Genomic DNA, 144,179 nt, shown 5'->3' on the forward strand with positions numbered 1-144,179 from the left:
TGTTTGGTGGGGACAGTGTCGAGGGAGCTTTACTCTGTATCTAACCCCGTGCTGTATCTGTCCTGGGAGTGTTTGATGGGGGACAGATTAGAGGGAGCTTTACTCTGTATCTAACCCCGTGCTGTACCTGTCCTGGGAGTGTTTGATGGGGGACAGTGGAGAGGGAGCTCTACTCTGTATCTAACCCCGTGCTGTACATGTCCTGGGAGTGTTTGATGGGGACGGTGTAGAGGGAGCTTGACTCTGGGTCTAATCCCGTGCTGTACCTGTCCTGGGAGTGTTTGAAGGGGACAGTGTAGAGGGAGCTTTACTCAGTATCTCGCCCCGTGCTGTACCTGCCCCTGGAGTGTTTGATGGGGACAGTGTAGAGGGAGCTATACTCTGTATCTAACCCCGTGCTGTACCTGTCCTGGGAGTGTTTGATGCGGACAGTGTAGAGGGAGCTTTACTCTGTATCTAACGCCGTGCTGTACCAGTTCTGGGAGTGTTTGATGGGGACGGTGGAGAGGGAGCTTGACTCTGTATCAAAATCCGTGCTGTACCTGTCCTGGGAGTGTTTGATGGGGGACAGTGGAGAGGGAGCTTTACTCTGTCTCTAACCCCGTGCTGTACCTGTCCTGGGACTGTTTGATGGGGACAGTGTAGAGGGAGCTTTACTCTGTATCTAGCCCCGTGCTGTACCTGTCCCTGGAGTGTTTGATGGGGACAGTGTCGAGGGAGCTTTACTCTGTATCGAACCCCGTGCTGTACCTGTTCTGGGAGTGTTTGATGGGGACGGTGTAGAGGGAGCTTGACTCTGGATCTAACCCCGTGCTGTACCTGTCCTGGGAGTGTTTGAAGGGGACAGTGTAGAGGGAGCTTTACTCTGTCTCTCGCCCCGTGCTGTACCTGCCCCTGGAGTGTTTGACGGGGACAGTGTCGAGGGAGTTTTACTCTCTGTGAAACACCGTGCTGTACCTGTCCTGGGAGTGCTTGATGGGGGCAGTGTCGAGGGAGCTTTACTCTGTATCTCACCCCATGCTGTACCTGTCCTGGGAGTGTTTGATGGGGGACAGTGGAGAGGGAGCTTTACTCTGTATCTAACCCTGTGCTGTACCTGTCCTGGGACTGTTTGATGGGGACAGTGCAGAGGGAGCTTTACTCTGTATCTAACCGTTTTCCTTGCCTGTCCTGGGAGTGTTTGATGGGGGACCGTTTAGAGGGAGCTTTACTCTGGATCTAACCCCGTGCTGCACCTGTCCTGCGAGTGTTTGATGGGGTCAGTGTCGAGGGAGCTTTACTCTGTATCTAACCCCGTGCTGTCACTGTCCTGGGAGTGTTTGATGGCGACAGTGTCGTGGGAGCTTTACTCTGTATCGAACTCCATGCTGTACCTATCCTGGCAGTGTATAATGGGGACAGTGTCGAGGGAGCTTTACTCTGTATCTAACCCCGTGCTGTACCTGTCCTGGGAGTGTTTGATGGGGACAGTGTAGAGGGAGCTTTACTCTGTATCTAACACCGTGCTGGACCTGTCCTGGGAGTGTTTGATGGGGTACAGTGTAGAGGGAGCTTTACTCTGTATCTAAACCCGTGCTGTACCTGTCCTGGGAGTGTTTGATGGGGGACAGTGTAGAGGGAGCTTTACTCTGTATCTAACCCCGTGCTGTAGCTGTCCTGGGAGTATATGAAGGGGACAGTGTCGAGGCACCTTTACTCTGCATCTAAAGCCTTGCTGTACCTGTCCTGGGAGCATTTGATGGGGACAGTGCAGAGGGAGCTTTACTCTGTGTCTAACCCCGTGCTGTACCTGTCCTGGTTGTGTTTGATCGGGACAGTGTAGAGTGAGCTTCACTCTGCATCTATCCCTGTGCTGTATCTGTCCTGGGATTATTTAATGGCGACAGTGTAGAGAGAGCTTTACTCTGTATCTAACCCCGTGCTGTACCTGTCCTGGGAGTGTTTGATGGGGGACAGTGTAAAGGGAGCTTTACTCTGTATCTAACCCCGTGCTGTACCTGTACTGAGTGTGTTTGGTGGGGACAGTGTCGAGGGAGCTTTACTCTGTATCTAACCCCGTGCTGTATCTGTCCTGGGAGTGTTTGATGGGGGACAGATTAGAGGGAGCTTTACTCTGTATCTATCCCCGTGCTGTCCCTGTCCTGGGAGTGTTTGATGGGGACAGTGTAGAGGGAGCTTTTCTCTGGATCTAACCTCGTGCTGTACCTGTCCTGGCAGTGTTTGAAGGGGACAGTGTAGAGGGAGCTTTACTCTGTATCTAGCCCCGTGCTGTACCTGCCCCTGGAGTGTTTGATGGGGACAGTGTAGAGGGAGATTTACTCTGTATCTAACACCGTGCTGTACCTGTCCTGGGAGTGTTTGATGGGGACAGTGTAGAGGGAGCTTTACTCTGTATCTAGCCCCGTGCTGTACCTGTCCCTGGAGTGTTTGATGGGGACAGTGTCGAGGGAGCTTTACTCTGTATCGAACCCCGTGCTGTACCTGTTCTGGGAGTGTTTGATGGGGACGGTGTAGAGGGAGCTTGACTCTGGATCTAACCCCGTGCTGTACCTGTCCTGGGAGTGTTTGAAGGTGACAGTGTAGAGGGAGCTTTACTCAGTATCTCGCCCCGTGCTGTACCTGCCCCTGGAGTGTTTGACGGGGACAGTGTCGAGGGAGTTTTACTCTCTGTGAAACACCGTGCTGTACCTGTCCTGGGAGTGCTTGATGGGGGCAGTGTCGAGGGAGCTTTACTCTGTATCTCACCCCATGCTGTACCTGTCCTGGGAGTGTTTGATGGGGGACAGTGGAGAGGGAGCTTTACTCTGTATCTAACCCTGTGCTGTACCTGTCCTGGGACTGTTTGATGGGGACAGTGCAGAGGGAGCTTTACTCTGTATCTAACCGTTTTCCTTGCCTGTCCTGGGAGTGTTTGATGGGGGACCGTTTAGAGGGAGCTTTACTCTGGATCTAACCCCGTGCTGCACCTGTCCTGCGAGTGTTTGATGGGGTCAGTGTCGAGGGAGCTTTACTCTGTATCTAACCCCGTGCTGTCACTGTCCTGGGAGTGTTTGATGGCGACAGTGTCGTGGGAGCTTTACTCTGTATCTAACTCCATGCTGTACCTATCCTGGCAGTGTATAATGGGGACAGTGTCGAGGGAGCTTTACTCTGTATCTAACCCCGTGCTGTACCTGTCCTGGGAGTGTTTGATGGGGACAGTGTAGAGGGAGCTTTACTCTGTATCTAACACCGTGCTGGACCTGTCCTGGGAGTGTTTGATGGGGTACAGTGTAGAGGGAGCTTTACTCTGTATCTAACCCCGTGCTGTAGCTGTCCTGGGAGTATATGAAGGGGACAGTGTCGAGGCACCTTTACTCTGCATCTAAAGCCTTGCTGTACCTGTCCTGGGAGCATTTGATGGGGACAGTGCAGAGGGAGCTTTACTCTGTGTCTAACCCCGTGCTGTACCTGTCCTGGTTGTGTTTGATCGGGACAGTGTAGAGTGAGCTTCACTCTGCATCTATCCCTGTGCTGTATCTGTCCTGGGATTATTTAATGGCGACAGTGTAGAGAGAGCTTTACTCTGTATCTAACCCCGTGCTGTACCTGTCCTGGGAGTGTTTGATGGGGGACAGTGTAAAGGGAGCTTTACTCTGTATCTAACCCCGTGCTGTACCTGTACTGAGTGTGTTTGGTGGGGACAGTGTCGAGGGAGCTTTACTCTGTATCTAACCCCGTGCTGTATCTGTCCTGGGAGTGTTTGATGGGGGACAGATTAGAGGGAGCTTTACTCTGTATCTAACCCCGTGCTGTACCTGTCCTGGGAGTGTTTGATGGGGGACAGTGGAGAGGGAGCTCTACTCTGTATCTAACCCCGTGCTGTACATGTCCTGGGAGTGTTTGATGGGGACGGTGTAGAGGGAGCTTGACTCTGGGTCTAATCCCGTGCTGTACCTGTCCTGGGAGTGTTTGAAGGGGACAGTGTAGAGGGAGCTTTACTCAGTATCTCGCCCCGTGCTGTACCTGCCCCTGGAGTGTTTGATGGGGACAGTGTAGAGGGAGCTATACTCTGTATCTAACCCCGTGCTGTACCTGTCCTGGGAGTGTTTGATGCGGACAGTGTAGAGGGAGCTTTACTCTGTATCTAACGCCGTGCTGTACCAGTTCTGGGAGTGTTTGATGGGGACGGTGGAGAGGGAGCTTGACTCTGTATCAAAATCCGTGCTGTACCTGTCCTGGGAGTGTTTGATGGGGGACAGTGGAGAGGGAGCTTTACTCTGTCTCTAACCCCGTGCTGTACCTGTCCTGGGACTGTTTGATGGGGACAGTGTAGAGGGAGCTTTACTCTGTATCTAGCCCCGTGCTGTACCTGTCCCTGGAGTGTTTGATGGGGACAGTGTCGAGGGAGCTTTACTCTGTATCGAACCCCGTGCTGTACCTGTTCTGGGAGTGTTTGATGGGGACGGTGTAGAGGGAGCTTGACTCTGGATCTAACCCCGTGCTGTACCTGTCCTGGGAGTGTTTGAAGGTGACAGTGTAGAGGGAGCTTTACTCTGTCTCTCGCCCCGTGCTGTACCTGCCCCTGGAGTGTTTGACGGGGACAGTGTCGAGGGAGTTTTACTCTCTGTGAAACACCGTGCTGTACCTGTCCTGGGAGTGCTTGATGGGGGCAGTGTCGAGGGAGCTTTACTCTGTATCTCACCCCATGCTGTACCTGTCCTGGGAGTGTTTGATGGGGGACAGTGGAGAGGGAGCTTTACTCTGTATCTAACCCTGTGCTGTACCTGTCCTGGGACTGTTTGATGGGGACAGTGCAGAGGGAGCTTTACTCTGTATCTAACCGTTTTCCTTGCCTGTCCTGGGAGTGTTTGATGGGGGACCGTTTAGAGGGAGCTTTACTCTGGATCTAACCCCGTGCTGCACCTGTCCTGCGAGTGTTTGATGGGGTCAGTGTCGAGGGAGCTTTACTCTGTATCTAACCCCGTGCTGTCACTGTCCTGGGAGTGTTTGATGGCGACAGTGTCGTGGGAGCTTTACTCTGTATCGAACTCCATGCTGTACCTATCCTGGCAGTGTATAATGGGGACAGTGTCGAGGGAGCTTTACTCTGTATCTAACCCCGTGCTGTACCTGTCCTGGGAGTGTTTGATGGGGACAGTGTAGAGGGAGCTTTACTCTGTATCTAACACCGTGCTGGACCTGTCCTGGGAGTGTTTGATGGGGTACAGTGTAGAGGGAGCTTTACTCTGTATCTAACCCCGTGCTGTAGCTGTCCTGGGAGTATATGAAGGGGACAGTGTCGAGGCACCTTTACTCTGCATCTAAAGCCTTGCTGTACCTGTCCTGGGAGCATTTGATGGGGACAGTGCAGAGGGAGCTTTACTCTGTGTCTAACCCCGTGCTGTACCTGTCCTGGTTGTGTTTGATCAGGACAGTGTAGAGTGAGCTTCACTCTGCATCTATCCCTGTGCTGTATCTGTCCTGGGATTATTTAATGGCGACAGTGTAGAGAGAGCTTTACTCTGTATCTAACCCCGTGCTGTACCTGTCCTGGGAGTGTTTGATGGGGGACAGTGTAAAGGGAGCTTTACTCTGTATCTAACCCCGTGCTGTACCTGTACTGAGTGTGTTTGGTGGGGACAGTGTTGAGGGAGCTTTACTCTGTATCTAACCCCGTGCTGTATCTGTCCTGGGAGTGTTTGATGGGGGACAGATTAGAGGGAGCTTTACTCTGTATCTATCCCCGTGCTGTCCCTGTCCTGGGAGTGTTTGATGGGGACAGTGTAGAGGGAGCTTTTCTCTGGATCTAACCTCGTGCTGTACCTGTCCTGGCAGTGTTTGAAGGGGACAGTGTAGAGGGAGCTTTACTCTGTATCTAACCCCGTGCTGTACCTGTCCTGGGAGTGTTTGAAGGGGACAGTGTAGAGGGAGCTTTACTCTGTATCTAGCCCCGTGCTGTACCTGCCCCTGGAGTGTTTGATGGGGACAGTGTAGAGGGAGATTTACTCTGTATCTAACACCGTGCTGTACCTGTCCTGGGAGTGTTTGATGGGGACAGTGTCGAGGGAGCTTTACTCTGTATCTAGCCCCGTGCTGTACCTGTCCCTGGAGTGTTTGATGGGGACAGTGTCGAGGGAGCTTTACTCTGTATCGAACCCCGTGCTGTACCTGTTCTGGGAGTGTTTGATGGGGACGGTGTAGAGGGAGCTTGACTCTGGATCTAACCCCGTGCTGTACCTGTCCTGGGAGTGTTTGAAGGTGACAGTGTAGAGGGAGCTTTACTCTGTATCTCGCCCCGTGCTGTACCTGCCCCTGGAGTGTTTGACGGGGACAGTGTCGAGGGAGTTTTACTCTCTGTGAAACCCCGTGCTGTACCTGTCCTGGGAGTGCTTGATGGGGGCAGTGTCGAGGGAACTTTACTCTGTATCTCACCCCATGCTGTACCTGTCCTGGGAGTGTTTGATGGGGGACAGTGGAGAGGGAGCTTTACTCTGTATCTAACCCTGTGCTGTACCTGTCCTGGGACTGTTTGATGGGGACAGTGTCGAGGGAGCTTTACTTTGTTGTGAATATTTATATTTGAAAGTCCAATAGAAAGAGTCAGGGGTCTTGTAGTTGTAGTTTCCTCTCAGGGTCTGATGAGTTGAAGAATTGAAGTAAGGGGATATTTCAGCAGATTTTTCAGCTGCTGCCTGAAGTGAGTCTGTGTCACAGCATAAATGGCAGTGTTTGTACAACAACTTGTGAGTTGCAACATGAAACCAAATTCCATAACATAGTTATCTAACCATACCGACTCATAGCCCAAATCATACATCCGAATCCATATAGAATAAACCATTAATGTCGACCATAAGAGGATGAAATTGGCTGAGATAACAAACAGTAAAATGATGGATTTCCTGCGACTCTCCATCTCAGGGTCTCTGGGATTCTCCCCACTGCTGTGAGCCCGGAGTCTCCTGCGGGCTCTGCTGCTCATTAAAATGTGTCTGACGGTGAAAACGTTGAGCAGCAGAATCAGGACGAACGGGACAGTCGGGGTTAGAATGTTGTGGAGGAACTCGATTGTTCCCCAGACCGGAGATAACATCACATCCATTGTGACATCACAAAACCAGGGTTCGTTCCACAGCTGATATCTATTTAATAACATAAAATACCAGAAGATGTTCTTTAAACAGCTCAGCACCGTCACTGTTCCCAGAACCACAGCCACCGATTTCTCACTGCAATATTTACTCTTCAGCTTGGGGCAGCAAATGGCCACAAATCGATCAAAGGTGAAAGTGACGGTGAACCAGACAGAACAGTCAGTGGCTGCAAAAAGCAGGACGGCGTGGATGTTACACACGGGGACCCAGCGCAGGAAATCAAACTGTTCCCGATAAAGAATGGGAATGTGTCTGAATATCAGGTCGAGGATAACGACCAGCAGATCCCCCGCTGACATAGCCACCAGGTAACGAGTCACACATTTGGACAGACCACAGTTTCTGCTCGTCAGAGTCACAATTGTGATTATGTTCACTGTCAGGAAGGGAAATAAAGAATAAAATTAGACAGGATTCAGGGAAAGAAGTTACCATTTGGACTGAGGATGGGTTGAAATAAAAAAGAATGTACACACATAAAATCAATTAAATCTTTATTTTAAATCCAGCACGTCTTTTGCAGCGAGAGGAAAGAGGAGCATCCGGAGGAAACCCACACAGACACGGGGAGAAGGTCCAAACTCCACACAGACAGTGACCCAAGCCTGGAATTGAACCCAGGTCCCTGACGCTGTGAATCAGCAGTGCTGACCACTGTGTCACCGTGCTGCTCCATGGTAGCAACACAGTGGTATAGATTTGGGAGAGAGCTTTCCGGATAGTCCACAACATTGACCCTCACTCAGCTACAAGGATGAGGGAGTAAACCCTGACAGAAAATCCAGACTGGAGTCCTGTAGATGGTAATCTGTCGTCTCTCAGACAGTTTACTGACAACCACTGCAACACAGCTGGGACCAAAGAGGGCTGGTTTGACCCTTGCCTCGGGACAATACTAACAATTGGCAGAGGGAGATCCTGATGCCTTGACAGCACAGAATCTCTATTATATTTACACAGAACTGTACCCTGGAGAGGAGATCACAGCATTGTGGCCACTGTTAGCACAACACAGGAAAAAATAGTAATCTCACACTCGATTGGCACAGATCACAACTTCCAGTGTTTGCTTTCAAGAGTGGGAGAAAGCTTCAGGGTTCAGCGAATCGCTATCGTCCATAATGCTCAGTGCGATTACTGCTGTCCCACGTTGGTCTACTGGAACAGTGCAGCTGCATCAGTCCTCTCTCGGCAGGATGGTTGCCATTCTATGCACCAGGTAAAACTCAAACAAAGGCCAGTACCAAAGGAAAAGCCAAGCAGGCTGCCTTAATGCCTATCGTCCGGTGACTCTGATGTCCAATGTTATGAAATGCATCAAAAGGTTAGTCATGGTATGAATCAGTTCCGGCTTCCCAGATTGCCTGGATCCACGACAGTTCACCGACATCCACAACAGGTCCACAATGCCATCTCCCTGGCCCGACAGTGAACCCTGGAACACAGACTCGTGTTTATCAACTACAGCTCAGCCTGCAACACCAATCGTCCTACGAAACTCATGTCCAAAGTCCGTGGCCTTGCAATTGGATCCTCCACTTCCTAATCCATAGACAGCAAAATTAAGGACAATGAACAACATCTCCTCCACAATCATCCTGAACAGCGGTGCCCCGTAAGGCTGCGTCCTCAGCCCCTTACTATACTCCTTATACACTGATGACTGTGTGGCCAAATTCCCCTCCAATTCGATTTCCAAGTTTGCTGATGACACCTGCAGTGGGTCGGAGGAAGAGACAGAGAATCTGGTGAACTGGGGCGACAACAATCATCTCTTCCTCAATGTCAACAAAGCAAATTGACTTCTGGAAGCCTAGTGGAGTACATGCCCCGGTCTACATCAATGGGATGAAGTTGAAATAGTCGAGAGCTTCACGTTTTAGGGTCCACATCACGAAACACCTTTCCTGGTTCCTCCATGACGTCCCTATAATTAAAAAAGTCTCTGAACGCCTCTATTTTCTCAGAGGTTTACAGACATTTGGCATGTCAGCTGCGACTCTCACCAACTTTTACAGATGAACCATAAATAACATTCTAGCTTGGTATGGCTTCTGCTCTGTCCAAGACTGCGAGAAACTTCAAAGCTTGATGAATGCAGGCCAGTCCATCACTCAAACCAACCTCCCACTCATGAACTCTGTCTCAACTTCCCGTTACCTTGCAAAGGCAACCAGCTTAATTCAGGAATAGCGCACCACGGACATCAACTTTTCCCACTTGTTCCATCAGAGAAAAAGATAAAAAATGTGTGAGGACATGGACCAACCGACTCATAGAATCATAGAATCACTACAGTGCAGAAGGGGGCCATTTGACCCATCGAGTCTACACCGACAACAATCCCACCCAAGCCCTATCCTCAAAGTCCCACAAATGTAGCCTGCTAATCCCCCAAACATACATATCCCAGGACGCTAATGGGCAGTTAACATGGCCAATCAACCTAACCTGCACATTTTGGACTGTGAGTGAAAACCGCAGCATCCGGAGCAAACCCATGCCGACACGGGTAGAATGTGCAAATTCCACACAGACAGTGATCCAAGCCAGGAATCGAACTCAGGTCCCTGTGAGACAGCAGCGCTAACCATTGTGCCACCATGCTGCCGACTCAGGAACAGCTTCTCTGCTGCCATCAGACGTTTGAATGGACCCACATTGCATTAAGATGATCTTTTACTACATCCCAGCTATGACTGCAACATTACATTCTGCCCTCTCTCCTTCTCTATGTACAGTCTGCTTTGTCTGTATGGCACTCAAGCAACAACACTTTTCACTGTATATCCAATGTTATGAAATGCATCAAAAGGTTAGTCATGGCATGAATCAATTCCGGCCTCCCAGATTGCCTGGATACAGTACAGTTCACCTACCTCCCCAACAGGTCCACAGACACCATCTCCCTGGCCCAACACTGAACTCTGTAACACTGTAACCCTGAACATAGAGAAGGAGAGAGTGCAGAATGTAATGTTGGACTCAGAGCGAGGGTGTAGAATAAGATCATCTGAATGCGATGTGGGTCCATTAAAACGTCAGATGGCAGCAGAGAAGAAGCTGTTCTTGAGTCGGCAGCATGGTGGCACAATGGTTAGCACTGCTGTCTCACAGGAACCTGAGTTCGATTCCCGGCTTGGATCACATATTTATTATATGTGAAAATAATAAACCAAATCAAATCAGTCTTTCGCATCTCAAGCTGAAACATCAGCACGATGTGCCCTGACCTTACCAATCAACTTATGCAGGTTGATGATGTACACGGGACGGCTGTGATCGAGACTGAATTTACAAGGCTGAATGTGGACATTGGGGAGCTGCGAGAAACTGGACTTGCTCACAGTGGATTATTTCCAGAGAAACACCACACGTTCTTGTAATAGGAGAAACCCCAACAGGCGAGATGTGAGAATGGAACAAAGTTTAAAAAGAAGCTTCACTGGTGCTGATGGAATCCCAGGAATTGAAATGGGATCCCTGATGCTGTGAGGCAGCAGTGCGAACCACTGTGCCATACTGCGATCCTGCAAGGTGCCCTGGAGATATCCAAGATCACGGCCAGGACACCATCATCACCATATCCGTGGTAGGGAAATGATTGGAAAACAATCTGAGGGACAGAATTAATCTCCACTTCGAGAGGTAAGGATTTATGAACAATAGTCAGCGTGCCTTTGACAGGGGGAGATCATGTCTAACAATTCGCTGGAATATATTGAGGAGGTGACTGGATGAGGAGATGAGGGAAGTGCAGTCGATGTAGTCTACGTGTTCTTCAGAAAAGCTTTTGACAAATATGGAAGACTAAACAAGGAAGTGATTCCGATTGGAACCAGGTCAATTTGGTAAATTATATTCAAAATGGCTGAGTGGCAGAGGGTGATGGTGGAAGGTTGTTTTTGTGACTGCAAGCCTGTGTTAAGTGGGGTTCCACAGCGATCGATGTTGGGTCCCTTGCTGTTTGTAGTGTACATTGATGGTCGAGACATGAATGTGTGAGGTGTGATCAGTAAGTTTGCAGATGATACAAAAATTGGTGGTGTGGTAAATATTGAGGAGGAAAGCCTTAGATTACAGGAATCATAGAACCCTACAGTGCTGAAGGAGGCCAATCAGCCCATCGAGTCTGCACTGAGCACAATCCCACCCAGGCGATATCCCCTGAACCCCATGCATTTACCCAAGCAATTCTCCCTGACAGTAAGTCCAGTATATCCTGGCCAATCCACCTAACCCACAAGTCTTCCGACTGTGGGCGGAAACTGGAGCACCCAGAGGAAACCCATGCAGACACGGGGAGAATGTGCAAACTCCACACAGATGTGGTCCAAGCCAGAAATGGAACACACGTCCCTGGCGCTGTGGGGCAGCAGTGCTAACCACTGTGCCACCGTGCTGAGGAAACTGAAAGGCTGGGCAAATGGGCAAATGTAATTTACACCTGACCAATGTGAGGCCATGCATTTGGGACGACTATCCGGGCAAGGAAATGCACCATGTCCGGTCGAGTCTGAGGAAGTGCAGAGGACCAGAATGAATTTGGGGTGCATATATGTGGATCTCCAAAAGCAGCAAGACAGGTAGATGAGGTGGTTAAGACGACATGTAGGATACTTGCCTTTAGCAGCCGCAGCATAGACTATAAGAGCTGGGAGGTGATGATGGAAGTGTATAAAATGCTGGTTGGACCAGAGCAAGAGAACTGTGCACAGCTCTGGTCATCACACTACAGGAAGGATGTGATTATACTGGAGACGGTGGAGAGGAGATTCACCAGGATGCTGCCTGGGCTGGAGAGTTTCAGCTATGAGGAGAGGCTGGTTAGGCTGGGTTTTTTACCTTAGAGCAGAGACGGCTGGAGGTGGAGTGGGTGTAGTGGGTGGTGGTGGGGAATGCTTTCAGGTGGGGGCGGGGGGTGGGGGGGGAGCTGAGTGATATGAACACAATTATGTGGCACACGGATAGGAAGAAACCTTTTCCCTTTAGTAGAGGTGTCAATAACCAGAGGGGCGTGGAGTTAAGGTAAAGGGCAGGTGTTTGTGTGGATTTGAGGGAAAATGTTTTCATCCACAGGGTGATGGGATCTGCAGCTCACGGCCTGAAAGGATGGTAGAAGCGGGAAAAACCACAAGAGGCATTTAGATCAGCAACTCAAACGCCAGAGCATATAATTATTAAACTAGAAAGAGTGCAGAAAAGATTTCCGAGGATGCGACTGGGACTTGATGGATTGAGTTATAAGGATAGGCTGAATAGACTGGGACTTTTTTCTCTGGAGCGTAGGAGGCTGAGGGGTGATCTTCTAGAGGTCTATAAAATAATGAGGGGCACAGATCAGCTCAATAGTCAATATCTTTTCCTAAAGGTAGGGGAGTCTAAAACTAGATGGCACAGGTTTAAGGAGAGAGGGGAAAGATACAAAAGTGTCCAGAGGGGCAATTTTATCACACAGAGGGTGGTGAGTGTCTGGAACGAGCTGCCAGAGGCAGTAGTAGAGGCGGGTACAATTTTATTTTTTAAAAGCGTTTAGATAGTTAAATGGGCACGATGGGTATAGAGGGATATGGGGCAAATGTGGGCAATTGGGATTAGTTTAGGGGTTTAAAAAGAAAGGGCAGCATGGATAAGATGGGCCGAAGGGCCTGTTTCCATTCTGTAAACTCTATGACAAGGCTATGGATCGAGTGCTGGAAAATGGGATTGGATTGGATAGGTGTTTGATGACCTATTCAGACATAATGGTCGAAGGGCCTCATTTTGTGCTGTTAAAACTCGATGGCTGTTGGACCACCCACAGCAGTGGCCCCATCACTTGCAGCTCTCACAGCGCTGGCTGGGATACCCACCACCTCCCAAACCTATCTGGTTGCAAATGCGCAATTGCAGCCAGCAGTGAGCTGCCTGGTCTGAGAGAGACATCTGTCAGCTCTCTGCTGCTGCAGCTCGCTTCAGCACAGCAGCTGCCCCCAGGTAGTCCGGGGGTCCTCAGCTCTTTCTGAGCAGCCCCCGACCAGATATAGACCCAGCCCCCTCCCCACCACCTGGACCAATCACCGCCCCTTCCCCCACACCAATTGCATGCAGAGTGTCAGCAGGGCACGCCTCCTTAACCCACTGTGCAGGCAGAGAGGCAGCAAGATCCCCCTCCCTACCCCACTGTGCAGGCAGAGAGGCAGCAAGACCCCCTCCCTACCCCACTGTGCATGCAGAGAGGCAGCGAGACCCCTCCCTACCCCACTGTGCATGCAGAGAGGCAGTGATGCCCCCCTCCCTACCCCACTGTGCATGCAGAGAGGCAACCAGACCCTCTCCCCACCCCACTGTGTATGTAGAGAGGCAGTGAGACCCCCTCCCTACCCCACTGAGCATGCAGTGAGGCAGTGAGACCCCCTCCCTACCCCACTGTGCATGCAGAGAGGCAGCGAGACCCCACACTACCCCCACTGTGCATGCAGAGAGGCAGCGAGACCCCCTCCCTACCCCACTGTGCATGCAGAGAGGCAGCGAAACCCCCTCCCTACCCCACTGTGCATGCAAAGAGGCAGTGATGCCCCCCTCCCTGCCTCCACCAATCACGTTCGGTGTGGCAGCGAGACCCCCTCCCTACCCCAATGTGCATGCAGAGAGGCAGTGATGCCCCCCTCCTTACCAACACCAATCACGTGCAGAGTGGCAGCGGGGACCACCCCACCCCACAGACAGCGGGCAGTGTGGTAACGGGACCCTCTCCGACCCTGCAACTACGTTCAGAGTCGGCCCCGCTACCTTCAGGCTCCGCCCCTGTAGACCCCACCACCTCATGCCCCACTCCCTGGTACTGCCCGGTGGGCATTGCCCAAGGGGCACCTACCTTTGCCCTCGACCTTGCCCGGTGTCCTCAATGGCCTTCAGTTCTCCCGGCGAGGTCATCATGACTCGTCCTCATACATGTGGCCAGCTGTTTTCCTCACCGGACCCAACCTCTCCCGGTGAGGCTGCAAAGGCAAGTGTGGCGCACAATTCCATCCCAGGCTCACTAATTTCATTTAAATTTGTTTTAAAATAGATTGAAATAATTTATTCAGCCTCTTGCCGGAAATGGGCAGGAGACTGAATCCACTGTTTATCCATTGCCGGTGAAGGTTGCAAGAGGTGAGAAATGGGACGTGGACCTGAGTTCCAGGCTGTCACGCGGTTTTACTTGATCACCCCACCATCAATGGACAGGGAGTAGCTGTTATCCTGCCCCCCTATCGTGTGTGTGTTGCGTGTGTCTATATTGTCTGTACCAGTATGCATGTGTGTGTGTGCGTGTTTGTGTGTGAGCAACAGAGTACCTGACGAGTGTTCCTAAGTGTGCGTTATTCTGGAGTGTTGCAGCAATTTTGGTTCTTGAATTTGTGTGTGAGTGGGAGTATCTAAATCTGATTGCTTCTATCAACAAATGTGTGTATTAATGTATGTGTGTTTGGGTGTGTCTGTGTGTTTGTATTCCTGTTGCTCTCGGAGAGCTTGTGGTGGCACAGGGGATAGCATTGCTGCCTCACAGCAGCAGAGGTCCGGGTTCAATTGCAGGTTTGGCCACTGTCTGTGCAGATTCTGCATGTTCTCCCCATGTCTGCGTGAGTTTCCTCCGAGTGCTCCAGTTTCCTCCCACTATCTGAAAGTTGTGCTGGTTGGGTGCATTGGCCGTGCTAAATTTTCCCTCAGTGTACCTGAACAGGCACTGGAGTGTGGTGATTCGGGGATTTTTATAGTAACTTCATTGCAATGTTAATGTTCGCATACTTGTGACACTGATGAATAAATTTCAAATTTAATGAAATATGTTTTCTCTCTGTGAGATCCTGCTGTGCAGATATGACCAATAAAATTAATTCTGTGGCCTGGTGATTGGGTGGGTGAACTGGTGTTATATGCAGAGGGTGAAAAGGATTCTGTCTCAATCTTTTACGCACGGTGGAATAGTGTTTGAGGTCACATGTCTATGGAAAGTCACAGCACTCAGAAGACATCCCAGCCCATAGACCCTGAGACAATTGTCAGTGGCTGAAAGAATTAATAACCGGATACAGAGATTCAACAAGAGCAGCAAACCCAGTACAGGAAATGACAAGAAAATCAATACAGTTAAACAGCCTTTCTAGAATTAGGAACTGGACACAGGGGACGGGAGTTTACAGCCTCACTCTTCCCCAAGCTGCAAAATCCCACCCGTGTTCAACAGACCTTCCCATTCTCCGCCCCTCGCCTGCTCCGATTCCCGTGGCGGTCGGGCCGGTCCAATTCCAGCCAGAGACTTACCCGGAACACCAACAATCGCCAGGAGGGGATAGTAAATACATTGAATCACCCTCAGTAGATATTCAATCCGATCAGCTGATGTCATCATCCAATAATAATCAGTAAACACAGAAATCCAATAGAATAAACTCCTGTCCTTGGTTGGAACATTCCGGTTCATTGTTCCCAGATTCCGATCCATTGTTGCAAGATTCCAATCCATTGTTCCCAGATTCTGATCCATTGTCGTAACATTCCAATCCATTGTTCCCAGATTCTGATCCATTGTTGGAAGACTCCAATCCATTGCTCCCAGATTCTGATCTCTCCTCTCCCTCCCTCTCTCTCCACAGCCGCTGATCTCTGTTGCTGTCGGAGTTGCCGCTCCCGCTGACTCAATGGGACAACACATTGAACGGAATCCCTTATTAATAGAAGAGGGGAATCCCTCCAGGCACACTAATCGGATCCATGGAGACTCACATCAATTCCAGTCACTAAACAAACAGCTTCACTTAACCCCCTTCAATCCAACACTTTTTATACCCAACGTAGAACAGTTACAGCCTCGATGGGGTGTTGAGGGTCAGGGAGGGATGGAAAGTTGGAAATAATGTAGGGTCAATATTAATTCGATACAGCAGAGATCACTCTGCTAGTGTTAATTTCGAGACGACGAGAATACAAAAGCAGGGGTGTACTGCTGAGGGTTTATAAGACACTGGTCTGACCGCATTCACAATATTGTCAGCAATTATGGTCCCCGTATCTAAGGAAGGATGTGCTGGCCTTGGAGAGGGTCCAGAGCAGGTTCACAAGAATGATCCGGGGAATGAAAGACTTGACGCATGAGGAGCGTCTGATGTCTGGGGGTCCACACTCGATGCAGTTTGGAAGTATGAGGAAGGGGATCACATTGAAACTTACAGAATAATGAAAGGCCTGGATAGAGTGCGCTTGGGGAAGATGTTTCCATTAGTTGGGGAGACTTGGACCCGAGGGCACAGACTCAGAGGAAAGGGACGGCCCTTTAGAAATGTGATGTGGAGATGGCGGTGTTGGACTGGGGTGTGCGCAGTAAGAAGTCTCACAACACCAGTTTCCCACTCACCTGATGAAGGAGCAGCGTTCCGAAAGCTCGTGATTCGAAATAAACCTGTGGGACTTTAACCTGCTGTTGTGAGACTTCTTAGTTCAGAACTGAGACGAGGAGGAATTTCTTCAGCCAGAGGGTGGTGAATCCGGCACGGTAGCACAGTGGTTAGCACTGCTGCTTCACAGCTCCAGGGACCTGGGTTTGATTCCCGGCTCGGGTCACTGTCTGTGTGGAGTCTGCACGTTCTCCCCGTGTCTGCATGAGTTTTCTCCGGGCGCTCCGGTTTCCTTCCAAAGTCCCATAGAAGTGCTGGTTAGGTACATTGGCCATGCAAAATACTCCCTCAGTGTTATCCAAACAGGCGCCAGAGTGTAGCAACTGTGGGATTTTCACAGTAACTTCATTGCAGTGTTGATGTAAGCCTACTTGTGACACGAATAAATAACCTTTATACTTATTCACTGATGCTTGAGTGTAAAACCTCCCGATACAATCAGCACTTGTTTACACAACAAAAACAATCCCATTCCAAGAGATACATGGGAGAGTGAACATCGAAGGGTCTGTTCCTCTGCAGCACTTTTCTTTGTTCCTAAGGCATAAATATCTTTCAGCATGTTGATTTTGAAATAATTTTATCCAAGATTTAACATAAATCTGTCTTCTTCACATCAGGTTATGGATCTGACTTTTATGGTAAGAAAAACATCCTTCAGTTCAGTTCCTGTTGTTCAACTCCTCCAAAACAGTCATGGGGGCGATGGGTTATTCACTCAGACATTTCCTTAAGATGCTTTTAATGTGATAATCCTTGGAAATTTAAACAGATAGTGAAAAAATCATGACAGTTCAATGAATCCGATCACATTGCAGAATGCCAAGACTAAAATAACCTGCTGCCTGGCTAATTGGATTAGCTATGTTGCCTCACAGCACCAGGGACACAGGTTCGATTCCCGGCTTGGGTCACTGTCTGTGCGGAGTCTGCATGTTCTCCCCATGTCTGCATGGGTTTCCTCCGGCTGCTCCGGTTTCCTCCCACAGTCTGAAAAACGTGCTGTTGGGTGGATTGGCAATGCTAAAGTGTCCTTAGTGTCCACAGATGTACTGGATAGGTGGATTGGCCATTCTACATTGCCCCTTAGTGTCCACAGATGTACTGGATAGGTGGATTGGCCATTCTACCTTGCCTCTTAGTGTCCACAGATGTACTGGTTCGGTGGATTGGCCATTCTACATTGCCCCTCAGTGTCCACAGATGTGCGGGTTAGGTGTATTGGCCATGCTAATTGCCCCTTACTATCCAAAGATTTGCAGGTTAGGTGAATTGGTCATGCTAAATTTAGCACTCATGCCACGCTGAATCGTATAATTCTAGTGCAGAAGGAGGCCATTCAGCCCATCGAGTCTGCACCGGCCACAATCCCACCCAGGCCCTGTCCCTGTAACCCCATGCATTTACTCTAGCAAGTCTCCCTGACACTAAGGGGCAATTTAGCATGGCCAATCCACCGAACCTGCATATCTTTGGACTGTGGGAGGAAACCGGAGCACCCGGAGGAAACCCACGCAGACACGGGGAGAACGTGCAAACTCCACACAGACAGTGACCCGAGGCCAGGAATCGAACCAGGGTCCCTGGCGCTGTGACACCCCACGAAGTATCAATCTATTTCTGAATATGAAGATTAATTAATGTTGGGGGTACAGAGTGTGAGCAGAATAAGAGGATTTTCGGGCACCTTCGTGTTGAGCTGGGCCAGAGAACGGGGCTTTAAACATTTCAATTCAGTTTGTAAAATCTGGAAATAAGTCAGTGAAAATAGCGGTGAAGTTGATGGGTTGTTTTAAAAACCTGACCAGTTCACTGATGTACTTCAGGAGAGGTCCTTACCTAGGCTCAGCTCTACGTGACTCCAGCCCCACACCAATGTGGTTGACTCAACTGTCCTCTGAAGTGACTGAGTCTGCCCTGTGTTTGTAAGAAAGCTCCAACGATGAATTTCCAAGGATGGACACTAAAGTCAGCAATGCCCACACACTGAGAATGAACAATACTGATTTTGGCACGAAACATCGGTTATGTTACACCACACTAAGGGCCTCATGGTCTGATTTGCCAGCGGGATAAAGCCTCAGACCAGCAGGTTGTGTCGTGTCCAATGATGTGCAGGTTGGGTGGATTGGCCATGCTGAATTGCCCCTTCGTGTCCAAAGATGAGAAGGATAGGTGGATTAACCATGCTAACTTGCCCCTTCGTGTCCAAAGATATGGAGGATCGGTTGATTGGCCATGTTAAATTGCCTTAACGGGCGCGAAAACTTGGTAAAGTCAGGTGTGAGGCGATTAGTACAATCCGTGCAGATGTCCACTTTACCAAGGCCCAAAAATGGCCGCGATCCGAACCGCGCCCGAAATGGGTGATGCATTTAAATTGACTTAATGAGCTGGATGCCCAATCTTACCTGCATTTCCGCCCTTACCATCGCGTTCGCCCGTCCAGATTCGGCGCGGAACAGATGTGCTCGGCAAAGGTCTGTTTCGGGCAGTCCAGCTCTGAGGAGGTAAGATCAGAGCTTCTGGCGGCTCTCTGACTCAGATCAGTGGTGGGGGGAGAGGGGGTGGGGGTGCGGGAGGCCGGAGGTGGATCAGATCATTCTCTGGTCATGGGGGGAGGGGAGGGAGGTGGATCAGATCATTCTCTGGTGAAGGGGGCAGGGGTGGGAGGGTTGCTGTTGCCATTCTGCGGGTGATTGGTGGGGGGGGGGGGTCGCGATCGGTCTGGGTAGTGGGGGAGGTGGGTGTAAAGGGGGATAGTTATGTTGTGGGGTGGGGCGATGTCTGTGGGGGCCATCACTCCCACTTTTCGCTCCCAGGTCACTTTATCCGCTTGTTGCTGCCCGGGAGCGCTGTGACAGGGGCGCCCATTTCAGATGTATTTCTCACTGCGCACGCGCAGTTCAGAGCTCCGATCGGAGTTGCAGCGTTTCGAGAGCGAGAAGCCCCGCCCACAGAGCGATTCACACTCACAATGTTTTTTCCAGGGTAAGTGCGTATGGGGCCCCCGGAGAACAGATTTCCAATTCAGATCTGAATTGCGTCCAGATTCAGTGCATGAAATCAAAATGGTAAAATCGGGCCCTTAGTGTGCAAAGGTGTACAGGTTCGGGGGATTGGCCATGCTAAATTGCCCCTTAGTGTCCAAAGACATGCTGGTCAGGTGCATTGACCATGCTAAATTCTCCCTAAGTACATGCGAACAGGTGCCGGAGTGTGGCGACTCGGGGATTTTCACAGTCGATTCATAGAGATTTACAGCATGGAAACAGGACCTTTGGCCCAAACTGTCCACACATCCCAGTTTTCACCAATAAGCTAGTCTCAATTGCCCGCATTTGGCCCACATCCCTTTATACCTGTAGAAATCATAGAATCCCTAATGTGCAGAAGGAGGCCATTTGGCCCATCGTGTCTGCACCAATCACAATCCCACCCAGACCCTATCCCTGTAACCCCACCCATTTATCATGCTCGTCCACCTGACACTAAGGGGCAATTTACTATAGCCAATCAACCTAACCTGCTCACCTTTGGACTGTGGAAGGGAACTGTAGCACCCGGGGGAAACCCACGCAGACACGGGGAGAATGTGCAGACTCCACACAGACAGAGACCTGAGGCTGGAATTGAACCCGGGTCCCTGCCGCTGTGAGGCAGCAGTGCTAACCACTGTGCCACCGTGCAGCCCATCTTACCCATGTAACTGTCTAAATGCTTTTTGAAAGGCAAAATTTTACCCGCCTCCACTACTGCCTCTGGCAGCTCGTTTGCAATAAGTGACTTTTCAACAAAATTAACTTAATTTCAGAGTTAATATAAGCCTACTTGTGACCAATAAATAAACTTTAATCTGTAAACGGTGCCATCTTTGATGAAGAGTAAGATAAAAGCAAAATACCGTGGATGCTGGAATCTGAAATAAAAACAGGAAATGCTGGAAAAACTCAGCAGGTCCGACAGCATCTGAGAGAATAGAGCAAATGTTTCAACTCTGGATGACCCTTCGTCAGACTCAAAGCGTTGTTTCTATTCTCTCTTCTGTCTGTGTGGAGTTTGCACATTCCCTCCGTGTCTGTGTGGGTTTCCTCCGGGTGCTCCGGTTTCCTCCCGCAGTCCAAAGATCTGCAGGTTAGGTGGATCGACCATGATAAATCGGCACTTAGTGTCAGGGGGACTAGCAGGGTAAATATGTGGGGTTACGGGGATAGGGCCTGGGTGGGATTGTTGTTGGTGTAGGCTCGATGGGCCAAATGGCCTCCTTCTGCACTATAGGGATTCTATGATTCACAGATGCTGTCAGACCTGCTGAGATTTTCCAGTATTTTCTGTTTTTGATAAAGTTATACCTCCCAAAGTAAACAGACAGTGGAAACAGAAGGTCCCTTATTTTATAACAAAATGGCGATTCTCGAACCACTGCCCAGAATCGACAGTCAGAAAAGGAACTTTGCTGTTAAATTAAAGTACTGTGTTCAGTGACACACGTTAAAATAATCTGGGTCAAATACCTTCAATTCACAATATTGATTACACAATAATGATTACACAATACTGATTACACAATACTGATTACACAAGACTGATTACACAACATTGATTACACAATACTGATTACACAACATTGATTACACAATATTGATTACACAACATTGATTACACAATTTTGATTACACAACATTGATTACACAACATTGATTACACAATACTGATTACACAGTATTGACTACACAATACTGATTACACAACATTGATTACACAATATTGATTACACAATATTTATTACACAACATTGATTACACAATATTGATTACACAGTATTGATTACACAACATTGATTACACAGTAATGATTACACAACATTGATTACACAATATTACAAAGAACAAAACAGCACAGGAACAGGTCCTTCGGCCCTCCAAGTCCGCGCCACTCCCTGGTCCAAACTAGACCATTCTTTTGTATCCCTCCATTCCCACTCCGTTCATGTGGCTAACCAGATAAGTCTTAATGGTTCCCAGTGTATCCGCCTCCACCACCTTGCCCGGCAGCGCATTCCAGGCTCCCACCATCCTCTGTGTAAAATACGTCCTTCTGATATCCGTGTTAAACCTTCCCCCCCCTCACCTTGAACCTATGACCCCTCGTGAACGTCACCGCCGGCCTGGGAAAAAGCTTCCCACCGTTCACCCTAACTATGCCTTTCATAATTTTATACACCTCGATTAGGTCACCCCTCATCCTCCGTCTTTCCAGTGAGAACAACCCCAGTTTACCCAATTTCTCCTCATAACTAAGCCCTTCCATACCAGGCAACATCCTGGTCAACCTCCTCTGTACTCTCTCTAAAGCCTCCACGTCCTTCTGGTAGTGTGGCGACCAGAACTGGACGCAGTATTCCAAATGCGGCCGAACCAACGTTCGATACAATTGCAACATCAGACCCCAACTTTTATACTCTCTGCCCCATCCTATGAAGGCAAGCAAGCCATATGCCTTATTCACTGCCTTCTCCACCTGTGACGTCACCTTCAAGGATCTGTGGACTTGCACACCCAGGTCCCTCTGCGTATCTACACCCTTTATTGTTCTGCCATTTATCGTATAGCTCCTCCCTACGTGAGTTCTACCAAAATGCATCACTTCGCATTCATCTGGATTGAACTCCATCTGCCATTTCTTTGCCCAAATTTCCAGCCCATCTATATCCTTCTGTAGCCTCTGACAATGTTCCTCACTATCTGCAAGTCCAGCCATTTTCGTGTTGTCCGCAAAGTTACTGATCACTCCAGTTACAGCTTCTTCCAGATCGTTTATGCTATCACAAATAGCAGAGGTCCCAATACAGAGCCCTGCGGAACATCACTAGTCACAGGCATCCAGCCGGAAAAGGACCCTTCCACTACCACCCTCTGTCTTCTGTGACCAAGCCAGTTCTCCACCCATCTAGCCACCTTCCCCTTTATCCCATGAGATCCAACCTTTTGCACCAACCTACTATGAGGGACTTTGTCAAACGATTTACTAAAGTCCATATAGACGACATCCACGGCCCTTCCCTCGTCAACCATTCTAGTCACTTCTTCAAAAAACTCCACCAGGTTAGTGAGGCATGACCTCCCTCTCACAAAACCATGCTGACTATCGTTAAGGAGTTTATTCCTTTCTAAATGCGCATACATCCTAGCTCTAAGAATCCTCTCCAACAACTTCCCTACCACAGACGTCAAGCTCACCGACCTATAATTTCCCGGGTTATCCTTCCTACCCTTCTTAAATAACGGGACCACATCAGCTATCCTCCAATCATCTGGGACCTCACCTGTGTCCAGTGACGAGACAAAGATTTGCGTCAGAGGCCCAGCGATTTCATCTTTCGTCTCCATGAGCAGCCTTGGATAGGTTCCATCAGGCCCTGGGGATTGGTCAGTCTTTATATTCCTCCTTTGTAATGGAGATTTTCTCTAATGGGTCAACACTCCCCTCCGAGACACTCCCAGTCAACACATCCCTCTCCTTTGCGAATGCCGATGCAAAGTATTCATTTAGTATCTCCCCTACTTCTTTGGGCTCTGAAGCATAATTCCCCACTTTTGTCCCTGAGAGGTCCGATTTTTTCCCTGACAACCCTTTTGTTCCTAACGTATGAATAAAATGCCTTGGGATTCTCCTTAATCCTGTCTGCCATGACATTTCGTGACCCGTTTTTGCCCTTCTAATTCCTCGTTTGAGTTCTTTCCGACTTTGTATTACTCCGGAGCTCCCTCTGTTTTTAGCTGCCTGGACCTAACGTACGCCTCTCTTTTCTTTTTCACCAATCCCTCAATTTCCCTGGTTATCCATGGTTCTCGATTCCTACCTTTCCTATCCTTCTTTTTTACAGGCACATGCCTATCCTGCAGCCCTATCAAATGTTCCTTAAAAGACTCCCACATGCCAGATGTGGATTTACCCTCAAACAGCCTCTCCCAATCAACAGCTGCCAATTTCTGCCTAATCCCACTTAAGTTAGCCTTCCCCCAATCCAACACCTTACCCTTGGGACACCACTCATCCTTTTCCATCACTATCCTAAAGCTAACAGAATTGTGGTTATTTTTGCCACATGTTCCCCTACCGTAACTTTGAAAACCTGACCGGGCTCATTCCCCGGTACTAGGTCCAGTATAGCCCCCTCTCTAGTCGGGCTATCTACATATTGTTCCAAAGAACCTTCCTGTACACATTTTACAAATTCCTCCCCATTCAGACTCCCAGCCCTACGCGATTTCCAGTCTATGCCAGGAACATTGAAGTCTCCCACTACAACAACCCTATTTTTCCTGCACCTATCCATTATCTCCTGACATATCCGTTCTTCCACTTCCCTTGGGCTGTTGGGGGGCCTGTAGCATACCCCCAACATCGTGACTGTGCCCTTCCTGTTTCTAAGCTCCACCCACAGTGACTCGTTACACGACCCCTCTGAATTGTCCCCCCTCTGCACCGCTGTACTATATTCTCTAACTAATACTGCTACTCCCCCACCTCTTTTGGTCCCTCCTCTGTCTCGCCTAAAACACTTGTACCCCGGAATATTCAGAATATTGATTCCACAACATTGATTACACAATATTGATTAAACAATATTGATTAAACAACTTTGATTACACAGTATTGATTACAGCACTTTGATTACAGAATTTTGATTACACAACTTTGATTACACAATATTGATTACACAACATTGATTACACAACATTGATTACACAATGTTGATTCGACAACATTGATTACACAACATTGATTACACAATACTGATTGTACAATATTTGTTGCACAATATTGATTTGACAACATTGATTACACAATACTGATGACACAATATTGATTATACAACATTCAGACAGACAGTGAAGAAATATAAACGGCATCATAATCTCTGTAAACTACTCAGTTTCCTTTAATTGACTGGTACTGGAGTGTGAAAAGACTACAATGTGACCAGCAAATATTCACTTAGCAAAAGCGAGTCACAATCTAAGAGATGTATCATAAAGAGTGCATTATACATGCTGAATTCCAAGATCACAGCATTCCCGTGAACCATCGAACCCACGGCAGTGCAGAAGGAGGCCCTACGGCCCATCGAGTCTGCACTGACTCTCTGACAGAGCATCTTACCTGCATTGGAATGATCCGGGTACATGTTTTCTTTTAAGACCAAAGTTAATATTTAAATGTGAAGACCTGAACGCCTCTCAATGCACAAATATTGTTCGTTTCAACATCATTTCCTGCAAACTTTAACATAAATCTGTTTGTTCTGTATCAGGATATGTCCCTAAATATTACAGTGAGGATAACAAACTTCATTGAACTTTTTGCCATTCATCTCCTCCAATAAATTCGTGAGGTGATTGATTAAGCGCTAAAATAATTCACTAAATTTGTTTCAAGCTTGAGAATACTTGAAACATAGAGTGCAAAATCACTGGGGACTTCATTGGGGCAGCACAGTGGTCAGCACTGCTACCTCACAGCGCCAGGGACCCAGGTTCGATTCCCGGCTTGGGTCACTGTGTGGAGTTTGCATGTTCTCCCCCATATCAGCGTGTGTTTTGTCCGGGTGCTCCGGTTTCCTCCCACAGTATGAAAGACGTGCCGATTGCAGTGCAGAAGGTGTCTATTCGGCCCTTCACGCCTGCACTGACCACAAACCCACCCAGCCCCCATGCCGGTAATCCCTCTTTACCCTTGCTAGTGCCCCCTGGCACTGAGGGGGAATTTAGGCATGGCCAATCCACCTAACCCGCACATCTTTGGAGTGTGGGAGGAAGCTGGGGCACCCGGAGGAAACCCACGCAGACACGGGGAGAACGTGCAGACATCACACAGACAGTGATCCAAGTTGGGAATTGAACCCGGGTTCCTGTGCTGTGAGGCAGTAGTGCTAACCATTGTGTCACGGTATGGTCCAGTCATTCACTGGCGCTTGAGACCTTGCAATGTAATCAGAACCTGTCTGATACAGTAAACAATAAATCACATTCTAAAAGATTTATCACAAGCTGTGCATCAAATGCTGCTATCCCAGAGTGGTTAGCACTGCTGCATCACAGCGCCAGGGACCTGGGTTTGATTCTTGGCTTGGGTCAGTGTCTGTGCTGAATCTGCATGTTGATATAGAATAGTCATAGAATCCCTACACAGCAGAAGGAGGCCATGCAGCCCATCACATCTGCACCGACCACAATCCCACACAGACCCTGTCCCCGCAACCCCACATATCTATTCTGCTAGTCCTCCTGACACTCAGGGGTAATTTATCATGGCCAATCCACGTAACCTAGACATCTTTGGCGTGTGGGAGGAAAGCGGAACACCCAGAGGAAACCCATACAGACAGGGGGAGAACATGCACACTCCGCACAGAGAGTGACCCAAGGCTGGAATTGAACACGGGTCCCTGGCGCTGTGAGACGGCACTGCTAACCACTGTGCCACCGTGCCGCGTTGTCCCCATGTCTGTGTCTCCATGGGTTTCCTCCGGGTGCTCTGCTTTCCTCCCACAGTCCGACCGACGTGCTGGTTAGATGCATTGGCCATGCAAAATTGTCCCTCAGTGGAAGAACAAATGTAGGGGTGACGTATACAATAAATGGCAGAGCCATTAAGAGTATAGAAACACAGAGGGACCTCGGTGTGCAAGTCCACAAATCCTTGAAGGTGGCAGTAGAGGTGGAGAAGGTGGTGAAGAAGGAATATGGTATGCTTTCCTTGATAGGACGGGGTATAGAGTATAAAAGCTGGAGTCTGATGATGCAGTTGTACAGAACGATGATTAGTCCACATTTGGAGTACTGCATCCAGTCCTGGTCGCCGCACTGCCAGAAGGACGTGGAGGCTTTAGAGAGAGTGCAGAGAAGGTTTGCCAGGATGTTGCCTGGTATGGAGGGTCTTAGCTCAGAGGGGAGATTTGGTAAACCATAGAACCATAGAACCCTAGAAAATTACAGCTCAGAAACAGACCTTTTGGCCCTTCTTGTCTGTGCCGAACCATTTTTTGCCTAGTCCCACTGACCTGCACTTGGACCATATCCCTCCACACCCCTCTCATCCATGAACCCGTCCAAGTTTTTCTTAAATGTTAAAAGTTTACCACTTTATCCGGCAGCTCATTCCACACTCCCACCACTCTCTGCGTGAAGAAGCTCCCCCTAATATTCCCTTTAAACTTTTCTCCTTTCACCCATAACCCATGCCCTTTGGTTTTTTCTCCCCTGGCCTCAACAGAAAAAGCCTGGTTGCATTCACTCTATCTATACCCATCAAAATCTTATGTACCTCTACCAAATCTCCCCCCAATCTTCCTCGCTCCAGGGAATAAAGTCCCAACCTATTTGATCTCTCGGGCTTGTTCTCCCTGGAAAGACGGAGAATGAGGGGAGACCTATTAGAGGTGTACAAAATTATGAAGGGTATAGATAGGGTGAACAGTGGGAAGCTTTTTCCCAGGTCGGAGGTGACGATCACGAGAGGTCACGGGCTCAAGGTGAGAGCGGCGAGTGTTTCATTGTCCAGAACACCAACAACCTGTCCTGATCCCCACATGCCGACACTATAGTTCAGAAAGCCCACCAACGCCTCTTACTTTCTCAGAAGACTGAGGAAATTTGGCATGTCAGCAACGAATCTCAGTAACTTTTACAGATGCATTATTTCTGGTTGGGTCACAGCTTGGTATGTCTCCTGCTCTGCCCAAGACTGAAAGGAACTACAAAAGGTTTTGAATGGAGCCCAATCCATCACGCAAACCAGCCTCGCATCCATTGACTCTGTCTATACTTCCCGCTGTCTCGGCAACGCATCCAGCATTATTAAGGACCCCACGTGCCTCGGAAATTCTCTCTTCTACCTTCTTTCTTCAGGAAAAAGATACAAAAATCTGAGGTCACGTACCAATCGACGAAAGAACAGCTTCTTCTCTGCTGCTGTCAGACTTTTGAATTGACTTACCTCGCATTTAGTTGATCTTTCTCTGCACCCTCGCTATGACTGTGACACTACATTCTGCACTCTCTCCTTTCCTTCTCTATGTTTTGTCTGGAAAGCGCGCAAGAAACAATACTTTTCATTATATGTTAATAAATGTGACAATAATTAATCAAATCCAGATAAGCTGAAAATTAAGCTCACATCAATTTTGTGAAGCCCTTTCAGTCCCAGCAAGTCATTTGCAGTTGTCTTATTTACCAAACGGTTGCTACTTATCCGTTTGAGACATTAATATTCAAAAGAAAACAAGAATAAATGACCTTCTTGTTGCGAGGATCTGAGATTTAGTATTGATCTAAAAGGTAACTAAGTAAAAAGAAAGGTAATTCGACAAGAAAACCAGATGAATGGGAAATCGAATAGCTTTTTCCATAATTCACACAGACCCATAATTTGCAAAATCGTGGTTATATGATGCAGTCATATAACAAAGTGAATTTTAAATTGTATCTCTGCAAATCATCTTAATTTGGATTGCTCATCCACACAGACCACAATTCCAGCTGTGGAAACTCTTTTAATTCATATCATTCATTCTCTCTCTCTCTCTATATTTGTTTACCCAACAATAATAAGATCAGATAGTCTGAGACTAGGTGACACAGTGGTTAGTGCTGCTCCCTCACAGCGTCAGAGACCAGGGTTCGCTTCCCGGCTTGGGTTACTGTCTGTGCGGAGTCTGACTGTTGTCCCCCATGTCATAGAGTCAGAGAGGTTTACAGCATGGAAACAGGCCCTTCAGCCCAACTGGTCCATGCCACCTTTTTTTAACCACTTAGCTACTCCCAATTGCCTGCATTTGGCCCATATCCCTCTCTACCCATCTTACCCATGTAACTGTCTAAATGCTTCTTAAAAGACAAAATTGTATCCGCCTCTGCTACTGCCTCTGGCAGCTTCTTCCAGACATTCACCGCCCTCTGTGTGAAAAAATTGTCCCTCTGGGCCTTTTTGCATCTCTCCCCTCTCACCTTAAAGCTATGTCCTCTACTTTTGGAGTCCCCTACCTTCGGGAAAAGATGTGGACTATCTGGGGCGGCACGGTGGCACAGTGGTTAGCACTGCTGCTTCACAGCACCAGGGACCCGTGTTCAATTCTGGTCTCGCATCACTGACTGTGTGGAGTTGGCACATTCTCCCTGTGTCTGCGTGGGTTTCCTCCGGGTGCTCCGGTTTCCTCCCACAGTCCAAAGATGTGTGGGTTAGGTTGATTGGCCATGCTAAATTGACCCTAGTGTCAGGAGAATTAGCAGGGATATGTGGGGTTATGGGAATAGGGCCTGGGTGGGATTGTGGTCGGTGCAGAGTTGATGGGCCGAATAGCCTCCTTCTGCACACCAGGGATTCTGTGATTTGATGTTTAACACAGAAGTGAATTTGAAACATTATTTCTGTTTTCCTCCCCAGACAAACACGTTCTTTCCTGGCTGGTCTTTCGGGGCGTGGTTGTTGTTTCCGCTTAGAATCTGCTTCAGCACTTGATGTCACATCAATCCAGTCGTTGCATAAGCAGTAACACCGAAGATATCATTGTAGAGGACATCAACTCACTTCCTCCGAGCTTCATTGCAGCTGAATATCACATGAAGCAACTAGAGCAGCATCACCTTCTGAGAAATGAAGACCAGAGTGCGATTGTAAACTGTCAACATTTTTAAAATCTTAAGGAGACATTCGACCTCCGGCATTTGTTGAAACTTCTTTTTGTAAAAGTCTTTGAAGAACAATGAGCCAAACTGTCGTGGAAACTGCATTTTATTTCAGGATTTGAATATTTCAAGCAGCCTCATTGTAAGGTATACTAGTTCCTCAACAGAAAACAGAAGATTCATTCCTGAAACATTACACTGTGCATCACATCATTGAGCTGACAGCAAATTAGCATCATGACATTGCTGTTTTAACGGGGGAATCTGGCCGAAAAATCTCTTATTTATAATGTCGTGCGGAATAAAAAAAGACATTCCTTCTCATTTTAAACATCGCCATTCTGTGAAACATGGGAGCTAAAAAAACATAGCACGGGAGTTATTCATGACGATGCTTTGTCCGTCAGGCTCCCTTCTCATTTCTCATTCTGAAACCATCCAGTAAATCCCAGTGACCACAGGATGGTTTTGCCTTGTTAAATGTTGCATTATTTTGGGTTGAATGGAATCCAGTGGTTCAGTTCTGTTTTTGCATTGGCTTCAAGCGGATCGAGTTTATACAGCTTTACATTCCATGGCATGACTTGAGCTGAGCTCAAAGCAGGTTGGACGGTTGAGTTCAGTTGAACGCTAAGATGTCACAGGAATTTCATTGCAATGTTAATGTAAGCCCACTTGTGACACTAATAAATAAACTTTTAAACTAACATTTTTATTAAAGACAACCTTTCTTGATTAGTGCCCTGCACCCTAACAGCCTCTCCACCTACAGGAAAACATCTACACTCGAGATACAGAATTTCAGTGACTCCCTATTCACAGGATAATATATCGACATATCGATTGTAGTCCTTCAGTACTTTTCCATTCACAGAGATGTACATTCTAAATATGTCTCTTTGCGCATCTCTATCCACACCTCCCATCCATTGACTCTGTGACTCTGTCTACACTTCCCGCTGCCTCGGAAAAGCAGCCGGCATAATCAAGGACCCCACACACGCCGGGCATTCTCCCTCCCACCTTCTTCCATCAGGTGACCTCCGTCTGAGGTCATGTACCAACCAACTCAAGAACAGCCTCTTCCTTGCTGCCATCAGACTTTTGAATGGACCTACCCCGCATTAAGTTGACCTTTCTCTCCATCCTAGATATGACTGTAACATTCAGCACCCTCTCCTTTCCCTGGAATCATAGAAACCCGACAGTGAAGAAAGAGGCCATTCGGCCCATCGAGTCTGCATTGACAACAATCCCACCCGGGTCCTATCCCCATAGTCCCAAATATTTACCCTGCTAATCCCTCTAACCTACATATCCCAGGACACTAAGGGGCAATTTATCATTGCCAATGCACCTAACCCGCACACCTTTGGATTTTGGGAGGAAACCAGATCCGGAGGAAACCCACGCAGACACGGGGAGAATGTGAAAACTCCACACAGACAGTGGCCCAAGCTGGGAATCAAACCCAGTTCTCTGGAGCTGTGATGCAGCAGTGCTAACCACCATGCCATTGTGCTGCTCACCACTGTGCAATATGCATTGTCTGTATAGCGTGCAAGAAACAATACCTTTCACTGTATACTAATGCATGTGACAAGAATCAAATCAAATCAAAACAAATCATCACAAAATTAAATAATTTAATTTATTCCTCCATCTGCCAACTTGTTCCCCATTCTGTTCTATTGTCTATATCTCTGTGCAGCCCCTTTGAATCCTCCTCATAGCTTTAATTCACAATTAGTTTAGAATCATATTGGAAACCTGGTAGCTTACTCCCAGCAACTTCAGTTACTTTGTTGACATATATTGGCCGAGTGGTATTATCGCCAGACTATTAATCCAGAAACTCAGCTAATGTTCCAGGGACCCGGGTTCGAATCCCGCCACGACAGACGATGGAATTTGAATGCAATAAAAAATATCTGGAATTAAGAATCTACTGATGACCATGAAACCATTGTCGACTGTCGGAAAAGCCCGTCTGGTTCACGAATGTCCTTCAGGGAAGGAAATCTGCCGTGCGGACCCGGTCTGGCTCACATGTGACTCCAGAGCCGCAGCAATGTGGTGGACTCTCAACTGCCCTCGAGCAAGTAGGGATGGGCAATAAATGTTGGCCCAGCCAGCGACGCCCATGTACCACGAACAAATAATAAAAAAACATAAACAGCTACATCCCCAATACAAATTTTTGCAATATTTCATAAGTTACAGCCAACCAGCCTGAATGTGCTTCAGTATCCCGACTCACTGTTCCGTGCCTGCTGACGAATTATCTATCCAATCCAGGCTGACAACCTGAGCCACAATCGGACACCTCGACTCTTTGTGCTGCACGATATGGGATTGTTGTAATCCAAATCTATGACATCAACTGGCCCCATCGTGTAGGGCGGTGAACTCACTTGCCTACATGACAAGGGTGTGATTCAGTATACTACCAATGATGTGAGTTCAATCTCCCTACAGGCTGCAGTGATTTGTAAATATTGTCTCCACAACTTGTCCAAGAGTGGCATAGACAGAGTGGATAGTCAGAGGGTCTTTCCTCGGGTAGAAACGTCAAGTACTAGGGGACATAGGTTAAAGGTGCGTGGGGAAAAGATCAGAGGAGATCTGTGAGGCAAGTTTTTTACACAGAGGGTGGTGAATGGCTGGAACGCACTGCCCGAGGAGGTGGTGGGAGCAGGTACGATAGCGGCATTTAAGGGGCATCTCGATGAATACATGAATGGAATGGGAATGGAAGGATACGGATTCTGTAAGTGCATACGGTTTTAGTTTAGGCAGGCATTATGATCGGCGCAGGCTTGGAGGGCCGAAGGGCCTGTTCCTTTGCTGCACTGTTCTTTGTTCTTTGAGTGGTAAACTGAAATGGGCAGCACGGTGGTACAGTGGTTAGCACTGCTGCCTCACAGTGCCAGGGACCCGGGTTCGATTCCTGGCTTGGATCACTGTCTGTGCGGATCTGCATGTTCTCTCCATTTATTGCCCATCCCTACTTGCTCGAGGGCAGTTGAGAGTCCACCACATACCCAAACAGGCGCTGGAGTGTGGGGACTAGGGGATTTTCACAGTAACTACATTGCAGTGTTAATGTAAGCCTACTTGTGACATTAATAAAAACAGCACATTTACTATATCAGCAGTTATCTATTTCAGAGCACTAAAGTCAGCTTTAAGTTTTGGCGATGTTATATGGTTTAATTCCCTCGACTTATACTTATACTTCCACTCCAGATATTGAGAGCTCCTTGCTCTTATGAGTAAGTCCATTGGTTATCCTCTATTCCTGCTATGGAAATGACGTGTTCCACTGTGAAAACAGATGCAGAACACAGAATCCTCAAAATAAAGATTCAGAAGGGTCCAGAGGGGGAATTCTTTCACATAGAGTGTGGTGAGTTTCTGGAACAAGCTGCCAGAGGCAGTAGGAGAGGGGGGTACAATTTTGTACGTTAAAAAGCCTTTAGTCAGTTACATGGGTACGATGGGTATAGAGAGACACGGACCAATTGCGGGCAATTGGGACGAGCTTAAAGGTAAAAACTTGGCGGCACGGACACGTTGGGCCGAAGGGCCTGTTTCCATGCTGTAAACCTCAATGACTCGATAACATAGGAACATAGGAATTAAGAGCAGAAGTCGGCAAATTCAGCCCTTCGAGCCTGATCCGTCATTCAATCAGATCATGGCTGATCTCTCCCTGGTCTCAAATCCACCTCCCCACCTGTTCCCCATATCCCCTAATCCCTTTTTTATTAGAAATATATCCATCTCCTTCTTGAAACCATTCAATGATTCAGACTCCCCCGCACTCTGGGGCAGCGAGTTCCACAAATTCACCACCCTCTCTGCGAGAAGTAGTTCCTCCTCATCTCAGTTTTAAATCTATCGCCTCTCAACCTATACTCTGTGACCTCTTGTTCGAGATTGCCCCATAAGAGGAAACATTTGGTCTACAGTTACTTTATCAATCCCTTTTAAAATTTTATATACCTCCATCAGATCCCCTCTCATCCCTCTGAACTCCAGTGAGTACAAGCCCAAAGTGATTAATCTCTCCTCATACGTCAATCCTCTCACCCCCAGAATCAATCTGGTGAACCTCCTCTGAACTGCCTCCAATGCAGCAACATCCTTCCTCAAATAAAGAGACCAAAACTGGACACAATACTCCAGATACTCTGTGGGATTTTCATAGAATCATAGATAAAGATTCTTATCACTTGGAAAGGTTTCATCAGTAATGAGGGGACCTTAGTACATTTTGTTTGACCCGAAGTGGGAGGCAGCCATTCCTGATCGAAACTGGACGATCTTAATATCTTGGAACAGTGGAGTTCAAAGAGGTGCGAGAGACAATGAAATGGGGGATGGGAGGGAAGGAGGAAATGTAAGGAAAGTCACTGAGCTGAGTTATATGATTATATATAGAGGTGAGAGGGGAAAGATTTCAAAGGGAACTGAGGGGCAACTTCTTCAAACGGAGGGTGGTGTGTGTATGGAATGAGCTGCCAGAGAAAGTGGTTGAGGCAAGTTCAATAGCAACATTTAAAAAGTATTTGGATAGAGGGAAAGGATTAGAGGGATATGGACCGAACGCGGGCAATTGGGACCAACTGGGAGGGCACCATGGTTAGCATGGACTGTTTGGGCCGAAGGGCCTGTTTCCATGCTGTATTGCTCTGTGACTCGATATAGGCTGTGTGACGAGATATTCTGTGACTAGCACTCTGCTGAGTGAAGTTGTAAAACTTGAAGAGTCCATCCAGAAACCAAGAAAGATTTATGTTTCAAAATACACCCCTGTTTCTGAATATTTTGGATTTCCACAGTGCAGTGGAAGAGTGTCAGAATTCATGTGGTTTGCCTTGAATATTGTGATAGCAGTTTTGCCTTGAGTCTTATTTCTGGAATTTGATCGATCAACATCTGGAAGAGATAATTGACAAGAAATTAACAGGGGGGTAGCAGGGTAAATATGTGGGGTTATGGGGATAGGGCCTGGGTAGGAATGTGGTCAGTGCAGACTCGATGGGCCAAATAACCTCCTTCTGCACTGCAGGGATTCTATGATTCTATGATCTTGGTTTCAGATAAAGCTCGGCACAACATTGTGGGCCGAAGGGCCTGTTCTGTGCTGCACTGTTCTATGTTCTATCTATGAAAGTGCTTATAAGACTATTCTCACCAACTGGAATTTTAATAAGACTGTCCATAATATACCACCTAAATCTCCCACACCTCATTTTTAAATTTTGCCTCCTCGTAACTGACCCTTCAGCTCAGGGGAACAGCTGCTCTCTCACCACCCTGTCCATGTCCTTCATAATCTTGTACACCTCGATCAGGTCACCCCTCAGTCTTTGCTCCAGAGAGAACAAACCAAACCGATCCTACCTCTCTTCATAACTTAAATGTTCCATCCCAGGCAGTATCCTGGTGAATCTCCTCTGGACCACCTCCAGTGCAATCACATCCTTCCTATAATGTGTCGACCAGAACTGCACACAGTACTCCAGCTGTGGCCAAACCAACGCTCTATACAACTCCATCATGACCTCTACGTTTTTGTAATCTATACCCCGATTGACAAAGTTGAACAATAATATTCCAGCAAAGACGAATCGCTGGCAACCCCTCATCACACCTCAGCAGCTATAGACGCTGGTCGGGTCTGTGGTCCCGTGAGCCGTCCCTCTGGTCAGGAGGGAACCACTGCCGTTCCACCAGCCCAGGTATTCTGCTGCGGGGAAGCAACTTCACTCTCTCCAAAGTTAGGAGGTGGTGGGAGGAAGCTTCCTCATAGCAGACGTTATGTCCAATCTATTTAGGGTCTACCGGTGATGGAGTGGTTAGCACTGCTGCCTCACAGAGCGAGGGACCCGGGTTCGGTTCCCGGCTTGTGTCACTGCCTGTGTGGATTCTGCATGTTCTCCCCATGTCTGCGTGGGTTTCCTCTGGTTTCCTCCCACAGGCTGAAAGACGTGCTGGTGAGGTGCATTGGCCATGCTAAATTTTCCCTCAGTGTACACGAACAGGAACCGGAGTGTGGTGACTGGGGGATTTTCACAGTAACTTCATTGTAGTGTTAATGTAAGCCCGCTTGTGACACGAATAAACATATTTTAATCTGTTGCAATCACCGACCAGGAACTCCAATGGCAGCGAGAATAGGATAGTAACTGGCTCCAGCTTGACCGATAGTGGATGTGTGTTTTCTGAGAGAAGCGATGGTGTCTGTCTATGGCATAAACCATGGCCATTTACTGAGGTCTCACACTGAAGGTCTTCTCTTTAATACACAGCAGAAACACTCCTGAGACTCGGCAGAGCAACCTATTAGAGTAATCAATTACAGGTGAGAAAACAAACAACACACTGCAATGCTGGCGCTGAGAAGGAGCAATGATTGGATTTGATTTGATTTATTATTGTCACATGTGTTAGTATACAGTGAAAAACACTGTTTCTTGCGCGCTACACGGACAAAGCATACCATTCATAGAGAAGGAAAGGAGAGAGTGCAGAATGTAGTGTTACAGTCATGGCTACCGTATAGAGAAGGATCAACTTCACATAATAATTCAGTATTATATAATATATATATTATATGTTGTATGCGGCTACCTGAATATAAGGTAGGTTCATTCAAAAGTCTGACGGCAGCAGGGAAGAAGCTGTTCTTGAGTCGGTTGGTACGTGACCCCAGACTTTTGTATCTTTTTCCCGACAGAAGAAGGTGGAAGAGAGAATGTCCGGGGTGTGTGGGGTCCTTGATTATGCCGGCTGCTTTTCCCGAGGCAGCGGGAAGTGTAGACAGAGTCAATGGGTGGGAGGCTTGTTTGAGTGATGGACTAGGCTTCGTTCACAACCCTTTATAGTTTCTTGCAGCCTTGGACAGAGCAGAAGCCAGACCAAGCTGTGATACAACCAGAAAGAATGCTTTCTATGGTGCATCTGTAAAAGTTGGTGAGAGTCGGAGCTGACATGCCAAATTTCCTTAGCCTCCTGAGAAAGTAGAGGCACCGGTGGGTTTTCTTAACTTTTGCATCGGTGTGGGGGGATCAGGGCAGGTTGTTGGTGATCTGGACACCTAGAAACCTGAAGCTCTCGATCATTTCCACTTCATCCCCAATTTTCAATGAAAATAGTGTTTCATTGTGATGAGAAATTCAGTTCAGAAATAAGTTTCATGTTTTTCATTCCGGTCTGTTTCATTACATTAAAGATACAATATAATTGCAATTTATTCAGGCTGTCAGTGGGGTGAATTATAGGCTAAATTTCCCCTTCGTGTCCCGGAATGTGTCTGTTCGAGGTGTTGGTGGGGTAATTATGTGGGGTTATGGGGATAGGGCCTGGGCGGGATTGTTCTTGGTGCAGACTCGATGGGCCGAATGGCCTCTTTTGCACTGTTGGGTTTCTGTGATACAATTTATGATGAGTCTGTACTGACCACAACCCCACCCAGGCTCTATTTCCGTAACCCCACGCATCCACCCTGATAGTCTCCCTGACAATAACAGGCAATTTTTAGCACGGCCAATGCACCCAACCTGCACATCTTTGGACTGTGGGAGGAAAGTGGAGCACCCAGAGGAAACACATGCAGACACGGGGAGAATGTGCGGACTCCACACAGAGGCCGGATTTGAACCAGGATCCCTGGCGCTGTGTGGCCCCTTTGAGAATGTTACTGATACAATGGTGTAAGACAGGCATTCTCTGCTTTGCACACAGGGCTGATCACGTTTCTAAAGCTTATTTATTCATGAAACAAGTAGGCTCACATTCACAGTGCAATTAAGTTACGGTGAAAATCCCCTAGTTGCCACACTCCGGCGCCTGTTCGGGTACACTGAGGAAGGATTTAGCATGATCAATGCAACTAAACAGCACGTCTTCTGGTCTGTGGGAGGAAACCGGAGCACCCGGAGGAAACCCATGCAGACACGGGGAGAACGTGCAGACTGCGCACAGGCAGTGACCCAAACCGGGGATCAAACCCGGGTCTCTGGCGCTGTGAGGCAGCAGTGCTAACCACTGTGCCACCATGTCACCCATACATACAAAGAACAAAGGAAAGGACAGCACCGGAACAGGCCCTTCGGCCCTCGAATTCCCTACTCCCCCATGACTGTATCCAGCAGTCCAAACAGAAGGATGATGCTCTGGAACGTCCACATTATGGTAAATTCTCAACCTCAGCGTCTCCTGTATTGTGAATTCTCGCTTTATAAACAAGTGTGCTTCTCCCAACTGGTTCTCCAGCTCTTGGCTTCATGCGGAGCTTGTGACCTGGCAGAGGAATGAGCCAAGGTGACGATACTCTTGGCAAGGATGAAGAAAGGGTTGTTGCAATGTATAGGAGAGACGTAAAGGATGGGGGAGCTGGCGCGAGATGGATTGAGGAATGATGTATTTTTCGGGGACTTGCCTTAATATTTCCAGGAATTATCCAGCAGTTTGCTGAACATTTCAACATTTACATATCAACTGAACAGGAGAAAGCTGCGTGGGAATGAAAGCAAATGGAGTCAATAAATGAATACAGAAACAGAAAATGCTGGGAGATCACAGCAGGTCTGATAGTATCTGTGGAGAGAGAATAGAGCCAATGTTTCACGACTGTGTGACTCTTCCTCAGGGTCCATTCGTGAGACCATTTTGATGATAATGTAAGCAAAGTTGTCAGTAAAGGAGACTACATCCTGAGGGTGTCATCCAAGGTAATCAATAATCAACAAAGAACAAAGGAAAGTACAGCACAGGAACAGGCTCTTCGGCCCTCCAAATCTATGCCGATCATGATGCCCTAACTGAACTACAAAAAACAACTTCTGCCCTTACCCGGGACTGTCGGGGGTGAAGACCTTAAAACGATCACTATTACTAAAGAGGTAGTGCTGGGTAGGCTAACAGAACTAAAGGTAGACAAGTCTCCTGGTCCGGATGGAATGCATCCCGGGGTTCTAAAAGAAACAACAGAAGTAATCGCAAATTCATTAGTTGTAATTTATCAAAATTCACTGGACTCTGGGGAGGTGCCAGCTGATTGGAAAACAGCTAATGTAACGCCACTGTTTAAAATAGGAGGTAGACAAAAGGCAGGTAACTACAGGCCGGTTAGCTTAACATCCGTAGTTGGGAAAATGCTGCAATCTATCATTAAGGAAGAAATAACAGGACACCTGGAAAAGAATGGTTCAATCAAGCAGACGCAGCATGGATTCTTGAAGGGAAAGCCATGTTTGACTAATTTACTGGAATTGTTTGAGGATACGACGAGTGCAGTTGACAGAGGGGAACCAGTGGATGTTGTGTAAATAGATTTCCAGAAGGCATTCAATAAGGTGCCTCACAAAAGGTTGCTGCATAAGATAAAGGTACACGGAGTTGGGGGTAAAGTGTTAGCGTGGATTGAGGATTGGCTATTTAACAGAAAGCAGCGAGTCGGGATAAATGGTTGCTTTTCCGCTTGGCAATCAGTGACGAGTGGCGCGCCGCAGGGATCGGTGCTGGGGCCTCAACTATTTACCATATACATAGACGATCTGGAGGAGGGGAGCGAGTGTAGGGTAACAAAGTTTGCGGATGACACAAAGATGAGTGGGAAAGCAAATTGCGTGGAGGACAAAGAGAGTCTGCAGAGAGATTTGGAGAGGCTAAGGATCTGGCAGATGGAGTATAACGTTGGTAAGTGTGAGGTTATCCACTTTGGAAGGAATAATAGTAAAATGGACTCTTATTTAAACGGTGAAAAATTACAACGTGCTACTGTGCAGAGGGACCTGGGGGTCCTTGTGCATGAATCACAAAAACTCAGTTTGCAGGTGCAGCAGGTGATCAAGAAGGCAAATGGAATGTTGGCCTTCATCGCGTGAGGGATGGAGTATAAAAGCAGGGATGTCATGCTGCAACTGTACAGGGTACTGGAGAGGCCGCACCTAGAGTACTGTGTGCAGTTTTGGTCCCCTTATTTAAGAAAGGATATATTAGCTTTGGAGGGGGGACAGAGAAGGTTCACCAGGTCGATTCCGGAGATGAGGGGGTCAGCTTATGAGGAGAGATTGAGTAGACTGGGCCTGTACTCATTAGAGTTTAGAAGCTTGAAGGGAGATCTTTTAGATACATATAAGATAATGAAGGGGCGAGCCAGGGTAGAAGAAGCGAGGTTTTTTCCACTTCCAATGGAAACAAGAACTAGGGGGCATAGCCTCAAAATATGGGGGAGTCAATTTAGAACAGAGTTGAGGAGGAACTTCTTCTCCCAGAGCGGAGTGAATCTTTGGAATTCTCTGCCCAATGAAGAATTCGTGGCGACCTCGTTAAATGTGTTTAAGTCACAGATAGATAGATTTTTAACCATTAAGGGAATTAAGGGTTATGGGGAGCGGACGGGTAAGTGGAACTAAACCCACTATCAGATCAGCCATGATTTTATTGAATGGCGGAGCAGGCTTGAGGGGCTAGATGGCCTACTCCTGCTCCTATTTCTTATGTTCTTATGTTCTAACATTACAGTCTATTGTTGTCAGATTCTGATCCAGTATTGTAACATCCCGTTCTATTATTCCCAGATCCTGATCCAGTATTGGAACATTACAGTCTATCGTTTTCAGATTCTGATACATTATGGGAACATTGCAGTCTATTGTTCTCAGATTCTGATCCAGTATTAGAACATTACAGTCTATTGTTCTCAGAATCTGATCCAAAATTGGAACATTACAGTCTAAAGATCTCAGATTCTGATTCATCATTGTAATATTCCAGTCCATTGTTCTCAGATTCTGATCCAATATTGGAACATTGCAGTCTATTGTTCAGATTCTGATCAACGATTGGAACATTACAGTCTGTTGTTTTCAAATTCTGATCCTTTATGGGAGAAGTACAGTCTATTGTTCTCAGATTCTGATCCAGTATTGGAACATTGTAATCTCTTCTTCTCAGATTCTGATCCAGTATTGAATCTTGGCAGTCTATTGATCTCAGATTCGGATTCACTATTGGAACATTACAGTCTATTGCTCTCAGATTCTGTTCAATTATTCTAAAATTGCAGACTATTGTTCTCAGAGTATGATGCTCTATTGAACATTACAGTCCATTGTTCTCAGATTCTGATCCATTATTGGAACATTGCAGCCTACTGTTCTCAGAATCTGATCCATTATTGGAACATCCCGGTCTATTGTTCTCAGATTCTGATCCAGTACTGGAACAATACTGTGTATTGTTCTCAGATTCTGATGCAGTTTTGGAATATTACATTCTATTGTTCTCAGATTCTGATCCAAGTATTGTAACATCCCAGTCATTGGTTCCCAGATTCTAATTCGTATTGGAACATTACAGCCTATAGTTCTCAGATTCTGATCAATTATTGGAACATTGCAGTCTACTGTTCTCAGGTTCTGAACCAGTATTGGAACATTGCAGTGTATGGTTCTTAGAATCTTATCCATTATTGGAACATCCCGGTCCATTGTTTCCAACTTCTGATCCGTTATTGGAACATTCCAGTCTATTGTTCTGATTCTGATCCATTTTTGGAAAATTGCAGTGTATTTGTCTCAGATTCTGAACCAGTATTGGAAAATTACAGTCTATTGTTCTCAGATTCTGATCCAGTATTGGAACATTGCAGTCTTTTGATCTCAGATTCTAATCCAGAATTAGAACAATACAGTCTATTGTTCTCAGTTTCTGATCCAGTATTGGAACATTACTGTCTATTGTTCTCAGATTCTGATCCAGGATTGGAACATTACAGCCTATTTTTCTCAGAGTCCGATCCATTATTCGAACATTGCAGTGTATTTTACTCAGATTATGATCCTTTAGTGCAACTTTACAGTCTATTGTTCTCAGAGTCTGATCCAGTATTTGTAAGAGGGAGGTCGTGCCTTACAAAATTGGTGGGGTTTTTTGAGGAAGTGACAAAAACAGTTGACGAAGGAAGGGCTGTGGATGTCGTCTATATGGATTTCAGTAAGGCATTTGACAAAGTCCCTCATGGCAGGTTAGTTAAGAAGGTTAAGGCTCAGGGGATCCAAGGAGAGGTGGCTAGATGGGGAGAGAACTGGCTTGGCCACAGGAAGAAGTTTAACAACACCAGGTTAATGTCCAACAGTTTATTTGGCAGCAAAAGCCACACAAGCTTTCGGAGCTCCAAGCCACTTCCTCAGGTGAGGGCTCCGAAAGCGTTTGTGGCTTTTGCTACCAAATAAACCTGTTGGACTTTAACCTGGTGTTGTTAAACTTCTTACTGTTTTTACCCCAGTCCAACGCCAGCATCTTCACATCTTGGCCACAGGAGACAGAGGGTAGCAGTCGAAGGGTCTTTTTTCCGGCTGGAGGTCTGCGACTTTACAGTCTATTGCCCTCAGAATCTGATCCAGTATTGAAAAATTGCAGTCGATTGTTCTCAGAATCTGATCCTTTATTAGAACATTACAGTCTGATCCATCATTGTAATATTCAGGTACACTGTTATCAGATTCTGATCCAGTATTGGAACAGGACAGTCTATTGTTCAGATTCTGATCAACGGTTGGAACATTGGAGTCGGTTGTTCTCAAATTCTGCTCCAGTATTGGAACATGACTGTCTATTGATCTCAGATTCTGATCCATCATTGTAATATCCCAGTCCACTGTTCTCAGATTCTGATCCAGTCTTGGAACATTGAAGTCTACTATTCTCAGATTCGGATCAATGATTGGAACATTACAGCCTATTGTTCTCAGAGTCCGATCCAGTATTCGAACTTTGCAGTCTATTGTTCTCAGATTCTGATCGAGCATTGGAACATTACGGCCTATTGTTCAGATTCTGATCAACGATGGGAACATCACAGTCTGCTGTTCTCAAATTCTGATCCTTTATTGGAACATTACCGTTTATTGTTCTTAGAATCTTATCCATTATTGGAACATCCCGGGCCATTGTTTCCAGCTTCTGATCCATTATTGGAACATGACAGTCTGTTTATCTCAGATTCTGAACCAGTATTGGAAAATTACAGTCTATTGTTCTCAGATGCCGATCCAGTATTGGACCATTGCAATCTATTGTTCCCAGATTCTGATCCATAATGGAACATTGCAGTGTATTGTTCTCAGATTCTGGTCCTGTATTGGAACATTGCAGTCTATTTTTCTCAGATTCTGATCCATTATAGGAACAGCCCGGACCATTGTTCCCTCATTCTGGTCCATTATTGGAACATTGCAGTCTACTATTCTCAGATTCTGTGCAATTATTCCAACATTTCAGTCTATTGTTCTCAGATTCTGATCCAGTATTGGAACATTGCAGTCTGTTGTTATCAGATTCTGAACCAGTACTGGATCCTTGCCGTCTGTTGTTCGCAGATTCTGATCCAGTTTTGAAACATTGCAGTCTATTGTTCTCAAATTCTGATCCTGTATTAGAACATTACAGTCTATTGTTCTCAGAGTCCGATCCATTATTCGAGCATTGCAGTGTATTGTTCTCAGATTCTGATCCTTTATTTGAACATTACAGTCTATTGATCTCAGATTCTGATCCATCATTGTAATATCCCGGTCCATTGTTCTCAGATTCTGATCCAGTATTGGAACATTTCAGTCTATTGTTCAGATTCTGACCAATGATTGGAACATTACAGTGTTGTTCTCAAATTTTGATCCTTTATTGGAACATTACAGTCTATTGTTCTCAGATTCTGTTCCAGTATTGGAACATTACAGTCTATTGTTCAGATTCTGATCAATGATTTGAACATTACAGTCGGTTGTTCTCAAATTCTAATACTTTATTGGAACATTGTAATCTCTTTTTCTCACATTCTGATCCAGTATTGGAACTTTACAGTTCATTGATCTCAGATTCTGATCCATCATTGTAATATCCCGCCCCATTGTTCTCAGGTTCTGATCCAGTATTGGAACATTACAGTCTATTTTTCAGATTCTGATCAATGATTGGAACATTACAGTCTGTTGTTCTCAAATTCTGATCCTTTATTGTAACATTACCGTCTATTGTTCTCAGATTCTGATCAGTGTTGAACACTGCAGTCTATTGTTTTCGGATTCTGTTCAATTATTCTAACATTGCACTCTCCTGTTCTCAGATTATGATCCTTTATTGGAACATTACAGTCTATTGCTCTCAGATTCTGATCCAGTATTGAAACTGTGCAGTCCATTGATCTCAGGTTCTGATCCAGTATTGGAACATTACAGTCTATTGTTCAGATTCTGATCAATGATTGGAACATTGCAGTCTGTTATTCTCAAATTCTGATCCAGTATTGGAACATAGTAGTCCATTGTTCTCAGATTCTGATCCAGTATTGGAACATTACTGTCTATTGTTTTCAGATTCTGTTCAATTATTCTAACTCTGCAGTCTGTTGTTCACAGATTTTGATCCTTTATTGGAACAGTGCAGTCTATTGGTCTCAGGGTCTGACCCAGTATTGGAACATTGCAGTCGAATTTTCTCAGATTCTGAGCCAGTATTGTAAAATCCCAGTTTACTGTCTGTGTGGAGTTTGCACATTCTCCTCGTGCCTGCGTGGGTTTCCTCCGGGTGCTCCGGTTTCCTCCCACAGTCCAAAGATGTGCGGGTTAGGTTGATTGGCCAGGTTAAAATTGCCCCTGACATGCGTAGGTTAGAGGGATTAGCGGGTAAATATGTGAGGGTAGGGCCTGGGTGGGATTGTGGTCGGTGCAGACTCGATGGGCCGAATGGCCTCCTTCTGCACTGTAGGGTTTCTATGTTTCTATGTTTCTATTGTTCCCAGATTCTACTCCAGTATTTGAACATTACAGTCTATAGTTTTCAGTATCTGATCCGGTATTGGAACATTACAGAGTATTGTTCTCAGATTGTGATCCTTTAGTGCAACATTCCAGTCTCTTGTTCTCGGAGTCTGATGCAGTATTGAAACTTTGCAGTCTCTTGATCTCAGATTCTGATCCAGTATTGGAATATTACAGCCTATAGTTTTCAGATTCTGATCCGCTTTTGGAACATGGCAGCCTATTGTTCCCAGATTCTGATCCGTAATGGAACATTACACTGTATTGTTCTTAGATTCTGATCCAGTATAGAACATTACAGTGTATTGTTCTAAGATTCAGATCCATTAATGGAACATCCATTTCTATTGTTCCCAGATTCTGATCCATAATGGAACATTACAGTGTATTGTTCTCAGATTCTGATCCATTAATGGAACATCCATTTCTATTGTTCTCCGATTCTGATCCACTTTTGGAACATGACAGCCTATTGTTCCCAGATTCTGATCCATAATGGAACATTACAGAGTATTGTTCTCAGATTCTAATCCAGTATTGGAACATTACAGTGTATTGTTCCCAGATTCTGTTCCATAATGGAACATTACAGTCGATTGTTCTTAGATTCTGATCCAGTATTGGAACATTGCAGTCCATTGTTCTCTGATTCTGGTCCAGTATTGTAAAATCCCGGTCCATTGTTCCCACATTCCAATCCAGTATTGGAACATTGCCGTCTCTTGTTCTCAGATTCTGATCCATTATTGGAACTTTGCAGCCTACTGTTCTCAGATTCTGATCAAGTATTGGAACATTGCAAGTCACAAGTGGAAGGGTAGAGTGTGGTGGAAATAATTTTTAGAAGTTTGTCTATTTCAATGCCAGGAGGATTGTGGGGAAGGCGGATGAGCTGAAGGCGTGGATAGACACGTGGAAATATGACATTATAGCCATTAGTGAAACTTGGCTACAGGAGGGGCAGGACTGGCAGCTCAATGTTTCAGGGTTCCAATGTTTCAGGCGGGATAGAGGCAGAGGGATAAAAGGTGGGGGGGGGGTGGCATTGTTGGTCAGGAAAAATGTTACAGCGGTACTCAGGCAGGATAGATTAGGGAGCTTGTCTACAGAGGCCCTATGGGTGGAGCTGAGAAACAGGAAAGGTATGACCACATTAATGGACTTGTATTATAGACCACCCAATAGTCAGCGAGAATTGGAGGAGCAAATCAGCGGAGAGATAGCTGACAACTGCAAGAAACACAAAGTTGTGAAAGTAGGGGATTTTAATTTTCCACATATAGATTGGGACTCGCATACTGTTAAAGGTTTAGACGGGGTAGAGTTTGTAAAATGTGTTCAGGAAAATTTTCTACATCAGTATATAGAGGTGCCAACTAGAGAGGATGCAATATTGGATCTCCTATTGGGAAATGAGTTAGGGCAGGTGATGGATGTGAGTGTGAGGGAACACTTTGGATCCAGTGATCATAATGCCATTAGTTTCAACCTGATCGTGGATAAGGATAGATCTGGTGCTCGGGTTGAAGTTCTGAACTGGAAAAAGGCCAAATTTGATGAAATGAGAAGGGATCTGGGAAGTGTGGATTGGCACAGGCTGTTCTCTGGTAAGGATGTAAATGGAAAGGGGGAGGCCTTCAAAGGAGAAATTTTGAGAGTGCAGAGTTTGTATGTTCCTGTCAGGATTAAAGGCAAAGTAAATAGGAATAAGGAACCTTGGTTGTCGAGGGAGATTGTAACACTGATTAAGAGGAAGAGAGAGTTGTATGAAATGTACAGGCAGCAAGGAACAGATCAGATGCTCGAGGAGTATAAAAAGTGCAAGAAGCTACTTAAGAGGGAAATCAGGAGGGCTAAAAGAAGACATGAGGTTGCTTTGGCAGACAGAGTGAAGGAAAATCCAAAGAGCTTCTATAGGTATGTTAGGAGCAAAAGGATAGTGAGGGATAAAATTGGTCCTCTTGAAGACCAGAGTGGTCGACTGTGTATGGAACCAGAAGAGATGGGGGAGATACTAAATGGTTTCTTTGCATCCGTATTTACTGAGGAAACGGGCATGGAGTCTACGGAAATAGGGCAAACTGGTAGGGAGGTCATGGAACCTTTACAGATTAAAGGGGAGGAGGTGCTCGCTGCCTTGAGGCAAATCAGAGTGGATAAATCCCCAGGACCGGACAGGGTATTCCCACGGACCTTGAGGGAAGCTAGTGTTGAACTTGCAGGGGCCCTGGCAGACATATTTAAAATGTCAGTATTCACGGGGGAGGTGCCGGATGATTGGAGGGTGGCTCATGTCGTTCCGTTGTTTAAAAAAGGTTCCAAAAGAAATCCGGGAAATTATCGGCCAGTAAGTTTGACGTCGGTGGTGGGCAAGTTATTGGAAGGTGTGATAAGGGATAGGATCTACAAATATTTGGATAGACAGGGACTTATTAGGGAGAGTCAACATGAATTTGTGCGTGGTAGGTCATGTTTGACCAATCTATTAGAGTTTTTCGAGGAGGTTACCAGGAAAGTGGATAAAGGGAAGGCGGTGGATGTTGTCTACCTGGATTGCAGCAAGGCCTTTGACAAGGTCCCTCATGGGAGGTTAGTTAGGAAGGTTCAGTCGCTAGGTATACATGGGGACGTAGTAAATTGGCGAAGATACTGGCTCAATGGAATAACCACAGTAAGAAGTTTAACAACACCAGGTTAAAGTCCAACAGGTTTATTTGGTAGCAAAAGCCACACAAGCTTTCGGAGCTGCAAGCCCCTTCTTCAGGTGAGTGGGAATTCTGTTCACAAACAGAGCATATAAAGACACAAACTCAATTTACACGAATAATGGTTGGAATGCGAATACTTACAACTAATCAAGTCTTTAAGAAACAAAACAATGTGAGTGGAGAGAGCATCAAGACAGGCTAAAAAGATGTGTATTGTCTCCAGACAAGACAGCCAGTGAAACTCTGTGGGGGTTACAAATAGTGTGCCATGAACCCAATATCCCGGTTGAGGCCGTCCTCGTGTGTGCGGAACTTGGCTATCAGTTTCTGCTCAGCGACTCTGCGCCGTCGTGTGTCGCGAAGGCCGCCCTGGAGAACGCTGACCCGAATATCAGAGGCTGAATGCCCGTGACCGCTGAAGTGCTCCCCAACAGGAAGAGGACAGTCTTGCCTGGTGATTGTCGAGCGGTGTTCATTCATCCGTTGTCGCAGCATCTGCATAGTTTCCCCAATGTACCATGCCTCGGGACATCCTTTCTTGCAGCGTATCAGGTAGACAACGTTGGCCGAGTTGCAAGAGTATGTACCGTGTACCTGGTGGATGGTGTTCTCACGTGAGATGATGGCATCTGTGTCGATGATCCGGCACGTCTTGCAGAGGTTGCTGTGGCAGGGTTGTGTGGTGTCATGGTCACTGTTCTCCTGAAGGCTGGGTAGTTTGCTGCGGACAATGGTCTGTTTGTGGTTGTGCGATTGTTTGAAGGCAAGAAGTGGGGGTGTGGGGATGGCCTTGGCGAGATGTTCGTCTTCATCAATGACATGTTGAAGGCTCCGGAGGAGATGCCATAGCTTCTCCGCTCCGGGGAAGTACTGGACAACGAAGGGTACTCTGTCCACTGTGTCCCGTGTTTGTCTTCTGAGGAGGTCGGTGCGGTTTTTCGCTGTGGCGCGATGGAACTGTTGATCAATGAGTCGAGCGCCATATCCTGTTCTTATGAGGGTACCTTTCAGCGTCTGGAGGTGTCTGTTGCGATCCTCCTCATCCGAGCAGATCCTGTGTATTCGGAGGGCTTGTCCGTCGGGGATGGCTTCTTTAACGTGTTTAGTGTGGAAGCTGGAGAGGTGGAGCATCGTGAGGTTATCCGTGGGCTTGCGGTACAGTGAGGTGCTGAGGTCCTTCATGGAGATGCGTGTGTCCAAGAATGCAACCGATTCCGGAGAGTAGTCCATGGTGAGTCTGATGGTGGGATGGAACTTGTTGATGTCATCATAGAGTTGTTTCAGTGATTGTTCACCATGAGTCCAAAGGAAGAAAATATCATCGCTGTATCTAGTGTTTAGCATCGGTTGAAGATCCCGTGCGGTGAAGAAGCCTTGTTCGAACCTGTGCATGAAGATGTTGGCATATTGAGGTGCGAATTTGGTCCCCATGGCTGTTCCGTGTGTCTGGATGAAGAACTGGTTGTTGAAGGTGAAGATATTGTGGTCCAGGATGAAGAGGATGAGATGTAAAATTGCATCTGGAAACTGGCAGTTGTTGGCGCTGAGCACTGAGGCCGTTGCAGCAATGCCATCGTCATGGGGGATGCTGGTGTAGAGTGCCGAGACATCCATTGTGACGAGGAGTGCTCCTGGTTCAACTGCTCCATGTGTGCCGAGTTTCTGTAGGAAGTCCTTCGTGTCACGACAAAAGCTGGGGGTTCTTTGTACAATGGGTTTCAGGATGCCCTCGACATAGCCGGAGAGGTTCTCGCACAGGTTCCCATTGCCCGATACGATGGGACGGCCGGGTGTGTTTGCCTTGCGTATCTTCGGGAGGCAGTAGAGATCTCCAACACGGGGAGTACGTGGGATTGCTGTTTGTCATTTTCATAAATGACCTGGATGAGGAAGTGGAGGGATGGGTTGGTAAGTTTGCTGACGACACCAAGGTAGGTGGTGTTGTGGATAGTTTGGAGGGATGTCAGAAGTTGCAGCGAGACATAGATAGAATGCAAAACTGGGCGGAGAAGTGGCAGATGGACTTCAACCCGGATAAGTGTGTGGTGATCCATTTTGGCAGATCCAATGGGATGAAGCAGCAGTATAATATGAAGGGTACCATTCTTAGCAGTGTAGAGGATCAGAAGGACCTTGGGGTCCGGGTCCATAGGACTCTTAAATCGGCCTCGCAGGTGGAGGATGCGGTCAAGAAGGCGTACGGCGTACTGGCCTTCATTAATCGAGGGATTGAGTTTAGGAGTCGGGAGATAATGCTGCAGCTTTATAGGACCCTGGTTAGACCCCACTTGGAGTACTGCGCGCAGTTCTGGTCACCTCATTACAGGAAAGATGTTGAAGCCATTGAAAGGGTGCAGAGGAGATTTACAAGGATGTTGCCTGGATTGGGGGGCATGCCTTATGAGGATAGGTTGAGGGAGCTTGGTCTCTTCTCCCTGGAGAGACGAAGGATGAGTGGTGACCTGATAGAGGTTTACAAGATGTTGAGAGGTCTGGATAGGGTAGACTCTCAGAGGCTATTTCCAAGGGCTGAAATGGTTGCTACGACAGGACACAGGTTTAAGGTGCTGGGGGGTAGGTACAGAGGAGATGTCAGGGGTAAGTTTCTCACTCAGAGGGTGGTGGGTGAGTGGAATCGGCTGACGTCGGTGGTGGTGGAGGCAAACTCGTTGGGGTCTTTTAAGAGACTTCTGGATGAGTACATGGGATTTAATGGGATTGAGGGCTATAGATAGGCCTAGAGGTGGGGATGTGATCGGCGCAACTTGTGGGCCGAAGGGCCTGTTTGTGCTGTGGCTTTCTATGTTCTATGTTCTATGAGAGCACGGAGGGTGTTCTGAAGGTCCGGATCAAAGGTCTTGATCACAGTGTTGAGTTGACGGGTGTGTTCTTTGGTCGGATCTGTCAGTAACTGTCTGTAGTGTTCCTCGTTGTTGAGTTGTCGGTACACTTCTTTGCAGTAATCCGTTCTGTTCAGTATGACGATGGCTCCTCCTTTGTCTGCTGGTTTGATGACAATGTTGTGGTTGGTCTTGAGAGCGTGGATGGCGTTACGTTGTGCTTGGGTGATGTTCGGGGCTGTCTTGTGAGTGCGGCTGATGAATTTGGTGTTGACGCACATCCTGACGGCTTGGGCATACATGTCAAGTCGAGGGCAGCGGCCTTCCGGAGGAGTCCAATTCGACTCTTTCCTCTTCGGATGCACTGCGGATCTCTCTGTCGGCTGTTCCGGTTCATTGGCTGTCCCATTGTGTTCGTTGTTGGCCTCTTGGGGTTTGTGGAAGAACTCCCTCAGCCTCATTCGCCTGATGAATTCCTCTATGTCTGCTGCGAGAATGATGGGGTCTATTTTGGTGGTGGGGCAAAAATTAAGCCCTCGGCTGAGAACTTCGATTTCATCTGGTTGAAGTGTGTGGTCCGATAAGTTGACAATGGACTTCCCTGCAGTGGTACTGTTTTCTACTGTGGTACCGGGGGAGGCTTGGTTGCTGCTGGTGGTGATGCCGAGTTTCTCAAGTTTTCTGTTCTTGGTGTGCATGTAGATGGTGTAGTTCCTTTGTCTCGTCTGCTTGGCAGAGTTTCGCAGCTGGTCTGCATCCTGAGTGCAAGTTGAGAATATGGACTCTATCTTGGTTTCCAGTCTACGGCGTTTGCTGTAGAGTTGGTGTATGAGGTGGTTGAGGAGGGTGAGAGAGGTGCGACAGCAAAGTCTCTCAGTGTCGTCTGTGTTATCGGTTGACCTGAGTGGGTTCGTGATCTGTAGTCCTTTCGGTATTTTGTCTGTTTTCTTGCATCTTTGTAGAAACTTGATGTCTGTGTCGATATGCGCGATCTTCTTGGAGATCCTCTCCACTTGGAGCTGGCAGTTTGCGGTGTCTATGGTAGTCATGATGTGGAGATGCCGGCGTTGGACTGGGATAAACACAGTAAAACTTCTAACTGTGTTTACCCCAGTCCAACGCCGGCATCTCCACATCAATGGAATAAGCCAGAGAGTGGTTGTGGAGGATTGCTTCTCTGAGTGGAGGCCTGTGACTAGTGATGTGCCGAAGGGATCGGTGTTGGGTCCATTGTTGTTTGTCATCTATATCAATGATCTGGATGATAATGTGGTCAATTGGATCAGCAGGTTTGCTGATGATACAAAGATTGGAGGTGTAGTGGACAGTGAGGAAGGTTTTCAAAGCTTGCAGAGGGATTTGGACCAACTAGAAAAATGGGCTGAAAAATGGCAAATGGAATTTAACGCAGACAAGTGTGAGATATTGCACTTTGGAAGGACAAACGAAAGACGAACGTACAGGGTAAATGGTAGGGCTCTGAAGAGTGCAGTTGAACAGAGGGATCTGGGAATACAGGTACAGAATTCCCTAAAAGTGACGTCACAGGTGGATCGGGTCGTAAAGAGTGCCTTTGGTACATTGGCCTTTATAAATCGGAGTATCGAGTATAAAAGTTGGAGTGGTATGGTAAGGTTATATAAGGCATTGGTGAGGCCGAATTTGGAGTATTGTGCACAGTTTTGGTCACGTAGTTACAGGAAGGATGTAAATAAGATTGCAAGAGTGCAGAGAAGGTTCACAAGGATGTTGCCGGGACTTGAGAAGCTGAGTTACAGAGAGAGATTGAATAGGTTGGGACTTTATTCCCTGGAGTGTAGAAGATTGAGGGGAGATTTGATAGAGGTGTACAAGATTTTGCTGGGTATAGATAGAGTGAATGCAAGCAGGCTTTTTCCGCTGAGGCTAGGGGAGAAAAAAACCAGAGGGCATGGGTTAAGGGTGAAAGGAGAAAAGTTTAAAGGGAATATTAGGGGGGGCTTCTTCACGCAGAGAGTGGTGGGAGTGTGGAATGAGCTGCCGGATAAAGTGGTAAATGCGGGGTCACTTTTAACATTTAAGAAAAACTTGGCGGGTTCATGGATGAGAGGGGTGTGGAGGGATATGGTCCAAGTGCAGGTCAGTGGGACTAGGCATAAAATGGTTCGGCACAGACAAGAAGGGCCAAAAGGCCTGTTTCTGAGCTGTAATTTTCTATGGTTCTATGCAGTCCGTTTTTCTCTGATTGTGGTCCAGTATTGGAAAATCCCGGTACATTGTTCCCACATTCCAATCCAGTATTGGAATATTGCCCTCTCTTGTTCTCATATTCTGATCCATTATTGGAACTTTGCAGACTATTGATCTCAGATTCTGATCCAGTATTCGAACATTACAGTGTACTGTTCTCAGATTTTGTTCCAGTGTTGGAACATTTCAGTCTATTGTTCTCAGATTCTGATCCATTATTGGAACATTGCAGTTGATTGTTCTCAGAATCTGATCCGTTATTAGAACATCCCGGTCAATTTTTCCGACATTGCCGTCCATTATTGGAACATGATGGACTATTGTTCTCGGATTCTGATCCATTATTGGAAAATTGCAGTCTATTTTTCTCATAATCTGATTCATTATTGGAGCATCCCGGTCCATTGTTCCCACATTGTCATCCATTATTGGAACACTACAGGATGTTGTTCTCAGATTCTCATCCATTATTGGATAATCCCTTTCCATTGTTCCCAGACTTTGGACCAGTATTGGAACATTACAGTCTAATATTCTCCGATTCTGGCCCAGTATTGGAACATTGCAGTCTATTGTTGTCAGATTCTGACCCAGTATTGGAACATTCCGGTCCATTGTTCTCAGATTCTGATCCAGTATTGGAACATTGCAGTCTCTTGTTCTCAGATTCTGCTCCAAAATTGGAATATGAAGAATATGGAATATGGAGAATATGGAATATGGAGAACTGGCCCAGTAGTGCAAAAGGGTAAGGAAAGGAGGGTAGTGCTAATTGGGGACTCTACGGTGAGGGGGTCAGATAGGCGTTTTTGCGGACACAGACGGGACTCTCGGATGGTGGTTTGCCTCCCTGGTGCAGGGGTCCGGGATGTCTCTGGTCGAGTCCCAGAAATCCTGAAGGGGGAGGGAGAGGAGCCGAAGGTCGTGATGCATATAGGTACTGCTGACATAGGTAGGAAGAGGGAAGGGGTCATGAAAAGAGAATATAGGGAGTTAGGTAGACAGCTGAGAAAGAGGAATGCAAAGGTAGTAATCTCGGGATTGCTGCCTGTGCCGCGAGAGAGTGAGAACAGGAATCGGTGGAGAATGAATGCGTGGCTGAGGGACTGGAGCAAGGGACAAGGATTTGGGTACTTGGATCATTGGGACCTCTTTAGGGGCAGGTGTGACCTGTTTAAAAAAGACGGGTGGCACTTGAATCCCAGGGGGACCAATATCCTGGCGGGAAGGTTGGCTAAGGCTACTGGAGAGACTTTAAACTAGAAAGGTTGGGGGGAGGGAATCGAAATGAGGGGACTGAGAGCGAGGAGGTTAGCTCGCAAATAGATAAGGAATGTAGACAGGGTAAGAGGGAGGTTAGACGAGTGATGGAGAAGGGAAGTGCTCAGGATGAAGGTCTGAGATGTGTCTATTTTAATGCCAGGAGTGTAGTGAATAAAGTGGATGAGCTTAGAGCGTGGATTGCTGCTTCGAATTGTGATGTGGTGGCCATTACGGAGACTTGGATGTCTCAGGGACAGGACTGGGTGCTTCAGGTGCCGGGTTTTAGATGTTTCAGGAAGGACAGGGAGGGAGTCAAGAGAGGGGGGGGATTGGCACTGTTGATCAGGGATAGTGTCACGGCTGTAGAGAAGGTGGACGCCGTGGAGGGATTGACTACGGAGTCTCTGTGGGTGGAGGTTAGGAACAGGAAGGGGTCGGTAACTTTGCTGGGTGTTTTCTATAGGCCGCCCAATAGTAACAGAGATGTTGAGGAGCAGATGGGGAAACAGATCCTGGAGAGATGTAGGAATAACAGAGTTGTCGTGATGGGAGATTTTAATTTCCCAAACATAGATTGGAATATCCCTAGGGCTAGGGGTTTGGATGGAGAGGAGTTTGTTAGGTGTGTCCAGGAGAGTTTCCTGACACAGTATGTGGATAAGCCTACTAGAGGAGAGGCTGTACTTGATCTGGTGCTGGCTAATGAACCTGGACAGGTGGAGGATCTCTCGGTGGGTGAGCATCTTGGGGATAGCGATCATAATTCTATCTCCTTCACGATAGCATTGGAAAGAGATAGGATCAGGCAGGCTAGGAAAGTGTTTCTCTGGAGTAAAGGGAAATACAGTGTCATCAGGGAGGAAATTAGACGGGTAAATTGGAAGGAGGCATTCTTGGGGAAAAGTACCGAAGGAAAGTGGAGGATTTTCAAGGAATGTTTGTCTGGAGCTCTGCATGACAACGTTCCGATGAGACAGGGGGTTGTTGGTAGGGTACGGGAACCGTGGTGCACGAAGGTTGTGATGAACCTGGTGAATAAGAAAAGAGAGGCGTACAGAAGGTTCAGAGAGCTAGGAGGTGTTAAGGATTTAGAGGAGTATACGGGATGTAGGAAGGAGCTTAAGAAGGAAATTAGGAGAGCGAGAAGGGGTCACGAGAAGACCTTGGCGGGTAAGATTAAGGAGAATCCCAAGGCTTTCTACAAATATGTCAAGAGTAAAAGGATGAGATGTGAAGGCATAGGACCCTTAAAAGGTGAAGGGGGAAAAGTTTGTGCGGAACCGTTAGAAATGGCGGAGGTGCTTAATGAATACTTTACCTCGGTATTCACGGTGGAAAGGGATCTGGGTGGTTGTACTGCTGGTTTGCGGTGGACAGAAAGGATCGAGCATGTGGACATAAAGAAAGAGGATGTGTTGGAACTATTGAATGGCATCAAGGTTGGTAAGTCGCCGGGACCGGATGGGATGTACCCCAGGTTACTGTGGGAGGCGAGGGAGGAGATTGCGGAGCCTTTGGCGATGATCTTTGCATCGTCGATGGAGACGGGAGAGGTTCCGGAGGATTGGAGGATTGCAGATGTGGTCCCTATATTCAAGAAAGGGAACAGGGACAGCCCGGGAAATTACCGACCGGTGAGTCTAACCTCAGTGGTTGCTAAGTTGATGGAGAGGATCCTGAGAGACAGGATTTATGATCATCTGGAGAAGTTTAGTATGATCAAAAGTAGTCAGCACGGCTTTGTCAAGGGCAGGTCGTGCCTTACGAGCCTGGTTGAGTTCTTTGAAAATGTGACCAAACACATTGACGAAGGAAGAGCAGTGGATGTGGTCTATATGGACTTCAGCAAGGCGTTCGATAAGGTCCCCCATGCAAGACTTCTTGAGAAAGTGAGAGGGCATGGGATTCAAGGGGCTGTTGCCTTGTGGATCCAGAACTGGCTTACCTGCAGAAGGCAGAGAGTGGCTGTGGAGGGGTCTTTCTCTGCATGGAGGTCAGTGACCAGTGGAGTGCCCCAGGGATCTGTTCTGGGACCCTTGCTGTTTGTCATTTTCATAAATGACCTGGATGAGGAAGTGGAGGGATGGGTTGGTAAGTTTGCTAACGACACCAAGGTAGGTGGTGTTGTGGATAGTTTGGAGGGATGTCAGAAGTTGCAGCGAGACATCGATAGAATGCAAGACTGGGCGGAGAAGTGGCAGATGGACTTCAACCCGGATAAGTGTGTAGTGATCCATTTTGGCAGATCCAATGGGATGAAGCAGCAGTATAATATGAAGGGTACCATTCTTAGCAGTGTAGAGGATCAGAAGGACCTTGGGGTCCGGGTCCATAGGACTCTTAAATCGGCCTCGCAGGTGGAGGATGCGGTCAAGAAGGCGTACGGCGTACTAGCCTTCATTAATCGAGGGATTGAGTTTAGGAGTCGGGAGATAATGCTGCAGCTTTATAGGACCCTGGTTAGACCCCACTTGGAGTACTGCGCGCAGTTCTGGTCACCTCATTACAGGAAAGATGTTGAAGCCATTGAAAGGGTGCAGAGGAGATTTACAAGGATGTTGCCTGGATTGGGGGGCATGCCTTATGAGGATAGGTTGAGGGAGCTTGGTCTCTTCTCCCTGGAGAGACGAAGGATGAGAGGTGACCTGATAGAGGTTTACAAGATGTTGAGAGGTCTGGATAGGGTAGACTCTCAGAGGCTATTTCCAAGGGCTGAAATGGTTGCTACGAGAGGACACAGGTTTAAGGTGCTGGGGGGTAGGTACAGAGGAGATGTCAGGGGTAAGTTTTTCACTCAGAGGGTGGTGGGTGAGTGGAATCGGCTGACGTCGGTGGTGGTGGAGGCAAACTCGTTGGGGTCTTTTAAGGGACTTCTGGATGAGTACATGGGATTTAATGGGATTGAGGGCTATAGATAGGCCTAGAGGTAGGGATATGATCAGCGCAACTTGTGGGCCGAAGGGCCTGTTTGTGCTGTGGCTTTCTATGTTCTATGTTCTATCTACTGTAACGCTGTTCTTTTCTCAGATATGAGCACCATTATTTTGTTTAATCAGTTTTTTGCTATGGAACGTATTACTTTATTTTGGAAAGTGAAAGATGTTTTCTTATATTTTAAAGAAATTGTGGAAAGTTGTATTCGGTATCATGACTTATTTGTCGATCACAATCAATCCACAGTTTCAGCACAGCACAGACAATGAAGTTAACATTCTAGTTTGATTATTTACCCTGTATCTCCCAGAAATAGAATCTGATTCCTCTTGAACAGCGTGTTCTGGGGCCAAGTTTCAATTTACAGTATTATGTGCTCATTAATTCAAATTTTTCAATGCCTTATGGTCTCAAATTTATATTGTGTTGTATATTTTTGAATGATTGCTTCATGTTTAATTTCTGTCACACTTCAATAAAAATTCAGCCTTATTTCATGCCAAAAAAATCCTCTTTCAGATCACTCCATTCACGTTTTCAGGGAAAGTGAAATACTAAAATGCCAATGAGATACATTTAAAATGTCCACAACACGTATTCCATGGTCGGAAACGCTGCTGTCTACTTAAATCCAGACTATTGCTACGGACAATTCTGTGGCAATTTCCAATTAAAGGTGTTTTGTAAGTGTTTTGAGTGATATGTTGTTGCCATAAAAGCAAGGGGGAACACCATTGCCTTGTCTGAATTATCCACTTGAGCAGACGTTCAAGAAAACGCATTAATGTCTAAATAGAAAGGGAAAATCTCGGACAACATCCTCAGCACTGAACTGGGAGATCAGCTGAGACTCTATACTCAAGTCTCTACAATGAGACTTAAACAGAAGATAGACTGACACAAAGGTAAGAGTGCTTAACAGAAGGCAGGACGAGAGTTTACAATGTTTTGACTCTGATTAAATTAAAGCTTCTTTTTCTTATTACTCAGAGTTTGTCAAAATCAGATTGTAAGTCGAATCAAATACAATTAGCACGGCTGATTCCGTGTGATGGGCCCCTGCGCTAGTTTACCAGACAGGCCTCAAATTCGGATGATAACCGTTTCAGTTATACATAATCTGCTAGGATAAGAGCTCACTGTTGTTACATTAGAGTATACTCTGCTGTGTGAGAATGTAACTGCGGGGTGTGGGACACCCGCCTCCCCAGCACAGCTCAATGGCTGAAACTGACAATCTAATTATTTAAGCTGAATCTTGTGAGAAATACAGTTGAACGCTTTTGAACAGGCTGTTGTGGTGCCTGGGTTCAATTTACAGAAAAAAATGTTCGATCTCATTCAAATTTGTCTTTTTGCATGATCGCTTAATTTGGAAACTGAAGTATTTTAACTCATTTGTTTTAATAAAACAAATTTTGGAGTGTACCTTTCGTAGTTCTATCAAATTTTGAAAGGTAATCATCCGCGCCCGATCGAGAAAAAAAAAACACCATTAAATTTCATGCCATTTATTTCGTGGCGGAATTTCACCAGCTTAACTTCAATGAGATACATTTAAAATCCCTGTATCAACTATTGTACTGTAGGAAAAGTTGAAGTCAGTTTAAACTATATGTGCTGCTCCGTGCAACAGTTTGATAACGGCCACCTGAGACCACTTTTGCGATGATATTTGAGGGGCAGATATTAAACAGTCCAGCCGGGTTATTCCCCTGCCTTGTTCGAGTGCTCCTTATGAACGGACAATGGGACATTTGCGTTAAGGTCTTGTCCAGAAGCGGGGACCTCAGACAATGCAGCACACACTCCGATCTGAACTGAGATATCTCTCGAGAAATTGTGCTCAAGTCTGTAGAACGAGACTTTGAAAACAGACTGATACAATGATATTAAACTGAGAGTGCCAACAATGAGCCAACTTTCACCGTTTCCCTTTTACTGGCAGCTTTCAATAGTTACTTTCCATCGATACAAATATGTGTTATGCTCTCTGTTGAATTGTGTCAGTCTTAGATTTGACACCCAGTCCAACCCCATTGATTATGTGACTTTGAACTCTGCAGTTCTTTTCCAGGCACAACAGACTAAAATACTGATCCTCCCCACTTACTGTGAACCAAATGTTATAGAATTGGAGCGTCATTTTATTACGCAGAATGTAATGTGCTGTGGAGTAAGAGATAATGCACTTAGTGTGGGCTCTCGGCATATATTTTATTTCTATGAATGTTGACACACAGTGGTGGTGTCTGTTCAGAAATCTCTGTGACAGAAATTTGTGTGACGATCCAATTGTTACATACCTAACTGATATGTCCAGTACATATATTCATGATTGCATGTACTTTGAATTGCACATTTGTAAAAATGCTTTGATGAATATGCTGTATTTGTACAGTATTATAGGCTTCCTTCCGAGGGCGAGTCTGTTTGTTTGAGTTCCAATGCAGATTGCTCAGTTTCCTTGCTCACTATTGTCAGATCGTGTTTGGTGGCATTTATTACTCAACCAATAATTTTAAAATATACTGTTTAACTGACGGGATATCGCTGTCACAACATTTATGCTTTTCACGAATTGTACATCATGGAATATTAACTAACTGGATCAAAAAACTACGCTTCATGTGGGGAAGGGAATTCCATAGATTATTTTGCACGGGTTCAGAAACTTATTTTATTGAGAAATAGATGGGAAAAATACCCGCGTGAGTTCAGTCGGTAGCATGTGCTGGTTTGGTTGATGTTCTGCATTCAGGGAGTTAACTTTCCCTCCACACTCCACATTTTAACAACTTTGCTTCCTGCACGATGTGTTCGGGTTTGCAGTTCCTGTCTATTATGCATCTGAAAGAGTCGTAGTGGCAGCAAAAATGGGCTGCAGTCCGTAAAATGTTAAAATCTAATATTCACATTTGCAAAATTAGAATGTTGCTTAATCAGTTCCAATGAATTATATAATGCAAAAGTATTGCCTATGACAAAATTAGGTAAATTATCTCTCTTGCTGCTGTTGAAATTTCGAATAGAATTTTCCAAGATTTGTTTTAAGCATGAGTTTTGCCATTAAAGTAAACAATTTCACTCTTCACCTCATGGCAGAAGGAAAGAAATCATTCATTTTTGTCAAATATGCCCATTTAAAATACTGATTCCACTCAGCAAGCGGCGGAGTGAATGGACACGGAATGTAGCATGTACTTGGCAGTTTACTCCTGCGTTTGACTGAAATGCATGTTGCACCATGAATCGTTTTTACCAATCGACAGCTGATCAAAATCAATGAACATGAAAAGTGCGCATTTAATTCCGATGAATGATCATCTGTAGCGAATATGGAACAGTTTGTGTCGAGGAAAATTCACAAGTTAATACGTATGTAGTGTTATTTGACTTTCAGCTCTACCGTTTGAAATAGGCGATTTTATTTCCCATTTTCCTTGCCGTCAGCCTGGAGGGGGATTTATCCTCTTGCGATTTCCAGACAGATAGGAAGAGAGAGAGAGAGCTCAGTGTCAGAATATTGCGAGTTCTAAATCAGAATCCAGGGGGAAAACTGCAGCTGTGCCGACTCCTCCCACACCAACCATTCTGTCAATGGGATTTCAAACTAGAATTTTCGTGTGGCGCAGGGAATTAAAGTTATTAATTTAAAATCACTTGCACTGAATTTAGAATATTCAGAAAAAGTATGCTGCAGATATGTATTCAGGGGAGGAAGGAAAAAATAGCTTTCTTGCTATTAAATATTAAGACTGACATAGCAGCGAGAACATTCAAAATAATACCACTGATTTCACGTACATGGATTGCATGAACAATTATGTCTGGTTATTGATGGCCTCCAACATTCTGAACTATATCATTCAATGGCATCTTTTATTTCATATATTTTTATGTTCAGTTCTTTCCGATAATTAATCGTCTTCACAGACTCTTTGTTAATGGCCCATATCACTTTGGCCATACGTTTTTTTCTGTATCACCTTACATAATGGCCAATATCTTTTCTGTATGTCTTATCAAAATTTCACAATCTCTGGAGATAAACTTGTTTGCTAGCCTAAAGTTGACGGAATAGGTTAGGAATGACATTATCATTGATTTCAATTATATCCGCAGCATGAATTAGATCTGTGCCTTACTCCTGCTCATATTTCTTATGTTCATTAGTCTCTGCTCACTTGTTAGGTATTTACATTATGTCGTGCAGTAAAACGGAATTCATGGTTACAGTTATAGTGATTAGAGTTTTCTGATTTTACAACCAGGAAAATATTTATTCAGTCAAGAGCTGATTATTTGAATACATAATTATTGAAAGTTATGTGATTCGTACAACTGGTCATATTTGTATAGTGTGTGTTCCTTTTGGCCAGTATTTTAACATTGTCTCAAATGTATGGTTAAAAGTAACGTTCTCAGGACATCCAGCAAAACAATATTTAACAGGGAGCTGCTCGAATCCGAATTGAAAAACATGAATGTAAAACAACACAGTAACCATGTGCTCTAATCAAAAGATCACAACAGAGCTAACTTCTGAATTGTCCGAATCTATCCTTCTCTTTTCAGAAATGTCCTGTTTTAATAAACATAATTTCCAACATTTTACATCAGCCTTAAATATTCTTCTTTTTCATTGTATTTTGTTGGCGATTATAATCAGTTCCAGCACCACTTTTACTGACACCTATTGATTTTAGTTGACAAATACTCTTAGTTCCAAATAACAGGAAGCATTGATGTTTCAGAGTCGCTGTAGGTTAATGAGAGCAGAGAATGCCAGTGAGCGAATTAGAACCATAGAAACCATACAGTGCAGAAAGAGGCCATTCGGCCATCGAGTCTGTACCGACCGCAATCCCACCCAGGCCCTATCCCCATATCCCGCCCGCTAATCCCTCTAACCTACGCAACTCAGGACACTAGGGCCATTTTTTTTAAGCATGGCCAATCAACCTCACCCGCACATCTTTGGACTGTGGGAGGAAACCCGGACCAAATCCACGCAGAGACGAGCACATGCAAACCCGGACCAAATCCACGCAGAGACGAGGAGAGTGTGCAAACTCCACACAGACTTTGATCCAAGCCGGGAATCGAACCCAGGTCCCTGGAGCTGTGAAACAGCAGTGCTAACCAGTGTGCTACCGTGTCGCCCGTGAGTCTTTGAGTATCAGCAGCCGCAATAAGGCCAACTGAAATTTGAATTGATTAGCAATCAAGCAGCAAATCAAGCTATTTATCTAAATGGTCATGGGCTGCAAGTATTAGCGAAGGAGAATATGAAAAGTCAAATATATTGAAGAATCCTCCCAGAACTGTTAACATTCTGAACATTATCCCGAATATAATTAAATGTTACTCGCTGTAGATTCTAATATCGTATTACAGCCAAAATATGTTCTTTTTCGGTCATTGACTACCATCAGGGATAATTGGTCAATGGTATTCAGAATTAAAAACTGTAATATCGTCTTTTAAATGTCATTATTCTCTGCAGGGATGGCAACACTATGGTGTTTCAGTCGACTCTTCCAAAATGAACAGCCCAAACGCAACCGCATTTGCACTGTTCAAACAAGAGACCCAACCACAGACACGACAAAGAGAGACTGTACCAAGTTATCAGTGTGTATCTGTGAAAACAATTCGCCTTCTTCTATCACATTACCAATGTTGGATTTCTGCAGGAATTGTATATATTGTTTCATGCGAATCTAATGAAATCACAGATGCCACTTCTGCAAAGTGAAGGGATTTTTTTTCCACAGCCATTTGGTGTATTTAAATGAAACCTTCACTCATTCCGAGCCTGGGCAAACTCCAACTCTCAGCATTTCATTACAGGCGGACCCGGAAACAGTCAACGTCGAGGTAATTGCCCTTTATTTACACATTATCTGATTCTATCATTTCCAATCCAGATCATTACATCCAGAGACTGGCCGAGAATCTCAGTGCATTTCTGGTCAGTAAACAGCGCCCCTGCCCTTTAGCAATCACAAGAAGAGAGGCTCGTCCGGGCATTTCCGGAAGGTGTGTCATCCCAGTTGAGGGACTGCTGTTATGTTCATGCATAGTGACAATTGAGGTGGTTCCCTTCAGTGCAGAGGTTGTAGGGTTCTCTTCACTCACACGACTGTCTCTGACAAAAGGGCTATGCTTTCTATCTCAGCAACATTGACGTGCAGACAAGAAGGTCACACACCAGCCTTTCTTATTGACTGCCAGAGACAGGTGCATTTCAGCATTCACTCCGGGCCCAAGCATTCCTGGGACTCTGAGAACGGTTTTCTATCAATCAGTGCCAATCAAGGTGATTAAGAGCACTGTCACCCTGCTCGTCCCGTTCCCCGTCAGCTCTCCTTGGAATACAGAATAAATTCCGGGCCCACAGCGACCAAGATTCTTCTTGAGCAGCTGCCTTGGCGGAATCTTCTCTCTGACTCCTGGTACCTGCTCACTCACGTGGTTTCCATATATTTATCTTTCTATTGTTTCATGTTTCAAATTAATTTCGTCCTTTATTGCGAACCTAGGATAGTCCAACTGGCAGATTGATTCTTCATTATAATCGTGAATGTGTTGTCCCTGTGCTGGGAGACTGGGGGTTTAACTGGTTTTGAATCTTGCTATCATTTGTACTGGACAGAAAAACTACGACTGGTGAGCGGGATCAGTGAATGCGTTGGGAGATTGGAGATTCGCTACTTAGGGCAGTGGGGGACTGTGGAAGATTCTCCCTGGGACCTGGCAGATGCTGCTGTTGTGTGTCGGGAGCTCGGCTGTGGGACTGCACTCTCTGCTCCCCGTGGGGCTTACTTTGGCGAAGGATCCGGATACATTGTGACCTACAATGTTCAGTGCAGAGGGAACGAGAACGCCCTGCGGAAATGTCAGTCAGGTGGATGGTCGCGATATGACTTGTCACATTCCTATGATGCCTCTGTCATCTGCTCAGGTATTTACTTTTCTGCTTTCTCCATGTTTTATTTTCCCGACGACGAGGGAACTAACCTGGAACTGTCCGTCACCAGAAATGGAATGATAGTCATTGTCCAATTTGTCAGCGCATACTCATGTTGCATTCATATTAGAATGAACAAACCCCTCTGTAAGCAGTACGTAAATATTTGTCCTTTACCGCTCATCACGTCGTCCAGTGAAGTTTTCCCGAAAGCCACAGCCGCTGAGCTAGATTGCGGGGAATGTCACAATCACAGTTTAAATTTCCATTCGCGAAGCCAGCAGCCGCTCCCAGGCATTGATCAACCAAAAGTTCTTGGTTGCATTGGCCGTTTGTGGTGCGTCTGATCGCGTACATGAAGGTGAAGTCGGCCAAGGAAGTTTCTGAGCTCCAATGGATCAGCAGTTAGTATGGGTAGCTGAGAATGAAGAGACATAGTAAGATGCAAATTTCATGATATATTGATTCGCATTTGAATATTTATGCCGTGCACTCAGAGATGGAAACACAGATTGGTCATAAGAAACACAGACACGTCCCTGGGACAGATTGAGAAAGAAAACACAATTCATCAGTGTCCCTGACCCACATTGCTCTCCCGGCCTCACTCACAGTTGATTCGTTGGCGATTTACAAAATGTATATTAAGTGGGATGTGACTACGTAAACGGAAATGACGTTTGCTGATCAACTGCTTGTGTATTTTGTGAATAATTTTCCAGTGGAATGCTTATGAACATTCGTAAGTCTCTCTTTAAGCACATAGCCACATTGAAGCTGACAATCCATACATCTTTTGCACACCTATCTTCCATTGTCCCAACCGAATGTCTTCAGTTACCTATCCGATTTCGCGCTGATTTGGCAGATTCCGAATGTCCCAAACAAATCCTTCTAATTTCTCTCCACTGCATATTCTCGGGGTGTGAACAGAATGACCATTTGTCCCACAGAATAGAGATGGCCAATTCTTAAACTGAGTTTGATGGGATTCCCTTGTTTGCAATAACTTCCTAATATTAAATCTCATCAGGTTCCACAAACACAGCCAGGTGACAGGAATGTACAGTTGAAATGTTGAAATCGGACAGTTTATTAAGCATGTGTCGGAAAGATAAAAGGCCAAGTTTCTGTTAGCATAATTAGAAAATAATTAATATCAATAGGACAAATATTATTTGTGATATAATTCAATAAGCATTTTACTTCGTAAGAAATGGTTAGACTGCAGCATTTCAGTGACATTTTCATTGTTGAAAAGAAAGCAAGGCAACATACAGTGATATCTAAAAAAATAATTAATAGAATAGCAACTACGTTAAAACTGATATCTCCAGCACTTTCGCACACAGGGGGACGATAGAGTTCATGCGATTAAATGTGCCATGTGACGTTGATCAATAACGATATGGGATTAATGTTGAGTTTTGCCGACATTTTCTCGAATTTTTCATCGAAAATAGTTTCAGAATTATGTGTATCCAAATATATTTCTCAGGAAGTACACTGCCCAGGCTGCTGAATGGAAGCCATCCCTGTGCTGGGAGGCTGGAGATTTATTGGAATGGAAACTGGGGAACAGTTTGCAAAGATGAGGCATGGTCATCACCTGAGGCGGAAGCTGTTTGCCAGCTGTTGGATTGTGGTTCTGTCACAGCGATGCCGCTTATCTCTCATTTTGGTCCAGGGTCAGGGCCTGTGATTGGTCGAGAAGGTTGTGGACACCAGCAAGATTTTGCAGTAATCTGTTCAGGTACAAACCCTGATAATTCGGGAAATTAATGTCTTATCCACAAATACTACGTGGTCTGCCTCAGAAGGCAGCGGACAAATGCGGAGCTTTCTTTTTTAAGACAGTTCGATAGATGATTATTGGACAAAGGGATCAAACGTTATTGAGTGAAGGTCGTAATGCATATATCTAAATACGAATAAGCCAGACATTGTCTTATAGAATAGCGGTGCAGTGTCGAGGAAGTGAATAACAGATCACTGCTCCTATGTGGTATTCCCGAACACTCTTATTAATAATGTCGCGATTTAATAACAGGGACGCGTTCCTGCGCGGTTTGCTGCAACATTGCAACAATTTCTGGACGAAAACAAATACAATATTACTTGAATGACTATAATAATCCATTACTGATTAGATTACTTTTGCAATAATAAATTTGTTGCAATATTTAATTGGGCGACAGGAAGGTTGACTTAATGCGCCTCTGGACTCACTGCTCAGGTTCCTCCTACATGCAAAAGCGAATGGCTGGATCACTGCCGGGCACAGCACAATTTATAATAACCGAGGAAGAGAAGCCATTGGCTTCGACAGCGCTGAGAATTTTGAAAAGAAAACCGAATACTGCTCTGCTATAATTGCAGAGTGATTCATATACATTCCCGAATAACGAGCTTCCTCTATATTTCGTCAATCACAGAATTCATACAGTGCAGAAGGAGGTCATTTGGCCCATCGATTCTGCACCGACCCTCCAAAGCAACATCTCACTCAGGGTTCTCGAGTTCTTATCGCACTCCTGTCCATCCCTAACTGCCCTAGAAAAAGTGGTGTCATGCTGTCTTCTTCAGCAACTGCAGTCCATTTAATGTGGCTGAGGCATTTGCCCTTTCCACTATCTTTCAATTTACGAATACTGAATTCTTGAAACGTGGGTGCGGGTATGGATGAGAGGGGAATAAAAAGTGAGGGCAGAGGTATTGACCTGGCGTGGCTAAACTCAATTTCTGTTCAGAAGACAGTTTAGAGGCCTGATTTGCGCTCATGACTCAGATGGTATCTAAGTCTGTTTTATATTATTGTAAGAAGTTTAACAACACCAGGTTAAAGTCCAACAGGTTTATTTGGTAGCAAAAGCCACACAAGCTTTCGAAGCTCTAAGCCGCTTCTTCAGGTGAGTGGGAATTTTGTTCACAAACAGAGCTTATAAAGACACAGACTCAATTTACATGAATAATGGTTGGAATGCGAATACCCACAACTAATCAAGTCTTTAAGAAACAAGACAGCCAGTGAAACTCTGCAGGTCCACGCAACTGTGGGAGTTACAAATAGTGTGACATGAACCCAATATCGCGGTTGAGGCCGTCCTCGTGTATGCGGAACTTGGCTATCAGTTTCTGCTCAGCGACTCTGCGCTGTCGTGTGTCGCGAAGGCCACCTTGGAGAACGCTTACCCGAATATCAGAGGCCGAATGCCCGTGACCGCTGAAGTGCTCCCCAACAGGAAGAGAACAGTCTTGCCTGGTGATTGTCGAGCGGTGTTCATTCACCCGTTGTCGCAGCGTCTTCGCGACACACGACAGCGCAGAGTCGCTGAGCAGAAACTGATAGCCAAGTTCCGCACACACGAGGACGGCCTCAACCGGGATATTGGATTCATGTCACACTATTTGTAACTCCCACAGTTGCGTGGACCTGCAGAGTTTCACTGGCTGTCTTGTCTGGAGACAATACACATCTTTTTAGCCTGTCTTGATGCTCTCTCCACTCCCATTGTTTTGTTTCTTAAAGACTTGATTAGTTGTAAGTATTCGCATTCCAACCATTATTCATGTACAAACAAAGAACAAACAAAGAACAATACAGCACAGGAACAGGCCCTTCGGCCCTCCAAGCCCGCGCCGCTCCCCGGTCCAGGATTGAATCCTGAATCCAGGATCCCCGCCCAATTTTCCAGCCTATCTACATCCTAATATCCTATCCACCGAGCTGTCCCTCACAGCTACGATGCTTTGTTCATCACAACCTATTAACTCACCCCCACCCCCCCCCCCCCATTCCAGACCATGTGATCTCCAGGGAGAGGCGAAAACCCAGAGTGAAAAACCCCAGGGCCAATATGGGGAAAAAAAATCTGGGAAATTCCTCTCCGACCCCCTGAGGCGATCGAAACGAGTCCAGGAGATCACAATGGCCCTGATCAGAAAATGCTTCCCAACCCTATTCATTTCCACTTCCACGAACACCATATGAATTCCCTGCCCCCGAGACAGGTTCCCAACTATCCGCAGTCTCGCTCTGTACTGGCACCAGCAAGATGATCATAGAATGAAGCCTTAAAACGAGAAACAAGGAACAATTAGCCCGCGCCGCTCCCTGGTCCAAACTAGACCACTCTTTTGTATCCCTCCATTCCCACTCCGTTCATATAGCTGTCTAGATAAGTCTTAAACGTTCCCAGTGTGTCCGCCTCCACCACCTTGCCCGGCAACACATTCCAGGCCCCCACGACCCTCTGTGTGAAATATGTCCTTCTGATATCTGTGTTAAACCTCCCCCCCTTCACCTTGAACCTATGACCCCTCGTGAACGTCACCACCGACCCGGGGAAAAGCTTCCCACCGTTCACCCTATCCATGCCTTTCATAATTTTATACACCTCTATTAAGTCTCCCCTCATCCTCCGTCTTTCCAAGGAGAACAACCCCAGTTTCCCCAATCTCTCCTCATAACCAAGCCCCTCCATACCAGGCAACATCCTGGTAAACCTCCTCTGTACTCGCTCCAAAGCCTCCACGTCCTTCTGGTAGTGTGGCGACCAGAACTGGACGCAGTATTCCAAATGCGGCCGAACCAACGTTCTATACATCTGCAACATCAGACCCCAACTTTTATACTCTATGCCCCGTCCTATAAAGGCAAGCATGCCATATGCCTTCTTCACCACCTTCTCCACCTGTGACGTCACCTTCAAAGATCTGTGGACTTGCACACCCAGGTCCCTCTGCGTCTCTACACCCTTTATGGTTCTTCCATTTATCGTGTAGCTCCTCCCTACATTATTCCCACCAATATGCATCACTTCGCATTTATCAGGATTGAACTCCATCTGCCATTTCCTTCCCCAAATTTCCAGCCTATCTATATCCTTCTGTAGCCTCTGACTATGTTCCTCACTGTCTGCAAGTCCTGCCAGTTTTGTGTCGTCCGCAAACTTACTGGTCACCCCAGTTACTCCTTCTTCCAGATCATTTATATAAATCACAAACAGCAGAGGTCCCAATACAGAGCCCTGCGGTACACCAGTAGTCACAGGCCTCCAGCCGGAAAAAGACCCTTCCACTACCACCCTCTGTCTTCTATGACCAAGCCAGTTCTCCACCCATCTAGCCACCTCCCCCTTTATCCCATGGGATCCAACCTTTTTCACTAGCCTACCATGAGGGACTTTGTCAAACGCTTTACTAAAGTACAATGTAAATTGAGTCTGTGTCTTTATAAGCTCTGTTTGTGAACAGAATTCCCACTCACCTGAAGAAGGGGCTTCGAGCTTCGAAAGCTTGTGTGGCTTTTGCTACCAAATAAACCTGTTGGACTTTAACCTGGTGTTGTTAAACTTCTTACTGTGTTTACCCCAGTCCAACGCCGGCATCTCCACATTATATTATTGTGCCAAACTGTTCTCCCATTACAGTCCAGCTGACTAGACATGAATGTCGTACTGAACGGAAATGTTATACGTACCTGGCCACTGCATTTCTTGTTCTGACTACACTAACACGTAGAGTTTCACGGACTTACTCTGTCCCTAATTTCCTTTTGTTTCATCAATAGTTGCAACTTAATGTCAGCTGCAGAAATAACACTTCAGCGTCATTTTGGATTCAAGTGTTCGATTGAAATATAATCACGTGTAGACAATGTTGCAGGCTGGGATGACTGTAGGGACTATGGTTATTCCAGATACTCAAGTTTCTCTCGTTCAACACAGGGTAAAAATGAAAGTGAAATGTGACGCCTAATGTTGCTGTCTGGGTTCTGAATGAAAACATTAAAGAAATGAAAAGGGAGCAAAAAATACATTGGTTTCGATCTGAAAGAGATTATTTGTCTTGGATTTCTCATTTTTTCTCTTCATAGATGCTTGCAGAGCTTTCAGTGGGGATAGTGTTTATTTTTTACATCACACTGATCGCATTGGATTCGTCAGAATAAAAATATAGTACCGACAAGCGTACAGTGATATTTCAAACAGAAGCGTTGGCCGGGTGTGATGGTGGAGGAACATTAGGCATTGGGAGGTGGTCTCGGTGCTGAACAATTGCTATTGGACGGAAATCCAATCAAACTAAGAACGAAATCTGACAAATTCATGTTGATGAGCTATGTGATAAGTGGTCATTGATAAGTAAATTGCACTCTCGTGAATTGATATTACTCAGGTCGCCGAAATGCTGCACGAGCAGATGGAGAGTCCCGATGCTCGGGTAGATTGGAAATCCAGCACGCTGAACACTGGGAAACAGTGTGTGATCTTCACTGGGATTGCAATGCCGCAGATGTGGTCTGTGCTCAGCTGCAATGTGGAGTCGCTGTGAATCTACCAAGACGCGTCCAGTTTCGACAGGGCACTGGTCTCATACGGAGGAATCGCTTGGAATGTAAAGGGAATGAGACAAGTCTGTTCCATTGTCCTCTTTCTCCAGTAACTCAACACGAGTGCACACACAGAAACGATGTCAATGTGATTTGCTCCAGTGAGTACAAACAAAAAAACCCAAACAATCCCTGTAATGAATAAAACCAAAGGAAATGACATTATTGCCATTCCCACGAACAAAAGCATATCCAAACCAGTCTAACAGTTCAAATCGTTTTGACACTGGCCTCATCAAACGTTACCAATAATCCGCAATCACTTTTTAAATGAGGAAGTTATCAAAATGACGTTTGTTGCTGGGTAATTTGATACATATTTTTATTTACTTCGAAGTTGGGTCTCCTTTCTGCATATTTGATGTACCATTCATTGTCAAATGAGTAGTACTGTGCCCTATCACTAACCGTGCAAAACCTCAAGAACTTCATCCAGAAGTGCGTCATTAACTTTTCGTTCGCTTCATTAACCATACGGTTACATAACTTGCCAAGTGAGCACTCATATAAAATTGAATCATTGAGATCTAAAAATATATATATTTCGTAGGTTTATCTCATGGTTAAGTGCAGAGGGAACAATTTGCCACTTGCGCACCTTGTTAAATAAATATGTATTTGCTGTCTTTTACATTCAATTTCATTTGAGTTCATTGATCTGATGTTGCACACACCCTCTTGCCTTCCTTCCCCGAGCAATGGCGTTAAGTTTCCAGCTCTGTCAACATTCGCTTCTGCCAGAAAACCTTCCCAAATCACCACATCAGCACTGTTCTCAATTTCCATACCCTTCTACGTCTAGTCCCCTCAGTTGACATTAATTGGCTATTGTTTCAGTTATTTGCTGCAACATCTCTTTCGGTAATGGTAAGGGAATCAACATTGACCACGCACTTAAATGCCACAGGTGACAGAACAGGTCAGTTGATGAAATCTGCGCAACGATTGCTTTAGCAACACAACTCCTCTTTATTACTGATGAGGCAGATGTCAAAATTAGGATTAAACACGCTGCAATCGATTTGCAAGCAAATCTCAAGGAATTAAATGATCCCCAGGCAAGCAATCTAATTGAACGGCAGCAGGTAAGGTTCCATCCATCCTGCTACTTACACAAGCCATGGCGCATTGGTCTGCTTCAAAATTCTAGAGCCCTCTATCTAACATGAGGACCTTCTAAAACAATACATTTCACGTTCTTTTCCTGCGTGATCCTGGGAAATATAGCAGGTGAGTTTTGTTGCTTTGAGAATAATTCATCAGACATCTTAAATGCGTCACGTAATATTCAGTTTTAAGTACATTTCGAATGTATGGCAGATATGTGTTCCTTTAATTTCCCCAACATTGTACTGTGCTTGGTATTGGCATCAAATTGAATATTTCTTCAAAACGTATTCACTGGTGAAAAATATAAGGCTGAATGCTCTTCTTAAATTTCTGTCAGCTATTGCAAAAAGGAGCAAACAATGACAGTGACTTAAAGTGTCAGTTTTAATAACCTTCTTTCTTATTTAGTTCAACTTCTGCTTTACAATTTGTTCCTATTTTTCAGATGAAAGCTGGTCATTGAGATTAACGAATGGGGGAAGCAGTTGCGATGGGCGAGTGGAGATTTACCACAACAGCTCTTGGGGCAGAGTGCAGGACAGCTTCTGGGATCTGAATGATGCCAACGTTGTTTGTAGACAATTGGAATGCGGCGACGCAAGATCCGTTTATAACTCTTCAAAGTACGGAGAGAGTGATGAGCCTGTGTTGTTGAATGATGTCCATTGTGAAGGAAACGAATCACACCTCCGGAGCTGCAGATCATTTCTACTGGATTCCTCTCTCAATGACAGATTCGGCGTTGGTGTTCTGTGCTCAGGTGAATAAAACTGTCGTTGCTTGCGAAACATAAAGAACACATTCTAACTGCTGAGGCATTTAGTAATGTTATTTTCCCTTTTTGTGGTGTCACCAAAACATGTTGTTAAGGTAATGAAGGTAGAGATGGGTGACCGAGCTGGATGTGCACGGCGAACAGATTTTATGGTGGATTAAAGCAAGGCAAAACTCACAACGGTCAACACAGGAACAAAATAGAGAACGCAACATGAAATAATGCCAAAAAATACATGCCAAAAACGTCATTAAATTGGTAGCTATATGCGTTTCACAGCACAATGAAAGACGGTGATGTGAGTGAGGAATTCATTTCAGAATATATGAAGGGTTCAGGACAAGGTTGAAGCTCCTGTTAGGACTGAGTACTCGAAGCACTTTGAACAGCCGTTTAAATCTTTAGTTCGGCAGCATTTGAAGTATGTGTGCTGTTATGGTGATCACACTGTCAGAAGGACGTGGATGCTTTTTAGAGTGTGCAAAAAAGGCTCTTCCAGCATCTTGCCTGGAGGATTTTAGGTATGAGGCAAGGTTGGATAAACCAGGATTGTTTTCACGGGCAGGACGCAGGTTCAGAATGACCTGATTGAAGTCAACAACGCCATAAGAGGCATACAAAAATCTGAGGTCACGTGGATAGTCAGAGGCTTTTTTCTCAGGGTGGATAGGTGGACGACAAGAGGGCACAGGTTTAAGTTGATAGGTGATAAGTTTATGGGAGTCCTGCGGGGAAACGTTAGCACAAAAAGGATGGCGGGTGCCTCCCATCCATTGGCTCTGTGTACACTTCCCGCTGCTCGGCAAAGCAGCCAGCTTAATTCAGGACCCGACGCACCCCGGGCATTCTCTCTTCCACTTTCTTCCGTCAGGAAAATATACAAAAATCTGAGGTCACGTACCAAACGACTCAAGAACAACTTCTTCCCTGCTGCCATCAGACTTTTGAATGGGCCTACCTTGCATTAAGTTAAACTTTCTAAACACCCTCGCCATAAATGTAACACTACATTCTGTACGCTCTCGTTTCCTTCCTTTTGGACTATATGGTTTGTCTGTTTAGCGCGCAAGAAACAATACTTTTCATTGTGTGTAATACATATCACAATAATAAATCAAATCAAATCAAATGAAAAGAAAACACTGCCAGTGGAGGTGGTGGAAACAGGCAAATTAGCAACATTAAAGGTGTATACACATGAACGGGAGTCGATCAGAAGCATAGAAACCATGTATTGGCGCAGTTTTAGTCGGGTCTTTTCTCCTGTGCTGTACTGTTATTTTTTTTCTTTTTAAAAGACATCAGAAATCCAGTAAACTTGACATGGTTAGATCTGGAAACGCTGAGGAGATGTGACATGATTGTGGGTGTGATGTACAAAATGGATATGCTTGAACACTATGATCCTCATTTAAAATTGAAGACGTTTGTTGAGCGGACCTCCTGTGTAGAGCAAGCAGAGCAGCGACGTTGAGGCAGAATTCTTAGGAATGGGTTAACAACGGGTTATGTGAGTGAAAGTTTTAAAGAGTAAATAATAGAATATAGGCCAGAAGGAGAGTTAAATATATGAAATCCTGGCTACAAAGCGAAAAATAGCACCTAAAGGGCTTATGAACGAGGCAAATGTGAGCCTTGATATTGGTCAAACTGCTCAGACTTGTGAAGAGGAGTTTGTGGGACAGAAAGGCCGTTTCCGTTAAAGCACAGTTATGGATTTTTTTGTGCGATTTGAACCGTAGAAAAGTTGGAGTGAAGTTATCGCATTAACTTCACATTAAAGTTTCATTATGTTTTGAATTGTTGGAACTGATATCTTTTGTGGAAATTGCGTTATTCTGTGAAGAACTTTGTTTGTGCAAGCTCAAATGACACAGTTGTTTTTTGCAACAGTTCCCAAATCCGGATAAAGGCACAGGAGATAAACATCTGTCCAGAAGATATTATGGTCCAATGCATTTTAATGAATAGTTGAGGATTAAAACTTGCATTACGAGATACATGAGATCTATTTATTTCAGTTGTTACATTTTAATTGTCAGTGAAGTGATGGATTGTTACAGCTAATAGTACTTTCATCGACAGACAAAGGAAGGTTACTGACGTTTACTTAAGCTGAGCATGTTTTTGAATCGGAAAATATGATTTTTTTTCTTTTGGAATATTTTACTTCAGTCAAATACTGATGACAATCTAAACATATTTCGGAATTTTGAACTATACCCTTAGATATATAGAGGTTAGGGGTTGGCTGCGTGCGTGTGTGTGTGTGTGTGCGTGAGTGAAGAAGACAGCCTGCAAATTGAATTACTCTGCTCTGGGTGATGGTGCAGAATGAATCAGACATACTTGGAACGTCATGAGGTTGGTCGAAGCCGAAATACTGAATTTCGAAAGTAGATAGACCGAATTTTCCGAGTCTGTGTTGTCTACCTTATTGAATTCAGAGCAGCTATGTATTGAGTAGTATCGCTGCATTGTTATAAATAAGCACCAATGTGGGAGTTGGGTTGCTTACTTGTGTGTATGACAAAGTGGTTAGTATTTTTGGGGGGGATTGTTTTGAAGGACTGATTTTAAATCTGAAACTGTAATCTTGCGTGCAAGAATTCAGTTTTCTTTCGGTTAATAACTCTTTCAGGTCAATAATGCTTTCTAACTTTAGGAAACTAAAATGATAAAATTATAATATATAAACTTAAACAGAAAATTCTCAAATTATGGGGAAATTTCGCGTTGTTCACTTCAGTGGGTTAATTTGCACGTTTTCTGAATGCAGAAAAAAAACATGTGGCCCAGGACATCAATAATCTCTCCGGGTTATGATATTATCAGCAATACGCATTGCTGACACAATAGCAATATAACGATGGGTGTTGCTCTGGTGTAGTTAGTGGCAATTTCCGATCTGAAACATGCAGCTTCAGATCGTAATTCTTTTTACAAATGTTAAATAGTAATTTTGAAGCCAATTTAGTGGAATAGTGTCATAAAGCACCGTGCAAATATCATAAAGCAAACCACAGAATCATATGTTTGAGGGTATAAACATATTAGACAGTGGATTAAACAGTTCAGCAGGAAATAGTTGAAATTAATCCATTGCAACGTTCACTGAGGAATAGGATAAAGTAGATACATAATTCAGGAAAGTGGTGATGAACTTGCAGTTTGCCCTGACGAGCTTCAAAATGGGGGAATCCCCCCGCCCGGATGAATTGCATCTCAGCATGCTGTGGGAGGCGAGGCAGGATATAGCAGAGGCACAGAGATACTTTCTGAATTCTTCTCTGGGGGAAGTGCCAGTGGACTGGAGGATGACTAATAGGGTTCCAATTTGCAAGAAGGGTGATAGAGATGAACAATTTAAATACATATTTCTGAGTCTCACATCAGTGGCAGAGAAATATTGGAGAAATATTTTGAGATGAGAATTAGTATCCATTCGGATAGGCATGAGTTAATTATGGAAAATCAGCTTGGCTATGTCCAAGGTTGGTCATGATTAACAACTTTGTTCGGACTTTTGTGAATGCAATCAAGTTTGGGGATGAGGAAAGTTCAATTGATGTAGTTGAGGTTTTAGCAAAGCTTTGACGAGGTCCCATTTGTCAGACAGATTGTGAAGGTTTCAGCATGTGGAATTCAGGACGACATGGCGAGATAGCTCAGGAACTGCTTCGTAATAGGGCACAGATGTTAGTGTTAGAAGGCCGTCGAGTGACTGGAGGCCAGTGCCTAGTGGTGTGCCACATAGATCACCACTGTGACCCTTATTGTGTATTATATACATAACTGATATAGACAGAATATGAGGGGAGCATTAAACAAGTTTGCAGATGACATGTAAAATGGGAGGGTGGTTAATACTGAAGGAGAATACTGTGTTAATACTGAATTTACAGAAACATGCAGGTGGGTTGGTCAGATGGACAGAACAGTGACAACAGTCATTTAACCCTGATAAGTGCAAGGTGAAGAAGAAACAACGCCAGGATGCATTTAATGAATGGCAGGGCACTGGGAAGCTCGTAGGAACAGACTTATGCACAGTTCCTTGAAGTCGGCGGAGCACATGAATAGTATAGTTAGAAAGGCATGTGGGATACTTGCTTTTATCAGTCGTGGCATAGATTATAAGAGTGAAGAGGTAATATTGGAACTGTACAGAACGTTGATTAGACCGCAAATGGAGTATTGTGTGCAGTTATGTTCAACTCATTATAGGAAGGATATGATAACACTAGAGTGGGTACAGAGGAGGTTCAAAAGCATGCTGCCTGGGATGGAGAATTTGAGCTACAATGAGAGACTGGATAGGCATGGATTGTTTCCTTTAGATAAGAGAAGGCTGAGGGGTAGGGGTATATTTGAGGTATATAAGATTATGAGAGGCATGGACAGAGTGATTATGGAGAAGCTGGTCCCGTTGGTAGAGGGGTCATTCACAAAGGAGCATAGTTTTTGGATATGAGCCAGAGATTCAGAATGGATTTCAGTGAAAGAAAAAAAACGCCCAGATATGGTGGGAATCTGTAAAACATTGCTGGGGAATGTAGTGGAGGCCGGAAAACCTACAATCTTTACAAAAAAATCGGATGAGCACTTGAAATATCATAAAATTCAAGAACATGGACAAGTACAGGCAAATAGGATAAACGCGTATTTAGTGCTGATGACTGTCGGTGCCGACTCATTGGGCCAAATGGCCTTTTCAGCACTGTCTGAATCTAATACTTTGCGGCAATCTTTTACAACATAGAATGTTGATCATATTAATCTTTGGATCCAGTAAGTGCGGTCTTGATAAATTTGCTGTCAGTTCGTACACAGCAGCATTGTCCTCAGCTTAAGGGTTAACGAGATTTTTCTTTTCCAATTCTGAACGTCCACTCCTTTCAAATTCCTGGTCACAAGCTGCACTAAGACTGATTATGTTTCATCGTGTTTCCTTTACTTTTTGAGCTGCAATTGTTTATCGTACAAATGGTCCTGTTTATTCTGACCAAGATTCTATGATTTTTTCCCCTCTTTCGTACCATCCAATAGCCACACGGTAGCTAATCAGTAGCTAAATTAATCGAATGTTTTAACTTTGCTAAGAAAGGTCATGACAGGGCTTACACATCGCCCATAATCTCTTTCCGAGTACTACTAGCGTATTCAGTTTGTTATATCGAAATGGATTCTGCTCAGAAGAGGCAAATAGCATTTCGAAAGATATTCAACTTAGCACATTGTCAAAGGGAGAGTCCGATGCTGGGAATCACATGAGTAAAAGAATGAGATAGGAGGTACCACGTGTTTCTAATAATATTCGCATTACCTCCAAACATGTTGCACATTTAGGAAAAAATGCAGGAGATATGTACAGCTACATTTAATTCGAGCTATATTTTGAAGTCGAGGTTATATAGCAGGTCGATGCAACTTTGCACAAGATTGATGAGTGGGTCATATAGAACAAAACATCAGGGCATGCTTCGCTTCTCTAACAATGTCCATAATTTTATTCATACGTTAGGAACGAAAGGGTTGTCAGGGAAAAAATCGGACCTCTCAGGAACAAAAGTGGGGAATTATGCTTAGAGCCCAAAGAAGTAGGGGAGATCCTAAATGAGTACTTTGTGTCGGTATTCACAAAGGAGAGGGATGTGTTGACTGGGAGTGTCTCGGAGGGGAGTGTTGACCCGTTGGAGAAAATCTCCATTACAAGGGAGGAAGTGTTAGGTTTGTTAGAGAATATAAAGACTGACAAATCCCCAGGGCCTGATGGAATCTATCCAAGGCTGCTCAGGGAGACGAGAGATGAAATCGCTGGGCCTCTGACGCTAATCTTTGTCTCGTCACTGGACACAGGTGAGGTCCCAGAGGATTGGATGATAGCTAATGTGGTCCCGTTATTTAAGAAGGGTAGGAAGGATAACCCAGGTATTTATAGGCCGGTGAGCTTGACGTCCGTGGTGGGGAAGTTGTTGGAGAAGATTCTTAGAGATAGGATGTATGCGCATTTAGAAAGGAATAAACTCATTAACGATAGTCAGCATGGTTTTGTGAGGGGGAGGTCATGCCTCACTAAATTGGTGGAATTTTATGAAGAAGTGACTGGAATGGTTGACGAGGGAAGGGCCGTGGATGTCGTCTATATGGACTTTAGTGAAGCGTTTGACAAAGTCCCTCATGGTAGGCTGGTGCAAAAGGTTGGATCTCATCAGATAAAGGGGGAGGTGGCTAGTTGGGTAGAGAACTAGCTTGGTCACAGAAGACAGAGGGTGATAGTGGAAGGGTCTTTTTCCGGCTGGAGGCCTGTGACTAGTGGTGTTCCGCAGGGCTCTCTATTGGGACCTCTGCTGTTTGTGATTTATATAAATGATCTGGAAGAACGTGTAACTGGGGTGATCAGTAAGTTTGCGGACGACACAAAATTGGCAGGACTTGCAGATAGTGAGGAGCATTGTCAGAGGCCACAGAAGGATATAGATAGGCTGGAAATTTGGGCAAAGAAATGGCAGATGGAGTTCAATCCTGATGAATGCGAAGTGATGCATTTTGGTAGAAATAATGTAAGGAGGAACTATACGATAAATGGCAGAACCATAAAGGGTGTAGATACGCAGAGGGACCTGGGTGTGCAAGTCCACAGATCTTTGAAGGTGACGTCGCAGGTGGCGAAGGTGGTCAAGAAGGCATATGGCATGCTTGCCTTTATAGGACGGGGCATAGAGTATAAAAGTTGGGGTCTGATGTTGCAGATGTATAGAACGTTGGTTCGGCCGCATTTGGAGTACTGCGTCCAGTTCTGGTCGCCACACTACCAGAAGGACGTGGAGGCCTTGGAGAGAGTACAGAGGAGGTTTACCAGGATGTTGCCTGGTATGGAGGGGCTTAGTTATGAGGAGAGATTGGGTAAACTGGGGTTGTTCTCCCTGGAAAGACGAAGGATGAGGGGAGACTTGATAGAGGTGTATAAAATTATGAAAGGCATAAATAGGGTGAACGGTGGGAAGCTTTTCCCCAGGTCGGTGGTGACGTTCACGAGGGGTCACAGGTTCAAGGTGAAGAGCGTGGGGGAGGTTTAACACAGATATCAGAAGGAGATATTTTACACAGAGGGTGGTGGGGGCCTGGAATACGCTGCCAGGCAAGGTGGTGGAGGCGGACACACTGGGAACGTTTAAGACGTATCGAGATCGCCACATGAACGGAGTGGGAATGGAGGGATACAAAATAATGGTCTAGTTTGGACCAGGGAGCGGCACGGGCTTGGAGGGCCGAAGGGCCTGTTCCTGTGCTGTATTGTTCTTTGTTCTTTATTAAAGGAGCATCCTAAAAAAAACAAATAACACTCATCAATCACCATCACAATCAAGGAAAATATTTCTGAATCGTCGAAAACTCTCTTTTATCCTGGCATCCAAGAAAATTTAAATCCCACCATTGGATTTACTATTCACAGTTTATTCTCCTCAGCAGCCCCTACCTTGACACCATCAGTGTGTTCAATCTAATAACAGTTTCACCTGCACCATCACATGAAATTGACATATCTAGTTTCTCTCCAATATTTGATCATGCCCCATTCGAGCTAGCTTGTTGATGGTTTCAATCTCTTTCCCTCTGGATTCTACTTCCACTGAAATCACACATTCATCCCTATTTTTCGGTTAGTTAATACTTTGCCGATTCTTCCTGCATGTTCTGTGCCCCTTTCATTTGAGAGTTAATTGCAATATATTTGAAACACGAGAATCATATATTCAGCCCTACTCTACCACAGAAACAACCCTTAGTGAACGTGCCAAAGGCAAACTATTGCTCCTTCTCCTTCTGTATTACTCTTCAGTTTACGATACAGTTGGTCATGGATCTTTTATCCCAAAACTGCTGTCCACTGACTGAGGTTGGTTGGGAATGCAATCTATTGGTTCCACTCTAAGCTAATCAATCAATATGATGGAATTATCAGCAACAATCTTCACTTTCCTCGACAGTAGGCTATTGTGGTGTCCTCCAAGCATGATATCCTGATCAAAAACTGATTTTTGTTTACTTGTTGTCTTTTAGTAGCATCCTGCGGAAAGAGAGTGTCCATTTCCAAACAAAAGCAATGGACTGCGAATGCTGGAATCTGAAACAACAACAGAAAATGCTGAAAAATCTCAGCATGACTCTTAGCATCTGTGAGAGTGAATAGAGCTAATGTTTCGAGTCTGGGTGATCTTTCGTCTCGCTGAGAGACTCGAAACGTTAGCTCTATTCTGTCTCCAATAGTGCTGTCAGAACTGCTGAGATTTTCCAGAATGTTCTGTTTTTGTTTCAGATGCCAGGATCCGCAGTATTTTCCTTTTGTCATGTCATCTGTAATGCTGATGTGATTGTTGACATCGAGGTGTCTTTCTCTGCACCTGTTCATACCATCACCAAAGCTCTTTATTTCATTTTGTTACCCTTACGGTTGGTGATTCAAATTCACTGGTAGCTCGTCTGTCTAAATCTATTCCTCGAAAAGTAGATGTCATTCAAATTTCATGTGCCTATTGCCCACCTTTGAAGACGTCTCTCGATCGCATCTCCAGAGCCGACAGTGAATTATCTTATGTCCACACAAATGCTTTTGCAACATCTTTTGAGTTCACAGCTCGCAGTACACTTCAATTTCTGCCACTACTGGCCTTATGGAAAAAAGCTAATAATTGTCAACACAACATTTCAAGTATTTTCAACCGAAATGTACCTGCAATGAAACCCTCTTTGCTTCGTTAGATTGTTCATAAATAAACACAAATACTTTTAAACACCTTTTGTTTGCCTGACTTTATTTGTACTTACCTGGTTTCAGATTTTCTTGTGCACTATAGATTAAAAGCATTGTGAACATTGAGAAGGAAAGGAGAGGGCGCAGGATGTAGTATTACAATCATAGCTAGGGTGTAGAGAAAGATGAATTTAATATGAGTGACGTCCATTCAGAAGGCTGATGGTGGCAGGGAAGAAGTTGTTTTTGAATCGGTTGGGACTTGACCTCAAACCTTTGAATTTTTGTTCCAAGGGAAAGAGGTGTAAGAGAGTATGCCCGGGGTGCGTGTGGTCCTTGATAATGCTGGCTGCTTTTCCGAGGCAGCGGGAAGTGTAGACAGAGCCAATTGACGGGAGGCTGGTTTGTGGGAAGGACCGGGCTTCTTTGACGACACTTGTAGTTTTTTGCCATCTTGGACAGAGCAGCATCCATATCAAGCTCTGATACAGTCAAAATAATGCTTTGTATGGTGCATCCATAAAAGTTGCTGAGAGTCGTTGGGGACTTGCCAAATTTCCTTAGCCTCGCTTGAAAATAGAGGCGTTGGTGGGCTTTCTTAACTATAACGTCGCCGTGGAGGGGCGAGGACAAGTTGCTGGTGAACTGCTGACCTAGAAACTTGATGCTCTCGACCATTTCCCCTTCATCCCCTTTGATTTCAGCAGAGGCATTTCCTCCACTGAGCTTCCTGACATCGATGCCAATCTCTTTCGTTTTACTGACATTAAGGGAGAGATTATTGTCGTTGCACCAGTTCACCAGATTCTGTATCCCCTTCCTGTACCCGTCTCAACATCGTCTGAGATCCGACCCCTTTCGGTGGTGTTATCAGGAAACTTGCAAATCGAGTTGGGGGGGAATTTGGCCACGCATTCATAGGTGTATAAGGAGTATAGAAAGGTGCTGAGGACATGGTCATGTGGGGTACCAATGTTTAGGATAATTGCAGAGGAGTTGTTGTTGCCGTTCCTTACTGATTGCCGTCTTTGGTTCAGGACATCGAGGATCCAATCACAGAGCGAGGAGCCTATCCCAGGCTACTGACCATCCAATGTTAGTATTCAATGGTGTTGAATATAATCTACCTAACTTCTTGCCCAACAGGACATGAACAGTTAAGACTGTCAGACGGTGAAGACCGATGCGCTGGCCGAGTGGAGATTTATTACAATGGGACATGGGGCTCAGTGTGTGATGATTCCTGGGATCTCACGGACGCCCATGTGGTTTGCAAACAGCTGTCATGTGGAACTGCATTGGACGCAGCACTTCCTGCTTCAAGTGGACCCAGTGTGGACTCAGTTTGGTTGGATGAAGTGAACTGTTCCGGTGACGAGTTGTTTCTATGGGACTGTCCCTCTGCATCATGGGGTAACCACGACTGTAATCAGAAAGAGGATGTCAACATTATGTGTTCAGGTAACGGAGATTTCAATGTGTTAATTGTTCTCAGACAAAAACATGAGTTCGCAAAACAGATATTTCATTGATAGAAATGGAAATGCAGCACACAGAAATAACCTCGAATTACGAATGGATATTTTATTTAATTATGAAGCAAACATAATTCTTCATCGAAACAGTTCTGTCAATGGGATCACGGCCCATTCTTCCAAATTCCAATGAATCGAGTCCTAAACTGTTCAACTTTTCTCATAAGACAATCCCTCCATACTGGAGATCATCCCAGTCTGTTTTGCCTCGAATGAAGTATTATTTTCTTTCAATAAGGAAACGAAGCTGTTCACAGAAATTAAGATGTAGTCTCGACAATGCTTTGTGCACTTGCAGACAGACTAACTGTATTGGCCATGCAAAATAGTCCCTCAGTCCATCCGAACAGGCGCCGGAGTATGGTGGCCAGGGAGTTTTCACAGTAAATTCATTGCAGATATAAACCAAATTGTGACAATAATAAATATACTTAAACTTCCACAAATTACCCTCCAGCCCCCTTGAAACAATTGCCATAATTGATTAAAGAAAATCCCAAGGCTTTTTATACATATATAAAGAACAACAGGGCAGCCAGGGAGAGGGTTGGCCCACTCAAGGACGGGGGAGGGAATCTACGCGTGGAGCCAGAGGATTGGGTGAGGTATTAAATTAGTATTTGCATCAGTATTCACCGAAGAGAAGGACTTGATGAATGTTGAGCCTGGGAAAGGTTGTGAAGATAGTTTGAGTCATGTTGAGATCAAAATGGAGGAGGTATTGGGATTCCTGATGGGATATACCCCAGAATACTGAGGGAGGCGAGGGAGGACATTGCTGGGGCCTTGAGATAAATCTTTGTAGCCTCACTGGCTACAGGGGATGCCCCAGATGATTGGAGATTAGCGAATGTTGTTTCTTTGTTTAATTAGGGAAGCAAGAATAATCCAAGTAGTTACAGGCCGGTGAGCCTTACGTCAGTGGTAGGGAAATTATTGGAGAGGATTCTTCGAGACAGGATTTACTCCTAGTTGGAAATCAATTGACTTATTAGAGAGAGGCAACATAGTTTTGTGAAGGGGAGGTCGTTTCTCACTAGTTTGATCAAGTTTTTCGAGGAAGTGACGAAGATGATTGATGAGGGTAGGGCAGTGGATGTTGTCAGTAAGGCCTTTGACAAGATCCCTCATGGCAGATTGGTGCAGAAGGTGAAGTCGCATGGCATCAGAAGTGAGCTGGCAAGTTGGATACAGAACTGTCTCAGTCATAGAAAGCAGATGGTAACAGCGGAAGGGTGCATTTCTGGATGGAGGGCTGTGACAAGTGGCGTTCCTCAGGGATCAGTGATGGGACCTTTGCTGTTTGTAATATATACATGTATATATATATATATATATATATATATATATGTATATGATTTGGAGGAATATGTAACTGAATGATCAGTAAGTTTGCTGATGGCGCAAAGGGAGGTGGATTTGCAGATAGTGATGAAAATAGAAGATAGAACAGTACAGCACAGTACAGGCCCTTCGGCCCTCGATGTTGTGCCGAGCTTTGTCCGAAACAAAGATCAAGCAATCCCACTTCTTATCATACTGGTGTGCTCCATGTGCCTACCCAATAACCGCTTGAAAGTTCCTAAAGTGCCCGACTCCACTACCACAGCAGGTAGTCCAGTCCACACCCCAACAACTCTCTGAGTAAAGAACCTACCTCGGACATCCATCTTAAATCTCCCACCATGAACCTTATAGTTATGCCTCTAGTAACAGCTACATGCACCCGATGAAATAATCTCTGAACATCCTCTTTATCCCCCTCATCATCTTATAAACCTCTATTAAGTCGCCTCTCATCCTCCGCCGCTCTAAAGAGAAAAGCCCTAGCTCCCTCAACCTTTCCTCGTAAGACCTAGCCTCCAAACCAGGCAGCATCCTGGTAAATCTCCTCTGCACTCTTTCCAATGCTCCCACGTCCTTCTGATAGTAAGGTGAATAGAACTGCACACAATATTTCAAATGTGGTCTCACTAACGTCCTGTACAGTTGCAGCATAACCCCACGGCTCTTAAACTCAAACCCCTTGTTAATAAACGCTAACACACTATAGGCCTTCTTCACGGCACTCTCCCCTTGAGTGGCAACCTTCAGAGGTCAGTGGATATGTACCCCAAGATCTCTCTGTTCCTCTACATTCCTCAGAACCCTACCGTTGACCCTGTAATCCGCATTCAAATTTGTCCTGCCAAAATGAATGACCTCGCACTTATCAGGGTTAAACTCCATCTGCCATTTTTCGGCCCAGCTCTGCATCCTATCAATGTCTCTTTGCAGCCCACAACAGCCCTCCACCTCATCCACGACTCCAGCAATCTTGGTGTCATCAGCAAATTTACTGACCCACCCTTCAGCCCCCTCCTCCAAGTCATTGATAAAAATCACAAATAGCAGAGGACCCAGCACTGATCCCTGTGGAACACCGCTGGTAACTGGTCTCCAGTCTGAAAATTTTCCATCCGCCACCCCGCTCTGTCTTCTATGAGATAGCCAGTTACTTATCCAATCGGCCAACTTTCCCTCTATCCCACACCTCCTTACTTTCTTCATGAGCCGACCATGTGGAACCTTATCAAACGCCTTACTAAAATCCATGTAAAAGACATCAACTGCTCTACCTTCATCTACACACTTCGTTACCTTCTCAAAGAAGTCAATCAAATTTGTGAGGCAAGACTTCACCTTCACGAATCTGTGTTGACTTTCCGGGATTAAGCTGCATCTTTCCAAATGGTCATAAACCCTACCGCTCAGGACCTTTTCCATTAACTTACCGACCACCGAATTAAGACTAACCGGTCTATAATTACCAGGGTCATTCCTATTTCCTTTCTTAAACAGAGGAAAAACATTCGCCACTTTCCACTCCTCTGGAACTATCCCCGTGGACAGTGAGGACCCAAAAATCTAAGCCAAAGTCTCTGCAATCTCATCCCTTGCCTCCCAAAGAATCCGAGGATATATCCCATCTGGCCCAGGGGACTTATCGACACTCAGGTTTTTCAAAATTGCTAATACATCTTCCCTCAGAACATCTAACTCCTCCAGCCTATCAGCCTGCATCACACTCTCATCCTCACAAACATAAGGACCATCAGAGGATACAGCAGGATACAGATCAGTTGGAGACTTGGACGGGGAAATGGCAGATGGAGCTTTATCCGGACAAATATGAGGTAATGCATTTTGGAAGTTCTAATACAGATAGGAAATATACAGTAAATGGCAGAATCCTTAAGATTATTGATAGGCAGAGGGATATGGGTGTACAGGTGCACAAGCCATCGAAGGTAGCAACGCAGGTGGAGAAGGTAGCCAAGAAGGGACACAGCATGCTTGCCTTCATCAGCCGGGGCATTGACTTTAAAGATTGGCAAGTCATGTTGCAGGTTTATATGATCTTAGTTCGGCTGCATTTGGAATATAGTGTTCAATTCTGGTCGCCACACTTCCAGTAGAATGAGGAGGCTTTGGACAAAAGAATTACCTGGATGTTGCCTTGCATGAAGGTATTAGGTATGAGAAGAGGTTGGAGAAACTCAGTTTGTTGTAACCGGAACGACGGAGGTTGTCGGGCGACCTGGTAGAAGTCTCCAAGATTATCAGGGGCGTGGACAGAGTGTAGAGTCACAAGCTTTTTCTCAGGGTGAAAGAGTTAATTACTCGGTGGCATAGGTTTAAGATGCGGGGGAATGTTGAATGGAGATTACGATGCAAGTTTTTCACTCAGAGGGAGGTGGGTGTCTGAACTCGTTGTCTGCAGAGGTATTGGAAGCAGATACGATAGCGACTTTTAAGGAGCGTCTTGACATATACATGAAGAGGATGTGAATAGAGAGATATGGTCCCCGGAAGGGTAGGGGGCTTTAGTTCAATCAGGCTGCATGTTCGGTGCAGGCTTGGAGGGCAGAGTGCCTGTTCCTGTGCTGTAATTTTCTTTGCTCTTGAATAAGCCTTCCAGAATACCTACTACATCTTTGTACTAGCTTTCTGTGCTTTTGCACATGGAGTCCCAAGTCCATCTGTGTTGCAGCTTTCTGAGGATTTTCACCCTTTAAGTATTATTTTGTTCTGTGCTCTCCCATCCAAAATGAACAACTTCACGGTTTCCCACAGATACTTAATTTGATAATTATTTGGCCACTTACGTAACCTACCAGGCTCTCATTGTAAACTGTTTTCGTCCCTGTCGCAACATGCCTGCCCACGTTCTTTTCTGTGTTGCCTGTAAATTCGGCTAAAGTGCAATCGTTTCCTTCCTGCAAATCATTAAAATATGTTACAAGTATCTGCTGTCCCAGCACTGTTCCTTCCGAAACCCCACTGGATACTGGTCGCCAAAATGAAAAAGAACCCCATCTCCCTGCTCGCTGATTCCTGCCCATTAGCTAATTCTCTATCAATGCCGAGTTACTGCCTCCAAAACGGTGGGCCTTTACCTTCGGGCTTTAATCTTGGCGAGATACGTTGTGGAATCCCTTGTCGAAATCCATTCTGGTTGAGAATTCGTTGAAAACATCTGTAACTTCTTCAAATGATCCAATAACAACTGGCAAGAGTGAGATAATCACTTACTTTAGAGTAGATTTTATTTACATCTTTACCCACCGAAACAATGACCAATAGGCAGTGAACTTCGTATTTTTATTATTTATGACCTGCTCATCGATCATGCAGCGAGCTTACGAATGAACCATTGCACATTTCTAATTTCATTGACAGAGTACAAAGAGTTACGGTTGGTGAATGGAAAGCATCGCTGTGAGGGGAGAGTGGAAGTGTTCTACAATGGCACCTGGGGAGCAGTGTGCTCGGACAAACTGGATAACCATGATGCAGAAGTGATTTGTAAACAGCTACACTGCGGCGCCTTTTCTTACATTAATTATGACGCTCAGTTGTTCGGGCCAGGAACCGGACCCATATGGCTTGATAATATTGAGTGTAATTTAAATGAGAGAACGCTTTGGCAGTGTCAGACAGACACTTGGGGTAAACACAACTGTCAGCACTCGGAAGATGCGGGTGTTGTCTGCTCAGGTAAGCCAGCACACGTATAAATCATGTAGCCTTTTCAGACATTGGTGCCCAATTCAATTATATTTTCCTCCTGCTAACAGAATCCATCGTGGGTAAAGAGGAAGTCGACAGGCCACCGGAATGCGTTCGCAAATCAGGTGTTTGCATTTCTTCATTACACTGAACATTTGAGGTATTCGTGGCTTTAGGAATGGAGATGTCAATAATAGTTTCTATTTCCAGATTTGGGACTACCTGTGCGCTTGGTTGGAGGAGACAACAACTGTTCAGGGAGAGTAGAGATATTGTGCAATCACCTCTGGGGCACAGTATGTGATGACCCATGGGATATTGAAGATGCCAATGTCGTTTGTCGTCAGTCGGGTTGTGGTTCCGCTCTATTTGCCCCAGGAGGGGCCTATTTCACTCAGGGTGAAGGTGATATCTGGCTAGAAGAGGTGAAGTGTACTGGAATGGAATACTTTCTCTCTGACTGTCCTACATCATCGTCCGCACAATCAGATTGTAATCATAAAGAAGATGCCAGTGTGATCTGCTCCGGTAAGGGTCCAGACACGTGATGAGTTTGTTTTGTTCGGTTAGAAGGAGGCAGAGTTTTTTCATAAATGAGTGTCAGCAGTTCCGTTTCTTAAGATAAACTCTAAGGTATCAATCTCATGACTTAATATGCAATGCCTTCCACAGGACCCGAGGCCGCACTGACAGATTCCCCATCCTCAACTGCAGGTAATGTTCCTTAAAATCTTTACAATATCTTGAATATTATTCCTGTTCTTCACAGTGCTCGCACTAGCGATACTCATGTTATTGACATTCTCTTGGCATTGTAAATTTAAAAGAAAATATTAGTGTTTTCATCAGTGATTTACTTTTGTTTGAGAAATGCAATCGTTGTGTCTATTTCTTAAATCCCTCTGTGATTTTCCGCTTAAGCACAGGGAATTGAGAAGACTCCCATACCTGTTGTCATCTGCATTACACTCGGAGTTTTGTTAATCTGTGAGCTATCAGCACTAATGGCTGTCATACAGAGAACTCTAAAAAGGAAAGGTGAGTTTCATATCTTACCTCTGATCTAACACTGGACCAGTCATCATATTTCACATCCCGGACAGTCTGCATTTATTACACTTTTCCAGAGAGTCTGAGTTGACAACGTGAGAAATACATGTTAATCTACTAACTTCCTTTTTTTAAATGTTCAATGCAGTTGTTGATTACGATGAAGACAAAGAACAAAAAAAACTGGAACACATCAGCACAGAGAGCAGCATATGTAGAGGAAACAGGCCTAACGTTCTTAGACGATATGCCTCTTCCTCAATGCAATTATGGAAATGTAAATTAGTTGCAAACTTCATATTCGTTCTCCAAGATCACACAGTGTACTCGATACAAAATAAGTTACTTGTTGTACCGATGAATCACATTTGCTTCAATTAAAAATTCACATGTCACTCATCCTTTCCCACTCGGGTTCCATTCTTCTTCTTCTTCTCATTCCTAACGCGCAATAATATACAAAACATTCCAATTCAACTAATATATAATATTAAAAACCACCCTGAATATGGATAAACTGATGACTTTTCAAACTGACGAGATAAAACAAAGAACAGTTTTGTCCTCATTCGCCCGTCAAAACTGATACAGTCCGCAGAGTTCAGCCGGTGTCATACGCAATCACTTCGCACAAGCACATACACATGCAAACACATTTAAAAAATATACCTATTACATACAAATAGTCTCCTCCTTATTCAAGCTGACTGGCTTTGTCAAATCACTGTTTTCCTCGGTTTTCTTTACTCCTGTCACACATGAGAACCCGTCCTGCACTACATTTCTCCTAAGCAGACTCAGTAAAGTGTAAAATCCCTCCGGAATCTGGCTTGTAAATTCTGGGAGAATGATAATGTCCGGAGCATGAGGCGCGCCTGAACCTCAAACTAAATGGAGCAAAACTTCAGAAGTTTCCAGAGTTTAAATCGATGATGGAACATGGTTTATGATTATAACTAAACCATGAAAAAAAATCGAAATTTAGAAATGGTATCAATAAATATCAATATATGTGAAAATAATTAATGTTCTTTGCTCAACGGAACACTTGAGGAGCTGATGTCCAAGTTAGGATAGTTTGTGGGGGGCGGGGGGGGGGGCGCGGGGAGGGGGGAGAGGCGGGGGGGGGGCGTTCTGTACAGACAATTTTTCTCACTTATTAGACAATGGGACTGGTCAAACTGCACAATTTCTTTATTTTTCATAGAACAAATGTCACTTTCATTTCTCAGAAACTCACAGTGGGAAGTGGTTCAACAAAATATTCCTTTGTCAATTTCAGGCGTGTTGCATTCACCAGTGAAGAATTATTTCTGAATCAGTGTTGATTTTCTTAATGATTTGCAGGTCCTTCTTCAATATTGCTCCATGAATAGCATTGCAACTTAAGCTCCATCTTAATTATGAATCATAAATATATAAGGCAGCAACTTTCAGGAAATACATAAATCAGAGGCAAAGGCAAATAACTTCAATTAGGAAATATATTTTACAGCAAAGAGCCAGAGGCTGACACACTGACCCTATTTCAAGATAAACAGGAACTGCTCCTCTATTAAGTTAAGGCGCAATTAAGCACAACCTCAGATGTAAACCCGGGGGAATGTACTGAAAATCAATTCACTCTTTGCTTCCTGAAACAGATGCCGTCACTGGCGCCAGTGGTCCACCTGCTGGCTCGTATCAAGGAATTTATGAAGAAATTGAGAGTATTCCATCTGGCAAGATTTTCGATGAAACTTGTGGCTCAGGTATTTATACACATTCTGGCTGATCGCGAACGTTCACTGAAGGAATGCCCTTTCCACTGAAATTCCCATTTCCAATTGAAAATTCACCGAAATGACATGATCAGCAGTATAATCAGTATGCTCTTGTGATGGAATACTTTCACATTGAGCGTCTCCATGAAGATGAGTGCAGAGAGAAGTGATGGGTTTGGGATGATTGCCCCTGCTCCTTCCTGTCTTATTTGAACAAAAAACAAAGAACAAAGAACATTATAGCACAGGAACAGGCCATTCGGCCCTCCAAGCCTGCACCCACCATGCTGCCCGTCTTTACTAAAAGCCCCTGAAATTCCGGGGACCATATCTCTTTATTCCCATACTATTCATGTATGTGTCAAGATACACCTTAAAAGTCACGACAGTATCCAATTACACTCCCTCCCCCAGCAACGAGTTCCAGGCACCCACCACCCTCTGTGTAAAAGATCTGCCTCGAATATCTTCTTTAAATGTTGCCCCTTGCACCTTAAACTGTTCCCTCAAGTAAATGACTCTTCAACCCTGAGAAAATGCTTCTGACTATCCACTCTGTCCATGCCTCTCATAATATTGTACACTTCTATCAGGTCGCCCCTCAACCTCCGTCGTTCCATTGAGAACAAACCAAGTGTCTCCATCCTCTCCTCACAGCTAATGCTCTCCATACCAGGAAACATCCTGTAAATCTTTTCTGTACCCTCTCCAAAGTCTCCACATCCTTCTGATAGTTTGGTTGTAGACAACGATAAGGAATCCCTTTTCCTATTTCTCACTCAGCAGCATACTGACTACTTCAGGTGTCTGAGCTGTGAAGAGTAACTTTATTGACTATAACATAATTCAGTCACTCCCATGGCGGAATGTGTGTGTGTGCCTGTGGGGTGGGGTGGCGAGGAGGGGGGAGGGGTGTGGTGGGATGAAAGGGGTAAGCGAGGAGGGGGGGAGGGGCGAGGGGGGGTGGTGTCGTGGGGGGAGTGTGCTGGAGGGGGCGGGAAGCTGGCTGCTACGGAACAACAAACAAAAGAAGTTCTATTGAGGAACATATAGAACCATACAGCACAGAAACAGGCCCATCGAGCCACCGTATGTATGCCAAATGGCAAATACTAAAGCATATTAATTCCATTTTCCAACACTTGGCCCATAACCCACTATGCCTTGGCGATTTAAGAGCTCGGTCAAATGCTTCTTAGATGTTGCGAGAACACTTGCCTCCACCACCTCTTCGACATTTGTTCCATATTTCCACCACTCTTTCAGCAAAACATATTTCCTCAGATTTCCTCCAAATCACTAACTCTTCACCTTAAATCTCTGCCCCGTGGCCATCGTCAGCTCAGCTATGGAGGATCATTACTGTGTTCTACCCGATCTATGCCTCTCATAAGTTTGTGTTCCTCTATCAGATTTTCTCTCAGTCTCCTATGCTCCAGGGAAAACACACACATCTTATCGAGTCTCTCCTCACAACTGAAACGTTCCTTCCTTGTGAATCTCATCAGCACACCTATTCGTGCAATCATGTCCGACTGAAAGGCAGACAATCAAACGGCACACAATCCTTCATCTGTGCCGAAACAATGTTTTATAAAGTTGTACCAAGAACTCGTTGTTCCGATATTCCATGTCTGGCTAATGAAGGCAAGAATTCTGTACATCATCTTCACGATAATATCGATGTGTTCTGCCACCTTTAGGCAACTATGGACTTCTACACCAATGCCCCTTTGCTCGTTAATAATCCCCAGTGGCTGACTGTTCATTGTGTATATGCTACCTTCGTTGGACCTCCCACAATACATCAGCTCATATTTATCAGAATGTGTAGTTAATTTAGGATAAATTATACAATTATCCATATAAAAATAATCATGAGATTATTTCCAGTGCCGTTAAATTCATAGAATGTTGTTGCAGGAAACAAATAGCAAGGGAAAATGTACTTACAATGCATAAATAATAATATAATCCGCGTGGGAGTACAAAAGAATAGGAATCTCCACTATATCGAGAAAGGGGGAATGATTCAGAGCAGATGGAATCAAAAGGTAAAGCAACAGCTGGAACCGAGTCACTTGAATGCAATTGCCTTTTAGATCGCAACTAGAATGGCAAAATAATAGATGGGAGGAGCCAGCTGAGGGACAACATAGATACCTTAGGAATGAAAAAGTCATTATATTTAGGAAGGTGCCCTATGTCGATCCTCAGAAAATTTGAAATGTTGTCCCGCAAAGAGCTGCGAATATATAAGCTGTCAAATATGTAAGAAAAAGTCAAGTATGAATGTCACATTGTGGACGAAAGAGACATTGTTTGAATTGAAGCTGAAGGAACAAGAATGCACGAAGAACATGGAAAGCTGGAGATGGAGAAACCAAGAAAGAAAACAGGATGGTAGGAGGCACGAGAAACAATGAAGAAGGCAATGAAGTTAAATTATATAGCAAACCAGAATAATATTGCAACATATTGTATCGGATATTTTAGATATTTCTGTCAGAAGTTAGTGAACACTGCAATGAAGTAAACGTGAAAATCCTCCAGATGCCACATTCTGGTGCCGACTCGCCTATGACATCGGAGAAAAAAATAGCAGACTACAAAATCGAGAAAGATCAAATGGCCATAGCACTAGAAGTTCAGGTTAGAAAACAAATGCAATCACTATCTAATTGTGAGGATTTAGAATATTCGTAAGTTAGATAAGCTGAAAGCTTATCCAATGACCTAAAACATGACAGTGGCGACATTACATCTGTTAAAAATATACAAAGCAAAAAGTGTGCAATATCTGAATTCTACCTGATAATTAATAATGACTATATTTGAAATGTGTGATGCAACATGTCCCTTGCACAACAGACAAATCATCTTTAGGTTATTAGACAAAATACAATGGGACACCTGCTAAATGAGAAAATACGACACAAAATACAAACATATTGTGATTAGTAAGTGGACTTCGAGAATGAAAACTACGTATGCCTCAAATGGTAGATGAGATGATCACCAAATTGATCAACATTTCAAATTCCATTTGATAAGCTATTGCATCATTACCTCATGAAAATGCCTCATGTATGCGTCAGCCTTTGTTCAGGTGCCAGCACTGTTAGGCAGCGCTGGTTTCAACTCATTCTACAGAAGCAAGGCTAAATTATCAGTGCGATTATGAGGGAAAGATCCACATACCGAGGGCAAGAAGTGGATGAGACGTTCAAAACGTTCAAATATACGTTGGTATATTTCAATCCAAATGAGAGGTCCATGTTTCCCCTCTCATTTTGGACTGAAATATACCACAGAACCAAACTGAAGCAGGGCATGGCAATTTTCCTGGTGCTTTGGCAAATATGTTTTCCATCATGTTTCATCACGTAATCAGACCATCACACTTAATTGTTCGCATTTAATTGAGTAAATCAGCTGTCATGTTTTGTTTGTTACATCAGTGTTTGAACATAAACAAATTCCTAAATGGCCGCAATAACTTGTCAATGCCGTCTGGCTAAGAGCATACAATGTTAATGCAGATATTATGATGATCTCTCTGGTCACAGTTTAGAAAGCACTACCTACGAGTCTTGCATAGATATACAGAATGGCAGAATGCGGGACCTTGTGTTTCACAAGCATCCATGCAGAACAGAGATTTATGATACAAACATGGGGATTAATCCTGCACTTCCTACATTTGTCAATGAAACTGAATTCCCCCCCAGGGTGGGGATTTCAACATTCGGGCAATAATAAATTATAACCTTAAAATTTGTGTTCATTCGTGACTCTCTTCGTTTCTTTGCAATGTGTTCATAATGGAAGCACCTATTCTGCGATTTGTCTTATCCACCTGAAAATTCTGAAATTCCAGAATCTGATATTTAATATTAATTGTCCAATTATGTGCCGCAATATCAGTTCAAAGACACTTACGCTCTATTTTGGGAATGAATGAATAGGTAAGAATACATTAACGCACTGAAATATAGTATGATGCATGTATCTGGGTTTTCATTCCCACAGTCACTGCCGGCGAACTTACGTTAGCAATTATAAACAACTCCGTGCGGTCGGGGGTGGGTGTTCGCTCTGAGAGGATTCGTCATCAGCATACACCGCTCAATGTCTCTATATGAAAAACATACATTATGCTTTATAATCTGCAATCATTCCCTTTGTTTGGAAGAGGTCTAACACTTACAGTATGTCGCCTGCAATAGGAACGGCTTTATTTGGACAGTGTTGCTCTGATCAGAAGGTGCGGATAATTCTCCTTGAACTATTGTATTTCTGTGTATTTAAGTTTATGACTGAAAGGTGCCCTATTAAATTTCCAGTATAGTGACACAGGAACGATGTACGTACTGGGCGCTCTGCCCCTACATTTCAAGTTATCTCCCCAATGATAAATCATTTTGTCTTCAGCAGTTTCTGCTTCCATGGATTCCCTCAATCAGATCGAATATTACACCAGTCACAGCTTAGGTAGCACGGATCTGGGATCAGAAAATCCAGCTTGGAGCTCCTCCTGCTTTCAGGGTCAGTATGACTTCAATTTTGTGACTGTCAATTTTGTTCCCTTACCCAACTCCAAGTTCCCCCCCCCCCCCCCTCACCCCCCAAACCCCCCACTACTCTCTCTCTGCTATCGAATAGTATCAACTCAGCATCAAAACGACCAAACGGTCTAAGGGCGCTGCCATGAACGCGCAGTGATGTAGTGGTTAAATTTAACAATGCTGGAATAATATACATCTGACACATTATCAAACTGACTGCACCCAGCGGTAAAGGAAATGAAAACAATTTTCGACTTTCTGCCAGAAAAAATAAGAAATGCCTGTTCGTATTTGATGGTTGCTACATTGTGATCCTTGTGCCTTCCAAATTGAGACGATCCGAACACCAGTTAGCAAGCTGCAAACTTTCTTGATGTTCTCATCTTTCGACACATAAGGTCAACGTTCATCAATTTTCCTGTGCTCAAACCCGGGTAGATTGACACAAATATGGTCATTTCTGTGTGTGCAGTGTTAGCAAGAATTTTAATGGAAATCTCTATTTCATTGCAGATCCGGTATTGGGCGATTATGATGATGCTGAGACTGAAGCATATGGGACAAGGGTAGGTAACTTGTTGATGAACAGAGATCCTGATCACCGCTTCACAGAAAGGACTGCTGACGGCGATCTCTCTCTTCTTGGTGAGTTCAATCACTGACACTTACCCAGTAAAAGTGATCTGTGTAAAAAGGCTGTTTTCAATTCAATTCTAACCAACGGCCAGAAAATTGAGAGGCAACCTCCAAAAATATCTGAGTTCGCTGGGCAGAAGGTGTCGTTGCAAAGCGCCAGTTGTACTGGAGACGATGTCCATGGTAAGATATTTGCGGTACACTTTCAATTTAAACAGACTCATCCCCAATACATCTTGTGTAACATAAACTATTCAGCACAAGACAGTCTTATCTTACTGGAGATGTGAAGAACAGGTTGTAAGTTACATAGCCTGATTACATTCCAGTAATTGCAGGCAGTCAGCAAATCCGCTGTTTAATTGGAATACATATTGCCGAGAAAGAGAATGAAACACCAGGTTTATCAGGGGACGATTTGAGATGGTGTAGTTCTTGTTTGCTGTTAAGGCAATGGATATTTTCAAGTATCAGTGGGCCCTCTTCTGTATCCTTTCCCGTCTCCTCAAATGGCTCAGCTGGGGAAAACAAAGCCATTCCATTGGAAACTTCGATCGTTACTTTCCGAATCAGTTTTGCCCCTGCAATCACATTTTATTCTCCATACACCTGAGTTCATTGTTTTAAAAAAAACTTTAAGGTCGAATCTTCCTGTTGTTCCTGGAGTATCATCGATCCCAGTTCATCACCAGCCAGATTTTTTTTCTAACCCCCCCTCCATTAATTAAGCACGCTCTCTGCAAACCTTTCCAGCCATAGATCTTCCCGTACATCCTGGCCATTTGGAAACCCCGCAATGAAATCCCGACGTGATTTGTGGCTGAAGGCCACTCTACCGCTCTTTGTGTCTTGAGGTCACAATTCCAGGCATAACTTTCTAAAATGCAATGACTTTGCTATCTGCCTGATTTTGCCATTATGCTGCTTTATGTAAACATTTGTTTGCAAGCACTTCTCTGTAAGTTATGAGAAATGTCTGGCAGTCAATTGTTTAGAAAAATAAGAGTTGCATTATTCCTTCACTCCCATCATAACACTATACTCTTTATCTCATCACAAAACACAGCACTCATAACAACACAGATCCCACTCAATTGTCATCCTCCTAGTTTGGTAAGAAAGAGTGCTTTCGCCCTGACAGTTACAAGTTGTGTGATTCCCGTGCAGAAGGCCAACGACCCTGTGCCTGAAAATGAAGAAAGATCATTACCAACCGGTTAACAACAATGTTTAATTATCTCTTCCAATGTTTATGCGGCGGTGATGAGATTGTGCCGTGTGTGGTTTCTGTCGCTTGTGATGTGACTCCATCCATTAGCTAAGGTTAAAATTATGCGAGCGAACAAGTTATGTATTGATTAATCAAAGATATTTGAGGTGAACAGGTTCAGATTGACGAGTAAAGATGAGAATTATCATGTCCTAGTGGCGGTTGGAACTTTTTTTATAGAGCAAAAGAAAATGAAGATAGACAACGTATGAACAACTCAGGTCAAAAGCACGCTTTAACCTCGTGTTTGAAATGTAATCACTCTTGACATAACGGACATGGGGACGCCGTTTGCACTACACAAACGGATAACTTGATTCAGTGAGAACGACAAGGTCAGTTGCTAAATGGGATGGCTGATTGAATGGCAGATAATGGTCAGATGCTGGCAAACTACAGGATAATTCCTCTGGTCTATTTGAAATTACTTCTCTGGTACTTCACATTCAGTTCCGTTGACATAATGCCTTAACTGCCAATTCTGCTCGCTAAGATGGCTTTCACATTTGTCAGCGTAGGACTTCCTCGCGATTGCTTTGGCGTGTCAAAGATGTGCGGGTTAGGTTGATTGGCCATGTTAAATTGCCCCTTAGTGTCCTAGGATGCGTAGGTTAGAGGGATTAGCGGGTAAAATATGTAGGGGTAGGGCCTGGGTGGGATTGTGGTCGGTGCAGACTCGATGGGCCGAATGGCCTCCTTCTGCACTGTAGGGTTTCTATTTCTATTTCTATTTCTATTTCAACCACATATTTAAAAATAAAGAAACATTGAGTTGGGAATTGACAGATGAGAGATCGACCAACTGAGTGGTAATGCACATCGCCCTTACTCTCGCTTTTTTCTCCATTCCAGGTAAATGTCAACGTCTAATCACAACAGATAAGACAGAACTTCAGGATGCGTTCTGAGAAAATTGTCATTATCTTAGCGAACTGTATGAACATGCTGACTACGATTGTGTCGATGCGAATTTACCTTTATTTCAATTAATTACCATGATATTTTGTGCTGAAATAACTGCAGTTCAATTTTCTCCTTTTTTCAGATTTTGTAATGCAGATGTTGAATTAAATTTTTAAACAGCGTTAGTTTTAAATAATTTAGTTGGTTATATTAATAATGAAAACTATTGCTCTGTTTGCATACGTTATCTCTACTACAAAACTGCGAAACTTGTGTATGAATGAAAGGCATCAAGGAATATCAACTGCTTTGTATTTGAAACCCCATTAAATACGTTGTAAAACAATTGGCCAAACTGTTGTATCGCGATTTATTTTAACATCGTCCGCCGCCGCCAAATGTCCCAAATGCAGGAACGAATGTTCCCTTAGTCTGTATGCATTCATATGCAACGTTGCTGGATTTTATCAATAAACGTACATTGACTAAACACTTCAGTCAGAATGTGTGTTCCGTCGTTGTTTATGTTCTATCTAAAACTTGGATGTTGCAATTATTTCAGTTTCTTTTAACGCAGCAATTATTTAGAGAATATGAAAGAAAACAGTGTTGTTGTGGTAGTTAATGGCAACGTCTCCTGTATTGACATGGGCTCTCACAATGTCTGGGTGCATGGATGGAAGGGGCGCGGGGTGTCTGTGTGTGTGTGTGTGTGCGGGATGGGGTGGAGGAGAGGTGATATTTGTTTGATGCGTCCAGCAAGGTTTCTTGAAGCAATATGGGAACAGTCAAATAGGGAATGGGCCGTACCAGATCTACTATTGGTGAATCAGAGCAGCGAGGTGACACGAGTATCAGTGTGGAAGCATTTCGGGAAGGGACCATAATCACTACGTTTTAAGTTACTTATGGATAAGGAACAGAGTAGACCTCTGCGCTAACCTGTGGAAAGGCGATACGACAATATTAAGCAGCAATTGGGTAATGTTCATTTGGGCGGCTGTTTGAGGATAAATCCACGTCTGTCATGTGGGAACATTTTAAAGGCCAGTTGATTAGAGTTCAGGATCAGCATGTTCCTGTGAACCTGACAGAGAAGGATTGAAAGATTCGGGGATCTTGAATCACAAGAAAAATTGTGAGCTTAGTCAAAAGAAAAGGGGGCAGCTTTAGGAAACTGAAGACAGACAGAGCCATCGACGAATATTAACAAAGCAGAAATTAAAATTAATATGGAGGTATGAGGGTTAAAAGGGGGCATGAAATGTCTTTTGCAAACAGGATTAAGGAAAATCTCAAGGCGTTTTCTGGATTGGTAATGAGAAAGAGGGTCGCCAGCGACAGGGTAGGTCCACTTAAGCACAAAGGGAGGAGTTTATCCGTGGAGTCGGAGAAAGTGAATGAGGCTCTCAGCGAAACATTTGGATCGCTACTCCCAAAGGAGGAGGAGCTGTTGGATGATGAATCTGGAGAGGGGCATGTTGATATTCTCGGGCATGTCAGTATAAATCAGGAGGATGTGTTGTTTGTTTTGAGAAGCATTAAGATAGACAAGTCCCGGTATCTGATGGGACCTATCCCAGAATACTGAGGGTGACGAGGCAGGAAATTGCGGGGCCTCCTACAAAAACTCTGTATCGTCTTTAGCCAGAAGAGAGCTCCCGAGGGATTGGAGAATAGCCAATGTTGTTCCTTTATTTCATAAGGATAACAGGGATACTCTGCAAAATGCAATGAAAATTATCAATTCTTGCGCGCTATACAGACAATGCATACTATATATGGATAAGGAAAGGAGACAGTGCAGAATGTGGCTTTGCAGTCATAGCCAGGGTGTACAGAGAAACATCATATTAATATGAGGACCATTCAAAGGTCTTATGGCAGCACGGGAGAAGCGGTTCTTGAATCGGTTGGTACGTTTTTTTCCAAATGGAAAAGGTGGAAAGAGAGAATGCCGGGGTGCGTGTGGTCCTTGATTATGCTGGCTGCTTTTCCGAGGCAGTGGGAAGTGAAGACAGATTCAGGGGATGGGAGGCTGGTTTGCGTGGTGGTTTGGGTTTCGTTTACGACCCTTTGTAGTTTTCTTGTCGTCTTTGACAGAGCAGGAGCCATGGCAAGTTGTGATGCATCTAGAATTGGTAAGCTGAAGGGATGGGAAAGAATGGATTGTCTTCTCTTTTTCGTTGGGGTAGTGGAGGATGATGGGGATTCCAAGAAACTGTTCACAATTGTGAGGTGTCAGGATAGACTATATGGGAAGTGTGTGCTTATTTTAACAGATAATTTCATGACTAAGGGTGATAGATTTCCACAGGTTTTTGGAAATATTAGAGGGGAGATCAGAAACAAAAATCACACAGAGACCTGTGGGTCTCTGCCATTCACAGCCTTGAGGGTAATATGTACAGAATGCCTCAACGGTTTATGGATATCCATCGCATGTTCCAGAAACTTTAGAGCTACGGAGCAAATGCAAACGGTGGAATAAGGTTGCTCGTTTCATTTTCGGATGGTGACAGAAATGATGGACCAAGAGGCGCTTTTTGTGTTTTGAGATCACTGCAATTTCATGATATGTTACACCATGTTGTTATTTAGAAGAATAAATGGTGATCTCATGTCAACTTCGACATTCCCGATGGGACTCGGAGACTATAATCGGCTAGGAATGCTCATTAAACTCTGCATTCCAACGATATTTCCACGTACGCCAGATGTCTCTTCTTAACTTCACTTGCCATTTTTATTTCCCCTCAGCTCCAGTTGCCTCCAAATATATGTAGAAGTAACCTTGGCAAATATGTTCGGTGCAGCCGGGACATCCCCATTTTTCCTGGTTCTCGCCACAGTGCTTCGCCCCTGAGTCCCGCTATTGCCCCATTTCAATGCAGGATAACCCCTGTCATCCTTCTTTCCTAATTTACACATTCACACTTTGTTCTCGGTAATTCGAATTCCACCACACCCATTTATGTTTCCTGAAATGTCCTGTACAGACTGATAACGGGTATTTAATATACCATTGAGCGAGAGCATCAAAAAAGCGGCCCACTGATATTGACCATATGAGTCCCAACCCGTTTGCTAACACATCCTGTAAATGCTTTATCAGATGCAATGACACACAGTCGCATTTATTCCTGCCTCTCTCGTAAACAAGTAGTTTTATTTTGTCTTCATTTGCAGCGGTTTGCCGTCCAATTAAATACATTTCTAGGAAAGGAAATAAATCGCACACCTCCTGCCAGGCGGTCTTACAAACGTGAACACCCTGCAACAATCTAGGGGAGTAACTAATTGCCCCAGAATGTGAATCAGTGGCTCACTGCCTGACTATATGAACAATATACTGAACTGTGGAATGTTCACATCTCAACTGAAATCAATTGCTCACTGCCTGACTATGTGAACAATACACTGAAATGTGGAGGGTTCCCATTTAATCAGTGTTAGAAAATGACCATCTTGCTCCTTTTTGCCGAACATGAATGAGCTGGGCTTGACAATTTCATTCTTCCACAGACCCATACGTGCATGTGAACGATTATTGCAGCGATTAAGACACATACAGCAGATTTGTTTAGACCAAAGACCATGATCACTGATCTCCTTTTATTAGTTCGAGAGCAGGCTCTTTCAAACGTGTCGCTCATGGAATCATTATTTTATGCTTTCTCCATCAAGATGGACAGTTTACGGATAGATAAGGAGCTACACGATAAATGGAAGAACCATAAAGGGTGTAGAGACGCAGAGGGACCTGGGTGTGCAAGACCACAGATCTTTGAAGGTGACGTCACAGGTGGAGAAGGTGGTGAAGAAGGTGTTGTAGGTAAAAAAACCTCTGACACTATTAGTAGATCAAAATGCAGGTTTATTTTCACAATTGTGGGAGAAGTGAGGTTCCTAACAGTGGACCCAGGGCTTCTCATCGAACACAAGTAAGAACAGAGTTTATATATGTCCCGGGCCCCGCCCTCATTACATTGCAATTCTCTAAGATGTCTGTCATTGTTCATGGTGAGATTCTTGTTGTTTTAGCAGTATCTTCCTCTGCGTAGTTTGTTCGATCTCCAAGGCCACGATCGTTCGCCATTGCCTTGAAACAATATTACAGGTTTTGCACAAACAAGTTAACTAATCTACATACAGGTTTGTATAATACTTTATATCAGGATAAGATGAATAACGTATGATGAATATATATATATATATATATATATATATATGAATCTATGGTGATTCAAAGACAGAAGGCATACATGCCAACTCCATCGTGTTAAACAAAGGTACATAAAAATGGAGACTGTTTAGCTTATTTCGAGCTGGGTTAATCGCATTTCTTGATAACAAATGGAGACAGAGGAATAGCTGTTCCTTTTATCTGGCACAGACATGAAAAACACCGAACTCTGACAAAAACATGGACTCTGCAGTGTTGTAAACAAAATCACAGAGTTCGGGTCTTACTGCTTAAGTGTGACAAGGGTCATTAACCCATTCCCGACTGCACTCCCCCCTTCTGGTCGGATGACAGATCCAAACATGGCATTTATGACCAACTCAGAACCACATTGTATCGGGGAATGGGCCTAGCTCCTTGGTCGGGAGGTCTGCCCCCTTCGCCTGTACACTTGCGACTGTCATAATTCGCGCTGTTACTGTTTTGCAACAGGCGTTCAATAATGCCATACAAACACAGCAAGTAATTACAATTACAATTGATACAATCAATCCATGCATCAGGTATGAACCCCACGACCCGAACCATTGCCCCAGCCAGCCCGGAGGGTTATCATCATGCTATTGGTTCCCTTCTTCCTGTATTGCTTTTGCTACTTGTTTAATATGATCTGCTAAGCGAGTTATATTCTCCGAAGCTTCGGGAATATACGTACAGCATTCGAAGCCAACTATGGCACATGTTCCACCTTGGGAGGCTAGCACACAATCGAGTTCCAATCAGTTCTGTAATGCCACAGTCCGAATAGCTACGACCTCTGCTGACATTTCAGAGATGGCCGTGCTCACCTCCTCGAACTCATCCTTAGTCTTATTTGCAACTTTCTCTAGGGTTGTGGCCATCCGTATAAGTTCCTGTGCTGCCTTTGCTGTCCCAAAAAATGGGTAGGCTATCATGCAGAATCGTTCTGTCTCACTAATGGCTCGCTTAGCCCTAAGCAGGTGTATCTCGGGGTGGTCCCGTAAGTCAGTGTAATGGTGAACATAAGGCACCACATATGCCAAATAACACGATCCTGTCTAATTCCAGGGAAACCACGGATAGGCATTGTTTCCACAGACAAAATAGGTCCCATTATATGCAGTCATCTCGCTTACATAAGCAGAGGAGAGGCTAACCGGGACAGTGGCTATGGGGCACTGGATTGTGACCTGTATCATGGCCTCAGCGTCATCAGTGATATCAATCTGCTGTATACAGTAGCTACGGCCAACAGGTATGGTTCCATATCTTATCAGGCAGATAGATCCCCTTTGTTTATTTTTCACAATGAAGTAGGGTGGGGAATCTGATCTGTTGTAGCTGGGCTGGTAATTCTTCTTAAAGGACGATAAAGTGCACCCTCCGCCCCCTGGCCTTGGAACAACATCACTGTTGCTGATACCCTGCATAGTGGTACCCGATGGGGTTTTAAATGTCAGTTGCCTTGTCCCTTTCTGGGTTCCATTCCTTATTTAAAACCCATTCAATTACTTCTGGAGCTGATAAAGGGATAGGAAATAAGGGAATTCCTCCCTTTCCTCCGTGCATGGGAATGTGTGAACACACCCAGCACTTGCTCAGATTCGATTGTGATGCATACAGATAAGACATATACACAAAGGTGTTCATACAATAGACAGAGTCATCATTACAGAGATGATCACTGTGCTTCACCCCTAACTCATAATTCAATCTATATTCTCCCGCTATGGCTAACAGGGCCAGGGTCGTGAGCATCAGCATGAGAAGCATCTTATCACTTACTAATATCCCGCGCGACCGTTATACAATGGTCCAAAGGCTATATCGCCCACGCGCAACACCGCGGATCCGCGAACCCGTTCAGCTTGCTTGGAGGTCACTTTGTTTGCTTATATCTGTAAGTGGAGTATATCACATATTTTTCCAATTAATTTCAGCATGTTCAATTGAGTATATACAGGCACAGATATCTCCACTAATTATAACTTAATATGGCTCATTTCATTTTTGTACAAGCCCTGATTTGTTAGGTAATATTTTTACTGGGACATCCCACTGTTGGGACTGTCAGGGAGCATTTCAAGCTCTCTCTACGTCTCTTATTTCTTGATTGTTTTTTTTCCCGATTTATGCATCCCTTTTAGTTGGGTGCTTAGTTCCAAAACATATCTCTTGATTTTATCTTTTAGTGGATCTACATCGGTCCCACCTGTTATGATGCTTTTTGGTAATTGCGTCGTCCGTCCTGTCATTAGCTCAGAAGGGGTTAATCCGGTTCGGTTTGTAGCAACCCTTAATCTCATTTAGTATGGTGGGCAAAACCTTCATCCACATTTTTTTTCCGATGTCTGTATGGCCCTTCGCCAGTGCAAAGTATTTTTGCCCAATGTAATAATTGTGCTATGCTTTAAGTTAATTTAAGCTCATTTGGCCTCGGCAGCTTGGAATTCTGAGTCCAACTTAGAAACTTAGCTGCATTCTCTGAAAGTACAATGTAAGGTAAACAAACTTTCTCATGGCCAAGTTGTTGATGTAGCTGGAGACTGCTTGTATGGCTGTTTTCTCTCTCTCTCCTTCTTTCTCTAAAATAACCGTTATTTCGAAAACAATGCTTAAAGAAAGGCATATTTACTTCAGATCAGTCGAGTTTATTCTGAAGAAATAAACAGACCCTTCAGTTGGCTTGGGGCGAATCACACAACACTTTGCACTGGCTGCAGCCGGACATTCTATCAAAATACATCGCTTTTCTCATTTATATCACATATCATACAACTCCGATCTTTGTATGATGTATTCTTACATTATATCTAATTTGGTCATTTGCTTATCCATATTTGAAAGTGCAATGTTTCAGCAGAAATGATCCTTCTCTAGACAGATTGTCTCATAAGGTCTCACAGATGTCAATAGTTTATGCTGTCAGACACCACTCTTTAAAAACACAGATAACCGAAATGATGCAAGATTTCTGAGTCTGGCTGCAAAGCCAGTCTCCAACTCGTGTTCTGTCTCTCTCTCTCCAGTAAACCGGTTTCACCCCCTGTCATGTTAATATTAATTGTGCAAGATATTACAAATTACATCGGGTATTTCAAAACCCTCTTAATTTAGTTTTAAATTAATCTGTTTCCATTTTTAGACTGAGCTCCAAATCAGAATTCCTTGCACTTTTAGAACAATAACAAGAGTTACTTGATTATAAATGTTTTGGTTTGCTTCCTAGCTGGCTAGGTTCTAAGCTTTGCAGTGTTCTGAGATTTGGAAAACCTTGAACAATAGATAGAACAATTCCAATGGCAGTATATAATTTTAACTAGTTACACTATCAGAACTATCATCAATGTGAGATGATTTAAATGATGTAATTTGTTGCATGTTATCGGAACATCACACAAGTCTTGAATTTCATATCGGTAACTAACTGGCAACACAAGTTCCAATAATTCATGGTATTCAATGGTTGGCATCAAATGCAAATTAAAAATACTCAAGGACGACATCTTTATTTGTATTAACAACTGAGGTTTTAACTGATTAATCTCCTGCTGTAAATTGGGATAATCGGAACTACGATTCATTGATTTGATGGACTTTAAACTGACTCATAGACAGTATATTCACCTCATTCTTTTGTTCCTGCTTTTCTATTTTTCACAAAATTACTTTTTTTTAAAACTTCTCAACTACACTCTTATAATTTCAACTTCAAGACAAGGAAAGAGCACATGGTCCTTCCAAGGTCTAACTCCTTTCTCAACATTAAAACGAACAACAACAAAACATTCACGCAATCACGTTGTTAAACACACAGATACACACAGATACACATGGAAGCTTCCAACATTTATTCAGACTTAACATCTTAAACTGGGATGGAAGTAAAACATTTAAGAATACAGACCGTTGATTAACAGTCGCTTTTATGCTGCTGCCTTCCAAGCTGTAATTCAACTCAAAACAGAAGTAAATTCAAGAAATCTTATCACTTTAATCTTTAACCGTTTGTAACAAATACTTCCCCAGCATTTTCTTATCTCATTATTCCACTGAATTATTTCCCTCATCTCTAATTATATTGATTTGTCAATTTGGTATTATAGGCGGGCACTCCCTTTTAGCCCGTCTGTCATTTAATACAGTTTCATGGTTGATCCATGTAACACATTTTAATTAGAATGCATTATGGCAGTACAATAATTCCCAGTATGACACACGCACTCCCATTCTACCTTATGTAACTCCCTTCTCTGTTAAATTTTGACTATATCTTAAAATTACTGCAAGTCTTATAACTTAAAGGAACATAAACAAGTGATTAATCATCATTTCAAATACGCAGGAATAATTCTTTCTATTTATCTTTTCAACTTTAGTTCTATCAAAAATACATTCTCAAATTTAACAAAAGCCTGATCCAAATAATCCATTTATTTTATCACTTTTAAATATCCCTACTAAAATAATTATCTTTACACAGGCAGATGCAGTAACTCTCCTTACGACTCTTCAGATGTAATCTAATGCTATTATTCCCACATTCCCCAAATCTCTGTCCGATGCCCCTGTTGTAAAATTTATTAATTTATTAAACTCGCATTGATCTGCTATACCCCGTTCCATCACATGAGGCTCTCGATCGCAATTACATCTTACATCTCTCTCTCTCTCTCCCTCCCTCGAGTGAGAGAAACTTACAACCTGCTTGTTTACTTTTAACCCTTTATTCCCCTTTTAACTGTTTTGTTGCGGTAATTGGTGTATCCCTTTAACTGAGTCCAATGCTTCCAGACACCCCTACCTTGCATATCTATGCAGGCACAGGTGTCTCCACTGATAATGACCTCATAGGGGCCTTTCCATTTGGGCCAAATCCAGGTTTTCCTGGTAGTGTTTTTACCATAACCTTGCTGCCCGCCGGGGGTACCTCCGGGGTCTGTTCTAGTTTGTTGTGCTCATCTATCACTATTTGTTTGTCCCGTACTGTTTTCTGCATATCTTTTAATTGGGAGCTTAACTCTAATACATATCGTCTAATCCTGTCCTGTAATGGGCCTACATCTGCATATTTCCGTGATCCATCCACAAACAGGACCAAATCTGGTGCCTCCAGGGGCACATCTTTTATTCTACTCTCCTCTACCTCTTCGTCTACATCCCCACATGAGTGGGGAGACCCTTCACCTAACATTCCTTCTGCGGGGTTCATTCCCATGTCTCGTACAATGGTGATGGACTTAGTGGGTGGGAGAAGCCTCCCACTTTGCCCTTCTCATATTTGAGACAGACCGCAATTTTCCTGTGTTCAGCATTTCCACCAAAGTCTGTTTGGTGTGTAGAACAATATTCCCCGTCATGATGATGGGCTTGCTGACCTTTACTGCCCATGCCACTCAATCTAGTGCGGCTATACATCTGGGTAACCCGGTTACTACGGGGCCCTCCGCTGTGGAATAATAACCCACTGGTCGCTGTTTGTCCCCATGGACCTGTGTGACTACTGCCGAATAAAACCCCCCCTCGTTATTACAATAGATAGGAAAATCTTTACTAGCGTCAGGCAGTCCAAGCCCTGGAGCCTTCATTTGTTCTACTTTTAGTTTACTATGTGCCCTTTCCTGTTCTGATCCCCATTCTATAACTTCTAGAGCGGGTTTCCCCCTTTTTACTAGTCTTTGTATTGGTTCGGCGAGCCTTGCGAATTCTGGTATAAAGTTGCGGCTGTAATTAAACAACTCCAAAACCTTCCTTACCCCCGGTCGGTTACTGGTCTTGGCATTTGCTGTATGGCTGTTTTCCTGTCCAATGGCATTTCTTTGGTCCCCTGGGATATCAGGTGTCCCAAATATAACACCTGCGCTTTCCCTATTTGGGCCTTCCTGGGGCTTGCCTTTAGTCCTGTTCTTCTAAGTGTTTCAGGACTGAGTATAGTGCCGTCTGGTGTTCTGCTCTAGTTTCAGAGGCTATTAAGATGTCATCTACATACTGCAGGATTGTGCTCCCCCTTGGGACCTCTACTTGTTCTAATATCTTACTCATTACCCGGTGAAATATAGCCGGGCTATTGTGGAAGCCTTGCGGGAGCCTATTCCATGTGTACTGTTTATCACCGACGGTAAATGCAAATTTATCTTGTGAATTAAAGTCCAGGGGAATGGACCAAAATCCATTGGCGATGTCTAATACCGTAAAGATTCCATGGGATGATGATAACCCGTTTAAAATGGTAGATGGACTAGCCACGATGGGGTGTAACTTGGGGATCACTTTATTTAAAGCGGTATAATCAATGGTTAATCTATAACTCCCGTCTGGTTTAGGCACCGGCCAGGTGGGGGAGTTGGTGGTACTAGTGGTTTCCCGTAGTATCCCTCTTTTTACCAATCCCTTTACAATTTCTTCAACTGCTTTTTTGGCCTCGGGCTTAATTGGGTAATGTCGGTGTGGTTTATGTTCTGGCCCTTCCACGAGGATGGGGGGAATTTTGACTAATCCAGTATCCAGGTTTGTTTCCGCCTATACCCCAGGGATTGAGGAGCAAATGGTGCCAAATCCATTACATTCTAACTGCCAGTTGCGTCCAGTTGCAGATGCTGCATGGATGGTTTCTAAATGGTTAACATATGTTCCTACCCTGTCTTTTCTCCCATCGGGGCGGGGCCAAATCAATTCGCCTTTCCCGCAATCTATTAAGACTTCGTATTCTTTCATCAGGTCATTTCCCATAATAGTTCCTTCATTATTTTGACATACATAAAATCGCATAGGTATATACAGGTTATTCATTTCTACTAGGGTGGTTTCACTTAAGTAGGCAGGAGTCTTCTGTCCGTTCACACCCCTTATATAAATCATTTTGTTTGTGGTGGGCAAGGGTAGATCAGTGATAGATATGGAGGCTCCCGTGTCCACCAGCATTTCGCATGGTCTGCCCCCGACTTGTGCAGACACGTAGATTCTACCCTCCTGTTCATTCGTATCGGGCTTTTGGAACAACATTGGCAAGCCTATTATCTCCGGTTTGTTATCTTTCCTTTGTTTGGCTTGCTGTTCTAATCTTTTTCTCGGTCTTGTCTTTCCTTTGCAGTCTCTCTCGTTCTGGTCTATCTCTTTTGTCTTTCTCATACGCCTCACATTCTCATTTCAACATTACCCAAGTTTAGGCTCATTATCACATACACATACCCTCTTCTACGTGCATTATCCCCCTTTGGAGCCCTACAGTGCCTGACAAAGTGACCCAGTTTCCTACAATTATGGCACGCATCCTTTGGTTTATCTTCTCTGCTGTTTGCACTGACGTTTTCCTGTTTTATTTGTAGGTATGGTTTCTCATCTGGTCCATCTCTAATTCCAGATGCCCATTCCACTAATTCATCATAAGTCTGGGTATTGAGAACTCCCATTTTAAGGATTTTTTGGTGAGCTGGCGACAGCCCGTCTTTAAATGCTTGTAAAAAGGCTCTATCTGTTCGTGCAGCTTCGGGTACTTCCCAACATTCTTGGTATATTCTAAAGAGTCGCTCCGCAAATTCATAGGCTCTTTCACCCCTTTGTTGATTAACATTTTAATTTTTTCTTTGACATCAGCCCATTTCTTACCCGAGACTGAAACCTGTTCAATTAATCCAGCCAATTGATGAACTAAGAGAACTCCAATTTTCTTAGTTTTGTTTTTCTTTTCCTTTTCCAACCATTTTCGTTGTTGGTCCAGTGGATGGTCCAAATCCCATCCCCCTTTTATCATCTGTTTTATGAGTCTGTCCCTCTTCGTCATGAATTCATTTATCAGGGACCCAGGGGGTCCCCACTGTCTTTGTCCCGCCATAACACTGATAAGTTTATACTCACCACCTGGAGTGACTTATTCTCCCTTCTCGCTCTCCCTCTCTCAGGTCGCTCTTATCGGAGTCCGGTGATACCTGTAAGGGTTGATCAGATCCCTCCGTACCACCGCTTATACTATTTTTTTTAAGCCGGCTTTTCCTTCAAACCCCAGCGATCACTCAGACAGTCTCTATCTCACTCACGTCTAAACATCACACACTCTTATCACAGATGATCACGCACTGCATTTTGACCCACTCTATTTAGAGTTCGATAATCTATTCCGGTGCTCCGGTCGTGGCCATTCGACCGGACCGTAAACAGATTATCCCGGACGAGCCCCGAATTGTTGTAGGTAAAAAACCTCTGACACTATTAGTGGATCAAAATGCAGGTTTATTTTCACAATTGTGGGAGAAGTGAGGTTCCTAACAGTGGACCCAGGGCTTCTCATCGAACACAAGTAAGAACAGAGTTTATATATGTCCCGGGCCCCGCCCTCATTACATTGCAATTCTCTAAGATGTCTGTCATTGTTCATGGTGAGATTCTTGTTGTTTTAGCAGTATCTTCCTCTGCGTAGTTTGTTCGATCTCCAAGGCCACGATCGTTCGCCATTGCCTTGAAACAATATTACAGGTTTTGCACAAACAAGTTAACTAATCTACATACAGGTTTGTATAATACTTTATATCAGGATAAGATGAAGAACGTATGATGAATTTATATATATGAATCTATGGTGATTCAAAGACAGAAGGCATACATGCCAACTCCATCGTGTTAAACAAAGGTACATAAAAATGGAGACTGTTTAGCTTATTTCGAGCTGGGTTAATCGCATTTCTTGATAACAAATGGAGACAGAGGAATAGCTGTTCCTATTATCTGGCACAGACATGAAAAACACCGAATTCTGACAAAAACATGGACTCTGCAGTGTTCTAAAGAAAACTACAGAGTTCGGGTCTTACTGCTTAAGTGTGACAAGGGTCATTAACCCATTCCCGACTGCAGGAATCTTATCACCGTTCAAGCCAGCAGGATTTTCCCATCCCACTGCAGTGAAAGGAGATTTGGCTGGTCACCGGATTCTCTGACCTCGCTGAGCGGGAGTGTGGCGTGAACAGGTGGTAAGATCACACCCTCAGTCTATAAAATCTCTTCAGTCCGAGTGGCGGCACGGTAGCACAGTGGTTAGCACTGCCGCCTCACAGCGCCAGGGACCCGGGTTCAATTCCGGCCTCGGCTTACTATCTGTGTGGAGTTTGCACATTCTCCCCGTGTCTGCGTGGGTTTCCTCCGGGTGCATTGTCCATGCAAAATTGCCCTGAGGGTCCCACGATGTATAGGTTAGGGCGATTAGCGGGAACATACGTGGGGTTACGGGGTAAGCCTGGGTAAGAGTCTGTGCAGATTTGATGGGTCGAATGGCCTCATTCTGGACTGTAGGGGTTCTATGATTCTATGAACTAAAACTCTCCGGGCCAGGCAACATCCTGGTGAATCTCCTCTGCACCTTTTCCAGTGCTATCACATCCCTCCTATCCTGTGCATTCCACAACTGCACAATTTTTCGATGAGGGGCGGCACAGTGGTTAGCGCTGCTGCCTCACAGCGCCAGGGACCCGGGTTTGATTCCTGGCTTGGGTCACTGTCAGTGTGGAGTTTGCACATTCTCCCCGTGTCTGCGTGGGTTTCCACCGGGTGCTGCGGTTTCCTCCCACAGTTCGAAAGACGCGCTGGTTAGGTGTATCAGCCATGCTAAATTCTCCCCATGTTGCCCAAACAGACGCCAGAGCATGGCGACTACCGATTTTCCACAGTAACTTCATTGCAGTGTTAATGTAACCCTACTTGTGACACTAATAAATAAACTTTTAAACCTGATACTCGATTCCCCCATGTTGGCCTTGTTCTGTGATAATTAATGCGGATTTTAGATTATTCAATAGTTCTTTAAGGACAGCAGACACAGTGAAAAAAAAACATGTGACTCTTTACACAACAGATATATTTCAAGGGGATATTGCAGCCAGCTGTATCTGAGTGGCAGTAATCTTCCCTCAGAATCAGACAGATTGTGGCTTCAGCTCAGAGCCTCAAATACTAGGCCCTTAGCATCGATCAGAGACTCCGAACACAGCATGAAGGGAGACTGGACAAAGGAAAGTGGTGTTGAATTTGTGAGCCTTGTTTTGTGGAAAGCTTTAGTGTTTGGTCAGAATGTTAATTTTTGAGTGGACCTACCATACATTAAGCTGATCTTTCTCTATACCCTATCGGTAACTGCAACACTGTATTCTGCACGCTCTCCTATCCTTCTCCCGAATGAACTCTATGAACGGTATGTTTTTTTCTGTGTAGCGTGCAAGAAACAATACTTTTCACCGTGTCCCAATACATGGGATAGGGCGACATGGTGGACAGTGTTTAGCACTGCTGCCTCACAGCACCAGGATTCAATTCTCGGTTGGGAGTTGAGTTTGCACATTCTCCCTGTGTCTGCATGGGTTTCCTGCGGGTGCCCCGGTTTCCTTCCACAGTCCAAAGATGTGCAGATTAGGTGGAATCTGAGACGCTACAGAAGCAGGGTAAAGATTTGAAAATGAAGTGTTTCTCACCCACTTTTAAAAGACAATCCACATTCGCACCAGTCACATTTCACACACTCTGCTCAGTCCTGTGTTGGGGGGTGTTCAGTGCGGGATCAGTGTTTGCTTTTCTCAAACCGCAGTGATATTCCCAACTTATCAAGGGCAAGAGGTTTCAGTGTTTAAACATGTAAACATTACAAAACTAAACCAGACAGAAAGTGATGAGGCCTCACACCTTCAATGGAGTCATCTTCGCTCAGAGTCAGAGAGATTGTGGGTTCAGGTCAGAGCCTGAAATACTAGGCCCTTAGCATCGAGACACACAGCGACAGAGAAACACAGAGACAGATACAGAGAGACACACACAGATACACAGAGAGATATGCACACAGAGGCAGAGAGAGAGACACAGATCCAGAGAAGTACAGAGACAGAGAGGCACACAGATACACAGAGAGATAGAGACAGAGAGACACACACATAAACACACTAACAGAGAAATACAGAAAGAGAGTTTGGCAAAGTCAGATTTAATTTTCCATTCAATATTTATTTAAAAATTCAGAGAATATTTTACAGGAAAATTGATTTTAAAGTTAACAAAAGTGAATCTGACCTTTGAGCTTCACAATGAGATCTGAACCCCGACGCTCTGAGCTGCCCAATATCTGTACAGCTGTACCAGACACCAGAAAGAGAAAACCAGAGCTCAACATCACGGGAAATGAACAATTGTGAATCAGGAACGAGAAAAGTTATTAATTTATACCTGAATTTAAACTACAGGAAAACTATTAACTACAATTACATTACAACAAAAGTTACCTTCTACATTTCACACTGAAAACTGAACTACCGCCCACAATTGTCTCAGTGACAGATTCAGAATGATAAACTGAGAGAATTTCACTGTTGGAGTCACCGACAGCAGATATTGTATTTGTGTCAATCAGGAATCTTAATAATCAGCTGAGGGAAATCTACAACGTCCAAAATTCAACCCATCACTTGATCTGTAAAAGAAAGATACAATAAGGAAGCAGATGTTTATGATGCGGGACATTAATGTTAGAGTTTTTAATCAATGAATCATTTAGAGATTTTTCAAATCCCTTCTGTTTGACAATCCACTCTGACACCAGTCACATTTCACACTCTCTGCTCAGTCCTGTGTTGGGGGGGCGGTGTTTAGTGTGGGATCAGTGTTTGCTTTTCTCAAACCGCACTGATATTCCCAACAAGGGCAAGAGGTTTCAGTGTTTAAAAATGTAAAGATTTCAGAACAAAACCAGACAGAGAGTGATGAGGCCTCACACCTTCAATGTAGTGATTCCCCCAATCTTTCCTTTTGTATATTGTTTCCTTCGTCTGTCTGAAGTATTGGAGACGTCGACATCACTGAAACAATACAATCTCTCGGGACAATCACTGTAAACAGCTTCTGGAAACAAAGTTACCACTTTAATCACCCAAAAAGCTGAATGTCCATTCAAACATCTCCCTCCCCACATCCTTGTAAATGCAAAGATAACTCCCATTTCCCCAAAGCAGGAAGATGTGAAATGGAAACATCTTCAGCTTTTTACACACTGCACTTTTCCACGGACCAAAATGTTTCAAAACATTTGCTGAAGTTTTGTTTTAAACTCTTTATCAATGTCCTTCCAGGTTTAGTGTGAAGGTTTGTGTTCCACACTGAGCCCCTCTCAGTCTCCACACGGAGCTTGTGTGTGTGCTGATGCTCCTGTCATTTTGGATGGATACTGTGTGAAGCTGCATTCTCTCCCAGTGAGTTTCTGATCTACTTCACTCTCTCTGCGGCTGGAGCAATGTCCAGCAGGCAGCAGAGGATGGCAGTGTATCACTGTCAGCACAATATAGACAAACAGCCTTTAGCAAGAGAGGCTTTGACCCTTTTTCAAACCAAATTCCCAATTTGATGTTACCAGCTGCGCTGTTTACAATGCTGCTGAATATTGTGTGTCTTTGGTAAACTGGGATGTGTCGCATTCAGTCACATTAAGTGGTCAATAAATACGTCAACACTGTGCGTATCTTTCTGTGTGTGTGTGTGTGTCAGCGTGCATGTGTGTCAATGTATTTAAATCTCAAAGGAAAATAGGAGCAGGTGTAGGCCATTTGGCCCATCGATCCTGCGCCAGCATTCAAACAGATCATGGGGCACGTACGCACACAAAACACGCACACACCAACACACACAAAACACACACACACACAAAGCACGCACACACAAACACACATAAAACACGCACAATAAACACACACACACACAAACACACAGAAACACACACACACACAGAAACACACACACACACATCAAAAACACAGCACTGCTGCCTCACAGTGCCAGGGACTCGGGTTCGGTTCCCGCTTTGGGTCACTGTCTGTGTGGAGTTTGCCCGTTCTCCCTTTGTCTGCGTGGGTTTCCTCCGGGTGCTCCGGTTTCCTCCCACAGTCTGAAAGACGTTCTGGTTAGGGTGCATTGGCCGTGCTTAATTGTCTCTCCGCGTCAGAGAGACAAGATCGGGTAAATGCATGGGGTTATGGAGATGGGGCCTGAGTGGGATTGTGGTCGGTGCAGACTCAATGGGCCAAATGGCCTCCTTCTGCACTGGAGGAGTCTAGGATTCTATGAAAACACACAGAAACAGATATTCTCACCCAGTAACAGTCACACGCACACAGTAATAAACACACACGGAAACATGTCCACGCACACACACACACACACACACACACGCGTACACACACACGCATGCACACACACACACACACACAAACAGACACACACACAAACAGACACACACACACACACACACACACACACACAAACACACACACACAGATTCCTATTTTATTTCACACAATCGATTTGCGTCTTGAACATGCTGAATGATTGGGCTTCCACATCCCCCTGGAATAGAAAATTCCAAAGATTCACCACCCTCTGAGTGAAGAAATTCCTCCTCATCTCAGTCTTCAATGGTCTACCCCTGATTCTGAGATTGTGTCCCCTGGTTCTAGTCTCACCAGCCAGGGGAAACATCCAATCTACATCCACCCTGTCACACCCTGTAAGAATTTTAAGTCTGTTTCAATGGGGTCGTCTCTCATTCTTCAAGGGTTCAAGGCCGACTTCCGGACTTGATGGCCATGGAAGGTGTGCTCATAACGGGGCCAAACAGCTGTATTATCAAACAGTAAATCCTGTCGGGATCATGTATCAGTAAACTCTTCCCGAAACCACTCTCAGTTATTACAATCTGGGCCTTGTATCAGTAATCTCTGCCCGAAACCTCTCTCAGTTATTACAATCTGGGCCTGGTATCAGTAAACTCTGCCCGAAACCTCTCTCTGTTATTACAATCTGGGCCTGGTATCAGTAAACTCTGCCCGAAACCTCTCTCAGTTATTACAATCTGGGCCTTGTATCAGTAATCTCTGCCCGAAACCTCTCTCAGTTATTACAATCTGGGCCTGGTATCAGAAATCTCTGCCCGAAACCTCTCTCAGTTATTACAGTCTGGGCCTGGTATCAGAAATCTCTGCCCGAAACCTCTCTCAGTTATTACAGTCTGGGCCTGGTATCAGTAAACTCTGCCCTAAACCTCTCTCAGTTATTACAATCTGGGCCTGGTATCAGTAATCTCTGCCCGAAACCTCTCTCAGTTATTACAATCTGGGCCTGGTATCAGAAATCTCTGCCCGAGGCGGCACGGTAGCACAGTGGTTAGCACGGCATGGGGCGGCACGGTAGCACAGTGGTTAGCACTGCTGCTTCACAGCTCCAGGGTCCCAGGTTCGATTCCCGGCTCGGGTCACTGTCTGTGTGGAGTTTGCACATTCTCCTCGTGTCTGCGTCGGTTTCCTCCGGGTGCTCCGGTTTCCTCCCACATCCAAAGATGTGCAGGTTAGGTTGATTGGCCAGGTTAAAAATTGCCCCTTAGAATTCTGGGATGCGTAGATTAGTGGGTAAATATGTGGGGGTAGGGCCTGGGTGGGATTGTGGTCGGTGCAGACTCGATGGGCCGAATGGCCTCCTTCTGCACTGTAGGGTTTCTATGATTCTATGATTCTATGAAACCTCTCTCAGTTATTACAATCTGGGCCTTGTATCATTAATCACTGCCCGAAACCTCTCTCAGTTATTACAATCTGGGCCTGGTATCAGTAATCTCTGCCCGAAACCTCTCTCAGTTATTACAATCTGGGCCTGGTATCAGAAATCTCTGCCCGAAACCTCTCTCAGTTATTACAATCTAGACCTGGTATCAGTGAACTCTGCCCGAAACCTCTCTCAGTTATTACAATCTGGGCCTGGTATCAGTAAATTCTGCCCGAAACCTCTTTCAGTTATTACAATCTGGGCCTGGTATCAGTAAACTCTGCCCGAAACCTCTCTCAGTTATTACAATCTGGGACTTGTATCAGTAAACGCTGCCCGAAACCTCTCTCAGTTATTACAATCTGGGCCTGGTATCAGTAAACTCTGCCCCAAACCTCTCTCAGTTATTACAATCTGGGCCTGGTATCAGTCAACTCTGCCCGAAACCTCTCTCAGTTATTACAATCTGGGACTTGTATCAGTAAACTCTGCCCGAAACCTCTCTCAGTTATTACAATCTGGGCCTGGTATCAGTAATCTCTGCCCGAAACCTCTCTCAGTTATTACAATCTGGGCCTGGTATCAGTAAACTCTGCCCCAAACCTCTCTCAGTTATTACAATCTGGGCCTGGTATCAGTAATCTCTGCCTGAAACCTCTCTCAGTTACTACAATATGGGCCTTGTATCAGTAATCTCTGCCCTAAACCACTCTCAGTTATTACAATCTGGGCCTGGTATCAGTAATCTCTGCCCTAAACCTCTCTCAGTTATTACAATCTGGGCTTTGTATCAGTAATCTCTGCCCGAAACCTCTCTCAGTTATTACAATCTAGGCCTGGTATCAGTAATCTCTGCCCGAAACCTCTCTCAATTATTACAATCTGGGCCTGGTATCAGTAATCTCTGCCCTACACCTCTCTCAATTATTACAATCTGGGTTTTGAATCAGTAAACTCTGCCCGAAACCTCTCTCAGTTATTACAATCTGGGCTTTGTATCAATAAACTCTGCCCGAAACCGCTCTCAGTTATTACAATCTGGGCCTTGTATCAGTAATCTCTGCCCGAAACTCTCTCAGTTATTACAATCTGGGCCTGGTATCAGTAATCTCTGCCCGAAAGCTCTCTCAGTTATTACAATATTGGCCTGGTATCAGTAATCTCTGCCCTAAACCTCTCTCAGTTATTACAATCTGGGCTTTGTATCAGTAATCTCTGCCCGATACCTCTCTCAGTTATTACAATCTGGGCCTGGTATCAGTAATCGCTGTCCAAAACCTCTCTCAGTTATTACAATCTGGGGCTTGTATCAGTAATCTCTGCCCTAAACCTCTCTCAGTTATTACAATGTGGGCCTTGTATCAATAATCTCTGCCCGAAACCTCTCTCAGTTATTACAATCTGGGCCTTGTATCAATAATCTCTGCCCGAAACCTCTCTCAGTTATTACAATCTGGGCCTTGTATCAATAATCTCTGCCCGAAACCTCTCTCAGTTACTACAATTTGGGCGTTGAGTCAGTATAATCTGCCCTAAACATCTCTCAGTTATTACAATCTGGGACTTGTATCAGTAATCACTGACCTCAAACTCTCAGTTATTACATTCTGGCTTTGTATCAGTAATCTCTGCCGAAAACCTCTCTCAGTTATTACATTCTGGGACTTGTATCAGTCAACTCTGCCCTACACCTCTTCAAGTTATTACAATCTGGGCCTTGTGTCAGTAAACTCTGCCCTAAACCTTTCTCAATTATTACAATCTGGGCTTTGTATCAGTAAGCTCTGCCCTAAACCTCACTCAGTTATTACAATCTGGGCCTGTATCAGTAATCTCTGCCCGATACCTCTCTCAGTTATTACAATTTGGGCCTGGTATCAGTAATCACTGCCCTAAACCTCTCTCAGTTATTACAATCTGGGCCTGGTATCAGTAATCTCTGCCCTAAACCTCCCTCAGTTATTACAATCTGGGCCTGCTATCAGTAATCTCTGCCTGATACCTCTCTCAGTTATTACAATCTGGGCCTGGTATCAGTAATCTCTGCCCAAAACCTCTCTCAGTTATTACAATCTGGGCCTGGTATCAGTAATCGCTGCCCTAAACTTCCCTCAGTTATTACAATCTGGGTCTTGTATCAGTAAATTCTGCCCTTCAGCTGATTGGAGAATATCATTTTGAATATTACTGAGTTTGGGATGTAATAATTTCCTGCTGTTGCCAATATGGCTATTTTTAACATAGTTTCTGGGATCCTCCAGTCTCCCCTCAGCAGCTTTGTGGGCAGTGAGAGGTGACACACCGTTCACTAGCAGAGGGAGTTTTTGGTCCTGTCGCTGTCAATGGGATTTCCCATTGAAGTCACCTCACGCTAGCAGGAAACCAGAGGCAGGGGAACGAGAGCAGAGAATTCCCCATGAGTGAACAGCCGGAGAATCCCGGACATTAGCTCCTTTCCCAGTTATCACTGCACTCAACCCAGTCGCTGTTTATACGCTAAGTTGTCTCAGTGAATACTACATTACACCATGCTGCTGTGGACACTACAATCAACCCTTTCTGAGTTCTCACAGTATTAATACCGTGGATGGATTGATATTTCATTGGACAATGTGCTGGGTTAGATGAATATTTATTGATTCTTGTGATGTGGGTGTCACTGGCTAGGTCAGCATTTATTGCCCATTCCTAGGTGCCCTGGAGAAGGTGGTGGTGAGCTGCCGTCTTGAACCCGCTGCAGTCTATGTGGTGTAGGTACACCCACAGTGCTGTTAGGGAGGGAACCTGCTTAAATTATCACTGCATTTAACCATGTCACTCTTTATAAAAAATAAACTAGACCATGTCTGGGTAATGAATGTGGAGCATGTCTCCATTTCTCTTTACCTCAGCACTGTATCTGTGTATATAACACTTTATACAGTTTCAATGTTATTTATTAGTGTCACAAGTAGGCTTACATTAACACTGCAATGAAGTTGCTGTGAAAATCCCCTAGTTGCCACACTCCGGTGCTGTTCGGCTTCACTGAGGGAGAATTTAGCATGGCCAATCCACCGAACAGCATGTATTTCAGACTGTGGGAGGAAACCGGAGCACTCGGAGGAAACCCAGACACGGGGAGAACATGCAGACTCCACACAGACAGTGACGCAAGTCGGGAATTGTACCCGGGTCCCTGGCGCTGAGAAGCTGCAGTGCTAACCACTGTGCCACCCCTAGAAACTAGATACAGTTTCTCTTCTTAATGCATGGGGCCATCCCTCTGTATATACTCCAATTGGTCTTTACTTAGTTATTGCTTCACTCAACTATGTCACTGTTTCCAATGCACTCAGTGAAGTCACAGTTATTAACGCACGCAGCCATGCCTCTATCGACACCACACCCGAGAATTTCTAAGCTGTTGCTGCACTTCCCCAGGAATAGATTTGATCTGTTTCTCTTTCATTCAGCATCATCGGAGTTACTGCTGTGTTCGGCCTTGTTTCATTCATTACTCAACTCACCTGTGTCTCAGTTTTATTTTACACAAGTTCCTGTCTTTCTTATTCCTACATTCTACCCTGTTTCAGTTGTCACTGCACTGAAAAATCTCTCTGTTAGGTAGACAGAGAAAGAGAGTCAGCTGGATGGATAGACGAATATTCCTTTAAAGTTATATATTTGTGTGGGTCAGCTGGTGCCACCACTCTTGTTTGGAACAGTTTTTGTTTGGTCTTGTTACCAGCTATTGGGTGTTGTGTGAAATGTCCAATTGCTCCAGTATTGTGTGTGTAATATTGGTGTTGAAAGATTGGGTGAATTTCGCTCGAGTCTCTTGGAGATGAGCAGAAATTGAGGAAGGGAAATAAAGTTGAACATCGGTGAAGGGAAAGTGACCACAGTCCCAGATGACGATCTGCTGCTCTCCCCTTTGAGGGGGAGAACTCACTGGCGGTGATTTACCACACCTCAGGCCAGGGGAAAGGTTGAAAGGGTTGGGCTTTCATGACGTGTTGGAGACTTTGTGCATCTCAAACCAGCTGTCCAGCCAACTGAGTGAACCAACTTCCATATTGCCACATTTCAATGCATGTTGCACAACCTGGTCACAAACTATTGAATTGGAGATTACTCACTGATATTGGGATTGATCTGTGACAATTCTCACAGTCGCGTATGTGTGTGTGTTTATGTGTGTGTGTGTGTGTGTATGTGTGTGTATGTTTCTGTCTGTGTGCATGTTAGTGGATATGTTTTTACAAATTCCCAGAGAGAGAGAGAGCGAGAGATGCAGAGACCAACAGATGACAGGGTCAAGGAGAGTGAGAGAAAGAGAGAGCCAGATTGAGAGAGGCACTGAGAGACAATGTCTGTCCAAATCCTCTTGAAGCCACTTTGCATTTTCCTCACAACTCACATTCCCACCGAGCTTTGTGTCATCCGCAAACTTGGAAATATTACATTAGGTCCCCACATCCAACTCATTGATAAACATTGTGAACATCTGGGAACAAAGTCCAGATCCTTGTGGCACAGCCGGCCGACACAAGACGGAGAAATCATCTGGCCGGGAACACAACAGCGACATTTTTCAGAGAAGCTCGGAGCCAGCTGTGTCTCAGTGGATCATAATCTGACCTCAGGATCATTCCATTGTGGCTTCAGTTACAGCATCAAATTCTCGGCCAGGCTGGAAAACAAATCACTCCTCAAATCCCCAAATAAAACGTTCTGGGATCTGAACTTAAAATGCTGTAACTGATCATGGAGGAAAGAGTGGGGTCTAATAGACACTGAGAAGATAACTTGCATCTGAATCATAGAACGGTGACAGCACAGGAGGCCATTCAGCCCCATCAAGCCAGTGCGACACTCTGCAAGAGCAATGTCACTATTCCCACTCCTCCACCCTTTCCCCGTCACCCTGTAAATATTTCCCCTTCAGCTTCCCATTCAACGTCCCCGGAAGTCCATGATGGAATCCGCTTCCACCTCGCCCTCAGACAGTACATTCCAGATACTGGACACTCACTACGTTAGAAACATTTCCTCATGTTGCCGCTGTCGCCATTTACCTGAATTCAGCATCCTCTGGATTTCAACCTTTCCCCCAATGTGCCGATTATCTCAAAGCCGATCCTCTCAGTCCCGGGATGTCCCTGCAGGAGTTCCTCAGCGTGAGTGTCCGAGGCCCCAACCATCTTCAGCTGCTCCAACACTGACCTTCCCTCCATCACAAGGTCTGAAGCGCGGATGTTCGCTGATGATTGCACAATGTTCAGCACCATACGCAACTCCTCAGATACTGAAACAGAAAATAAGGACATACCAAACAGGTCAGGCAGCATCTGTGGAGAGAGAAACAGATTCTGGGAGCAGGGGGACTGAGAGACAGGCAGATTGAGAAAAATATGCACACACACTAACACTCACACTCAGACAGCCTAAAACTAAACAGATATAGAATGGAGGAGGAATCCCTTCTCCCTCTGTAAATAGAGATTAACTCGATTTCTCTTCCAAAAAGACAGCACATCTGGATGGGCAGAATAGTCTCCAATTCTACCCATGGTCCTTTTCTGATCTCCATTCTTCACATCTGCACACGTTGGCTTCAGCTCCAGTTTGTGAATGAAAGCAAACCCCTGTCCATTACAAATCCACTCAGCCTTTTCCCTCTGCTCTCTCCACACACAATCTACAAGACACAAACAGGAAAGATGGATTCCAGGAGAGAAAGGTCACACCTGATCCTCCTCTCAATGGATTCTCTGTCGCCAGAGAGAACATTCCAGCTCCTACAGAAAGTCACAACTGATTCATGTCAGGGACAGAATTGGAATGAATTAGACACAAGAGAGATGAAAGGTTTCTGCTCATCATAAAAAAGCTAAAGAGTCACTCAATGCCATTAAGGGAGAGACCTCGCTGGTCTATCTTTGACCCAAGTCACACACTAACTCTGAATGTCCTCACAGCAACTTGGGGATGGACATTTCTAAAGTACAATTCATGGCTTTAGGGTTTCCAAAAGTGTTTCACCGACAATGGAGCGGTTTTGAAATGTTGTCAGTGTTATTTAGGAAATAAGCAAACTTTTGATGCCACACGCATTGAGTTTAAAAATTGGCAAGCCATGTTGCAGCTTCATAGAACCATTGTTAGGCCGCACTTGGAATATAGTGTTCAATTCTGGTCGCCACACTACTAGAAGGATGTGGAGGTTTTGGAGAGGGTACAGAAAAGATTTACCAGGATGTTGCCGGGTATGGAGGGCATTAGCTATGAGGAGAGTTTGGAGAAACTTGGTTTGTTCTCACTGGAATGACGGAGGCAAGGGGGGTGACCTGATAGAAGTCTACAAGATTATGAGAGGCATGGACAGAGTGGATAGTCAGGAGCTTTTTCCCAGGGTTGAAGAGTCAATTACTAGGGGGCACAGGTTTAAGGTGCTAGGGACGAGGTTTAAAGGAGATGTACGAGGCAAGTTTTTTACACAGAGGGTGGTGGGTGCCTGGAACTCGCTGCTGGGAGAGGTAGTGGAAGCAGATACAATAATGCGTTTTAAGGGGCGTCTGGAGAAATACAAGAATAGGATGGGAATAGAGGGATATGGTCCCTGGAAGGGGAGGGGGTTTTTGTTCACACATGGTTGGTGCAGGCTTGGAGGGCCGAAGGGCCTGTTCTTGTGCTGTAATTTTCTTTATTCTAATTTCAGAGAGAGATATATACAGATACAGAGCCATAGAAAGACAGAAACAGGATGGGATTGTGCTGTACATGTTTCCGAGCTGACATTGAGACACACACGAGATGTACACCAATGATTTGGATGAGGGAACCAAAAATAATATTTCCAAGTTTGCTGATGCCATGAAACTTGTTGGGAATGTGAGGAGTGAGAAGGATGTTAAAATGTTTCACAGTGACTTCAGTAAATTGAGTGAATGGGTAAATGCGTGGCAGATGCTGTATAACGTGGACAAACGTGAATTTAACTACTTCGGACAGAGAAGCAGAATGGCAGAGGGTTATTTAAATGGTGCTAGATTGGGAAATGTTGATATACAAAGGGACCTGGGTGTCCTAGTACACCAGAGACTGAAAGCAAGCATGCAGCTACAGCAAACAGTTCGGAAGGCAAATGATATGTTGGCCTTCATTGCAAGAGAACTTGAGGAAAGGAGCAAGGATGTCTTACTGCAGCTGTACAGGCCCTCGGTGAGACCACACCTGGAATATTGTGTACAGTTTTTGTCTCTGTAACTATGAAATGCTGCACTTACCATAGAGGGAGAGCAGCGGAGGCACACCAGACTGATTCCTGGGATGGCAGGATTGTCGTATGAGGAGAGATTGAGTCGACTGGGCCTGTATTCACTGGAGTTCCGAAGAATGAGAGGGGATCGAATTGAAATGTATAAATTCTGACTGGGCTGCACTGACTGAATACAGGGATGTTGTTCCCTCCAGCTGAGGGGGTGGGGAGAGGGGGGGGGGGGTTGGGCGGAGAGGCTGGAACAAGGGATCACAGATGGTGAAACTTTGCAATATGTTTAATCTGTAGAAACCGATCCATCTCAGTCTGTGAACGATGACTGAGCCTCCACAGCCCTCTGGGATAGGGAATTCCAAAGATTTACCATCCTGGAAGCACACGGAATTCAGGAAAACTTGGCGAGATGTATCGGAAACTGGTTTAGTAATTGGACACAAAGGGTGGTGTTGGAAGGCTGTTTGAGTGGCTGGAGGCCGGTGTCCAGTGGTGCACCACAAGGCTCCGTGCTGGGGGGCTTATTATTGTTATACATAAATGAGACAGATGATAAAGTGGGGGCAATGATAAGCAAGGTTCCAGATGACACCAAGATTGGTAGGATGGTTCATAGTGAAGAAGGTTGTAGGTTACAGGAAGATATCGCTGGGTTGGTCAGATAGGCAGAGCAGTGGCAGATGGTATTTGACCCTGATAGGTGCGAGGTGATGCACTTTGGAAGCAGTAACAAGGCAAGGGAGTATTTAATGAGTTGCAGGACACTGGGAAGCTCAGAGGAACATATGGATCTTGGGCAATTATTCACAGATCCCAGAAGGCAGCAGAGCAGGTGAATCAAGTGGTAAAGAAGGCAGATGAGACACTTGCTTTTATCAGTCATGGCGCAGAGTAGAAGAGCAAAGAGTTAATGTTGGAGTTGTACAGAGTGTTGGTTAGGCCACTGCTGGAGTACCGTGTCCAGATCTGGTCACCACACCAGAGGAAGGATATGATAGCACTAGAGGGGTTACAGAGGAGGCTCAGCAGCAAGTTGCCTGGGATGGAGTATTTGAGCTATAAGGAGAGACTGGATAGGTTTGGATTGTTTTCTTTAGAGCAGAGAAGGCTGATTGAGGTGTGTAAGATTATGGGGGGTATGGACAGGGTGAATAGGAAACAGCTGTTCCCCTTGGTTGAGGGGTCAATCATGAGGGGACATAGTTTTAGGGCAAAGGGCAGGAGATTCAGAGGAGAGTTGAGAAAAACATTCACTCAGAGGGTGATGGGAATCAGGAAAGTACTGCCTGGGAAGGCAGTGGAGGTCGGAAACCTTACAACCTTTCAAAAGCATTTGGATGAGCACTTGAAACATCACAACATTCAAAGATATGGTACAAGAGATGGAAAATTGGATTAGCACAACTTTAGTGGGAGTTACTGTTGGTGCAGACTCAATGGGTCGAAGGGCCTTTTCTTCACTGTACCACTCTATGACTCTGAGGGAAGAAATTCCTCCTCACAGGAAGCAGAGAGTTGGAATAAATGGGTGCTTGTCTGGTTGGCGGATGGTAACTAGTGGCGTGCCGCAGGGATCGGTACTGGGGCCTCAACTATTTACCATTTATATAGACGATCTGGAGGAGGCGACTGAGTGTAGGGTAACAAAGTTTGCAGACGACACAAAGATAAGTGGAAAAATGTATCGTGTGGAGGGCGTAGAAGGCCTGCAGAGAGATTTGGACAGGCTGAGTGAGTGGGCGAGGATCTGGCAGATGGAGTATAATGTTGACAAATGCGAGGTTATTAACTTTGGAGGAAATAATCACAAATTGGATTATTATCTAAATGGAAAGAAATTACAACATGCTGCTGTGCAGAGGGACCTGGGGGTCCTTGTGCATGAGACGCAAAAACCCAGTCTGCAGGTGCAACAGGTGATCAAGAAGGCAAACGGGATGTTGGCCTATATCGCAAGGGGGATAGAATATAAAAGCAGAGATGTCTTGCTGCATCTGTACAGGGCATTGGTGAGGCCGCAGCTGGAATACTGTGTGCAGTTTTGGTCCCCTTATTTGCGGAAGGATATATTGGCCTTGGAGGGAGTGCAGAGAAGGTTCACCAGGTTGATACCAGAGATGAGGGGTGTTGATTATCAGGAGAGACTGAGCAGATTGGGTTTGTACTCGTTGGAATTTAGAAGGCTGAGGGGGGATCTAATAGAGACCTATAAGATAATGAAGGGGCTGGATAGGGTCGAAGTGGAGAGATTCTTTCCACTTAGAAAGGAAGCTAGAACTAGAGGGCACAGCCTCAAAATAAAGGGGGGTCAGTTTCGGACAGAGTTGAGGAGGAACTTCTTCTCTCAGAAGGTGGTGAATCTCTGGAATTCTCTGCCCACTGAAGTGGTGGAGGCTACCTCGTTGAATATGTTTAAATCACGGAGAGATGGATTCCTGATCGGTAAGGGAATTAGGGGTTATGGGGATCAGGAGGGTAAGTGGAACTGATCCACATCAGATCAGCCATGATCTTATTGAATGGCGGGGCAGGCTCGAGGGGCTGGATGTACTACTCCTGCTCCTATTTCTTATGTTCTTATCTCAGTCCTAAATGTCCTGCCCCCTTACTCTGCGACTATGCCATGGTTCTAGACACCACACCCCCCCACCCCCCCACACCCCCCCCCCCCACCGCCCCCAGCCGGGGGAAACATCCTTCCTGTATCTACTCAGCTCATGTTTGGGGGTTGGGGAGAGTTATAGAACAAAGAGATCTCGGGGTACATGTTCATAGCTTCTTGACAGTGGAGTCACAGGTGGACAGAGTGGTGAAGAAGGCATTCAGCATGCTTGGTTTCATTGGTCAGAACATTGAATACAGGAGTTGGGACGTCTTGTTGAAGTTGTACAAGACATTGTTAAGGCCACGCTTGGAATACTGTGTACAGTTCTGGACACCCTATTTTAGAATGGATATTATTAAACTAGAAAGAGTGCAAAAACGATTTACTTGGATGCTACCGGGACTTGATGGTTTGGGTTTTAAGGAGAGGTTGCACAGACTGGGACTTTTTTCCCTGTAGCGTAGAAGACTGAGGGGAGATTTTATAGAGGTCTGTAAAATAATGAGGGGCATAGATCAGCGAGATAGTCAATATCTTCTCCCAAAGGTAGGGGAGTCTAAAACTAGAGGGCATAGGTTTAAGGTGAGAGGGGAGAGATACAAAAGGGTCCAGAGGGCAATTCTTTTCACACAGAGGGTGGTGAGTGTCTGGAATGAGCTGCCAGGGGCAGTAGCAGGGGCGGGTACAACTTTATGTTTTAAAAAGCATTTAGACAGTTACATGGATAAGATTGGTATAGAGGGATATGGGCGAAACACAGGCAATTGTGATTAGCTTAATGGTAAAAACTGGGCGGCATGGACAAGTTGGGCCAAAGCGCGTTTCCAAGCTGTAAACCTCTATGACTCGACCCTGCTGAGCCCTGTAAGAATTGTCCAAGTTTGAATGAGGTCACCTCTCATGCTTCTCAAGTGCATAAAGTAAAAGTCCATTTTCTTTCCTCAGAGGACAATCCCTCCATCCCAGGAATTAATGCAGTGAAATGTCATTGAAGTCCCTCTCGGACAAGAATGTCTTTCCTGAGGTAAGAGGATAAAACTGTACACAACACTCCGTGTGTGGTTTCACCACTAATTCAGCCTCTCCCACATCCCCTTGAAGAGTCTACATCCTCCTCACAACTCACACTTCCACCTGCTTTCATGTCATCTGCAAGCTCGGAAATATTACATTTGATCCCAAACGTCCAAATCAATGATATGGATTGTGAATAGCTGGGCTCCCGCGGACTGATCCTTGTGATAAGCGCCGCTGGTCACAGCCTGGCACCCTGAAAATGACCCATTTGTACCTAAGCTCTGTTTTCTGTCCGTTAACCATTTCTCAATTCATGCCAGTATTATCAGGGTAAATACGTTGCATCACGGGGATAGGGCCTGGGTGGGAATGTTGTCAGCGCAGGCTCGATGGGCTGTATGGCCTCCTTCTGCACTGTAGGGATTCTATGATTCTAATATGTACATACGTCAGTGAAGGTGGCAGGGCACTTTGACAGAGCAGTAAATGAAGTATATGGTATCCCAGCTTTTATTAATGGAGGGATTGAGGACAAGAGTAAGGAGTTCATATTTACCTTGTATAAGACACTTGTTAGGCCTCATCTGGAGACTGCGCCCAGTTCTGGGCACCATACTTGAGGAGGGATGTGAAGACATTGGAGAGAGTGCAGAGGAGATTCACAAGAATGATTCCATGGAATAAGATCCGAAGCTACGAGGGTAGATTGGAGAGGTTGGACTGTTTTCCTTGGAGGAAAGAAGGCTGAGGTGAGACTTGAGAGAGAGATTCAAGATCCTAAGGGGATCCACAGGTTAAAGATTGAGAAACTCTTCCCTCTCAAGAGATGGTCATGAACTTGAGGGCACAGATTCTAAATGATGGGGAAATGGATCAGAAGTGAAGTGAGAAAAAGCACTTCATCAAGAGGGTGTTTGGAATCTGGAACAATCTTCCTGAAAGCCTGTTCCAATATTCAATAAGATCCTGGCTGATCTGTGATCTAACTCTCTGTCTCTTAACCCCTTGGACTAAGGAAAATCTATCAACCCCAGATTTAAAATAATAACAAGTGACTGAGCATCAATAGCCATTTGCAGAAGATTGTTTCAAACTAACTCCACACCACATCTAGCAATGTTTCCATTTCTACAATTCTAAACTGAGGCTAACATTCAAATATTCCCAAATCCTGGAGTTCCCAGCCAGCAGAAAAACTTGTTCTTTATCAGCCTCTCCCTTTCCCTCATTATTTTCAATGTTTGATGAAATCAGCCCCCAACTTAAATTCCAGCGGTTAAGAATCATGTTTAATCTGCACTGTTCATCAAATGTTCCCAACACAAATACTGTAATGGGCGAAATACAGAGTAAAATTCCCTCTGCTCTGTCCAAGGAATGTTTCATCACAGATTTTTATTTTGAAGTTTAGGGAAAACAGGAATCAAATTGCTCAGCATCCCAGTGTGGCCTCCTGTTTATTTCAATCAGCCCATCACATTCAAACATGGAGTTGAAGCTTCGAATACTGTCTGTGGCAGCGTTTGTGGATTCAGTTGTTCTCCTGCTTTTTCACTTGCCTGAAGGATTTGAATTGTAGACATTGTTTAATCATTCCTTTCTCTCAGCACATGGAACTTGTGAATCTTCAAGGCAGACAATCTCATGTAATTAACAACAAACTGCATCTTTATTCATCCGTCCATTTCCAATCTCTGAATGGATCACACACATTTCCAGAATGCAGGAAGCTCTCAATGGAAACTGCTTCCAATTATTCCCCAATACAATTGTTCACATTTTACTGTGAACTACATTCCACTGACACTCCCAAAGCAGCCACAGAAAAGTGACTGGTTATTTTAAACACTGAACCTGAACTATTTGAGCTGATGATTGACTCACATTGTACAGAAATGTTGACCCTGTTTTGATGAGAGTGATCAGATTAACACTGTAACATGAAGACAGCCTCCGTACTGAGATTAACCACATTTACAACAATTCCGCAATATCAGATCCATTGCTGTGTGTATTGTGCGAATTCAGCTGTGAAATATCTGGACATTTGGAGCTTCCACTGTTTCTGTCATTTCATCATTTATTAAAGTACGCTGTTCTATCCCTTTTAAATCTAAGTTGTGTCAGTTTACATTTCCCTGCACTGAAACCTCTCCACCAGTTTTGTCCATGTACAAAATATGAATAACTCTTTGCAATGTAATGTTTCCAGCTATGCTGCTTACAATGCTATCTAATGTTTTGTGTCATCGGCAAACCAGGATGTGTAGCATTCAGTCACATTAAATGGTCAATAAATATGTCAATACTGTGTATATCTTTCTGTGTGTGTGTGTCTGTGTGTGTGTGTGTGTGTGTGTGTGTCTGTCTGTGTGTGTCTGTCTGTGTGTGTCTGTCTGTGTGTGTGTGTGTGTGTGTGTGTCTGTGTGTCTGTGTGTGTCTGTGTGTGTGTGTCTGTGTCAGCATGCATGTGTGTCAATGTATTTGAATCTCAAATACGTGCAGTTGGAGGCCATTTGACCCATCGAGCCTGCTCCCCCACTCAAACAGATCATGACAAACACACACACATAAACACACACACTCATAGACACACACACACAGACGCACTCACAGAGATACAGACACACACACTCATAGACACACACACAGACAAAGAGAGAGACACACAGACACTCAGACACACACGCAGAGAGACTGAAACACACACTCACAGACACACATGCACAAAGACACAGAGAGAGACACACACACAGACACACACTCACTCACAGACACACACAGAGAAACACAATCACACACACAGAAACACACATTGAAATAGACACTTGCACACACGTAGAAACTGTCTCTCTCTCTCACACTCACACACACACACACAGAAATACAAAACCATAAGCGCACCGACACTCTCATTCCTATTTCTGTTTTACTCCTCAATGCCCCAACTAAAAAGTACTGGGATCTGAACTTGAAATGCTGGAACTGATCATGGGGGAACGAGTGGGGCCGAATAGACACTGAGAAGTTAACTTGTGTGTGAATCATAGAATGGGGACAGCACAGGAGGCCATTCAGCCCGTCAAGCCTGGATCGACACACTGCAAGAGCAGTTTCACTATTCCCAATCCTCCACCCTCTCCCCGTAACCCTGTCAATATTTTCCCTTCAGCTTCCCATTCAATTTCCTCTTGATGGAATCTTCTCCCACCTCTGACTCAGGCAGAACATGATGTGGAGATGCCGGCGTTGGACTGGGGTAAACACAGTAAGAAGTTTAACAACACCAGCTTAAAGTCCAACAGCTTTATTTGGGAGCAAAAGCCACACAAGCTTTCGGAGCTTCAAGCCCCTTCTTCAGGTGAGTGGGAATTCTGTTCACAAACAGGGCATATAAAGACAGGGCAAACAGGGCATATAAAGAGGTTTGAAGACTGAGTGAATCTCTTCCCACACACACAGCAAGTGAACGGCCTCTCTCCAGTGTGGATTCGCCCATGTTTCAGCAGATGGGATGAGGTAATGAATCCCTTCCCACACTGGGAGCAGGTGAATGGCCTCTCCTCAGTGTGGGTCCTCTGGTGTATATGTAAGCTGTTTGACTGAGTGAATCCCTTCCCACACTGGGAGCAGGTGAATGGCCTCTCCCCACTGTGACTGCCCCGATGAATCTCCAGCTGGGGTGGGTAATCGAATCCCTTCCCACAGTCCCCACATTTCCACAGCTTCTCCCTGTTGTGACTGCAATTATGTTCTGAAAGGCTGGATGATTGGCTGAAGTCTTGTCCACACACAGACCACGTGTACAGGTTCTCTCCCCTAAAAACGGTGCTTTTTCCTTCCATGTTCAAAACACAACGATATTCAGGTTACAATAAATTGGCTAACTCCAGCAGGTTTCGATATCATTTTTGGTTTCAGTTTCCCAACTGCAAATCCTCCTCTTCTAAAACCCTGGGAAATTGAGTTCGAACAGAAAAAAGGAAATGAGAGAGAACCCACAGAAACACAAAGGCAGATTGTGAAATTGAGCTGAATGAATCTGATCATTGGTGGGGCCGGCGCGAGGAAAAAGTGACCATGAAAACTACTGGATTGTCACAATAATCTGACAGGTTCGGTAATGTCCTTCAGGAAACAGAACCTGCCACCGGTCTGCGCCTTCACAAGACTCTGGACACAATGGGTAAAGAGAGATAGAGAGTGAGAGATGGATTCATATATATACATGATGAGAGAGAGAGAGAGATTGCCCCAATACAAACATCACTCCCCAACCTCTCTATCCCCCTCCCCAGCAACTACCTGAAGCTAAATTAATGTCACAACATTACTGCCATCTTTTACCCAAAACGTAGCTTCAGACCCTGTCCCTCTATATTTAACCAGCCCGTCTCTGACATCTCCTCCAGTCACACAACCCTGTGAGATGTCTGCACCGCTCTAATTGTGGCATCATGAGCGTTCCACATGCAACATGACTTGCAGCGATAAACTCTCATCTCCAACATTTCAATTGAAATTTCAAAGCTCAATGGCTTTGAAGCCGAATGGTCCAGATTGCCATGGCCTTCAATGTGAACAGGTTGTTAGTGATGTCACTACAGAGGTTGCCTAGGAAACAATGACTGAACACAGGGGGTGAATGTGAGAAGCTGAAGTTTCCACTTGAAGACATTCCCAGTGTCTCTGAGCAGCTGAACTGGGGAAGCCTTTGGGCAGAGACTGTGCTGCTGCTATTGCCCTTCCTGGCCAACAGGTGTCGCTGTGACGCTGCCGGGGGCTGCTTGTGCGCATGTGCGGGACGGGAATGCTCCCAGAGGTCAGCGCGCGGGACGCCGCCGCATTGATGCCGTCTCCCCTGGCAACGCAAGATGGTCGCCGCCGTCTCCCTTGGCAACGGAATATGGCCGCTGGCCGTCTCCCTTGGCAACGCAAAATGGCCGCCGGCGGTGGGTGTCATTGCCTCGCATGCGCAGTGAGGTCTGTCTGCAGCCATTGTCCAGGTTGCCCCCAGTGGATGGGGTTGGGATTGTGCAGCAGATGGAGCAACAATCCCAGTTTCAATAGGGGGACAGAAGCTGCAATGCTGCCCCCTGTTGGTCACTTCTCCCAGTCTCAGCATTGCAGAGTGTTTAAACAAGAGTGCATTGTCACAGCAGCACCTTCACCTTCAGTTTCACTTTATTTATTAGTCTCAGAAGTAATCATAGAAATCATAGAAACCCTACAGTGCAGAAGGAGGCCATTCGGCCCATCGAGTCTGCACCGACCACAATCCCAACCAGGCCCTACCCCCACATATTTACCTGCTAATCCCTCTAACCTACGCATCTCAGGACTCTATGGGGCAATTTTTAACCTGGCCAATCAACCTAACCTGCACATCTTTGGACTGTGGGAGGAAACCGGAGCACCCGGAAGAAACCCACGCAGACACGAGGAGAATGTGCAAACTCCACACAGACAGTGATCCGAGCCGGGAATCGAACCTGGGACCCTGGAGCTGTGAAGCAGCAGTGCTAACCACTGTGCTACCGTGTAGGCTTACATTAACACTACAATGAAGTTACTGTGAGAATACCCTTGTCGCCCACACTCCGGCGCCTGTTCGGGTTACACTGAGGGAGAATTTAGCACGGCCAATTCACCCTAACCAGCACATCTTTCAGACTGTGGGAGGAAACCGGAGCACCCGGAGGAAACCCACGCAGACATGGGGAGGGGACAGCCCGGGGGAAAGCTCCATTCCAACTGTCCCTGGAGTGTCAGATTAACCTGGGTCACTCACGCCCCCCCGGCTAAGACTCACCTCCCTCAGACAGTGAGACCCTCCTGTATCACTCACCTTACTGTAGTCAGATACCCTCAGACTCAGCACTGGGCCCTGGGTGTGTTCTTTAAATGCTGCGATCTATCGTGGAGGAAAGAGTTGGGAGGATTTTGATTTGATTTGATTTATTATTGTCGCATGTATTGGGATACAGTGAGAAGTATTGTTTCTTGTATGCTGTACAGACAAAACATACCGTTCATAGAGTACATCGGGGAGAAGTAAAATAGAGGGTGCAGAATGTAGTGTTGCAACATAGGTAGGGTGTAGAGAAAGATAAATCTAATATGTAGCAGGTCCATTCAAAAGTCTGAGGGCAGCAGGGAAGTTCTTGAGTCGGTTGGTACGTGATCTCAGACTTTGTATCTTTTTCCTGACGGAAGAAGGTGGAAGAGAGAATGTGTGCATGAGGTCCTTAATTATGCTGGCTGCTTTTCTAAGGCCGCGGGAAGTGTAGACAGAGTCAATGAATGGGAGGCTCGTCTGCGTGATGGACGGGGCTACATTCACGACCTTTTGTAATTTCTTGCAGTCTTGGACAGAGCAGAAACCAGACCAAGCCGTGACACAGAAAGGATGCTTTCTATGGTGCATCTGTAGAAGTTGGTGAGAGTCGTAGCTGACATGCCAAATTTCCTCAGCCTCCTGAAAAAGTAGACGTGTTGGTGGGCTTTCTCAATTATAGTGTCGGCATGGGGGGACCAGGACAGGTTGTTGGTGATCTGGACACCTAGAAACTTGAAGTTGGGACCCAAATGACAAGTTGTCATAGTGTCATAGATGTTTACAGCATGGAAACAGGCCCTTTGGCCCAACTTGTCATGCTGCCCTTTTTCTTTTAACCCCTAAGCGAGTCCCAATTCCCCACATTTGGCCCATATCCCTCTACATCTATCTTACCCATGTAACTGTCTAAACGTTTTTTAAAGATAAAATTGTGTCCGTCTCTACTACTACCTCTGGCAGCTTGTTCCAGACACTCATCACTCTCTGTGTGAAAAGATTGCCCCTCTGGACACTTTTGTATCTCTCCCCTCTCACCTTAAACCCATGCCCTCTAGTTTTAGACTCCCCTTTGGGAAAAGATATTGACTATCTATTGTGTGTCAACCATAGAATAGCCACAGAATGAAGGAGGCCATTCAGCCCATTCAGCTGGTGTCGACTCTCTGCTAGAGCAATCGAGCCAGTCCCACTGCTCCACCTTGTCCCTGGAGCCCTGCAAATCTTTTCCCATCAGCTTCCCATCCCATTTCCTCCGGAAAGACAGCGAGGAGCAGAGAGGAAAGAGGGACTTGGGGAATGGAAGGTTTCATCTGACGTTCTTGTTGGCAGATGCTCTGTGGCGGATAAAGCTGGCAGCTTCCTCCAGAAAGCAGCACAGAGTGAATGGAAGGGGCAGAATGTGAGTGAGATGAGACACGAGAGAGAGAGAGAGAGGGGTGAAAGCTTTCTGTTTGTCAGCAAATAGCACAATGGTGGCCCTGTGTCCTTCAGGGAGCGGCCCAGGCCTCGCTCAAAGCCTGCCCTGTCCTCACACTCACTGGGAGACGGCCATTTCTAACACGTTGTCCATGTTTCTGAGCTGACACTGAGACAAACACAACAACAGCAGCCACTGTCCGGACAATTCCTCATGGAGAATGAAATGTCCAAAGCCACTTCAAAGGAAGACTGCGCGGCAGGATTTTTCCCCGAGCTGTGGAGGGAGAGATTTGGATGGATGACCAGAAGCTGGGTCAGTGAGGTTGTGTTTTAGCAATGGAGGTCCAGAGAACAGAAAAGGCCCTTCGGCCCATTGCATCTGTGCCGGTCAAAGACAAATCACCCAACTTGGCTCACGGCCTGGTAAGCCTTGGCATTGCAAATGCATAGCTAAGCACTTCTTAAACGTTCTGAGGGTCTCTGCCTCCACCACCCTTTCAGGCAGACAGTTCCAGACTCCCACTACCCTCTGGGTGAAAAAGGTTTTCCTCACATCCCCTGTAAACCTCCTGCCCCTTACCCTAAATCTATAACCCCTGGTCATTGATCCCACCACCAAGGGGAAAGCTTTCTTCCCGTCTACTCTATCGATGTCCCTCATAATCTTATCCACCTCCATCGTGTTCCCCCTCAGCCTCCTCTGCTCCACGGAAAACAACCCCAGGGTGGATTCTTATCACCGTTCAGGCCGGCAGGATTTTCCCATCCCACTGCAGTGAAAGGAGATTTGGCTGGTCACCAGATTCTCCGACCTCGCTGAGCGGGAGTGTGGCGTCAACAGGTGGTAAGATCACACCCTCAGTCTATAAAATCTCTCTTCAGTTCGAGTGGCGGCACGGTAGCACAGTGGTTAGCACTGCTGCCTCACAGCGCCAGGGACCCGGGTTCAATTCCGGCCTCGGGTTACTATCTGTGTGGAGTTTGCACATTCTCCCCATGTCTGCGTGGGTCTCCTCCGGGTGCATTGTCCATGCAAAATTGCCCTGAGGGTCCCACGATGTATAGGTTAGGGGGATTAGCGGGAACATACGTGGGGTTACGGGGTAAGCCTGGGTAAGAGTCCGTGCAGATTTGATGGGTCGAATGGCCTCATTCTGGACTGTAGGGGTTCTATGATTCTATGAACTAAAACTCTCCAGGCCAGGCAACATCCTGGTGAATCTCCTCTGCACCTTTTCCAGTGCTATCACATCCCTCCTATCCTGTGCATTCCACAACTGCACAATGTTTCGATGAGGGGCGGCACAGTGGTTAGCGCTGCTGCCTCACAGCGCCAGGGACGCGGGTTTGATTCCTGGCTTGGGTCACTGTCAGTGTGGAGTTTGTACATTCTCCCCGTGTCTGCGTGGGTTTCCACCGGGTGCTGCGGTTTCCTCCCACAGTTCGAAAGACGCGCTGGTTAGGTGTATCAGCCATGCTAAATTCTCCCCAAGTTGCCCAAACAGGCGCCAGAGCATGGCGACTACGGATTTTCCACAGTAACTTCATTGCAGTGTTAATGTAAACCTACTTGTGACACTAATAAATAAACTTTTAAACCTGATACTCGATTCCCCCATGTTGGCCTTGTTCTGTGATCATTAATGCGGATGTTTAGATTATTCAATAGTTCTTTAAGGACAGCAGACACAGGGAAAAAAAACATGTGGCTCTTTACACAACAGATATATTTCAAGGGGATACTGCAGCCAACTGTATCTGAGTGGCAGTAATCTTCCCTCAGAATCAGACAGATTGTGGCTTCAGCTCAGAGCCTCAAATACTAGGCCCTTAGCATCGATCAGAGACTCCGAACACAGCATGATGGGAGAGGGGACAAAGGGAAGTGGTGTTGAATTTGTGAGCCTTGTTTTGTGGAAAGCTTTAGTGTTTGGTCAGAATGTTAATTTTTGAGTGGACCTACCATACAGTAAGCTGATCTTTCTCTCTACCCTATCGGTAACTGCAACACTGTATTCTGCACGCTCTCCTCTCCTTCTCCCGAATGAACTCTATGAACGGTATGTTTTGTCTGTGTAGCGTGCAAGAAACAATACTTTTCACCGTGTCCCAATACATGGGATAGGGCGACATGGTGGACAGTGTTTAGCAGTGCTGCCTCACAGCACCAGGATTCAATTCTCGGTTGGGAGTTGAGTTTGCACATTCTCCCTGTGTCTGCATGGGTTTCCTCCGGGTGCCCCGGTTTCCTTCCACAGTCCAAAGATGTGCAGATTAGCTGGAATCTGAGACGCTACAGAAGCAGGGTAAAGATTTGAAAATGAAGTGTTTCTCACCCACTTTTAAAAGACAATCCACATTCGCACCAGTCACATTTCACACACTCTGCTCAGTCCTGTGTTGGGGGGTGTTTAGTGCGGGATCAGTGTTTGCTTTTCTCAAACCGCAGTGATATTCCCAACTTATCAAGGGCAAGAGGTTTCAGTGTTTAAACATGTAAACATTACAAAACTAAACCAGACAGAAAGTGATGAGGCCTCACACCTTCAATGGAGTCATCTTCGCTCAGAGTCAGAGAGATTGTGGGTTCAGGTCAGAGCCTGAAATACTAGGCCCTTAGCATCGAGACACACAGAGACAGAGACAGATACAGAGAAATGCAGAGACAGAGAGACACACACAGATACATAGAGAGATATACACACAGAGGCAGAGAGAGAGACACAGATCCAGAGAAGTACAGAGACAGAGAGACACACAGATACACAGAGAGATAGAGACACAGAGAGACACACACATAAACACACTAACAGAGAAATACAGAAAGAGAGTTTGGCAAAGTCAGATTTAATTTTCCATTCAATATTTATTTAAAAATTCAGAGAATATTTTACAGGAAAATTGATTTTAAAGTTAACAAAAGTGAATCTGACCTTTGAGCTTCACAATGAGATCTGAACCCCTACGCTCTGAGCTGCCCAATATCTGTACAGCTGTACCAAACACCAGAAAGAGAAAACCAGAGCTCAACATCACGGGAAATGAACAATTGTGAATAAGGAACGAGAAAAGTTATTAATTTATACCTGAGATTTAAACTACAGGAAAACTATTAACTACAATTACATTACAACAAAAGTTACCTTCTACATTTCACACTGAAAACTGAACTACCGCCCACAATTGTCTCAGTGACAGATTCAGAATGATAAACTGAGAGAATTTCACTGTTGGAGTCACCGACAGCAGATATTGTATTTGTGTCAATCAGGAATCTTAATAATCAGCTGAGGGAAATCTACAACGTCCAAAATTCAACCCATCACTTGATCTGTAAAAGAAAGATACAATAATGAAGCAGATGTTTATGATGCGGGACATTAATGTTAGAGTTTTTAATCAATGAATCATTTAGAGATTTTTCACATCCCTTCTGTTTGACAATCCACTCTGACACCAGTTCCATTTCACACTCTCTGCTCAGTCCTGTGTTGGGGGGGCGGTGTTTAGTGTGGGATCAGTGTTTGCTTTTCTCAAACCACACTGATATTCCCAACAAGGGCAAGAGGTTTCAGTGTTTAAAAATGTAAAGATTTCAGAACAAAACCAGACAGAGAGTGATGAGGCCTCACACCTTCAATGTAGTGATTCCCCCAATCTTTCCTTTTGTATATTGCTTCCTTCCTCTGTCTGAAGTATTGGAGACGTCGACATCACTGAAACAATACAATCTCTCGGGACAATCACTGTAAACAGCCTCTGGAAACAAATTAACACTTTAATCACCCAAAAAGCTGAATGTCCATTCAAACATCTCCCTCCCCATATCCTTGTAAATGCAAAGATAACTCCCATTTCCCCAAAGCAGGAAGATGTGAAATGGAAACATCTTCAGCTTTTTACACACTGCACTTTTCCACGGACCAAAATGTTTCAAAACATTTGCTGAAGTTTTGTTTTAAACTCTTTATCAATGTCCTTCCAGGTTTAGTGTGAAGGTTTGTGTTCCACACTGAGCCCCTCTCAGTCTCCACACGGAGCTTGTGTGTGTGCTGATGCTCCTGTCATTTTGGATGGATACTGTGTGAAGCTGCATTCTCTCCCAGTGAGTTTCTGATCTACTTCACTCTCTCTGCGGCTGGAGCAATGTCCAGCAGGCAGCAGAGGATGGCAGTGTATCACTGTCAGCACAATAGACAAACAGCCTTTCGCAAGAGAGGCTTTGACCCTTTTTCAAACCAAATCCCCAATTTGATGTTTCCAGCTGCGCTGTTTACAATGCTGCTGAATATTGTGTGTCTTTGGTAAACTGGGATGTGTAGCATTCAGTCACATTCAGTGGTCAATAAATACGTCAACACTGTGCGTATCTTTCTGTGTGTGTGTGTCAGCGTGCATGTGTGTCAATGTATTTAAATCTCAAAGGAAAATAGGAGCAGGTGTAGGCCATTTGGCCCATCGATCCTGCGCCAGCATTCAAACAGATCATGGGGCACGTACGCACACAAAACACGCACACACCAGCACACACAAAACACGCACACACACAAAGCACGCACACACCAACACACACAAAACACGTACGCACACAAAGCACGCACACACAAACACACATAAAACACGCACACACACAAAGCACGCACACACAAACACACATAAAACACGCACAATAAACACACACACACACAAACACAATAAACACACAAACACACAGAAACACACACACACACATCAAAAACACAGCACTGCTGCCTCACAGCGCCAGGGACTCGGGTTCGGTTCCCGCTTTGGGTCACTGTCTGTGCGGAGTTTGCCCGTTCTCCCTTTGTCTGCGTGGGTTTCCTCCGGGTGCTCCGGTTTCCTCCCACAGTCTGAAAGACGTTCTGGTTAGGGTGCATTGGCCGTGCTTAATTGTCTCTCCGCGTCAGAGAGACTAGCTCGGGTAAATGCATGGGGTTATGGAGATGGGGCCTGAGTGGGATTGTGGGTCGGTGCAGACTCAATGGGCCAAATGGCCTCCTTCTGCACTGGAGGAGTCTAGGATTCTATTAAAACACACAGAAACAGATATTCTCACCCAGTAACACTCACACGCACACAGTAATAAACACACACGGAAACATGTCCACGCACACACACACACACGCATGCACACACACACACGCATGCACACACACACAAACAGACACACACACAAACAGACACACACACACACACACAAACAAACACACACAAACAAACACACACACACACAAACAAACACACACACACATATTCCTATTTTATTTCACACAATCGATTTGCGTCTTGAACATGCTGAATGATTGGGCTTCCACATCCCCCTGGAATAGAAAATTCCAAAGATTCACCACCCTCTGAGTGAAGAAATTCCTCCTCATCTCAGACTTCAAAGGTCTGCCCCTGATTCTGAGATTGTGTCCCCTGGTTCTAGTCTCACCAGCCAGGGGAAACATCCAATCTACATCCACCCTGTCACACCCTGGAAGAATTTTAAGTCTGTTTCAATGGGGTCGCCTCTCATTCTTCAAGGGTTCAAGGCCGACTTCCGGACTTGATGGCCATGGAAGGTGTGCTCATAACGGGGCCAAACAGCTGGATTATCAAACAGTAAATCCTGCCGGGATCATGTATCAGTAAACTCTGCCCGAAACCTCTCTCAGTTATTACAATCTGGGCCTTGTATCAGTAATCTCTGCCCGAAACCTCTCTCAGTTATTGCAATCTGGGACTTGTATCAGTAATCTCTGCCCGAAACCTCTCTCAGTTATTACAATCTGGGCCTGGTATCAGTAAACTCTGCCCTAAACCTCTCTCAGTTATTACAATCTGGGCCTTGTATCAGTAATCTCTGCCCTAAACCTCTCTGTTATTACAATCTGGGCCTGGTATCATTAATCACTGCCCGAAACCTCTCTCAGTTATTACAATCTGGACCTTGTATCAGTAATCTCTGCCCTAAACCTCTCTCAGTTATTACAATCTGGGCCTGGTATCAGTAAACTCTGCCCGAAACCTCTCTCAGTTATTACAATCTGGGACTTGTATCAGTAATCTCTGCCCGAAACCTCTCTCAGTTATTACAATCTGGGCCTGGTATCAGAAATCTCTGCCCTAAACCTCTCTGTTATTACAATCTGGGCCTGGTATCAGTAATCACTGCCCGAAACCTCTCTCAGTTATTACAATCTGGGCCTGGTATCAGTAATCTCTGCCCTAAACCTCTCTCAGTTATTAGAATCTGGGCCTGGTATCAGTAATCTCTGCCCGAAACCTCTCTCAGTTATTACAATCTGGGCCTGGTATCAGTAATCTCTGCCCTAAACCTCTCTCAGTTATTACAATCTGGGCCAGGTATCAGTAATCTCTGCCCTAAACCTCTCTCAGTTATTACAATCTGGGACTTGTATCAGTAATCTCTGCCCGAAACCTCTCTCAGTTATTACAATCTGGGCCAGGTATCAGTAATCTCTGCCCGAAACCTCTCTCAGTTATTACAATCTGGGCCTGGTATCAGTAATCTCTGCCCTAAACCTCTCTCAGTTATTACAATCTGGGCCTTGTATCAGTAATCTCTGCCCTCAACCTCTCTCAGTTATTACAATCTGGGCCTGGTATCAGTAAACTCTGCCCTAAACGTCTCTCAGTTATTACAATCTGGGCCTTGTATCAGTAATCTCTGCCCTAAACCTCTCTGTTATTACAATCTGGGCCTGGTATCATTAATCACTGCCCGAAACCTCTCTCAGTTATTACAATCTGGACCTTGTATCAGTAATCTCTGCCCTAAACCTCTCTCAGTTATTACAATCTGGGCCTGGTATCAGTAAACTCTGCCCGAAACCTCTCTCAGTTATTACAATCTGGGACTTGTATCAGTAATCTCTGCCCGAAACCTCTCTCAGTTATTACAATCTGGGCCTGGTATCAGAAATCTCTGCCCTAAACCTCTCTGTTATTACAATCTGGGCCTGGTATCAGTAATCACTGCCCGAAACCTCTCTCAGTTATTACAATCTGGGTCTGGTATCAGTAATCTCTGCCCTAAACCTCTCTCAGTTATTAGAATCTGGGCCTGGTATCAGTAATCTCTGCCCTAAACCTCTCTCAGTTATTACAATCTGGGCCTGGTATCAGTAATCTCTGCCCTAAACCTCTCTCAGTTATTACAATCTGGGCCAGGTATCAGTAATCTCTGCCCTAAACCTCTCTCAGTTATTACAATCTGGGACTTGTATCAGTAATCTCTGCCCTAAACCTCTCTCAGTTATTACAATCTGGGCCTTGTATCAGTAATCTCTGCCCTAAACCTCTCTCAGTTATTACAATCTGGGCCTTGTATCAGTAATCTCTGCCCTAAACCTCTCTCAGTTATTACAATCTGGGCCTTGTATCAGTAATCTCTGCCCTAAACGTCTCTCAGTTATTACAATCTGGGCCTGGTATCAGTAAACTCTGCCCTAAACCTCTCTCAGTTATTACAATCTGGGCCTGGTATCAGTAATCTCTGCCTGATACCTCTCTCAGTTATTACAATCTGGGCCTGGTATCAGTAATCTCTGCCCTAAACCTCCCTCAGTTATTACAATCTGGGCCTGCTATCAGTAATCTCTGCCTGATACCTCTCTCAGTTATCACAATCTGGGTCTTGTATCAGTAAATTCTGCCCTTCAGCTGATTGGAGAATATCATTGTGAATATTACTGATTTGGGATGTAATAATTTCCTGCTGTTGCCAATATGACTATTTTTAACATAGTTTCTGGGATCCTCCAGTCTCCCCTCAGCAGCTTTCTGGGCAGTGAGAGGTGACACACCGTTCACTAGCAGAGGGAGTTTTTGGTCCTGTCGCTGTCAATGGGATTTCCCATTGAAGTCACCTCACACTGGCAGGAAACCAGAGGCAGGGGAACGAGAGCAGAGAATTCCCCACGAGTGAACAGCCGGAGAATCCCGGACATTAGCTCCTTTCCCAGTTATCACTGCACTCAACCCAGTCGCTGTTTATACGCTCAGTTGTCTCAGTGAATACTACATTACACCATGCTGCTGTGGACACTACAATCAACCCTTTCTGAGTTCTCACTGTATTAATACCATGTATGGATTGATATTTCATTGGACCATGTGCTGGGTTAGATGAATATTTATTGAGGGGGACTGAGAGACAGGCAGATTGAGAAAAAATATGCACACACACTAACACTCACACTCAGACAGCCTAAAACTAAACAGATATAGAATGGAGGAGGAATCCCTTCTCCCTCTGTAAATAGAGATTAACTCGATTTCTCTTCCAAAAAGACAGCACATCTGGATGGGCAGAATAGTCTCCAATTCTACCCATGGTCCTTTTCTGATCTCCATTCTTCACATCTGCACACGTTGGCTTCAGCTCCAGTTTGTGAATGAAAGCAAACCCCTGTTCATTACAAATCCACTCAGCCTTTTCCCTCTGCTCTCTCCACACACAATCTACAAGACACAAACAGGAAAGATGGATTCCAGGAGAGAAAGGTCACACCTGATCCTCCTCTCAATGGATTCGCTGTCGCCAGAGAGAACATTCCAGCTCCTACAGAAAGTCACAACTGATTCATGTCAGGGACAGAATTGGAATGAATTGGACACAAGAGAGATGAAAGGTTTCTGCTCATCATAAAAAAGCTAAAGAGTCACTCAGTGTCATTCAGGGAGAGACCTCGCTGGTCTGTCTTTGACCCAAGTCACACACTGACTCTGAATGTCCTCACAGCAACTTGGGGATGGACATTTCTAAAGTACTATTCATGGCTTTAGGGTTTCCAAAAGTGTTTCACCGACAATGGAGCGGTTTTGAAATGTTGTCAGTGTTATTTAGGTAATAAGCAAACTTTTGATGCCACACGCATTGAGTTTAAAAATTGGCAAGCCATGTTGCAGCTTTATAGAACCATTGTTAGGCCGCACTTGGAATATAGTGTTCAATTCTGGTCGCCACACTACTAGAAGGATGTGGAGGTTTTGGAGAGGGTACAGAAAAGATTTACCAGGATGTTGCCGGGTATGGAGGGCATTAGCTATGAGGAGAGTTTGGAGAAACTTGGTTTGTTCTCACTGGAATGACGGAGGCAAGGGGGGTGACCTGATAGAAGTCTGGAGAAATACAAGAATAGGATGGGAATAGAGGGATATGGTCCCTGGAAGGGGAGGGGGTTTTTGTTCACAAATGGTTGGTGCAGGCTTGGAGGGCCGAAGGGCCTGTTCTTATGCTGTAATTTTCTTTTTTCTAATTTCAGAGAGAGATATATACAGATACAGAGCCATAGAAAGACAGAAACAGGATGGGATTGTGCTGTACATGTTTCCGAGCTGACATTGAGACACACACGAGATGTACACCAATGATTTGGATGAGGGAACCAAAAATAATATTTCCAAGTTTGCTGATGCCATGAAACTTGTTGGGAATGTGAGGAGTGAGAAGGATGTTAAAATGTTTCACAGTGACTTCAGTAAATTGAGTGAATGGGTAAATGCGTGGCAGATGCTGTATAACGTGGACAAACGTGAATTTAACTACTTCGGACAGAGAAGCAGAATGGCAGAGGGTTATTTAAATGGTGCTCGATTGGGAAATGTTGAGATACAAAGGGACCTGGGTGTCCTAGTACACAAGAGACTGAAAGCAAGCATGCAGCTACAGCAAACAGTTCGGAAGGCAAATGATATGTTGGCCTTCATTGCAAGAGAACTTGAGGAAAGGAGCAAGGATGTCTTACTGCAGCTGTACAGGCCCTCGGTGAGACCACACCTGGAATATTGTGGACAGTTTTTGTCTCTGTAACTATGAAATGCTGCACTTACCATAGAGGGAGAGCAGCGGAGGCACACCAGACTGATTCCTGGGATGGCAGGATTGTCGTATGAGGAGAGATTGAGTCGACTGGGCCTGTATTCACTGGAGTTCCGAAGAATGAGAGGGGATCGAATTGAAATGTATAAATTCTGACTGGGCTGGAGTGACTGAATACAGGGATGTTGTTCCCTACAGCTGAGGGGCTGAGGGGGTGGGGAGAGGGGGGGGGGGGTCGGAGAGGCTGGAACAAGGGCTCACAGACGGTGAAACTTTGCAATATGTTTAATCTGTAGAAACCGATCCATCTCAGTCTGTGAACGATGACTGAGCCTCCACAGCCCTCTGGGATAGGGAATTCCAAAGATTCACCATCCTGGAAGCACATGGAATTCAGGAAAACTTGGCGAGTGGATCGGAAACTGGTTTAGTAATTGGACACAAAGGGTGGTGTTGGAAGGCTGTTTGAGTGGCTGGAGGCCGGTGTCCAGTGGTGCACCACAAGGCTCCGTGCTGGGGGGCTTATTATTGTTACACATAAATGAGACAGATGATAATGTGGGGGCAATGATAAGCAAGGTTCCAG

At 44.9% G+C, this 144,179-nt stretch overlaps 1 protein-coding gene across 1 annotated transcript; it reads left to right on the top strand.

Moving 5' to 3' along the window:
- Positions 1–59,393: 59,393 nt before the first annotated feature.
- Positions 59,394–96,847, top strand: LOC144482106 (scavenger receptor cysteine-rich type 1 protein M130-like). Its single transcript, XM_078201342.1, has 14 exons — positions 59,394–59,433; positions 62,717–63,361; positions 64,530–64,784; positions 70,981–71,295; positions 81,212–81,526; positions 86,323–86,640; positions 86,721–86,777; positions 86,863–87,180; positions 87,325–87,366; positions 87,574–87,690; positions 89,346–89,453; positions 94,547–94,599; positions 94,762–94,852; positions 96,792–96,847. Exons 1-14 carry the CDS (start codon positions 59,394–59,396, stop codon positions 96,845–96,847), a joined length of 2,730 nt encoding a protein of 909 aa, XP_078057468.1.
- The last annotated feature ends 47,332 nt before the right edge of the window (positions 96,848–144,179 follow it).

This window comes from Mustelus asterias (assembly GCF_964213995.1).
Source record: "Mustelus asterias chromosome 26 unlocalized genomic scaffold, sMusAst1.hap1.1 SUPER_26_unloc_16, whole genome shotgun sequence".
Lineage (NCBI taxonomy): Eukaryota > Metazoa > Chordata > Chondrichthyes > Carcharhiniformes > Triakidae > Mustelus > Mustelus asterias.

Coding starts and splice junctions, on each gene's coding strand:
- LOC144482106 (XM_078201342.1), top strand. CDS start 59,394: ATGGAACAGTTTGTGTCGAGGAAAATTCACAAGTTAATAC. Junction 64,785..70,980: donor TTTTGCAGTAATCTGTTCAG/GTACAAACCCTG, acceptor CCTATTTTTCAG/ATGAAAGCTGGTCATTGAGA. Junction 86,778..86,862: donor GGAATGCGTTCGCAAATCAG/GTGTTTGCATTT, acceptor TTCTATTTCCAG/ATTTGGGACTACCTGTGCGC.